At 47.3% G+C, this 140,348-nt stretch overlaps 51 non-coding genes across 51 annotated transcripts; 2 read left to right on the plus strand and 49 right to left on the minus strand.

Moving 5' to 3' along the window:
* The first annotated feature begins 9,906 nt into the window (after positions 1-9,906).
* Positions 9,907-9,978, plus strand: trnag-ucc (transfer RNA glycine (anticodon UCC)). Its single transcript has one exon. It is a non-coding gene; the product is annotated as a tRNA-Gly (tRNA).
* An 11,235-nt stretch (positions 9,979-21,213) lies between these two features.
* trnal-aag (transfer RNA leucine (anticodon AAG)) lies at positions 21,214-21,296 on the minus strand. The gene has a single exon. It is a non-coding gene; the product is annotated as a tRNA-Leu (tRNA).
* An 827-nt stretch (positions 21,297-22,123) lies between these two features.
* On the minus strand, positions 22,124-22,195 carry trnag-ucc (transfer RNA glycine (anticodon UCC)). Its single transcript has one exon. It is a non-coding gene; the product is annotated as a tRNA-Gly (tRNA).
* Positions 22,196-25,668: 3,473 nt separating this feature from the next.
* Positions 25,669-25,751, minus strand: trnal-aag (transfer RNA leucine (anticodon AAG)). Its single transcript has one exon. It is a non-coding gene; the product is annotated as a tRNA-Leu (tRNA).
* A 377-nt stretch (positions 25,752-26,128) lies between these two features.
* On the minus strand, positions 26,129-26,200 carry trnag-ucc (transfer RNA glycine (anticodon UCC)). The gene has a single exon. It is a non-coding gene; the product is annotated as a tRNA-Gly (tRNA).
* Positions 26,201-26,875: 675 nt separating this feature from the next.
* Positions 26,876-26,958, minus strand: trnal-aag (transfer RNA leucine (anticodon AAG)). Its single transcript has one exon. It is a non-coding gene; the product is annotated as a tRNA-Leu (tRNA).
* Positions 26,959-27,660: 702 nt separating this feature from the next.
* Positions 27,661-27,743, minus strand: trnal-aag (transfer RNA leucine (anticodon AAG)). The gene has a single exon. It is a non-coding gene; the product is annotated as a tRNA-Leu (tRNA).
* Positions 27,744-28,120: 377 nt separating this feature from the next.
* On the minus strand, positions 28,121-28,192 carry trnag-ucc (transfer RNA glycine (anticodon UCC)). The gene has a single exon. It is a non-coding gene; the product is annotated as a tRNA-Gly (tRNA).
* A 2,704-nt stretch (positions 28,193-30,896) lies between these two features.
* On the minus strand, positions 30,897-30,968 carry trnag-ucc (transfer RNA glycine (anticodon UCC)). Its single transcript has one exon. It is a non-coding gene; the product is annotated as a tRNA-Gly (tRNA).
* A 675-nt stretch (positions 30,969-31,643) lies between these two features.
* trnal-aag (transfer RNA leucine (anticodon AAG)) lies at positions 31,644-31,726 on the minus strand. Its single transcript has one exon. It is a non-coding gene; the product is annotated as a tRNA-Leu (tRNA).
* Positions 31,727-37,964: 6,238 nt separating this feature from the next.
* Positions 37,965-38,047, minus strand: trnal-aag (transfer RNA leucine (anticodon AAG)). Its single transcript has one exon. It is a non-coding gene; the product is annotated as a tRNA-Leu (tRNA).
* A 377-nt stretch (positions 38,048-38,424) lies between these two features.
* Positions 38,425-38,496, minus strand: trnag-ucc (transfer RNA glycine (anticodon UCC)). Its single transcript has one exon. It is a non-coding gene; the product is annotated as a tRNA-Gly (tRNA).
* Positions 38,497-39,171: 675 nt separating this feature from the next.
* On the minus strand, positions 39,172-39,254 carry trnal-aag (transfer RNA leucine (anticodon AAG)). The gene has a single exon. It is a non-coding gene; the product is annotated as a tRNA-Leu (tRNA).
* A 702-nt stretch (positions 39,255-39,956) lies between these two features.
* On the minus strand, positions 39,957-40,039 carry trnal-aag (transfer RNA leucine (anticodon AAG)). Its single transcript has one exon. It is a non-coding gene; the product is annotated as a tRNA-Leu (tRNA).
* A 377-nt stretch (positions 40,040-40,416) lies between these two features.
* trnag-ucc (transfer RNA glycine (anticodon UCC)) lies at positions 40,417-40,488 on the minus strand. The gene has a single exon. It is a non-coding gene; the product is annotated as a tRNA-Gly (tRNA).
* A 675-nt stretch (positions 40,489-41,163) lies between these two features.
* Positions 41,164-41,246, minus strand: trnal-aag (transfer RNA leucine (anticodon AAG)). The gene has a single exon. It is a non-coding gene; the product is annotated as a tRNA-Leu (tRNA).
* A 1,159-nt stretch (positions 41,247-42,405) lies between these two features.
* trnag-ucc (transfer RNA glycine (anticodon UCC)) lies at positions 42,406-42,477 on the minus strand. The gene has a single exon. It is a non-coding gene; the product is annotated as a tRNA-Gly (tRNA).
* Positions 42,478-43,152: 675 nt separating this feature from the next.
* On the minus strand, positions 43,153-43,235 carry trnal-aag (transfer RNA leucine (anticodon AAG)). Its single transcript has one exon. It is a non-coding gene; the product is annotated as a tRNA-Leu (tRNA).
* A 6,235-nt stretch (positions 43,236-49,470) lies between these two features.
* trnal-aag (transfer RNA leucine (anticodon AAG)) lies at positions 49,471-49,553 on the minus strand. The gene has a single exon. It is a non-coding gene; the product is annotated as a tRNA-Leu (tRNA).
* A 377-nt stretch (positions 49,554-49,930) lies between these two features.
* Positions 49,931-50,002, minus strand: trnag-ucc (transfer RNA glycine (anticodon UCC)). The gene has a single exon. It is a non-coding gene; the product is annotated as a tRNA-Gly (tRNA).
* Positions 50,003-50,677: 675 nt separating this feature from the next.
* trnal-aag (transfer RNA leucine (anticodon AAG)) lies at positions 50,678-50,760 on the minus strand. Its single transcript has one exon. It is a non-coding gene; the product is annotated as a tRNA-Leu (tRNA).
* Positions 50,761-51,460: 700 nt separating this feature from the next.
* trnal-aag (transfer RNA leucine (anticodon AAG)) lies at positions 51,461-51,543 on the minus strand. The gene has a single exon. It is a non-coding gene; the product is annotated as a tRNA-Leu (tRNA).
* Positions 51,544-51,920: 377 nt separating this feature from the next.
* Positions 51,921-51,992, minus strand: trnag-ucc (transfer RNA glycine (anticodon UCC)). The gene has a single exon. It is a non-coding gene; the product is annotated as a tRNA-Gly (tRNA).
* Positions 51,993-52,667: 675 nt separating this feature from the next.
* trnal-aag (transfer RNA leucine (anticodon AAG)) lies at positions 52,668-52,750 on the minus strand. The gene has a single exon. It is a non-coding gene; the product is annotated as a tRNA-Leu (tRNA).
* A 702-nt stretch (positions 52,751-53,452) lies between these two features.
* Positions 53,453-53,535, minus strand: trnal-aag (transfer RNA leucine (anticodon AAG)). The gene has a single exon. It is a non-coding gene; the product is annotated as a tRNA-Leu (tRNA).
* A 377-nt stretch (positions 53,536-53,912) lies between these two features.
* trnag-ucc (transfer RNA glycine (anticodon UCC)) lies at positions 53,913-53,984 on the minus strand. The gene has a single exon. It is a non-coding gene; the product is annotated as a tRNA-Gly (tRNA).
* Positions 53,985-54,659: 675 nt separating this feature from the next.
* Positions 54,660-54,742, minus strand: trnal-aag (transfer RNA leucine (anticodon AAG)). The gene has a single exon. It is a non-coding gene; the product is annotated as a tRNA-Leu (tRNA).
* A 1,906-nt stretch (positions 54,743-56,648) lies between these two features.
* On the minus strand, positions 56,649-56,731 carry trnal-aag (transfer RNA leucine (anticodon AAG)). The gene has a single exon. It is a non-coding gene; the product is annotated as a tRNA-Leu (tRNA).
* A 1,162-nt stretch (positions 56,732-57,893) lies between these two features.
* On the minus strand, positions 57,894-57,965 carry trnag-ucc (transfer RNA glycine (anticodon UCC)). The gene has a single exon. It is a non-coding gene; the product is annotated as a tRNA-Gly (tRNA).
* A 675-nt stretch (positions 57,966-58,640) lies between these two features.
* Positions 58,641-58,723, minus strand: trnal-aag (transfer RNA leucine (anticodon AAG)). Its single transcript has one exon. It is a non-coding gene; the product is annotated as a tRNA-Leu (tRNA).
* A 1,906-nt stretch (positions 58,724-60,629) lies between these two features.
* Positions 60,630-60,712, minus strand: trnal-aag (transfer RNA leucine (anticodon AAG)). Its single transcript has one exon. It is a non-coding gene; the product is annotated as a tRNA-Leu (tRNA).
* Positions 60,713-64,632: 3,920 nt separating this feature from the next.
* trnag-ucc (transfer RNA glycine (anticodon UCC)) lies at positions 64,633-64,704 on the minus strand. Its single transcript has one exon. It is a non-coding gene; the product is annotated as a tRNA-Gly (tRNA).
* Positions 64,705-65,379: 675 nt separating this feature from the next.
* trnal-aag (transfer RNA leucine (anticodon AAG)) lies at positions 65,380-65,462 on the minus strand. Its single transcript has one exon. It is a non-coding gene; the product is annotated as a tRNA-Leu (tRNA).
* Positions 65,463-66,623: 1,161 nt separating this feature from the next.
* Positions 66,624-66,695, minus strand: trnag-ucc (transfer RNA glycine (anticodon UCC)). The gene has a single exon. It is a non-coding gene; the product is annotated as a tRNA-Gly (tRNA).
* Positions 66,696-67,370: 675 nt separating this feature from the next.
* trnal-aag (transfer RNA leucine (anticodon AAG)) lies at positions 67,371-67,453 on the minus strand. The gene has a single exon. It is a non-coding gene; the product is annotated as a tRNA-Leu (tRNA).
* A 1,908-nt stretch (positions 67,454-69,361) lies between these two features.
* On the minus strand, positions 69,362-69,444 carry trnal-aag (transfer RNA leucine (anticodon AAG)). Its single transcript has one exon. It is a non-coding gene; the product is annotated as a tRNA-Leu (tRNA).
* Positions 69,445-70,615: 1,171 nt separating this feature from the next.
* trnag-ucc (transfer RNA glycine (anticodon UCC)) lies at positions 70,616-70,687 on the minus strand. Its single transcript has one exon. It is a non-coding gene; the product is annotated as a tRNA-Gly (tRNA).
* Positions 70,688-71,362: 675 nt separating this feature from the next.
* Positions 71,363-71,445, minus strand: trnal-aag (transfer RNA leucine (anticodon AAG)). The gene has a single exon. It is a non-coding gene; the product is annotated as a tRNA-Leu (tRNA).
* A 1,160-nt stretch (positions 71,446-72,605) lies between these two features.
* On the minus strand, positions 72,606-72,677 carry trnag-ucc (transfer RNA glycine (anticodon UCC)). Its single transcript has one exon. It is a non-coding gene; the product is annotated as a tRNA-Gly (tRNA).
* Positions 72,678-73,353: 676 nt separating this feature from the next.
* On the minus strand, positions 73,354-73,436 carry trnal-aag (transfer RNA leucine (anticodon AAG)). The gene has a single exon. It is a non-coding gene; the product is annotated as a tRNA-Leu (tRNA).
* Positions 73,437-75,343: 1,907 nt separating this feature from the next.
* On the minus strand, positions 75,344-75,426 carry trnal-aag (transfer RNA leucine (anticodon AAG)). The gene has a single exon. It is a non-coding gene; the product is annotated as a tRNA-Leu (tRNA).
* An 11,416-nt stretch (positions 75,427-86,842) lies between these two features.
* On the minus strand, positions 86,843-86,925 carry trnal-aag (transfer RNA leucine (anticodon AAG)). The gene has a single exon. It is a non-coding gene; the product is annotated as a tRNA-Leu (tRNA).
* A 2,206-nt stretch (positions 86,926-89,131) lies between these two features.
* trnal-aag (transfer RNA leucine (anticodon AAG)) lies at positions 89,132-89,214 on the minus strand. The gene has a single exon. It is a non-coding gene; the product is annotated as a tRNA-Leu (tRNA).
* Positions 89,215-90,374: 1,160 nt separating this feature from the next.
* Positions 90,375-90,446, minus strand: trnag-ucc (transfer RNA glycine (anticodon UCC)). Its single transcript has one exon. It is a non-coding gene; the product is annotated as a tRNA-Gly (tRNA).
* Positions 90,447-91,122: 676 nt separating this feature from the next.
* On the minus strand, positions 91,123-91,205 carry trnal-aag (transfer RNA leucine (anticodon AAG)). Its single transcript has one exon. It is a non-coding gene; the product is annotated as a tRNA-Leu (tRNA).
* A 1,907-nt stretch (positions 91,206-93,112) lies between these two features.
* Positions 93,113-93,195, minus strand: trnal-aag (transfer RNA leucine (anticodon AAG)). Its single transcript has one exon. It is a non-coding gene; the product is annotated as a tRNA-Leu (tRNA).
* An 11,417-nt stretch (positions 93,196-104,612) lies between these two features.
* Positions 104,613-104,695, minus strand: trnal-aag (transfer RNA leucine (anticodon AAG)). The gene has a single exon. It is a non-coding gene; the product is annotated as a tRNA-Leu (tRNA).
* Positions 104,696-106,901: 2,206 nt separating this feature from the next.
* On the minus strand, positions 106,902-106,984 carry trnal-aag (transfer RNA leucine (anticodon AAG)). Its single transcript has one exon. It is a non-coding gene; the product is annotated as a tRNA-Leu (tRNA).
* A 20,230-nt stretch (positions 106,985-127,214) lies between these two features.
* On the minus strand, positions 127,215-127,297 carry trnal-cag (transfer RNA leucine (anticodon CAG)). The gene has a single exon. It is a non-coding gene; the product is annotated as a tRNA-Leu (tRNA).
* Positions 127,298-127,861: 564 nt separating this feature from the next.
* On the minus strand, positions 127,862-127,933 carry trnam-cau (transfer RNA methionine (anticodon CAU)). The gene has a single exon. It is a non-coding gene; the product is annotated as a tRNA-Met (tRNA).
* An 11,599-nt stretch (positions 127,934-139,532) lies between these two features.
* On the plus strand, positions 139,533-139,614 carry trnas-uga (transfer RNA serine (anticodon UGA)). The gene has a single exon. It is a non-coding gene; the product is annotated as a tRNA-Ser (tRNA).
* The last annotated feature ends 734 nt before the right edge of the window (positions 139,615-140,348 follow it).

Genomic DNA, 140,348 nt, shown 5'->3' on the forward strand with positions numbered 1-140,348 from the left:
GGAGGAAGTTCTCATTCTTACACATGGTCAAAGGGAATAAGGCTCGGCTGAGATTTGAATTTAGATTTTTCTTTAGGGAACAGACACTTTAACGTACTAAACTACAGTGTGTGAGTATGTTGAGCTAATCACAAGGGAATGCTGGAAATAATTTACGGATCTGTAGTATCTGTGAAAAGAGAAATAGTTACCATTTCAGATCCTGACCTTTCATTGGAACGACCTGTTCCTCTCTCCACAGAAGCTGCCGGATCAGCTGAATATTTGCAGCATTTTCTGTCTTTGTTTCGGGTTTGCAGCATCCGCAGTATTTTGGTTTTGGGCCTAAGGACAATGAGTTGTCCTTCCTGCTCTGAGGGTTATGCAGGTCTCTCTGGATGTGATTATCGCTGATTATCCATCTCTGGGATCTTTATGAATCATTGAACGATTTATCGTGAGCTAGTCCCATTTACTGCATTCAGGAGCAGCATTCCCTATCAGTGAGCAGGTCACACTCGTTGCAGCCGCCTGCTGCCTGTGACCAGCAACAAAAGCAATTGCAGAGACAGACTTAGATTATCATCATGGGACAAATAACAAAAATAATAATCGCTTATTATCACAAGTCGGATTCTTTAAAGTTACTGTGAAGTCGACACATTCCGGCACCTGTTCGGGGAGGCCAGAATGGGAATTGAATCCGCGCTGCTGACTTTGTTTTGCAGAACAAGGCAGCTGTTTCGACTACTGTGCTATCCCGGTCCCTCAATACAAAGCTAGAGAGAAAGGGTCAGAGGGAAGGTTGTTTTTTTGCAGTGTGGACTTCACTCCAGAACAATGAGAAAAGCAGAACATGAGAGTTGAATGTGGTAAAGAGACGTTTCTTCACACAAAAGGTAACGGAAATTGGGAACTCGCGCTGAACAAGCCAGTGAAACTCAGAGTCAATAATATAGTTTTGAATATTTCACATATTTTTAACAAGCTCTGGTTTGATTGTTTCTGAAATCCTGTAAGGGAGCTGGAGTGAAGATGCAGCCGAGCCCTAATTCAATTTAAATAAAGAGTGGAACAGTCTCGAGGGGCTGAATGGCCAGCACAGTTTGTTTGTTCCTAGGAATACAACAGAATATCAAGAGAAACAGTTGAAAACACACATTGCATTTCATTCATAGAGTCATAGAACCATACAGCACATAAAAGGCCCTTCGGCCCGTCACGTCTGTGCTGCTGAAAAACAACCACCTAATCATTCTCATCCCATTTTCCAGAACTTGGCCCAAAGCATTGTGTGCCCTGGGATGGCAAGTGCACATCTAAATACTTCAATATCATGAGGGTCTTTGCTCCACCATCCTTTCAGGCAGCGGAAAAACATGTTTTCACAATAAAATATTTCACAACAAACACTGCAATCAGAATCTGAAAAGGGAGAGAGGTCATCCTGTCCTCTGTGCCCCTATTAATAAAGCCGAGGATACCGTCTGCTTTATTAACGGCTCTTGCAACCTTTTCTACCTGCTTCAATGATTTATGCACTTGTCCATCCATTTCCCGCTGTTCCTGCACACACTTTTGGAATTATATCCTTTATTTTATATTGCCTACTTGTGTTCTTCGTACAGAAATTAATCACTTCATTTCTTGTCTGCCACATGTTCTCCTGTTGCACCAACAAGTCTGTGTCCTTTCAGTGTTCGACGGTGTTCAGAATTCCTGGAACTCTTTTCACAACCACAGGCCGGCCCAAACCATTTCAGACAATAATGTTCTCTTGAAATGTACTCTTTGAACTGTGCAAATTGCTGAACTTTTGAACTGCCTGTTGGACAACATCGGAAATTCCCATGTGGGGGATGGGCGATTACTGCAAGTGTGGCTCTATGGCGCAACGGATAGTGCGTTGGACTTCTGGTTGCTGTCGTGGTGAGACGTTCAATGGTTGTGGGTTTGACTCCCATGAGAGTCACATTTTAAATAATGTTTTACGAAATCAGTCACGGGTTGATCAATGTTCCCAGAGGACTGCCGCCCGGAACTTCCTTCCAGAAAGGTTCCTCCAGTCACTCCCCCACTTTCTCATCAGAACAACGTCACAGAAGAAAACACACCACCTTCACAGAAACGACCATTCAGCAGGAAAGTAAAATATGTGAACTATGCTGACCCGAATCAGTCTGCTCTAACGTGAGTTCTTGTTGAAAGAAAAATTGAGGAAGTGAATAGTTGACTGGCAACCGCAGGGCAGTAATGTCGTAGCTCCTGGTTTAAGGAGCACAGTGCCGCAGCGTAATGATGGGCCATTACCCCGAGTACGAAGAATCGAGGGTATTCCCTGCTATTTACAATCGCCCTCACAAGAAAGCAAACAGAAACAACGTTCCTGTTTGCTCTACAGCAAATACCTATCAGAATCCTGCTTGCAGTCGCATCCCGACAGTTGTCCCAGGAATGAAGCAGACAGTATTACAATATTGTAAAGGTAAAAAATGGGGAACCACAGAGAAAATGCTGTAAAAAAGGATGGGTGAGTAAATTTGCAGATGACACTAAAGTCGGTGGAGTTGTGGATAGTGCGTAAGGATGTTACAAGTTACAGAGGGACCATAAGACCATAAGACATAGGAGCGGAAGTAAGGCCATTCGGCCCATCGAGTCCACTCCACCATTCAATCATGGCTGATTTCAACTCCATTTACCCGCTCTCTCTCCATAGCCCTTAATTCCTCGAGAAATCAAGAATTTATCAACTTCTGTCTTAAAGACACTCAACGTCCCGGCCTCCACCGCCCTCTGTGGCAATGAATTCCACAGACCCACCACTCTCTGGCTGAAGAAATTTCTCCTAATCTCTGTTCTAAAGTGACTCCCTTTTATTCTAAGGCTGTGCCCCCGGGTCCTAGTCTCCCCTGCTAATGGAAACTACTTCCCTACGTCCACCCGATCTAAGCCATTCATTATCTTGTAAGTTTCTATTAGATCTCCCCTCAACCTCCTAAACTCCAATTAATATAATCCCAGGATCCTCAGACGTTCATCGTATGTTAGGCCTACCATTCTTGGGATCATCCGTGTGAATCTCCGCTGGACCCGCTCCAGTGCCAGTATGTCCTTCCTGAGGTGTGGGGCCCAAAATTGCTCACGGTATTCTAAATGGGGCCTAACTAATGCTTTATAAAGCTTCAGAAGTACATCCCTGCTTTTATATTCCAAGCCTCTTGAGATAAATGACAACATTGCATTTGCTTTCTTAATTACGGACTCAACCTGCAAGTTTACCTTTAGAGTATCGTGGACTAGGACTCCCAAGTCCCTTTGCACTTCAGCATTATGAATTTTGTCACCGTTTAGAAAATAGTCCATGCCTCTATTCTGTTTTCCAAAGTGCAAGACCACGCACTTGCCCACGTTGAATTTGATCAGCCATTTCTTGGACCACTCTCCTAAACTGTCTAAATCTTTCTGCAGCCTCCCCACCTCCTCCATACTACCTGCCCCTCCACCTATCTTTGTATCATCGGCAAACTTAGCCAGAATGCCCCCAGTCCCATCCTCTAGATCGTTAATATATAAGGAGAACAGCTGTGGCCCCAACACTGAACCCTGCGGGACACCACTCGTCACCGGTTGCCATTCCGAAAAAGAACCTTTTATCCCAACTCTCTGCCTTGTGCCTGACAGCCAATCGTCAATCCATGTTAGTACCTTGCCTCGAATACCATGGGCCCTTATTTTACTCAGCAGTCTCCCGTGAGGCACCTTATCAAAGGCCTTTTGGAAGTCAAGATAGAGAACATCCATTGGCTCTCCTTTGTCTAACCTATTTGTTATCTCTTCAAAGAACTCTAACACGCTTGTCAGGCACGACCTCCCCTTACTAAATCCATGCTGACTTGTCCTAATCCGACCCTGCACTTCCAAGAATTTAGAAATCTCATCCTTAACAATGGATTCTAGAATCTTGCCAACAACCGAGGTTAGGCTAATTGGCCTATAATTTTCCATCTTTTTCCTTGTTCCCTTCTTGAACAGGGGGGTTACAACAGCGATTTTCCAATCCTCTGGGACTTTCCGTGACTCCAGTGACTTTTGAAAGATCATAACTAATGCCTCCACTATTTCTTCAGCTATCTCCTTTAGAACTCTAGGATGTAGCCCATCTGGGCCCGGAGATTTATCAATTTTTAGACCTCTTAGTTTCTCTCGCAATTTCTCCTTTGTGATGGTTACCATATTCAACTCTGCCCCCTGACTCTCCTGAATTGTTGGGATATTACTCATGTCTTCTACTGTGAAGACTGACGCAAAGTACTTATTTAGTTCCTCAGCTATTTCCTTGTCTCCCATCACCAGATTACCAGCGTCATTTTGGAGCGGCCCAATGTCTACTTTTGCCACCCGTTTGTTTTAATGTATTTAAAGAAACTTTTACTATCATTCCTAGTGTTACTGGCTAGCCTACCTTCATATTTGATCCTCTCTTTCTTTATTTTTCTTTGTTATCCTTTGTTTGTTTTTGTAGCCTTCCCAATCTTCTGACTTCCCACTACTCTTTGCCACATTATAGGCTTTCTCTTTTGCTTTGATGCATTCCCTAACTTCCTTTGTCAGCCATGGCTGCCTAATTCCCCCCCCCCCCCCCCCCCTCTGATAACCTTTCTTTTCTTTAGGATGAACCTCTGTACTGTGTCCTCAATTACTCCCAGAAACTCCTGTCATTGCTGTTCTACTGTCTTTCCCACTAGGCTCTGCTCCCAGTCGATTTTCGTCAGTTCCTCCCTCATGCCCCTGCAGTTAGCTTTTTTTAACTGTAACACCTTTACATGTACATAGATAACTGCAGCTCTGGGCGGAGAGGTTGCAAATGGAGTTTAATGCAGAAAAGTGTGAGGTGATTCATTTTGGAAGGAATAACAGGAAGACAGAGTACTGGGCTAATGGTAAGATTCTTGGCAGTGTGGATGAGCAGAGAGATCTCGGTGTCCATGTACATAGATCACTGAAAGTTGCCACTCAGGTTGAGAGGGTTGTTAAGAAGGCGTACGGTGTGTTAGTTTTTATTGGTAGAGGGATTGAGTTTCGGAGCCATGAGGTCATGTTGCAGCTGAACAAAACTCTGGTGGGGCTGCATTTAGAGTACTGCGTGCAATTCTGGTCACCGCTTTATAGGAAGGATGTGGAAGCATTGGAAAGGGTACAGAGGAGATTTACCAGAATGTTGACTGGTATGGAGGGAAGATCTTATGAGGAAAGGCTGAGGGACTTGAGGCTGTTTTCGTTCGAGAGAAGAAGGTTAAGAGGTGACTTAATTGAGGCATACAAGATGATCAGAGGATTGGATAGGGTGGACAGTGAGAGCCTTTTTCCTCGGATGTTGATGTCTAGCACGAGGGGACATAGCTTTAAATTCAGGGGAGATTGATATAAGACAGACGTCAGAGGTAGGTTCTTTACACAGAGAGTAGTACGGGTGTGGAATGCCCTGCCTGCAACAGCATTGGACTCGCCAACACTAAGGGTATTCAAATGGTCATTGGATAGACATATGGACGATAAGGGAATAGTGTAAATGGGCTTTAGAGTGGTTTCACAGGTCGGCGCAACATCGCGGGCTGAAGGGCTGTACTGCGCTATAATGTTCTATGTTCTATGTTCTAAATCTCAGCTGCTTTGGCAGCATCTATGGGGAGAGAAAAGAGCTAACGTTTGGAGTCCAGGTGACACTTTGTCAAAGCTGGACACGAAACATTATCCAGTAGTACCACACAGAGGGGCAATATAGATATATAACGATAACCAGTAATACGTCACAAGGGAGCAATAAAGAAATAAAACATTATCGAGGAATAAGTCACAATAGAAACTGAGTGCCCAGCTTCCCCTCTCGGACGGATGCGGACAATCCAACCAGCCAGACTATAAACAACAAGGGAAGAAGTATTTTACCCGGAGTCCTGGGATCATTATTAATTCCTCAACCAGAGTCACTGAACAGGTTATCCAGTCATTCACTGGGCTTTTACCTGTGGGATCATTCTGTGCGAATTTAAGTAGGAATGTCTTGTGCTGAGATCGCCGCTTCCCCATTGAATGGGAGGCATTTGATCTTCGTGGGTTGAACATTTTGCTGGAGAAATGTAACCTCGTGGAGGAAAAGTCATTATCAGGAGGCGGATTCGGATCCACGCCACCAGAGAAGACTGTGACCTTCGACCGCTCGGCCATCCTGACGCGTTGTGGCAAAATATATGTTCCGTGCAGAAATCGATTTAAATTCCACCTTCATCGTCATTTCATTTCAAACTAGATGTACTTTTACGATTTTTGAACCCCAGCCAGAGGCCTGTATCTGAGTGCCATCCTATTCCGAGCCGCTGGTGGTTAAGGAGCTTCTCATTGCTGCATTCATCAGTTTGCCCCAATCAACAAGGTCCGAATTCCCGCTCTACCTGTTCCTCACACGAAGGTATTGAGAGTCTAAGATCTAAGCGACGTGAAGGATCCAATAGGAAAGTTGCATCCTGGCGACTGGAATCTCTCTCCACAGCTGATTGCACAGACAAGTAGCCGAAGGCGCCCTCCAGTGTCCAAACAGGAGAAATTCCATCCAGTAGATGCGGCAGCAGACGATTCTGGGAGAAGTCAACTGAGTCACCACGACTGTACTGTGGGTAGCTGAAAAACAGGTGTCAAGGAGCGGATCAGACTGAAAGCAAAACTTTGATACTAATAAAGTTATAGTCAGAAGTACAGCTGGGTGACACCAAACTGTTCGCTTTTCGTATGAGTGAACGTATAAATAGCAGAGAATGGTTTCAATCCATCGACCTCTGGGGTATGGGCCCAGCACGCTTCCGCTGCGCCACTCTGCACCTCGTTGAATGCCTCTGGGCTTGGACTTGAGGCAAAGTTTAAAGAAATTAGTAACAGGTTGATCAATATTCCCAGAGAGGTGAAACTGCCGCCAGGAACTTCCTTCCATGAAGGTGTTTCCAGTCACTCCCCACTTCCGCATCAGAACTACGTCACAGAAGAAATCACATCCCCTTCACAGAACAACCATTCAGCACGAAAGTAAAATATCTGAACGATGCTGACCAGAGTCAGTGTGCTCAAACGCGTGTTCTTGGTGAAAGAAAAAATGAGAAAGTGAATAGTTGTGTGGCTACCGCAGGGCAGTAATGTTGTAGCTCCTGGTTTAAGGAGCAGAGTGCCGCAGCGGAAGCGTGCTGGGCCATTAGACCGAGGTCGAGGAATCGAGGCCATTCTCTGCAGTTACATTCACACTGACAAAAACGTAAACATAGCGCACGTTTCTGTTAACTTTGCAACAAATACCTATCAGAATCTTGCTTGCAGTCTCATCCCGATATTTGTCCCAGGAATTAAGGAGACAGCATTACAACACTGTAAAGTTCACAAACAAAGATCCACAGAGAACATGATGTAAAATCTCCAAGCAGGAGGAAGTTGATCCAGCATTGACCCTTTGTCAGTGCTGGACTCGAAGTGCTTTCCAGTAGTACCCCACAGAGGGGCAATATAGATATACAACGATTTCCAGTAATACCTCACAGGGGGCCAATAAGGAAATACATCTTTATCGAGCAATGAATCACAATAGAAACCGAGTCCCCAACTTCCCCTCTTGGACGGATGTGAACACTCCAACCAGCCAGACATTTTCCCACAAGAGAAGACGATTTTTCCCCGGACTCTAGGAATCAATATTTATTCCTCAATCAGAGTTTATGTGCAGATTATGCAGTCATTAACTGGGCTTTTGCCTGTTGCGTCTTGCTGTGCGAATTTAAGCAGGAATCTCATGTCCTGAGGTCACCGCTTCCCCATTGAATGGGAGGTACTGGATCTTCCTTGAGTTGAACATTTTGCAGGAGAAATGTAATCTCTTGGAGGAAAACTCAATCTCTGGAATGGTATCCGAAGCCACGCCTCCAGAGGTGACGGCGACCTTAACGCAGCGCCTTAGATCGCTCTGCCATCCTGACACTTTGCGGCCGAAGATATTCTCCGTGCACAAATCGATTTAAATTCTATCTTCATCGTCATTTGATTTGAAACTAAATGTTCTTTTACTATTTTTGTACCATAGCCAGAGTCCTGTATCTGAGTGCCATGCATTTCCAAGCCGCAGCGGCTTAAGGAGCATTTTATCGCTGCATTGATCAGTTTGCTCCAATCAACAAGGATCGAATTCCTGCTCTACCTGTTCCTCCCACGAAGGCATTGAGAGTCAAAGATCTGAGCAACGTGCGGTATCCAATTGGACAGTTGAAACCTGGCGACTGGAATCTCTCTCCACAGCTGCTCCTGATGCTGATTTTACAGACGAGTAGACGGAGAACCCCTCCAGTGTCCAACCAGGAGGAATTTCATCCAGCAGATGCCGCAGAAGATCATTCTGGGAGAAGTCAACTGAGTCACCTTGACTGTACTGTGGGTAGCTGAAGAACAGGTGTCAAAGAGCGGATCGGACTGAAAGCAAAACTTTGATACTAATAAACAAAACGGCAGATGTACTGCTGGGTGACAGCGACTTGTTTGCTTTTGGTGTGAGTGAGAATACACTGGGCCCAGCACGCTTCCGCTGCGCCACTCTCCTCGTGGTTGAGTCTGTCTGTGATCGGACTTGAGGCAAAGTTTGATGAAATCAGTAACAGGTTGATCAATGTTCCCAGAGAGGTGAAACTGCCGCCACGAACTTCCTCCTGTGAAGGTGTTTCCAGTCACTCCCACTTTCCCATCAGGACTACGTCACAGAAGAAATCACAGATCCTTCACAGACCAACCATTCAGCACGAAACTAAAATATCTGAACGATGCTGACCAGAGTCAGTGTGCTCAAACGTGTGTTCTTGGTGAAAGAAAAAATGAGGAAGTGCATAGTTGTCTGGCTACCGCAGGGCAGTAATGCCGTAGCTCCTGGTTTAAGGAGCAGAGGACCGCAGCGGAACCGTGCTGGCCCTAGTTCGAGGTTGTTCTCTGCTGTATACATTCTCACTCACACCAAAAGTAAACATAACGCACGTTCCTGTTGGCTTTGCAGCAAATACCTATCATCCCGACATTTGTCCCAGGAATGAATGAGACAGCATTACAACATAGGGAACCACGGAGAAAATGCTGTAAAATCTCAACAGGTTAGGCATGTCCTGAGACCTAGGATTTCCCTTGAATGGGAGGTATGAGATCTTCCCAGGTTTGAAAATCTTGCTCGAGAAATGTAACCTCGTGGAACACAAGTCCATATCAGGAGTGGAATTCGAACCCAGAGCACCAGAGTAGGCTTCGACTTTAACACAGCGCCTTTGGCCGCCCAACCATCAGAACACGTTGCGATAGAAGATACAAATCGATTTAAATTATATCTTCAACGCCATTTCATTTCAAGTTAGATCTGCTTTTCCCATTTATTTATTTTTAAAATAAATTTAGAGCACCTAATTCATTTTTTCCAACTAAGCGGCAATTTAGCGTGTTCAATCCACCTACTTGGCACATCTTTGGGTGATAGGACATAGAAAATAGAACATAGAACAATACAGCGCAGTACAGGCCCTTCGGCCCACGATGTTGCACCGAAACAAAAGCCATCTAACCTACATTATACCATTATCATCCATATGTTTATCCAATAAATTTTTTAATGCCCTCAATGTTGGCGAGTTCACTACCGTAGCTGGTAGGGCATTCCACGGCCTCACTACTCTTTGCGTAAAGAACCTACCTCTGACCTCTGTCCTATATCTATTACCCCTCAGTTTAAAGTTATCGCTTTAATCACTCAGCCACTTCGTCCCACAGGTTCAGACGCCAATACGTCTCAATTTGTTTTGCATCCATGAACTGATGGAAATTATCTGCCTCGTTCGTTTCAAACTGGTGTTCAACGATGGAAATGAAGCGATGGTGGTATAGTGGTGAGCACAGTTGCCTTCCAAGCAGTTGATTCGGGTTCGATTCCCGGCCATCGCAGTAATTGTTAGCTCGGATGTCTTGACATCGTGAGTTTCAAACTGAGAAAAACTGGTCAACAGTTTCTCACTTGAGTGTATGTGTAATTATCTAACTGAGGTGTATCAGATGCCAAAAGGTCCAGAAAGGTAGACATGGAGCTGATGCCTCCTCTTGTGGCGCATTCTAAAACGAGAGGTCATGACCTGAGAATAAAAGATCGCAAATTAAAAAAGAGTGACGAAAAACTACTTCTCGCAAAGGGTGTGAGTCTGTGGAATTCGGTACCCCAGAGTGTGTTGGATGCAGGGAGACTGAGTAAATTTCATGAGGTGTTAGAGAGATTTTTATTGGTGAGGAGTTGAAGGGTTGTGGAGAACGGGCCAGACGGTGGAGTTGAGGCCAGGATGGGATCAGCCAAGATCACATGAAATGTGTTAGGCTCACGAAGCTAAATTGCCTACTCCAGCTCCGAAGTCTTGTTTTCCAGAGAGGATGTGTTCTGGCTAAAGCGCAATCGACCTCTTCATCTGAAACATTGTCGGTAGCAGATGAGGAACATATCAGCACGATAGAATGGCGGGGCAGACTCGATGTGTCTAATGGCTTAATTCTGCTCCTGATATTTTATGAACGTAACTTTTGCGCGGCTTCGTGAGTTTCAAACTGAGGGGAAGAAACAGTTTCCAAATCAGAATTTATGCGCAATTAGAGCAGTGAGTTAAATAAGTAACTTTCTCACCTATTTGTAATGTGATTTCAACATGAATAGTGTTCGACTATTAACCACCCCCAAGCCCTTAAACAAAAGCTAAACATCACAGCATTTTTACTTTATGCTCGTGACATGGACCAAACAGAGACACAGCAGACACGTTTCAGCCGAGGATGGGATTCGAACCCACGTGCGCAGAGCGTAAAGGATTATTGTGCAGCCCCTTAACCACGTGGTACAACTACTTTACTTCATGAAACATTAATGTCCGATCTTCTCACAGACAAGCAGCCGACGCACTCCTCCAGTGGACAAATAGAATGAAATTAATCCAGGAGAGGTGGCAGAAGGTAATTGTGGGAGAAGTCAACCCGGTCACCTCGCCGAGACTGTGGGTCGCCGAAGAAGAACTGGTGTCAATGAGCTGTTCAGCCCCAAACACGTCTGCCTCCGTTCCTCCCTCCTCTAACCCAACTGGATGCATTCTGGCCTGACAACTTGTAATAGACTGTCACGTCAGTGATTGTGGATCCACCTTGGAAAAATGAGTCACATTTCGCGGAAACAGTGGGTACAATTTCGAGGAGTATGGGATTCGAACCCACGTGTGCAGAGCACAATAGATTATCAGTCGATCACCTTTACCGCGGCCCACAAGCGCGCAAGTGAATGTGTCTTCACTCGTTTTGCATCCATGAACAGATGGAAAGTATCGGCCTCCATCTATTCCACCTGGTGTTCAAATTTGGAAATGCAGCGATGGTGGTGCAGTGGTCAGCACAGCTTTCTTCCAAGCAGTTGTACCGGGTTCGGATCCCGGCCATCGCAGTAATAGTTGTATCGGATGATTTTGCGCGACACCATGAGTTTCAAACTGAGGAAGACTGGCCAACAGTTTCTCACTCAGAATCTATGCGCAATTATCTAATTGAGGTGTATAAGATGCCAAAAGGTATGGATAAAGTAGACGTGGGGCTGATGCTTCCTCTTATGGGGCATTCTAAAACGAGAGGTCATAGTTTTAGAATAAGAGATTGCAAATTTAAAAATGATTTGAGGAAAAACTACTTCTCCCAAAGGGTTGTGATTCTGTGGAATTCGCTACCCCAGGGTGCGTTGCATACAGGGAGAGTGAGTAAAGTTAAGGAGGGGTTAGAGAGATGTTTATTGGTAATGAGTTGATGGGTTATGGAGAACGGGCAGGATGGTGGAGTTGAGGCCAGGCTGGCATAAGCCAGGATCACATGGAAGGTGTTAGGCTCAGAAGGCTAAATTGCCTACTCCCGCTCCGAAGACGTGTGTTCTCGGGAGGAGGTGCTCTGGCTGATATTGCAATCGACCACTTCATCTGTAACTTTGTAGGTAGCAGATGAGGAACAACTCAGCCATGATAGAATGGCGTGCAGACTCGATCGGTTTAATGGCTTAATTCTGCTCCTATACCTTGTGAACTTATCTTTTGCGCGACTTTGTGAGTTTCAAATTGAGAGGAAGAAGCAACTTCGAACTCAGGATTTATGCGCAATTAGGGTAGGGAGTGAAATAAGTAACTTTCTCACCTTTTTATAACGTGGTATCAACATGGACAGTGTTGGACGAATTCACCACCCTCCAAGCCCTTGAACAAATGCTAAAAATCACAGCATTTTTACTTTTTGCTCATGAAGTGGACCAAACAGAGACACAGCCGCCACATTACAGACGAGGATGGGATTTCATTCCACGTGTGTAGAGTACAATGGATTATTGTGCATCTCATTAACCACATCATACAACTCCTTTACTTTATTGAATTTTAATACGCGATCTTCTTACAGGCAAGTAGCTAAAGAACCCCTCCCGTCTACAAACAGGAGGAGGTTCATCCTGGAGAGCTGGCTGAAGAGAATTAGTGGAGAAGTCATCCGGGTAACCTCAACTGTACTGTGGGTAGCCGAAGAACTGGTGTCAAGGAGCGGTTCCACTGACAACGTATCCACAGGCACATATAGTGACGAAGACTGTCAGGTTGAGATTGTCTCTTTCACTCTCACTCATTACCTGGGAGTGACAGGAACCCCCCATTTACAAACGGGACCAGAGAAGGGCAGAGCGAATGCACCTCACTCCCACATACAACATGTTGACGGATTCAACACAACCAAAATATAAGAAAAGATCATCACCAAATATTATGTTCTCATAAATCCCGCCGTCCCAAGTTCAATATAATATAAACAATTGTTATCAGTTGTGTGTCACTCTGACCTGCGAACGTCGTTCCACCAGAGTGTGCTGACATCTATTGGCCACGACACAGAACCGCAACAGAGCGTGGGAGATTCACATGAACTGTCGGTGTTGCAGAAACAGGTCAACATGAAGAACCGGTGATAGAATGTGATCGGCAGGACTGAGAGGTGTTAGAAGTAAGTAAAATTTAAACAATCTATATTCATGTATTTCCCAATGGAGTTGGTAGAATTTGGAAGTGTTTATCTTGAGGATCAATTAAGACGAATAGCAGAAATGTTTTTAAGTGAAATCTGGACGAGTACAGGAGTGAGAATGGATTTCAGAGACAAACAAATAATGTTGCATGAAGTAGTCCATAGAATCCACCAATTCTATAGTCTGGGTGTAGGATCTCCTGGAGCACTGTAACAATTAGAGAAGTGTCTGTTTTCAATTATGAGCATTATGGAGAGGACGAATAACAATTTGCAGTATTTTCAGACACTGACAGCAACAGAGACTGACAGAAAGTAACAATCTGTCAGGTAAATCACACTCACAGATAAGAACTGAGACTGACAGATACAATCAGACACTTACAGACAGTAACCCACACTGACAGATACAATTGTACATTCACACACAGTGTCTAACACTGAAAGATACAATCACAACTCACATACACTGAAATACACTGATAGCTACAATCACACACAAACTGGCATTAACAGATACTGACAGTTACAATCACAACTCACAGACATTTACACACGCTGATACATCCAATCAGCGTGTGGCTGTTTAGCACAGGGCTAAATCGCTGGCTTTGAAAGCAGACCAAGGCAGGCCAGCAGCACAGTTCAATTCACGTCACAGCCTCCCCGAACAGGCGCCGGAATGTGGCGACTAGGGGCTTTTCACAGTAACTTCATTTGAAGCTTACTTGTGACAATACGCGATTTTCATTTCATTTCATTTTCATACACTCACAGTCACAGACACTGACTGATACAATCGCACACTTACAGACAGTGACAGGCACTGATACACTCGCCCAGAACCCTCCTCTGCCGCCTCCACTGGGTGAAATTCCTCCTGTTTGTCCACTGGAGGTGTTTCTCGGCTACGTGCCTGTGAAAGCAGCCGCGGAAGCAGCGGGGGAGAGAGATTCCAGTCGCCAGGATGCAATTCTCCAATTGGATACTTCACGTTGCTCAGAACTTACACGCTCGTTTAGAGAATCATAGAATGGTTAAAGATCAGCTTGAGTCCATTCCGCCCACCGTGTCCATGTCAGTCGCCTGGAGCTGGCGTGTAGTCCTGTGATGAAGACAGAAAATGCTGTAAAATCTCAACAGGCCTGGCAGCAGATGTGGGGAGGGAAACAGAGAATGGGAAGGAGGGTCAGACTGGATTCGGAACTGTAACTCTCTTTCTCCCTCCACAGGTGTTGCCCGGCCATCCGAGTTATCCACCATTTTCTATTGCTGTTTCAGGATTTTATGAAGAATCGCCATAGCGGCATTGCCCTTGTGCTCGGCGCTTCTAATTATAAAAACTGGTCCCGTATGTCTATTGTTCTGTTCGCAGTGGAGGACAACGAACCAGAAAGAACCAAATTGACGCAATGATCCCGATAAGAAAAGCAAGGGACAAAGAAGACTTTCTTTTGATTTTACTTTCACAACCAAACCAAATTCAGCGGGAATTAAGAAGTCCATTGAGTTGCTCAAATAAACTTTGCTTGGGACGTAATGGTGGTTTCAGCGGTACGTTGAGCACACCTGGTTCGTTGGTCTAGGGGTATGATTCTCGCTTGGGGTCTTCTGCTGCAATAAAATGCTAGAGGTCACGTGTTCAAATCCTGGACGAGCCTTGCAAAGCACTTTTTAATATCTGTGCGATCGATATGGTGCCATTGACTGAACGAGGGAGCAGTTTGGAGAAAAAGGAGGGTGGGAGCGAGGGTCATGTTTGGGGCTTAACCGCTCTTTGACACCAGTTCTTTGGCTGCCCACAGTGCAGTCGAGGTGACACAGATGACCACTCCCAGAACCCTCCTCTACCGCCTCCACTGGATGAATTTCCTCCTGTTTGTCCACTGGAGGGATTCTTCTGCTAAGTATCTGTGAAGGCTGCACCGTAAACAGCGGGGGAGAGAGATTCCAATCGCCAGGATGCAACTCTCTAATTGGATACTTCACGTTGCTCACACTCGTTTAGAGAATCATTAAATGGTAACAGATCAGGGTGAGTCCATTCCGCCCAACGTGTCCATGACAATCACCTAGAGCTGGCGTATAGTACCGTGATACAAACAGAAAATGCTGGAAAATCCCAACATGCCTGGCAGCAGCTGTGTTGAGCGAAACAGAGAATGGGAAGCAGGGTCATTCTGAATTCAGAATGGTAACTCTCTTCCTCTCTCCACAGATGTTACCATACCAGACGATTTGTCCAGCAATTTCTATTTGTCTTTCAGGATTTTATGGAGAATCTCCATAGCGGCATTGCCCTTGTGCCCGGCGCTTCTATTTACAAAGACTTGTCCCTTCTGTCTATTGTTCTGTTCCCTGTGGAGGCCAACAAACCAGAAAAAAACAAATTTACCCAATAATCCCGATAAGGAAAGCAAGGGGCAAAAGGGAGTTCCTTTTGATTTTACTTTAACAACCAAACCAAATTCAACAGGAATTAAGAAGTCCGTTGAGTTGATAAAATAAGCTTTGCTTGGGAGGTAATGGTAAGATGGTTTCAGCGGAATACTGATCTCCGGCTTGTTCGTTGATCTAGGGGTATGATTCTCGCTTAAGGTCTTCTGATCGGCAAAATGCGATTAGTCCCGGGTTCAAACCCCCGCCGAGCCCTGCAAGGACTTTATAACATCTGTGCGATCGATATGGTCTCATTGACTGAACTCGGGAGCAGTTTGGAGGAAAAGGAGGGAGGGGCGAAGGTCATGTTTGGAGCTTAACCGCTCCTTGACATCAGTTCTTCGGCTGTCCACAGTGCAGTCGAGGTGACTCAGTTGACCTCTTCCATAATCCTTCTCTGTCGCCTCCACTGGATGAATTTCCTTCTGTTTTGTCCACTGGAGGTGTTCTTCGGCTACATGTCTGTGAAAGTAGCACCGGTAGCAGCTGTGGAGGGAGATTACATACGCCAGGGTGCAACTCTCCAATTGGATACTTCCCGTTGCTAACTCTTGTTTAGAGAATCAAAAAATGGTTACAGATCAGGATGAGTCCATTCCGCCCACCGTGCCCATGACAGCCGCCTAGAGCTGGCGTGTAATCCCGTGATAAAAACAGAAAATGCTGGAAATCCTTAACAGGCCTGGCAGCAGCTATGGAGATGGAAACAGAGAATGGGAGGGAGTGTCGTACTGGATTCGGAACTGTAACTGTCTTTCTCTCTCCACAGATGTTGCCATACCAGTCGAGTTATCCAACATTTTCTATTTCTCTTTCAGGATTTTATGAAGAATCTGCATAGCGGCATTGCCCTTGTGCTCGACTCTTCTATTTGTAAAGACTGCTCACTTATGTCTATTGTTCTGTTCGCAGTGGACGCCACCAAACCAGAAAGAACCAAATTGACCCAGTGATCCCGATATAAAACCAAGGGACAAAAAGTCTTTCTTTTGATTTCACATCAGCAAGGAAACAAAATTTAACAGGAATTAAGAAGCACATTGACTTGATAAAATAAGCTTTGCTTCGGAGGAAATGGTAAATTGTTTCAGTGGAATGCACAAAGCGATTTCAATTCTATATTCATCGTCATTTCATTTCAAACTTGATGTGCTGTTACTATTTTTGAACCCTGTATCTGAGTGCCAGAGTCACAGATCTGATTATCCAGTCAGTAACTGATCTTTTCCTGTTGGGTTTTGCTGTGCCAATTTAAGCAGGATTCTCACGTCCTGAGGCCGCCTCTTCCCCGGTGAATGGGAGGCATTGGATCTTCCTGGGGTGAACATTTTGCTGGATAAATGTAACCTCGTGGAGGAAAAGTTAATATCAGCAGTGGGATTCTGACCCATGCCTCCAGAGGAGACTGTGACCTTAATGCAGTGACTTCGAACGCTCGACCATCCTGACGCGCTGTCGCAAAGATATGCTGCGTGCAAAAATCGATTAAAATTCTATCTTCGTCGTCATTTAATTTCAAGCTAGAAACAAGTAGCAGGTGAAAGGTACTGAGGGAGATAGTAAATGGGTGACCAAAAGACAGAGCAAGAGTAGGAAGGCAGTGCAGGTGTCCTCTGCGGTCATCTCCCTGCAAAACAGATATACCGCATTGGATACTGTTGAGGGAGATGGCTCACCAGGGGAAGGCAGCAGCAGCCAGGTTCATGGCACCGTGGCTGGCTCTGCTGCGCAGCTGGGCAGGAAGAAGAATGGCAGGGCTATAGTGATAGGGGACTCAATTGTAAGGGGAATAGACAGGCGGTTCTGCGGACGCAATCGAGACTCCAGGATGGTATGTTGCCTCCCTGGTGCAAGGGTCAAGGATGTCTCGGAGCGGCTGCAGGACATTCTGGGGGGGGGGGGGGGGGGGAGGGTGAACAGCCAGCTGTCGTGGTGCACATATGCACCAACGATATAGGTAAAAAACGGGACAAGGTCCTACAAGCTGAATTTAGGGAGCTAGGAGGAAAACTAAAAAAGTAGGACCTCAAAGGTAGTAATCTCAGGATTGCTACCAGTGCCACGAGCTAGTCAGAGTAGGAGTGTCAGGATAGAGAGGAGGAATACGTGGCTCGAGAGATGGTGCAAGAGGGAGGGATTCAAATTCCTGGGACATTGGAACCGGTTCTGGGGGAGGTGGGACCAGTACAAACCGGACGGTCTGCACCTGGGCAGGACTGGAACTGATGCCCTAGGGGGGGGGGCGGTGTTTGCTAGAGCTGCTGGGGAGAGTTTAAACTAATGTGGCAGGGGGATGGGAACCGATGCAGGAAGTTGGAAGGTTGTAAAACAGGGACAGAAATAAAAGGCAGTAATGGGGAAAGTGTAAGGCAGAGAAGCCATAGTCAAAAATCAAAAAGGGCGACAGTACAAGGTACAGTGACTGAGGGGAGCTCAGTGAATAGGACCACGAATACTAAAAGAAATAAAACGGGAAGTGAAAACATTAATGTTAAGCGACGCGGCAGGTTGTTACAGGAAGATATGGGTTCGATGACAAGGAAAATTAGGAGAAAGGTTAAGAGGAAATATAACTTAGGAGAGGTTACTGATCGAGGTGTTAAGATTCAGAACAGAGGTAAAAAAGCCAACATAAGTGTACTTTACCTGAATGCTCGTATTATTCAGAATAAGGTAAATGAGTTGATGGCGCAAATCGTCGTGAATGACTATGATTTAGTGGCCATTACTGAAACATGGTTAAAGGATGGTCACGACTGGGAGTTAAATATCCGAGGGTATCAAACCTTTCGGTAGGACAGAGTGGATGGTAAGGGAGGTGGTGTAGCTCTGTTATTTAAGGATGACATCCGGGCAAAAGTAAGGGGTGACACCGGTGCTATGGAGGATAAGGTTGAATCCATTTGGGTGGAAATCAGGAATAGTAAGGCGACAAAGTCACTGATAGGAGTAATCTATAGGCCACCAAATAGTAACATTATGGTGGGGCAGGCAATAAACAATGAAATAACAGATGCATGTAGAAATGGTACACCAGTTATCATGGGGGATTTTAATCTACATGTTGATTGGTTTAACCAGGTCAGTCAAGGCAGCCTTGAGGAGGAGTTTATAGAATGTATCCGCGATAGTTTCCTAGGTGGAACCTACGAGGGAACAAGCGGTCCTAGATCTGGTCCTGTGTAATGAGACAGGATTGATTCAGGATCTCATAGTTAGGGAACCTCTCGGAAGGAGCGATCACAATATGATGGAATTTAAAATACAGATGGAGGGTGAGAAGGTAAAATCAAGCACTAGTGTTTTGCGCTTAAACAAAGGAGATTGCAATGGGATGAGAGAAGAACTAGCTAAGATAGACTGGGAGCAAATATTTTATTGTGAAACAGTTGAGAAACAGTGGAGAACCTTCCAAGTGATTTTTCACAGTGCTCAGCAAAGGTAGATACCAACAAAAAGGAAGGGCGGTAAAAAGAGGGAAAATCGACCGTCGATATCTAAGGAAATAAGGGAGAGTATCAAATTGAAGGATAAAACATACAAAGTAGCAAAGATCAGTGGGAGACTAGAGGACTGGGAAATCTTTAGGGGGCAACTGAAAGCTACTAAAAAAGGTATAAAGAAGAGTAAGATAGATTATGAGAGTAAACTTGCTCAGAATATAAAAACAGATAGTAAAGGTTTCTACAAATACATAAAACAAAAAAGAGTGGCTAAGGTAAATATTTGTCCTTTAGTGGATGAGAAGGGAGATTTAGTAATGGGAGATGAGGAAATGGCTGAGGAACTGAACAGGTTTTTTGGGTCGGTCTTCACAGTGGAAGACACAAATAACATGCCAGTGACTGATGGAAATGAGGCTTTGACAGGTGAGGACCTTGAGAGGATTGTTATCACCAAGGAGGTAGTGATGGGCAAGCTCATGGGGCTAAAGGTAGACAAGTCTCCTGGACCTGATGGAATGCATCCCAGAGTGTTAAAAGGGATGGCTAGGGAAATTGCAAATGCACTAGTGATAATTTACCAAAATTATCTGGGGCCGTCCCTGCGGATTGGAAATTAGCAAACGTGACACCACTGTTTAAAAAAGGAGGTAGGCAGAAAGCGGGTAATTATAGGCCAGTGAGCTTAACTTCGGTAGTAGGGAAGATGCTGGTATCTATCATCAAGGAAGAAATAGCGAGGCATCTGGATGGAAGTTGTCCCACTGGACAGACGCAGCATGGGTTCATAAAGGGCAGGTCGCGCCTAACTAATTTAGTGGAATATTTTGAGGACATTAACAGTGCGGTAGATAACGGGGAGCCAATGGATGTGGTATATCTGGTATATCTGGATTTCCAGAAAGCCTTTGACAAGGTGCCACACAAAAGGTTGTTGCATCAGATAAAGATGCATGGCATTAAGGGGAAAGTAGTAGCATGGATAGAGGATTGGTTAATTAATAGAAAGCAAAGAGTGGGGATTAATGGGTGTTTCTCTGGTTGGCAATCAGTAGCTAGTGGTGTCCCTCAGTGATCAGTGTTGGGCCCACAACTGTTCACAATTTACATCGATGATTTGGAGTTGGGGACCAAGGGCAATGTGTCCAAGTTTGCATACGACACTAAGATAAGTGGTAAAGCAAAAAGTGCAGAGGATATTGGAAGTCTGCAGAGGGATTTGGATAGGCTAAGTGAATGGGCTAGGGTCTGGCAGATGGAATACAATGTTGACAAATGTGAGGTTATCCATTTTGGTAGGAATAACAGCAAAAGAGATTATTATTTAAATGATAAAATATTAAAACATGCTGCTGTGCAGAGAGACCTGAGTGTTCTAGTGCATGAGTCTCAAAAAGTTGGTTTTCAGGTGCAACAGGTGATTAAGAAGGCAAATGGAATTTTGTCCTTCATTGCTAGAGGGATGGAGTTTAAGACTGGGGAGGTTCTGCTGCAATTGTATAAGGTGTTAGTGAGGCCACACCTAGAGTATTGTGTTCAGTTTTGGTCTCCTTACTTGAGAAAGGACGTACAGGCACTGGAGGGTGTGCAGAGGAGATTCACTAGGTTAATCCCAAAGCTGAAGGGGTTGGATTACGAGGAGAGGTTGAGTAGACTGGGACTGTACTCATTGGAATTTAGAAGGATGAGGGGGGGATCTTATAGAAACATATGAGATTATGAAGGGAATAGAAAGGATAGATGCGGGCAGGTTGTTTCCACTGGCGGGTGAAAACAGAACTAGGGGGCATAGCCTCAAAATAAGGGGAAGTAGATTTAGGACTGAGTTTAGAAGGAACTTCTTCACCCAAAGCGTTGTGAATCTATGGAATTCCTTGCCCAGTGAAGCAGTAGAGGCTCCTTTATTAAATGTTTTTAAGATAAGGATAGATAGTTTTTTGAAGAATAAAGGGATTAAGGGTTATGGTGTTCGGGCCCGAAAGTGGAGCTGAGTCCACAAAAGATCAGCCATGATCTCATTGAATGGTGGAGCAGGCTCGAGGGGCCAGATGGCCTACTCCTGCTCCTAGTTCTTATATTATTCAGTTATGAACTGGACTTCTCCCTGTGAGGTCTTGCTGTGCGAATGTAAGCAGGAATCTCATTCCCGGAGGCCACCGCTTCCCCAATTGAATCTTCCTGGGGTTGAACATTTTGCTGGAGAAACGTAACCACGTGGAGGAAAAGTTAATGTCAGAAGTAGGATTCGAACCCACCCCTCCAGAGGAGACTGCAACCTTAACGCAGCGCCTTCGACCGCTCGGCCATCCTGACGCGCCGTAACCCAAGATATGCTCCATCGGCGAATCGATTTAAATTCAATTTTCATCTTCATTTCATTTCAAACTAGATGTGGTTTTACTATTTTTGAACGCCAGCCAGACTCTTGTATCTGAGTGCGATCGTTCTCCAAAACGCTGTGTGTTAAGGAGCTCTCATTTCTGCATTGATCAGTTTGCTCTATTCAACAAAGTCCGTACTGCCGCCTACCTGTTCCTCACACGAAGGTATTAAGAGTCTAAGATCTGAGCGGCCTGATGGATCCAATTAGACAGTTGCATCTTGGCGACTGGAATCTCTCTGCACAGCTGCTTCTGGTGCTGCTTTCACAGGCTAGTAGCCTAATAACCCCTCCAGTGTCCAAACACGAGGATGTTCATGCTGTAAAGGCGGCAGAAGAACATTCTGGGAGAAGCCAACTTATTTACATCCGCCAATACAACATGCCAGACTATTTACAACAAACAGACAGAGAACATACAGTGGAGAAGGAGTCCATTCGGCCCATCGAGTCTGCACCGATCCACTTAAGACCTCAATTCCATCCTATCACCCTCACCCCGCAACCCAATAATCATTCCTACCTTTTTGGACACTAAGGGCAATTACGCATGACCAATTCCCGGAGCTAGCTCGTCTTTATGCTGTGGGAGGAAACCAGAGCACCCGGGGTGAAATTCACGCAGACACAGGGAGAACATGCAGACTCCGCACAGACAGTGACCGAAGCCGGGAATCGAAACTGGAACCCTGGTGCTGTGAAGCAACTGTGCTAACCACGATGCTACCTTGCTGTCCAAAATTTCGAAATAAATTTCTTCTGCGATGGCCGAGAATCGAACACGGGTCAACTGCTTGGAAGGCAACTATGCTCACCACTGTACCACCATCGCTCATAGACCCGCTTTAAATTATATCTTCATTCGCATTTTATTTCTAATCAGTTGTGCTTTTCCTATTTTGGAACACCAGCCATAATCCTGAATCTGAGTACCGTCCTTCTCCAAGCCGCTGGGGGCTAAGGAGCTTCGCATTGATGCATTGATCAGTTTGCTGCAATCAACAAAGACCGAACTCCAGCCGACCTGTTCCTCACACGACGGTATTGAGAGTCTAAGATCTGAGCGGCGTGAAGGATCCAATTATACAGTTGCATCCTTGCGACTGGAAACTCTCTCCACAGCTGATTCTGGTGCTGCTTTCACAAACAAGTAGCCAGAGAACCCTTCAGTGTCAAAACAGGAGGTCGCTCATGCTGTAAAGGCGGCAGAAGAACTTTCTGGAAGAAGCCAACTGATTCACGTCCGACAATCCAACCAGCCAGACTATTTACAACAAGGGAAGTGGAAATTTACTCGGAGTCCTGGGATCAATATTAATTCCTCAACCAGAGTCACTGAGCAGATCATCCCGTCATGAACTGGGCTTCTGACTGTGGGGTCTTGCTGTGCGAATTTAAGTGCGAATCTCACGTCCCGAGGCCACCGCCTCCCCATTGAATGGGAGGTATTAAATCTTCCTGGGGTTGAACATTTGTTGGAGAAATGTAACCTCGTGGAAAAGAAGGCAATGTCCGAAGTAGGATTCGAACCCACGCCTCCAGAGGAGACTGCGACATTAACGCAGCGCCTTCGAACGCTCGGCCAGCCTGACGAGCTGGCGACAACGTTATGCTACGTGCACAAATAGACATAGACAGAGAACATACAGAGCAGAAGGAGTCCATTCGGCCCATCGAGTCTGCACCGACCCACTTAAGACGTCAATTCCATCCTATCACACTCACCCCGCAACCCAATAATCCTTCCTACATTTTTGGACACTAAGGGCAATTACGCATGACCAATTCCCCGAGCCAGCTCGTCTTTATGCCGCGGGAGGAAACCGGAGCTCCCGGGGTGAAATTCACGCAGACATGGGGAGAACGTGCAGACTCCGCACAGACAGTGACCCAAGCCGGGAATCGAACCTGGAACCCTGGAGCTGTGAAACAACTGTGCTAACCACGGCGCTACCTTGCTCCCCAAAATTTCGAAATAAGTTTTTTCTGCGATGGCCGGGCATCGAACCTAGATGAAATGCTTGGAAGGCAGCTATGCTCACCACTGTCCCACCATCGCTCACTGAAGAACTTTAAATTCTATCTTCATTGTCATTTCATTTCTAATCAGTTGTGCTTTTCCTATTTTTGAACACCAGCCAGAGTCCTGTATCTAAGTGCCGTCCTTCTCCAAGCCGCTGGGGGTTAAGGAGCTTCGCATTGTTGCATTGATCAGTTTGCTGCAATCAACAAAGACCGAACTCCCGCCGACCTGTTCCTCACACGAAGGTATTGAGAGTCTAAGATCTGAGCGGCGTGAAGGATCCAATTATACAGTTGCATCCTTGCGACTGGAATCTCTCTCCACAGCTGCTTCTGGTGCTGCTTTCACAAACAAGTAGCCAGAGAACCCTTCAGTGTCCAAACAGGAGGACATTCATCCAGTAAAGGCGGCAGAAGAGTTTTCTGGGAGATGTCGACTGAGACACCTCAATAATCCAACCAGCCAGACTATTTACAACAAGAGACGAGACATTTACCCGGAATCCTGGGATCATTATTAATTCCTCAAATAGAGTCACTGAGCAGATTATCCAGTTGCGAACTGGGCTTCTGCCTGTGGGGTCTTGCTGTGCGAATATCAGCAGGAATCTCATTCCCGGAGTCCACCGCTTCCGCATTGAATGGGAAGTATTGGATCTTCCTGGTGTTGCAAATGTTGCTGGAGAAATGTAACCACGTGGAGGAAAAGGGAATGTCAGAAGTGGGATTCGAAACCACGCTTCCAGAGAAGACTGCGACCTTAACGCAGCGCCTTCGACCGCTCGGCGATCCTGAAGCACGGCGGCTAAAGATATGCTCCATGCGCAAATCGATTTAAATTTAATTTTCATCTTCATTTCATTTCAAACTAGATGTGGTTTAACTATTTTTCAACGCCAGCCAGACTCTTGCATCTGAGTGCGATGGTTCTCCAACACGCTGTGAGTTAAGGAGCTCTCATTTCTGCATTGATCAGTTTGCTCCAATCAACAAAGTCCGTACTGCCGTCTAACTGTTCCTGACACGAACGTATTAAGAGTCTAAGATCTGAGTGGCGGGAAGGATCCAATGAGACAGTTGCATCCTGGCGACTGGAATCTCTCTCCACCGCTGGTTCTGGTGCTGCTTTCACAAACAAGTAGCCGAATAACGCCTCCAGTGTCCAAACACGAGAATGTTCATGCTGTAAAGGCGGCAGAAGAACTTTCTGGAAGAAGCCAACTGATACACGTCCGACAATCCAACCAGCCAGACTATTTACAACAAGGGAAGTGGAAACTTACCCGGAGTCCTGGGATCAGTATTAATTCCTTAACCAGAGTCACTGAGCAGATCATCCAGTTATGAACTGGGCTTCTGCCTGTGGGATCTTGCTGTGCGAATATCAGCAGGAATCTCATTCCAGGAGGCCACCGCTTCCTCATTGAATGGGAGGTATTGGACCTTCCTGGTGTTGCAAATTTTGCTGGAGAAACGTAACCACGTGGAGGAAAAGGGAATGTCAGAAGTGGGATTCGAACCCACGCTTCCAGAGAAGACTGCGACCTTAACGCAGCGCCCACGACCGCTCGGCCAGCCTGACGCACGGCGGCCGAAGATTTGCTCCATGCGCAAATCGATTTAAATTTAATTTTCATCTTCATTTAATTTCAAACTAGATGTGGTTTTACTATTTTTGAACGCCAGCCAGACTCTTGCATCTGAGTGCGATCGTTCTCCAACGCGCTGTGTGTTAAGGAGCTCTCATTTCTGCATTGATCAGTTTGCTCCAATCAACAAAGTCCGTACTGCCGTCTAACTGTTCCTTACACGAAGGTATTACGAGTCTAAGATCTGAGTGGCGGGAAGGATCCAATGAGACAGTTGCATCCTGGCGACTGGAATCTCTCTGCACAGCTGCATCTGGTGCTGCTTTCACAGACAAGTAGCCGAATAACGCCTCCAGTGTCCAAACACGAGGATGTTCATGCTGTAAAGGCGGCAGAAGAACTTTCTGGAAGAAGCCAACTGATTCACGTCCGACAATCCAACCAGCCAGACTATTTACAACAAGGGAAGTGGAAATTTACAAGGAGTCCTGGGATCAGTATTAATTCCTCACCCAGAGTCACTGAGCCGATCATACAGTCATGAACTGGGCTTCTGCCTGCGGGGTCTTGCTGTGCGAATTTCAGTACGAATCTCGCGTCCCGAGGCCACCGCTTCCCCATTGAATGGGAGGTATGAGATCTTCCTGGGGTTGAACAATTTTTGGAGAAATGTAACCTCGTGAAAAAAAGGCAATGTCAGAAGTAGGATTCTAACCCACGCCTCCAGAGGAGTCTGCGATCTTAACGCAGCGTCTTCGACCGCTCGGCCACCCTGACGAGCTGCAGGAAATGTTATGAACCGTGCACAAACAGACAGAGAACATACAGTGGAGAAGGAGTCCATTCGGCCCATCGAGTCTGCACCGATCCACTTAAGACCTCAATTCCATCCTATCACCCTCACCCCGCAACCCAATAATCCTTCCTACCTTTTTGGACACTAAGGGCAATTACGCATGACCAATTCCCGGAGCTAGCTCGTCTTTATGCTGTGGGAGGAAACCGGAGCACCTGGGGTGAAATTCACGCAGACATGGGGAGAACGTGCAGACGCCGCACAGAGAGTGACCCAAGCCGGGAATCGAACCTGGAACAGTGGAGCTGTGAAACAACTGTGCTACCTTGCTGCCCAAAATTTCGAAATAAGTTCTTTCTGCGATGGCTGGGAATCGAACCCAGGTCAACTGCTTGGAAGGCAGCTATGCTCACCATTATACCACCATCGCTCACTGAAGAACTTTAAATTCTATCTTCATTGTCATTTCATTTCTAATCAGTTGTGCTTTTCCCATTTTTGAACACCAGCCAGAGTCCTGTATCTGAGTGCCGTCCTTCTCCAAGCCGCTGGGGGTTAAGGAGCTTCGCGTCGTTGCATTGATCAGTTTGCTGCAATCAACAAAGACCGAACTCCCGCCGACCTGTTCCTCACGTGAAGATATTGAGAGTCTAAGATCTGAGCGGCGTGAAGGATCCAATTATACAGTTGCATCCTTGCGACTGGAATCTCTCTCCACAGCTGCTTCTGGTGCTGCTTTCACAAACAAGTAGCCAGAAACCCCTTCAGTGTCCAAACAGGAGGACGTTCATCCAGTAAAGGCGGCAGAAGAGTTTTCTGGGAGATGTCGACTGAGACACCTCGAAAATCCAACCAGCCAGACTATTTACAACAAGAGACGAGACATTTACCCGGAATCCTGGGATCATTATTAATTCCTCAAATAGAGACATGAGCAGATTATCCAGTGATGAACTGGGCTTCTGCCTGTGGGGTCTTGCTGTGCGAATATCAACAGGAATCTCATTCCAGGAGGCCACCGCTTACCCATTGAATGGGAGGTATTGGATCGTCCGGGTGTTGCAAATTTTGCTGGAGAAACAGAACCACGTGGAGGAAAAGGGAATGTCAGAAGTGGGATTCGAACCCACGCCTCCAGAGGAGACTGCGACCTTAACGCAGCGCCTTCGACCGCTCGGCCATCCTGACGCACTGTGGCCAAAGATATGCTCCATGCGCAAATCGATTTAAATTTAATTTTCATCTTCATTTCATTTCAAACTAGATGTGGTTTTACTATTTTTGAACGCCAGTCAGACTCTTCCATCTCAGTGCGATCGTTCTACAACACGCTGTGTGTTAAGGAGCTCTCATTTCTGCATTGATCAGTTTGCTCCAATCAACAAAGTCCGTACTGCCGTCTAACTGTTCCTTACACGAAGGTATTAAGAGTCTAAGATCTGAGTGGCGGGAAGGATCCAATGAGACAGTTGCATCCTGGCGACTGGAATCTTTCTGCACAGCTGCATCTGGTGCTGCTTTCACAGAGAAGTAGCCGAATAACGCCTCCAGTGTCCAAACACGAGGATGTTCATGCTGTAAAGGCGGCAGAAGAACTTTCTGGAAGAAGCCAACTGATTCACGTCCGACAATCCAACCAGCCAGACTATTTACAACAAGGGAAGTGGAAATTTACCCGGAGTCCTGGGATCAGTATTAATTCCTCAAGCAGAGTCACTGAACAGATCATCCAGTCATGAACTGGGCTTCTGACTGTGGGGTCTTGCTGTGCGAATTTAAGTACGAATCTCGCGTCCCGAGGCCACCGCTTCCCCATTGAATGGGAGGTATTAGATCTTCCTGGGGTTGAACAATTTTTCGAGAAATGTAACCTCGAGGAAAAAAAGGCAATGTCAGAAGTAGGATTCTAACCTACGCCTCCAGAGGAGACTGCGGCCTTAACGCAGCGCCATCGACCGCTCGGCCATCCCGACGAGCTGCAGAAAATGTTATGCTCCGTGCACAAATAGACATAGAACATGCAGTGCAGAAGGAGTCCATTCGGCCTATCGAGTCTGCACCGATCCACGTAAGACCTCAATTCCATCCTATCACCCTCACCCCGCAACCCAATAATCCTTCCTACCTTTTTGGACACTAAGGGCAATTACGCATGACCAATTCCCCGAGCCAGCTCGTCTTTATGCCGTGGGAGGAAACCGGAGCACCCGGGGTGAAATTCACGCAGACTTGGGGAGAGCGTGCAGACTCCGCACAGTCAGTGACCCAAGCCGGGAATCGAACCTGGAACCCTGGAGCTGTGAAACAACTGTGCTACCTTGCTGCCCAAAATTTCGAAATAAGTTTCTTCTGCGATGGCTGGGAATCGAACCCAGGTCAACTGCTTGGAAGGGAGCTATGCTCACCATTACACCACCATCGCTCACTAAAGGACTTTAAATTCTATCTTCATTGTCATTTCATTTCTAAACAGTTGTGCTTTTCCTATTTTTGAACACCAGCCAGAGTCCTGTATCTGAGTGCCGTCCTTCTCCAAGCCGCTGGGGGTTAAGGAGCTTCGCGTCGTTGCATTGATCAGTTTGCTGCAATCAACAAAGACCGAACTCCCGCCGACCTGTTCCTCACATGAAGATATTGAGAGTCTAAGATCTGAGCGGCGTGAAGGATCCAATTATACAGTTGCATCCTTGCGACTGGAATCTCTCTCCACAGCTGCTTCTGGTGCTGCTTTCACAAACAAGTAGCCAGAAAACCCTTCAGTGTCCAAACAGGAGGACGTTCATCCAGTAAAGGCGGCAGAAGAGTTTTCTGGGAGATGTCGACTGAGACACCTCGACAATCCAACCAGCCAGACTATTTACAACAAGAGACGAGACATTTACCCGGAATCCTGGGATCATTATTAATTCCTCAAATAGAGTCATGAGCAGATTATCCAGTGATGAACTGGGCTTCTGCCTGTGGGGTCTTGCTGTGCGAATATCAGCAGGAGTCTCATTCCAGGAGGCCACCGCTTCCCCATTGAATGGGAGGTATTGGATCTTCCTGGTGTTGCAAATGTTGCTGGAGAAATGTAACCACGTGGAGGAAAAGGGAATGTCAGAAGTGGGATTCGAAACCACGCCTCCAGAGGAGACTGCGGCCTTTACGCAGCGCCTTCGACCGCTCGGCCATCCTGAAGCACGGCGGCTAAAGATATGCTCCATGCGCAAATCGATTTAAATTTAATTTTCATCTTCATTTCATTTCAAACTAGATGTGGTTTAACTATTTTTCAACGCCAGCCAGACTCTTGCATCTGAGTGCGATGGTTCTCCAACACGCTGTGAGTTAAGGAGCTCTCATTTCTGCATTGACCAGTTTGCTCCAATCAACAAAGTCCGTACTGCCGTCTAACTGTTCCTGACACGAACGCATTAAGAGTCTAAGATCTGAGTGGCGGGAAGGATCCAATGAGACAGTTGCATCCTGGCGACTGGAATCTCTCTCCACCGCTGGTTCTGGTGCTGCTTTCACAAACAAGTAGCCGAATAACGCCTCCAGTGTCCAAACACGAGAATGTTCATGCTGTAAAGGCGGCAGAAGAACTTTCTGGAAGAAGCCAACTGATACACGTCCGACAATCCAACCAGCCAGACTATTTACAACAAGGGAAGTGGAAACTTACCCGGAGTCCTGGGATCAGTATTAATTCCTTAACCAGAGTCACTGAGCAGATCATCCAGTTATGAACTGGGCTTCTGCCTGTGGGATCTTGCTGTGCGAATATCAGCAGGAATCTCATTCCAGGAGGCCACCGCTTCCTCATTGAATGGGAGGTATTGGACCTTCCTGGTGTTGCAAATTTTGCTGGAGAAACGTAACCACGTGGAGGAAAAGGGAATGTCAGAAGTGGGATTCGAACCCACGCTTCCAGAGAAGACTGCTACCTTAACGCAGCGCCCACGACCGCTCGGCCAGCCTGACGCACGGCGGCCGAAGATTTGCTCCATGCGCAAATCGATTTAAATTTAATTTTCATCTTCATTTAATTTCAAACTAGATGTGGTTTTACTATTTTTGAACGCCAGCCAGACTCTTGCATCTGAGTGCGATCGTTCTCCAACGCGCTGTGTGTTAAGGAGCTCTCATTTCTGCATTGATCAGTTTGCTCCAATCAACAAAGTCCGTACTGCCGTCTAACTGTTCCTTACACGAAGGTATTAAGAGTCTAAGATCTGAGTGGCGGGAAGGATCCAATGAGACAGTTGCATCCTGGCGACTGGAATCTCAGCACAGCTGCATCTGGTGCTGCTTTCACAGACAAGTAGCCGAATAACGCCTCCAGTGTCCAAACACGAGGATGTTCATGCTGTAAAGGCGGCAGAATAACTTTCTGGAAGAAGCCAACTGATTCACGTCCGACAATCCAACCAGCCAGACTATTTACAACAAGGGAAGTGGAAATTTACAAGGAGTCCTGGGATCAGTATTAATTCCTCAACCAGAGTCACTGAGCAGATCATCCAGTCATGAACTGGGCTTCTGACTGTGGGGTCTTGCTGTGCGAATTTAAGTGCGAATCTCGCGTCCCGAGGCCACCGCTTCCCCATTGAATGGGAGGTATGAGATATTCCTGGGGTTGAACAATTATTGGAGAAATGTAACCTCGTGGAAAAAAAGGCAATGTCAGAAGTAGAATTCTAACCCACGCCTCCAGAGGAGACTGCGTCCTTAACGCCGCGCCTTCGGCCGCTCGGCCACCCTGACGAGCTGCAGAAACTGTTCTGCTCGGTGCACAAATAGACATAGAACATACAGTGCAGAAGGAGTCCATTCGGCCCATCGAGTCTGCACCGATCCACTTAATACCTCAATTCCATCCTATCACCCTCACCCCGCAGCCCAATAATCCTTCCTAGCTTTTTGGACACGACGGGCAATTACGCATGACCAATTCCCCGAGCCATCTCGTCTTTATGCCGTGGGACGAAACCGGAGCACCCGGGGTGAAATTCACGCAGACTTGGGGAGAACGTGCAGACTCCGCACAGTCAGTGACCCAAGCCGGGAATCGAACCTGGAACCCTGGAGCTGTGAAACAACTGTGCTACCTTGCTGCCCAAAATTTCGAAATAGGTTTTTTCTGCGATGGCTGGGAATCGAACCCAGGTCAACTGCTTGGAAGGCAGCTATGCTCACCATTATACCACCATCGCTCACTGAAGAACTTTAAATTCTATCTTCATTGTCATTTCATTTCTAAACAGTTGTGCTTTTCCTATTTTTGAACACCAGCCAGAGTCCTGTATCTGAGTGCCGTCCTTCTCCAAGCCGCTGGGGGTTAAGGAGCTTCGCGTCGTTGCATTGATCAGTTTGCTGCAATCAACAAAGACCGAACTCCCGCCGACCTGTTCCTCACATGAAGATATTGAGAGTCTAAGATCTGAGCGGCGTGAAGGATCCAATTATACAGTTGCATCCTTGCCACTGGAATCTCTCTCCACAGCTGCTTCTGGTGCTGCTTTCACAAACAAGTAGCCAGAAAACCCTTCAGTGTCCAAACAGGAGGACGTTCATCCAGTAAAGGCGGCAGAAGAGTTTTCTGGGAGATGTCGACTGAGACACCTCGACAATCCAACCAGCCAGACTATTTACAACAAGAGACGAGACATTTACCCGGAATCTTGGGATCATTATTAATTCCTCAAATAGAGTCATGAGCAGATTATCCAGTGATGAACTGGGCTTCTGCCTGTGGGGTCTTGCTGTGCGAATATCAGCAGGAGTCTCATTCCAGGAGGCCACCGCTTCCCCATTGAATGGGAGGTATTGGATCGTCCTGGTGTTGCAAATATTGCTGGAGAAACGTAACCACGTGGAGCAAAAGGGAATGTCAGAAGTGGGATTCGAACCCACGCCTCCAGAGGAGACTGCGACCTTAACGCAGCGCCTTCAACCGCTCGGCCATCCTGACGCACTCTGGCCAAAGATATGCTCCATGCGCAAATCGATTTAAATTTAATTTTCATCTTCATTTCATTTCAAACTAGATGTGGTTTTACTATTTTTGAACGCCAGCCAGACTCTTGCATCTCAGTGCGATCGTTCTCCAACGCGCTGTGTGTTAAGGAGCTCTCATTTCTGCATTTATCAGTTTGCTCCAATCAACAAAGTCCGTACTGCCGTCTAACTGTTCCTTACACGAAGGTATTAAGAGTCTAAGATCTGAGAGGCGGGAAGGATCCAATGAGACAGTTGCATCCTGGCGACTGGAATCTCTGCACAGCTGCATCTGGTGCTGCTTTCACAGACAAGTAGCCGAATAACGCCTCCAGTGCCAAACACGAGGATGTTCATTCTGTAAAGGCGGCAGAAGAACTTTCCGGAAGAAGCCAGCTGATTCACGTCCGACAATCCAACCAGCCAGACTATTTACAACAAGGGAAGTGGAAATTTACCCGGAGTCCTGGGATCAGTATTAATTCCTCAACCAGAGTCACTGAGCAGATCATCCAGTCATGAACTGGGCTTCTGACTGTGGGGTCTTGCTGTGCGAATTTAAGTACGAATCTCGCGTCCCGAGGCCACCGCTTCCCCATTGAATGGGAGGTATGAGATATTCCTGGGGTTGAACAATTATTGGAGAAATGTAACCTCGTGGAAAAAAAGGCAATGTCAGAAGTAGAATTCTAACCCACGCCTCCAGAGGAGACTGCGTCCTTAACGCCGCGCCTTCGGCCGCTCGGCCACCCTGACGAGCTGCAGAAACTGTTATGCTCGGTGCACAAATAGACATAGAACATACAGTGCAGAAGGAGTCCATTCGGCCCATCGAGTCTGCACCGATCCACTTAATACCTCAATTCCATCCTATCACCCTCACCCCGCAACCCAATAATCCTTCCTAGCTTTTTGGACACGAAGGGCAATTACGCTTGACCAATTCCCCTAGCCTGCTCGTCTTTATGCCGTGGGAGGAAACCGGAGAACCCGCGGTGAAATTCACGCAGACATGGGGAGAACGTGCAGACTCCGCACACACAGTGACCCAAGCCGGGAATCGAACCTGGAACCCTGGAGCTGTGAAACAACTGTGCGACCTTGCTGCCCAAAATTTCGAAGTAAGTTTTTTCTGCGATGGCTGGGAATCGAACGCAGGTCAACTGCTTGGAAGGCTGCTATGCTCACCATTACACCACCATCACTCACAGAAGAACTTTAAATTCTACCTTCATTGTCATTTCATTTGTAATCAGTTGTGCTTTTCCTATTTTTGAACACCAGCCAGAGTCCTGTATCTGAGTGCCGTCCTTCTCCAAGCCGCTGGGCGTTCAGGAGCTTCGCATTGTTGCATTGATCAGTTTGCTGCAATCAACAAAGACCGAACTCCCGCCGACCTGTTCCTCACACGAAGGTATTGAGAATCTAAGATCTGAGCGGCGTGGAGGATCCAATTATACAGTTGCATCCTTGCGACTGGAATCTCTCTCCACAGCTGCTTCTGGTGCTGCTTTCACAAACAAGTAGCCAGAAAACCCTTCAGTGTCCAAACAGGAGGACGTTCATCCAGTAAAGGCGGCAGAAGAGTTTTCTGGGAGATGTCGACTGAGACACCTCGACAATCCAACCAGCCAGACTATTTACAACAAGAGACGAAACATTTACCCGGAATCCTGGGATCATTTTTCATTCCTCAAATAGAGTCATGAGCAGATTATCCAGTGATGAACTGAGCTTCTGCCTGTGGGGTCTTGCTGTGCGAATATCAGCAGGAATCTGATTCCAGGAGGCCACCGCTTACCCATTGAATGGGAGGTATTGGATCTTCCTGGCGCTGCAAATTTTGCTGTAGAAACGTAACCACGTGGGTGAAAAGTTAATGTCAGAAGTGGAATTCGAACCCACGCCTCCAGAGGAGAGTGCGACCTTAACGCAGCGCTCTCGACCGCTCGGCCATCCTGACGCACTGTGGCCAAAGATATGCTGCATGCGCAAATCGATTTAAATTTAATTTTCACCTTCATTTCATTTCAAACTAAGAACAAAGAACAAAGAAACGTACAGCACAGGAACAGGCCCTTCGGCCCTCCAAGCCCGTGCCGACCATACTGCCCGACGAAACTACAATCTTCTACACTTCCTGGGTCCGTATCCTTCTATTCCCATCATATTCATATATTTGTCAAGATGCCCCTTAAATGTCCCTATCGTCCCTGCTTCCACTACCTCCTCCGGTAGCGAGTACCAGGTACCCACTCGCCTCTGCGTAAAAAACTTGCCTCGTACATCTACTCTAAACCTTGCCCCTCTCACCTTAAACCTATGCCCCCTAGTAATTGACCCCTCTACCCTGGGGAAAAGCCTCTGACTATCCACTCTGTCTATGCCCCTCATAATTTTGTATACCTCTATCAGGTCGCCCCTCAACCTCCTTCGTTCCAGTGAGAACAAACCGAGTTTATTCAACCGCTCCTCATAGCTTATGCCCTCCATACCAGGCAACATTCTGGTAAATCTCTTCTGCACCCTCTCTAAAGCCTCCACATCCTTCTGGTAGTGTGGCGACCAGAATTGAACACTATACTCCAAGTGTGGCCTAACTAAGGTTCTATACAGCTGCAACATGACTTGCCAATTCTTATACTCAATGCCCCGGCCAATGAAGGCAAGCATGCCGTATGCCTTCTTGACTACCTTCTCCACCTGTGTTGCCCCTTTCAATGACCTGTGGACCTGTACTCCTAGATCTCTTTGACTTTCAATACTCTTGAGGGTTCTACCATTCACTGTATATTCCCTGTATATTCCAGATGTGGTTTTACTATTTTTGAACGCCAGTCAGACTCTTGCATCTGAGTGCGATCGTTCTCCAACACGCTGTGTGTTAAGGAGCTCTCATTTCTGCATTGATCAGTTCGCTCCAATCAACAAAATCCGTACTGCCGTCTAACTGTTCCTTACACGAAGGTATTAAGAGTCTAAGATCTGAGTGGCGGGAAGGATCCAATGAGACAGTTGCATCCTGGCGACTGGAATATCTCTGCACAGCTGCATCTGGTTCTGCTTTCACAGACAAGTAGCCGAATAACGCCTCCAGTGTCCAAACACGAGGATGTTCATGCTGTAAAGGCGGCAGATGAACTTTCTGGAAGAAGCCAACTGATTCACGTCCGACAATCCAACCAGCCAGACTATTTACAACAAGGGAAGTGGAAATTTACCCGGAGTCCTGGGATCAGTATTAATTCCTCAACCAGAGTCACTGAGCAGATCATCCAGTCATGAACTGGGCTGCTGACTGTGGGGTCTTGCTGTGCGAATTTAAGTAAGAATCTCGCGTCCCGAGGCCGCCGCTTCCCCATTGAATGGGAGGTATGAGATCTTCCTGGGGTTGAACAATTTTTGGAGAAATGTAACCTCGTGGAAAAAAAGGCAATGTCAAAAGTTGGATTCTAACCCACGCGTCCAGAGGAGACTGCGTCCTTAACGCCGCGCCTTCGACCGCTCGGCCACCCTGACGAGCTGCAGAAACTGTTATGCTCGGTGCACAAATAGACATAGAACATACAGTGCAGAAGGAGTCCATTCGGCCCATCGAGTCTGCACCGATCCACTTAAGACCTCAATTCCATCCTATCACCCTCACCCCGCAACCCAATAATCCTTCCTACATTTTTGGACACTAAGGGCAATTACGCATGACCAATTCCCCGAGCCAGCTCGTCTTTATGCCGCGGGAGGAAACCGGAGCACCCGTGATGAAATTCACGCAGACATGGGGAGAACGTGCAGACTCCGCACAGACAGTGACCCAAGCCGGGAATCGAACCTGGAACCCTGGAGCTGTGAAACTACTGTGCCACCTTGCTGCCCAAAATTTCGAAATACTTTTTTCTGCGATGGCCGGTAATCGAACCCAGGTCAACTGCTTGGAAGGCAGCTATGCTCACCATTATACCACCATTGCTCACTGAAGAACTTTAAATTCTATCTTCATTGTCATTTCATTTCTAATCAGTTGTGCTTTTCCTATTTTTGAACACCAGCCAGAGTTCTGTATCTGAGTGCCGTCCTTGTCCAAGCCGCTGGGCGTTAAGGAGCTTCGCATTGTTGCATTGAACAGTTTGCTGCAATCAACAAAGACCGAACTCCCGCCGACCTGTTCCTCACACGAAGGTATTGAGAGTCTAAGATCTGAGCGGCGTGAAGGATCCAATTATACAGTTGCATCCTTGCGACTGGAATCTCTCTCCACAGCTGCTTCTGGTGCTGCTTTCACAAACAAGTAGCCAGAAAACCCTTCAGTGTCCAAACAGGAGGACGTTCATCCAGTAAAGGCGGCAGAAGAGTTTTCTGGGAGATGTCGACTGAGACACCTCGACAATCCAACCAGCCAGACTATTTACAACAAGAGACGAGACATTTACCCGGAATCCTGGGATCATTATTAATTCCTCAAATAGAGTCATGAGCAGATTATCCAGTGATGAACTGGGCTTCTGCCTGTGGGGTCTTGCTGTGCGAATATCAGCAGGAGTCTCATTCCAGGAGGCCACCGCTTCCCCATTGAATGGGAGGTATTGGATCTTCCTGGTGTTGCAAATGTTGCTGGAGAAATGTAACCACGTGGAGGAAAAGGGAATGTCAGAAGTGGGATTCGAAACCACGCCTCCAGAGGAGACTGCGGCCTTTACGCAGCGCCTTCGACCGCTCGGCCATCCTGGAGCACGGCGGCTAAAGATATGCTCCATGCGCAAATCGATTTAAATTTAATTTTCATCTTCATTTCATTTCAAACTAGATGTGGTTTAACTATTTTTCAACGCCAGCCAGACTCTTGCATCTGAGTGCGATGGTTCTCCAACACGCTGTGAGTTAAGGAGCTCTCATTTCTGCATTGACCAGTTTGCTCCAATCAACAAAGTCCGTACTGCCGTCTAACTGTTCCTGACACGAACGCATTAAGAGTCTAAGATCTGAGTGGCGGGAAGGATCCAATGAGACAGTTGCATCCTGGCGACTGGAATCTCTCTCCACCGCTGGTTCTGGTGCTGCTTTCACAAACAAGTAGCCGAATAACGCCTCCAGTGTCCAAACACGAGAATGTTCATGCTGTAAAGGCGGCAGAAGAACTTTCTGGAAGAAGCCAACTGATACACGTCCGACAATCCAACCAGCCAGACTATTTACAACAAGGGAAGTGGAAACTTACCCGGAGTCCTGGGATCAGTATTAATTCCTTAACCAGAGTCACTGAGCAGATCATCCAGTTATGAACTGGGCTTCTGCCTGTGGGATCTTGCTGTGCGAATATCAGCAGGAATCTCATTCCAGGAGGCCACCGCTTCCTCATTGAATGGGAGGTATTGGACCTTCCTGGTGTTGCAAATTTTGCTGGAGAAACGTAACCACGTGGAGGAAAAGGGAATGTCAGAAGTGGGATTCGAACTCACGCTTCCAGAGAAGACTGCTACCTTAACGCAGCGCCCACGACCGCTCGGCCAGCCTGACGCACGGCGGCCGAAGATTTGCTCCATGCGCAAATCGATTTAAATTTAATTTTCATCTTCATTTAATTTCAAACTAGATGTGGTTTTACTATTTTTGAACGCCAGCCAGACTCTTGCATCTGAGTGCGATCGTTCTCCAACGCGCTGTGTGTTAAGGAGCTCTCATTTCTGCATTGATCAGTTTGCTCCAATCAACAAAGTCCGTACTGCCGTCTAACTGTTCCTTACACGAAGGTATTACGAGTCTAAGATCTGAGTGGCGGGAAGGATCCAATGAGACAGTTGCATCCTGGCGACTGGAATCTCTCTGCACAGCTGCATCTGGTGCTGCTTTCACAGACAAGTAGCCGAATAACGCCTCCAGTGTCCAAACACGAGGATGTTCATGCTGTAAAGGCGGCAGAAGAACTTTCTGGAAGAAGCCAACTGATTCACGTCCGACAATCCAACCAGCCAGACTATTTACAACAAGGGAAGTGGAAATTTACAAGGAGTCCTGGGATCAGCATTAATTCCTCACCCAGAGTCACTGAGCCGATCATACAGTCATGAACTGGGCTTCTGCCTGCGGGGTCTTGCTGTGCGAATTTCAGTACGAATCTCGCGTCCCGAGGCCACCGCTTCCCCATTGAATGGGAGGTATTAGATCTTCCTGGGGTTGAACAATTTTTGGAGAAATGTAACCTCGTGAAAAAAAGGCAATGTCAGTAGTAGGATTCTAACCCACGCCTCCAGAGGAGTCTGCGATCTTAACGCAGCGTCTTCGACCGCTCGACCACCCTGACGAGCTGCAGGAAATGTTATGAACCGTGCACAAACAGACAGAGAACATACAGTGGAGAAGGAGTCCATTCGGCCCATCGAGTCTGCACCGATCCACTTAAGACCTCAATTCCATCCTATCACCCTCACCCCGCAACCCAATAATCCTTCCTACCTTTTTGGACACTAAGGGCAATTACGCATGACCAATTCCCGGAGCTAGCTCGTCTTTATGCTGTGGGAGGAAACCGGAGCACCTGGGGTGAAATTCACGCAGACATGGGGAGAACGTGCAGACTCCGCACAGACAGTGACCCAAGCCGGGAATCGAACCTGGAACCCTGGAGCTGTGAAACAACTGTGCTACCTTGCTGCCCAAAATTTCGAAATAAGTTCTTTCTGCGATGGCTGGGAATCGAACCCAGGTCAACTGCTTGGAAGGCAGGTATGCTCACCATTATACCACCATCGCTCACTGAAGAACTTTAAATTCTATCTTCATTGTCATTTCATTTCTAAACAGTTGTGCTTTTCCCATTTTTGAACACCAGCCAGAGTCCTGTATCTGAGAGCCGTCCTTCTCCAAGCCGCTGGGGGTTAAGGAGCTTCGCGTCGTTGCATTGATCAGTTTGCTGCAATCAACAAAGACCGAACTCCCGCCGACCTGTTCCTCACATGAAGATATTGAGAGTCTAAGATCTGAGCGGCGTGAAGGATCCAATTATACAGTTGCATCCTTGCGACTGGAATCTCTCTCCACAGCTGCTTCTGGTGCTGCTTTCACAAACAAGTAGCCAGAAACCCCTTCAGTGTCCAAACAGGAGGACGTTCATCCAGTAAAGGCGGCAGAAGAGTTTTCTGGGAGATGTCGACTGAGACACCTCGAAAATCCAACCAGCCAGACTATTTACAACAAGAGACGAGACATTTACCCGGAATCCTGGGATCATTATTAATTCCTCAAATAGAGTCATGAGCAGATTACCCAGTGATGAACTGGGCTTCTGCCTGTGGGGTCTTGCTGTGCGAATATCAGCAGGAATCTCATTCCAGGAGGCCACCGCTTACCCATTGAATGGGAGGTATTGGATCGTCCGGGTGTTGCAAATTTTGCTGGAGAAACAGAACCACGTGGAGGAAAAGGGAATGTCAGAAGTGGGATTCGAACCCACGCCTCCAGAGGCGACTGCGACCTTAACACAGCGCCTTCGACCGCTCGGCCATCCTGACGCACTGTGGCCAAAGATATGCTCCATGCGCAAATCGATTTAAATTTAATTTTCATCTTCATTTCATTTCAAACTAGATGTGGTTTTACTATTTTTGAACGCCAGTCAGACTCTTCCATCTCAGTGCGATCGTTCTCCAACACGCTGTGTGTTAAGGAGCTCTCATTTCTGCATTGATCAGTTTGCTCCAATCAACAAAGTCCGTACTGCCGTCTAACTGTTCCTTACACGAAGGTATTAAGAGTCTAAGATCTGAGTGGCGGGAAGGATCCAATGAGACAGTTGCATCCTGGCGACTGGAATCTCTCTGCACAGCTGCATCTGGTGCTGCATTCACAGAGAAGTAGCCGAATAACGCCTCCAGTGTCCAAACACGAGGATGTTCATGCTGTAAAGGCGGCAGAAGAACTTTCTGGAAGAAGCCAACTGATTCACGTCCGACAATCCAACCAGCCAGACTATTTACAATAATGGAAGTGGAAATTTACCCGGAGTCCTGGGATCAGTATTAATTCCTCAAGCAGAGTCACTGAACAGATCATCCAGTCATGAACTGGGCTTCTGACTGTGGGGTCTTGCTGTGCGAATTTAAGTACGAATCTCGCGTCCCGAGGCCACCGCTTCCCCATTGAATGGGAGGTATTAGATCTTCCTGGGGTTGAACAATTTTTCGAGAAATGTAACCTCGAGGAAAAAAAGGCAATGTCAGAAGTAGGATTCTAACCTACGCCTCCAGAGGAGACTGCGGCCTTAACGCAGCGCCATCGACCGCTCGGCCATCCCGACGAGCTGCAGAAAATGTTATGCTCCGTGCACAAATAGACATAGAACATGCAGTGCAGAAGGAGTCCATTCGGCCTATCGAGTCTGCACCGATCCACGTAAGACCTCAATTCCATCCTATCACCCTCACCCCCCAACCCAATAATCCTTCCTACCTTTTTGGACACTAAGGGCAATTACGCATGACCAATTCCCCGAGCCAGCTCGTCTTTATGCCGTGGGAGGAAACCGGAGCACCCGGGGTGAAATTCACGCAGACTTGGGGAGAACGTGCAGACTCCGCACAGTCAGTGACCCAAGCCGGGAATCGAACCTGGAACCCTGGAGCTGTGAAACAACTGTGCTACCTTGCTGCCCAAAATTTCGAAATAATTTTCTTCTGCGATGGCTGGGAATCGAACCCAGGTCACCTGCTTGGAAGGCAGCTATGCTTACCATTACACCACCATCGCTCACTGAAGAACTTTAAATTCTATCTTCATTGTCATTTCATTTCTAAACAGTTGTGCTTTTCCTATTTTTGAACACCAGCCAGAGTCCTGTATCTGAGTGCCGTCCTTCTCCAAGCCGCTGGGGGTTAAGGAGCTTCGCGTCGTTGCATTGATCAGTTTGCTGCAATCAACAAAGACCGAACTCCCGCCGACCTGTTCCTCACATGAAGGTATTGAGAGTCTAAGATCTGAGCGGCGTGAAGGATCCAATTATACAGTTGCATCCTTGCGACTGGAATCTCTCTCCACAGCTGCTTCTGGTGCTGCTTTCACAAACAAGTAGCCAGAAAACCCTTCAGTGTCCAAACAGGAGGACGTTCATCCAGTAAAGGCGGCAGAAGAGTTTTCTGGGAGATGTCGACTGAGACACCTCGACAATCCAACCAGCCAGACTATTTACAACAAGAGACGAGACATTTACCCGGAATCCTGGGATCATTATTAATTCCTCAAATAGAGTCATGAGCAGATTATCCAGTGATGAACTGGGCTTCTGCCTGTGGGGTCTTGCTGTGCGAATATCAGCAGGAGTCTCATTCCAGGAGGCCACCGCTTCCCCATTGAATGGGAGGTATTGGATCGTCCTGGTGTTGCAAATATTGCTGGAGAAACGTAACCACGTGGAGGAAAAGGGAATGTCAGAAGTGGGATTCGAACCCACGCCTCCAGAGGAGACTGCGACCTTAACGCAGCGCCTTCGACCGCTCGGCCATCCTGACGCACTGTGGCCAAAGATATGCTCCATGCGCAAATAGATTTAAATTTAATTTTCATCTTCATTTCATTACAAACTAGATGTGGTTTTACTATTTTTGAACGCCAGCCAGACTCTTGCATCTGAGTGCGATCGTTCTCCAACGCGCTGTGTGTTAAGGAGCTCTCATTTCTGCATTGATCAGTTTGCTCCAATCAACAAAGTCCGTACTGCCGTCTAACTGTTCCTTACACGAAGGTATTAAGAGTCTACGATCTGAGAGGCGGGAAGGATCCAATGAGACAGTTGCATCCTGGCGACTGGAATCTCAGCACAGCTGCATCTGGTGCTGCTTTCACAGACAAGTAGCCGAATAACGCCTCCAGTGCCAAACACGAGGATGTTCATGCTGTAAAGGCGGCAGAAGAACTTTCCGGAAGAAGCCAGCTGATTCACGTCCGACAATCCAACCAGCCAGACTATTTACAACAATGGAAGTGGAAATTTACCCGGAGTCCTGGGATCAGTATTAATTCCTCAACCAGAGTCACTGAGCAGATCATCCAGTCATGAACTGGGCTTCTGACTGTGGGGTCTTGCTGTGCGAATTTAAGTGCGAATCTCGCGTCCCGAGGCCACCGCTTCCCCATTGAATGGGAGGTATGAGATATTCCTGGGGTTGAACAATTATTGGAGAAATGTAACCTCGTGGAAAAAAAGGCAATGTCAGAAGTAGAATTCTAACCCACGCCTCCAGAGGAGACTGCGTCCTTAACGCCGCGCCTTCGGCCGCTCGGCCACCCTGACGAGCTGCAGAAACTGTTCTGCTCGGTGCACAAATAGACATAGAACATACAGTGCAGAAGGAGTCCATTCGGCCCATCGAGTCTGCACCGATCCACTTAATACCTCAATTCCATCCTATCACCCTCACCCCGCAGCCCAATAATCCTTCCTAGCTTTTTGGACACGACGGGCAATTACGCATGACCAATTCCCCGAGCCATCTCGTCTTTATGCCGTGGGACGAAACCGGAGCACCCGGGGTGAAATTCACGCAGACTTGGGGAGAACGTGCAGACTCCGCACAGTCAGTGACCCAAGCCGGGAATCGAAACTGGAACCCTGGAGCTGTGAAACAACTGTGCTACCTTGCTGCCCAAAATTTCGAAAAAGGTTTTTTCTGCGATGGCTGGGAATCGAACCCAGGTCAACTGCTTGGAAGGCAGCTATGCTCACCATTATACCACCATCGCTCACTGAAGAACTTTAAATTCTATCTTCATTGTCATTTCATTTCTAAACAGTTGTGCTTTTCCTATTTTTGAACACCAGCCAGAGTCCTGTATCTGAGTGCCGTCCTTCTCCAAGCCGCTGGGGGTTAAGGAGCTTCGCGTCGTTGCATTGATCAGTTTGCTGCAATCAACAAAGACCGAACTCCCGCCGACCTGTTCCTCACATGAAGATATTGAGAGTCTAAGATCTGAGCGGCGTGAAGGATCCAATTATACAGTTGCATCCTTGCCACTGGAATCTCTCTCCACAGCTGCTTCTGGTGCTGCTTTCACAAACAAATAGCCAGTAACCCCTTCAGTGTCCAAACAGGAGGACGTTCATCCAGTAAAGGCGGCAGAAGAGTTTTCTGGGAGATGTCGACTGAGACACCTCGACAATCCAACCAGCCAGACTATTTACAACAAGAGACGAGACATTTACCCGGAATCTTGGGATCATTATTAATTCCTCAAATAGAGTCATGAGCAGATTATCCAGTGATGAACTGGGCTTCTGCCTGTGGGGTCTTGCTGTGCGAATATCAGCAGGAGTCTCATTCCAGGAGGCCACCGCTTCCCCATTGAATGGGAGGTATTGGATCGTCCTGGTGTTGCAAATATTGCTGGAGAAACGTAACCACGTGGAGCAAAAGGGAATGTCAGAAGTGGGATTCGAACCCACGCCTCCAGAGGAGACTGCGACCTTAACGCAGCGCCTTCGACCGCTCGGCCATCCTGACGCACTCTGGCCAAAGATATGCTCCATGCGCAAATCGATTTAAATTTAATTTTCATCTTCATTTCATTTCAAACTAGATGTGGTTTTACTATTTTTGAACGCCAGCCAGACTCTTGCATCTCAGTGCGATCGTTCTCCAACGCGCTGTGTGTTAAGGAGCTCTCATTTCTGCATTTATCAGTTTGCTCCAATCAACAAAGTCCGTACTGCCGTCTAACTGTTCCTTACACGAAGGTATTAAGAGTCTAAGATCTGAGAGGCGGGAAGGATCCAATGAGACAGTTGCATCCTGGCGACTGGAATCTCTGCACAGCTGCATCTGGTGCTGCTTTCACAGACAAGTAGCCGAATAACGCCTCCAGTGCCAAACACGAGGATGTTCATGCTGTAAAGGCGGCAGAAGAACTTTCCGGAAGAAGCCAGCTGATTCACGTCCGACAATCCAACCAGCCAGACTATTTACAACAAGGGAAGTGGAAATTTACCCGGAGTCCTGGGATCAGTATTAATTCCTCAACCAGAGTCACTGAGCAGATCATCCAGTCATGAACTGGGCTTCTGACTGTGGGGTCTTGCTGTGCGAATTTAAGTACGAATCTCGCGTCCCGAGGCCACCGCTTCCCCATTGAATGGGAGGTATGAGATATTCCTGGGGTTGAACAATTATTGGAGAAATGTAACCTCGTGGAAAAAAAGGCAATGTCAGAAGTAGAATTCTAACCCACGCCTCCAGAGGAGACTGCGTCCTTAACGCCGCGCCTTCGGCCGCTCGGCCACCCTGACGAGCTGCAGAAACTGTTATGCTCGGTGCACAAATAGACATAGAACATACAGTGCAGAAGGAGTCCATTCGGCCCATCGAGTCTGCACCGATCCACTTAATACCTCAATTCCATCCTATCACCCTCACCCCGCAACCCAATAATCCTTCCTAGCTTTTTGGACACGAAGGGCAATTACGCTTGACCAATTCCCCTAGCCTGCTCGTCTTTATGCCGTGGGAGGAAACCGGAGAACCCGCGGTGAAATTCACGCAGACATGGGGAGAACGTGCAGACTCCGCACACACAGTGACCCAAGCCGGGAATCGAACCTGGAACCCTGGAGCTGTGAAACAACTGTGCGACCTTGCTGCCCAAAATTTCGAAGTAAGTTTTTTCTGCGATGGCTGGGAATCGAACGCAGGTCAACTGCTTGGAAGGCTGCTATGCTCACCATTACACCACCATCACTCACAGAAGAACTTTAAATTCTACCTTCATTGTCATTTCATTTGTAATCAGTTGTGCTTTTCCTATTTTTGAACACCAGCCAGAGTCCTGTATCTGAGTGCCGTCCTTCTCCAAGCCGCTGGGCGTTCAGGAGCTTCGCATTGTTGCATTGATCAGTTTGCTGCAATCAACAAAGACCGAACTCCCGCCGACCTGTTCCTCACACGAAGGTATTGAGAATCTAAGATCTGAGCGGCGTGGAGGATCCAATTATACAGTTGCATCCTTGCGACTGGAATCTCTCTCCACAGCTGCTTCTGGTGCTGCTTTCACAAACAAGTAGCCAGAAAACCCTTCAGTGTCCAAACAGGAGGACGTTCATCCAGTAAAGGCGGCAGAAGAGTTTTCTGGGAGATGTCGACTGAGACACCTCGACAATCCAACCAGCCAGACTATTTACAACAAGAGACGAAACATTTACCCGGAATCCTGGGATCATTTTTCATTCCTCAAATAGAGTCATGAGCAGATTATCCAGTGATGAACTGAGCTTCTGCCTGTGGGGTCTTGCTGTGCGAATATCAGCAGGAATCTGATTCCAGGAGGCCACCGCTTACCCATTGAATGGGAGGTATTGGATCTTCCTGGCGCTGCAAATTTTGCTGTAGAAACGTAACCACGTGGGTGAAAAGTTAATGTCAGAAGTGGAATTCGAACCCACGCCTCCAGAGGAGAGTGCGACCTTAACGCAGCGCTCTCGACCGCTCGGCCATCCTGACGCACTGTGGCCAAAGATATGCTGCATGCGCAAATCGATTTAAATTTAATTTTCACCTTCATTTCATTTCAAACTAAGAACAAAGAACAAAGAAACGTACAGCACAGGAACAGGCCCTTCGGCCCTCCAAGCCCGTGCCGACCATACTGCCCGACGAAACTACAATCTTCTACACTTCCTGGGTCCGTATCCTTCTATTCCCATCATATTCATATATTTGTCAAGATGCCCCTTAAATGTCCCTATCGTCCCTGCTTCCACTACCTCCTCCGGTAGCGAGTACCAGGTACCCACTCGCCTCTGCGTAAAAAACTTGCCTCGTACATCTACTCTAAACCTTGCCCCTCTCACCTTAAACCTATGCCCCCTAGTAATTGACCCCTCTACCCTGGGGAAAAGCCTCTGACTATCCACTCTGTCTATGCCCCTCATAATTTTGTATACCTCTATCAGGTCGCCCCTCAACCTCCTTCGTTCCAGTGAGAACAAACCGAGTTTATTCAACCGCTCCTCATAGCTTATGCCCTCCATACCAGGCAACATTCTGGTAAATCTCTTCTGCACCCTCTCTAAAGCCTCCACATCCTTCTGGTAGTGTGGCGACCAGAATTGAACACTATACTCCAAGTGTGGCCTAACTAAGGTTCTATACAGCTGCAACATGACTTGCCAATTCTTATACTCAATGCCCCGGCCAATGAAGGCAAGCATGCCGTATGCCTTCTTGACTACCTTCTCCACCTGTGTTGCCCCTTTCAATGACCTGTGGACCTGTACTCCTAGATCTCTTTGACTTTCAATACTCTTGAGGGTTCTACCATTCACTGTATATTCCCTGTATATTCCAGATGTGGTTTTACTATTTTTGAACGCCAGTCAGACTCTTGCATCTGAGTGCGATCGTTCTCCAACACGCTGTGTGTTAAGGAGCTCTCATTTCTGCATTGATCAGTTCGCTCCAATCAACAAAATCCGTACTGCCGTCTAACTGTTCCTTACACGAAGGTATTAAGAGTCTAAGATCTGAGTGGCGGGAAGGATCCAATGAGACAGTTGCATCCTGGCGACTGGAATATCTCTGCACAGCTGCATCTGGTTCTGCTTTCACAGACAAGTAGCCGAATAACGCCTCCAGTGTCCAAACACGAGGATGTTCATGCTGTAAAGGCGGCAGATGAACTTTCTGGAAGAAGCCAACTGATTCACGTCCGACAATCCAACCAGCCAGACTATTTACAACAAGGGAAGTGGAAATTTACCCGGAGTCCTGGGATCAGTATTAATTCCTCAACCAGAGTCACTGAGCAGATCATCCAGTCATGAACTGGGCTGCTGACTGTGGGGTCTTGCTGTGCGAATTTAAGTAAGAATCTCGCGTCCCGAGGCCGCCGCTTCCCCATTGAATGGGAGGTATGAGATCTTCCTGGGGTTGAACAATTTTTGGAGAAATGTAACCTCGTGGAAAAAAAGGCAATGTCAAAAGTTGGATTCTAACCCACGCGTCCAGAGGAGACTGCGTCCTTAACGCCGCGCCTTCGACCGCTCGGCCACCCTGACGAGCTGCAGAAACTGTTATGCTCAGTGCACAAATAGACATAGAACATACAGTGCAGAAGGAGTCCATTCGGCCCATCGAGTCTGCACCGATCCACTTAAGACCTCAATTCCATCCTATCACCCTCACCCCGCAACCCAATAATCCTTCCTACATTTTTGGACACTAAGGGCAATTACGCATGACCAATTCCCCGAGCCAGCTCGTCTTTATGCCGCGGGAGGAAACCGGAGCACCCGTGATGAAATTCACGCAGACATGGGGGAACGTGCAGACTCCGCACAGACAGTGACCCAAGCCGGGAATCGAACCTGGAACCCTGGAGCTGTGAAACTACTGTGCCACCTTGCTGCCCAAAATTTCGAAATACTTTTTTCTGCGATGGCCGGTAATCGAACCCAGGTCAACTGCTTGGAAGGCAGCTATGCTCACCATTATACCACCATTGCTCACTGAAGAACTTTAAATTCTATCTTCATTGTCATTTCATTTCTAATCAGTTGTGCTTTTCCTATTTTTGAACACCAGCCAGAGTTCTGTATCTGAGTGCCGTCCTTGTCCAAGCCGCTGGGCGTTAAGGAGCTTCGCATTGTTGCATTGAACAGTTTGCTGCAATCAACAAAGACCGAACTCCCGCCGACCTGTTCCTCACACGAAGGTATTGAGAGTCTAAGATCTGAGCGGCGTGAAGGATCCAATTATACAGTTGCATCCTTGCGACTGGAATCTCTCTCCACAGCTGCTTCTGGTGCTGCTTTCACAAACAAGTAGCCAGAAAACCCTTCAGTGTCCAAACAGGAGGACGTTCATCCAGTAAAGGCGGCAGAAGAGTTTTCTGGGAGATGTCGACTGAGACACCTCGACAATCCAACCAGCCAGACTATTTACAACAAGAGACGAGACATTTACCCGGAATCTTGGGATCATTATTAATTCCTCAAATAGAGTCATTGAGCAGATTATCCAGTTGCGAACTGGGCTTCTGCCTGTGGGGTCTTGCTGTGCGAATATCAGCAGGAATCTCATTCTCGGAGTCCACCGCTTCCCCATTGAATGGGAGGTATAGGATCTTCCTGGTGTTGCAAATGTTGCTGGAGAAATGTAACCACGTGGAGGAAAAGGGAATGTCAGAAGTGGGATTCGAAACCACGCCTCCAAAGGAGACTGCGTCCTTTACGCAGCGCCTTCGACCGCTCGGCCATCCTGAAGCACGGCGGCTAAAGATATGCTCCATGCGCAAATCGATTTAAATTTAATTTTCATCTTCATTTCATTTCAAACTAGATGTGGTTTAACTATTTTTCAACGCCAGCCAGACTCTTGCATCTGAGTGCGATGGTTCTCCAACACGCTGTGAGTTAAGGAGCTCTCATTTCTGCATTGATCAGTTTGCTCCAATCAACAAAGTCCGTACTGCCGTCTAACTGTTCCTGACACGAACGTATTAAGAGTCTAAGATCTGAGTGGCGGGAAGGATCCAATGAGACAGTTGCATCCTGGCGACTGGAATCTCTCTCCACCGCTGGTTCTGGTGCTGCTTTCACAAACAAGTAGCCGAATAACGCCTCCAGTGTCCAAACACGAGAATGTTCATGCTGTAAAGGCGGCAGAAGAACTTTCTGGAAGAAGCCAGATACACGTCAGACAATCCAACCAGCCAGACTATTTACAACAAGGGAAGTGGAAACTTACCCGGAGTCCTGGGATCAGTATTAATTCCTTAACCAGAGTCACTGAGCAGATCATCCAGTTATGAACTGGGCTTCTGCCTGTGGGATCTTGCTGTGCGAATATCAGCAGGAATCTCATTCCAGGAGGCCACCGCTTCCTCATTGAATGGGAGGTATTGGACCTTCCTGGTGTTGCAAATTTTGCTGGAGAAACGTAACCACGTGGAGGAAAAGGGAATGTCAGAAGTGGGATTCGAACCCACGCTTCCAGAGAAGACTGCTACCTTAACGCAGCGCCCACGACCGCTCGGCCAGCCTGACGCACGGCGGCCGAAGATTTGCTCCATGCGCAAATCGATTTAAATTTAATTTTCATCTTCATTTAATTTCAAACTAGATGTGATTTTACTATTTTTGAACGCCAGCCAGACTCTTGCATCTGAGTGCGATCGTTCTCCAACGCGCTGTGTGTTAAGGAGCTCTCATTTCTGCATTGATCAGTTTGCTCCAATCAACAAAGTCCGTACTGCCGTCTAACTGTTCCTTACACGAAGGTATTACGAGTCTAAGATCTGAGTGGCGGGAAGGATCCAATGAGACAGTTGCATCCTGGCGACTGGAATCTCTCTGCACAGCTGCATCTGGTGCTGCTTTCACAGACAAGTAGCCGAATGACGCCTCCAGTGTCCAAACACGAGGATGTTCATGCTGTAAAGGCGGCAGAAGAACTTTCTGGAAGAAGCCAACTGATTCACGTCCGACAATCCAACCAGCCAGACTATTTACAACAAGGGAAGTGGAAATTTACAAGGAGTCCTGGGATCAGCATTAATTCCTCACCCAGAGTCACTGAGCCGATCATACAGTCATGAACTGGGCTTCTGCCTGCGGGGTCTTGCTGTGCGAATTTCAGTACGAATCTCGCGTCCCGAGGCCACCGCTTCCCCATTGAATGGGAGGTATTAGATCTTCCTGGGGTTGAACAATTTTTGGAGAAATGTAACCTCGTGAAAAAAAGGCAATGTCAGAAGTAGGATTCTAACCCACGCCTCCAGAGGAGTCTGCGATCTTAACGCAGCGTCTTCGACCGCTCGGCCACCCTGACGAGCTGCAGGAAATGTTATGAACCGTGCACAAACAGACAAAGAACATACAGTGGAGAAGGAGTCCATTCGGCCCATCGAGTCTGCACCGATCCACTTAAGACCTCAATTCCATCCTATCACCCTCACCCCGCAACCCAATAATCCTTCCTACCTTTTTGGACACTAAGGGCAATTACGCATGACCAATTCTCCGAGCCAGCTCGTCTTTATGCCGTGGGAGGAAACCGGAGCACCCGGGGTGAAATTCACGCAGACTTGGGGAGAACGTGCAGACTCCGCACAGTCAGTGACCCAAGCCGGGAATCGAACCTGGAACCCTGGAGCTGTGAAACAACTGTGCTACCTTGCTGCCCAAAATTTCGAAATAAGTTTCTTCTGCGATGGCTGGGAATCGAACCCAGGTCAACTGCTTGGAAGGCAGCTATGCTCACCATTACACCACCATCGCTCACTGAAGAACTTTCAATTCTATCTTCATTGTCATTTCATTTCTAAACAGTTGTGCTTTTCCTATTTTTGAACACCAGCCAGAGTCCTGTATCTGAGTGCCGTCCTTCTCCAAGCCGCTGGGGGTTAAGGAGCTTCGCGTCGTTGCATTGATCAGTTTGCTGCAATCAACAAAGACCGAACTCCCGCCGACCTGTTCCTCACATGAAGATATTGAGAGTCTAAGATCTGAGCGGCGTGAAGGATCCAATTATACAGTTGCATCCTTGCGACTGGAATCTCTCTCCACAGCTGCTTCTGGCGCTGCTTTCACAAACAAGTAGCCAGAAAACCCTTCAGTGTCCAAACAGGAGGACGTTCATCCAGTAAAGGCGGCAGAAGAGTTTTCTGGGAGATGTCGACTGAGACACCTCGACAATCCAACCAGCCAGAATATTTACAACAAGAGACGAGACATTTACCCGGAATCCTGGGATCATTATTAATTCCTCAAATAGAGTCATGAGCAGATTATCCAGTGATGAACTGGGCTTCTGCCTGTGGGGTCTTGCTGTGCGAATATCAGCAGGAGTCTCATTCCAGGAGGCCACCGCTTCCCCATTGAATGGGAGGTATTGGATCGTCCTGGTGTTGCAAATATTGCTGGAGAAACGTAACCACGTGGAGGAAAAGGGAATGTCAGAAGTGGGATTCGAACCCACGCCTCCAGAGGAGACTGCGACCTTAACGCAGCGCCTTCGACCGCTCGGCCATCCTGACGCACTGTGGCCAAAGATATACTCCATGCGCAAATAGATTTAAATTTAATTTTCATCTTCATTTCATTTCAAACTAGATGTGGTTTTACTATTTTTGAACGCCAGCCAGACTCTTGCATCTGAGTGCGATCGTTCTCCAACGCGCTGTGTGTTAAGGAGCTCTCATTTCTGCATTGATCAGTTTGCTCCAATCAACAAAGTCCGTACTGCCGTCTAACTGTTCCTTACACGAAGGTATTACGAGTCTAATTCTGAGTGGCGGGAAGGATCCAATGAGACAGTTGCATCCTGGCGACTGGAATCTCTCTGCACAGCTGCATCTGGTGCTGCTTTCACAGACAAGTAGCCGAATAACGCCTCCAGTGTCCAAACACGAGGATGTTCATGCTGTAAAGGCGGCAGAAGAACTTTCTGGAAGAAGCCAACTGATTCACGTCCGACAATCCAACCAGCCAGACTATTTACAACAAGGGAAGTGGAAATTTACAAGGAGTCCTGGGATCAGCATTAATTCCTCACCCAGAGTCACTGAGCCGATCATACAGTCATGAACTGGGCTTCTGCCTGCGGGGTCTTGCTGTGCGAATTTCAGTACGAATCTCGCGTCCCGAGGCCACCGCTTCCCCATTGAATGGGAGGTATGAGATCTTCCTGGGGTTGAACAATTTTTGGAGAAATGTAACCTCGTGAAAAAAAGGCAATGTCAGAAGTAGGATTCTAACCCACGCCTCCAGAGGAGTCTGCGATCTTAACGCAGCGTCTTCGACCGCTCGGCCACCCTGACGAGCTGCAGGAAATGTTATGAACCGTGCACAAACAGACAGAGAACATACAGTGGAGAAGGAGTCCATTCGGCCCATCGAGTCTGCACCGATCCACTTAAGACCTCAATTCCATCCTATCACCCTCACCCCGCAACCCAATAATCCTTCCTACCTTTTTGGACACTAAGGGCAATTACGCATGACCAATTCCCGGAGCTAGCTCGTCTTTATGCTGTGGGAGGAAACCGGAGCACCTGGGGTGAAATTCACGCAGACATGGGGAGAACGTGCAGACGCCGCACAGACAGTGACCCAAGCCGGGAATCGAACCTGGAACCCTGGAGCTGTGAAACAACTGTGCTACCTTGCTGCCCAAAATTTCGAAATAAGTTCTTTCTGCGATGGCTGGGAATCGAACCCAGGTCAACTGCTTGGAAGGCAGCTATGCTCACCATTATACCACCATCGCTCACTGAAGAACTTTAAATTCTATCTTCATTGTCATTTCATTTCTAAACAGTTGTGCTTTTCCCATTTTTGAACACCAGCCAGAGTCCTGTATCTGAGAGCCGTCCTTCTCCAAGCCGCTGGGGGTTAAGGAGCTTCGCGTCGTTGCATTGATCAGTTTGCTGCAATCAACAAAGACCGAACTCCCGCCGACCTGTTCCTCACATGAAGATATTGAGAGTCTAAGATCTGAGCGGCGTGAAGGATCCAATTATACAGTTGCATCCTTGCGACTGGAATCTCTCTCCACAGCTGCTTCTGGTGCTGCTTTCACAAACAAGTAGCCAGAAACCCCTTCAGTGTCCAAACAGGAGGACGTTCATCCAGTAAAGGCGGCAGAAGAGTTTTCTGGGAGATGTCGACTGAGACACCTCGAAAATCCAACCAGCCAGACTATTTACAACAAGAGACGAGACATTTACCCGGAATCCTGGGATCATTATTAATTCCTCAAATAGAGTCATGAGCAGATTATCCAGTGATGAACTGGGCTTCTGCCTATGGGGTCTTGCTGTGCGAATATCAGCAGGAATCTCATTCCAGGAGGCCACCGCTTCCCCATTGAATGGGAGGTATTGGATCGTCCGGGTGTTGCAAATTTTGCTGGAGAAACAGAACCACGTGGAGGAAAAGGGAATGTCAGAAGTGGGATTCGAACCCACGCCTCCAGAGGAGACTGCGACCTTAACGCAGCGCCTTCGACCGCTCGGCCATCCTGACGCACTGTGGCCAAAGATATGCTCCATGCGCAAATCGATTTAAATTTAATTTTCATCTTCATTTCATTTCAAACTAGATGTGGTTTTACTATTTTTGAACGCCAGTCAGACTCTTCCATCTCAGTGCGATCGTTCTCCAACACGCTGTGTGTTAAGGAGCTCTCATTTCTGCATTGATCAGTTTGCTCCAATCAACAAAGTCCGTACTGCCGTCTAACTGTTCCTTACACGAAGGTATTAAGAGTCTAAGATCTGGGTGGCGGGAAGGATCCAATGAGACAGTTGCATCCTGGCGACTGGAATCTCTCTGCACAGCTGCATCTGGTGCTGCTTTCACAGAGAAGTAGCCGAATAACGCCTCCAGTGTCCAAACACGAGGATGTTCATGCTGTAAAGGCGGCAGAAGAACTTTCTGGAAGAAGCCAACTGATTCACGTCCGACAATCCAACCAGCCAGACTATTTACAATAATGGAAGTGGAAATTTACCCGGAGTCCTGGGATCAGTATTAATTCCTCAAGCAGAGTCACTGAACAGATCATCCAGTCATGAACTGGGCTTCTGACTGTGGGGTCTTGCTGTGCGAATTTAAGTACGAATCTCGCGTCCCGAGGCCACCGCTTCCCCATTGAATGGGAGGTATTAGATCTTCCTGGGGTTGAACAATTTTTCGAGAAATGTAACCTCGAGGAAAAAAAGGCAATGTCAGAAGTAGGATTCTAACCGACGCCTCCAGAGGAGACTGCGGCCTTAACGCAGCGCCATCGACCGCTCGGCCATCCCGACGAGCTGCAGAAAATGTTATGCTCCGTGCACAAATAGACATAGAACATGCAGTGCAGAAGGAGTCCATTCGGCCTATCGAGTCTGCACCGATCCACGTAAGACCTCAATTCCATCCTATCACCCTCACCCCGCAACCCAATAATCCTTCCTACCTTTTTGGACACTAAGGGCAATTACGCATGACCAATTCTCCGAGCCAGCTCGTCTTTATGCCGTGGGAGGAAACCGGAGCACCCGGGGTGAAATTCACGCAGACTTGGGGAGAACGTGCAGACTCCGCACAGTCAGTGACCCAAGCCGGGAATCGAACCTGGAACCCTGGAGCTGTGAAACAACTGTGCTACCTTGCTGCCCAAAATTTCGGAATAAGTTTCTTCTGCGATGGCTGGGAATCGAACCCAGGTCAACTGCTTGGAAGGCAGCTATGCTCACCATTATACCACCATCGCTCACTGAAGAACTTTAAATTCTATCTTCATTGTCATTTCATTTCTAAACAGTTGTGCTTTTCCTATTTTTGAACACCAGCCAGAGTCCTGTATCTGAGTGCCGTCCTTCTCCAAGCCGCTGGGGGTTAAGGAGCTTCGCGTCGTTGCATTGATCAGTTTGCTGCAATCAACAAAGACCGAACTCCCGCCGACCTGTTCCTCACATGAAGATATTGATAGTCTAAGATCTGAGCGGCGTGAAGGATCCAATTATACAGTTGCATCCTTGCGACTGGAATCTCTCTCCACAGCTGCTTCTGGCGCTGCTTTCACAAACAAGTAGCCAGAAAACCCTTCAGTGTCCAAACAGGAGGACGTTCATCCAGTAAAGGCGGCAGAAGAGTTTTCTGGGAGATGTCGACTGAGACACCTCGACAATCCAACCAGCCAGAATATTTACAACAAGAGACGAGACATTTACCCGGAATCCTGGGATCATTATTAATTCCTCAAATAGAGTCATGAGCAGATTATCCAGTGATGAACTGGGCTTCTGCCTGTGGGGTCTTGCTGTGCGAATATCAGCAGGAGTCTCATTCCAGGAGGCCACCGCTTCCCCATTGAATGGGAGGTATTGGATCGTCCTGGTGTTGCAAATATTGCTGGAGAAACGTAACCACGTGGAGGAAAAGGGAATGTCAGAAGTGGGATTCGAACCCACGCCTCCAGAGGAGACTGCGACCTTAACGCAGCGCCTTCGACCGCTCGGCCATCCTGACGCACTGTGGCCGAAGATATGCTCCATGCGCAAATAGATTTAAATTTAATTTTCATCTTCATTTCATTTCAAACTAGATGTGGTTTTACTATTTTTGAACGCCAGCCAGACTCTTGCATCTGAGTGCGATCGTTCTCCAACGCGCTGTGTGTTAAGGAGCTCTCATTTCTGCATTTATCAGTTTGCTCCAATCAACAAAGTCCGTACTGCCGTCTAACTGTTCCTTACACGAAGGTATTAAGAGTCTACGATCTGAGAGGCGGGAAGGATCCAATGAGACAGTTGCATCCTGGCGACTGGAATCTCAGCACAGCTGCATCTGGTGCTGCTTTCACAGACAAGTAGCCGAATAACGCCTCCAGTGCCAAACACGAGGATGTTCATGCTGTAAAGGCGGCAGAAGAACTTTCCGGAAGAAGCCAGCTGATTCACGTCCGACAATCCAACCAGCCAGACTATTTACAACAATGGAAGTGGAAATTTACCCGGAGTCCTGGGATCAGTATTAATTCCTCAACCAGAGTCACTGAGCAGATCATCCAGTCATGAACTGGGCTTCTGACTGTGGGGTCTTGCTGTGCGAATTTAAGTGCGAATCTCGCGTCCCGAGGCCACCGCTTCCCCATTGAATGGGAGGTATGAGATATTCCTGGGGTTGAACAATTATTGGAGAAATGTAACCTCGTGGAAAAAAAGGCAATGTCAGAAGTAGAATTCTAACCCACGCCTCCAGAGGAGACTGCGTCCTTAACGCCGCGCCTTCGGCCGCTCGGCCACCCTGACGAGATGCAGAAACTGTTATGCTCGGTGCACAAATAGACATAGAACATACAGTGCAGAAGGAGTCCATTCGGCCCATCGAGTCTGCACCGATCCACTTAATACCTCAATTCCATCCTATCACCCTCACCCCGCAGCCCAATAATCCTTCCTAGCTTTTTGGACACGACGGGCAATTACGCATGACCAATTCCCCGAGCCTGCTCGTCTTTATGCCGTGGGAGGAAACCTGAGAACCCGGGGTGAAATTCACGCAGACATGGGGAGAACGTGCAGACTCCGCACACACAGTGACCCAAGCCGGGAATCGAACCTGGAATCCTGGAGCTGTGAAACAACTGTGCGACCTTGCTGCCCAAAATTTCGAAGTAAGTTTTTTCTGCGATGGCTGGGAATCGAACGCAGGTCAACTGCTTGGAAGGCAGCTATGCTCACCATTATACCACCATCACTCACATAAGAACTTTAAATTCTACCTTCATTGTCATTTCATTTGTAATCAGTTGTGCTTTTCCTATTTTTGAACACCAGCCAGAGTCCTGTATCTAAGTGCCGTCCTTCTCCAAGCCGCTGGGTGTTAAGGAGCTTCGCATTGTTGCATTGATCAGTTTGCTGCAATCAACAAAGACCGAACTCCCGCCGACCTGTTCCTCACACGAAGGTATTGAGAATCTAAGATCTGAGCGGCGTGAAGGATCCAATTATACAGTTGCATCCTTGCGACTGGAATCTCTCTCCACAGCTGCTTCTGGTGCTGCTTTCACAAACAATTAGCCAGAAAACCCTTCAGTGTCCAAACAGGAGGACGTTCATCCAGTAAAGGCGGCAGAAGAGTTTTCTGGGAGATGTCGACTGAGACACCTCGAAAATCCAACCAGCCAGACTATTTACAACAAGAGACGAGACATTTACCCGGAATCCTGGGATCATTATTAATTCCTCAAATAGAGTCATGAGCAGATTATCCAGTGATGAACTGGGCTTCTGCCTGTGGGGTCTTGCTGTGCGAATATCAACAGGAATCTCATTCCAGGAGGCCACCGCTTACCCATTGAATGGGAGGTATTGGATCGTCCTGGTGTTGCAAAGTTTGCTGGAGAAAGGTAACGACGTGGAGGAAAAGGGAATGTCAGAAGTGGGATTCGAACCCACGCCTCCAGAGGAGACTGCGACCTTAACGCAGCGCCTTCGACCGCTCGGCCATCCTGACGCACTGTGCCCTAAGATATGCTCCATGCGCAAATCGATTTAAATTTAATTTTCATCTTCATTTCATTTCAAACTAGATGTGGTTTTACTATTTTTGAACGCCAGCCAGACTCTTGCATCTGAGTGCGATCGTTCTCCAACGCGCTGTGTGTTAAGGCGCTCTCATTTCTGCATTGATCAGTTTGCTCCAATCAACAAAGTCCGTACTGCCGTCTAACTGTTCCTAACACGAAGGTATTAAGAGTCTAAGATCTGAGTGGCGGGAAGGATCCAATGAGACAGTTGCATCCTGGCGACTGGAATATCTCTGCACAGCTGCATCTGGTGCTGCTTTCACAGACAAGTAGCCGAATTACGCCTCCAGTGTCCAAACACGAGGATGTTCATGCTGTAAAGGCGGCAGAAGAACTTTCTGGAAGAAGCCAGCTGATTCACGTCCGACAATCCAACCAGCCAGACTATTTCCAACAATGGAAGTGGAAATTTACCCGGAGTCCTGGGATCAGTATTAATTCCTCAACCAGAGTCACTGAGCAGATCATCCAGTCATGAACTGGGCTTCTGACTGTGGGGTCTTGCTGTGCGAATTTAAGTACGAATCTCGCGTCCCGAGGCCACCGCTTCCCCATTGAATGGGAGGTATTAGATCTTCCTGGGGTTGAACAATTTTTGGAGAAATGTAACCTCGAGGAAAAAAAGGCAATGTCAGAAGTACGATTCTAACCCAAGCCTCCAGAGGAGACTGCGGCCTTAACGCAGCGCCTTCGACCGCTCGGCCATCCTGACGAGCTGCAGAAAATGTTATGCTCCGTGCACAAATAGACATAGAACATGCAGTGCAGAAGGAGTCCATTCGGCCTATCGAGTCTGCACCGATCCACGTAAGACCTCAATTCCATCCTATCACCCTCACCCCGCAACCCAATAATCCTTCCTACCTTTTTGGACACTAAGGGCAATTACGCATGACCAATTCCCCGAGCCAGCTCGTCTTTATGCCGTGGGAGGAAACCGGAGCACCCGGGGTGAAATTCACGCAGACTTGGGGAGAACGTGCAGACTCCGCACAGTCAGTGACCCAAGCCGGGAATCGAACCTGGAACCCTGGAGCTGTGAAACAACTGTGCTACCTTGCTGCCCAAAATTTCGAAATAAGTTTTTTCTGCGATGGCTGGGAATCGAACCCAGGTCAACTGCTTGGAAGGCAGCTATGCTCACCATTATACCACCATCGCTCACTGAAGAACTTTAAATTCTATCTTCATTGTCATTTCATTTCTAAACAGTTGTGCTTTTCCTATTTTTGAACACCAGCCAGAGTCCTGTATCTGAGTGCCGTCCTTCTCCAAGCCGCTGGGGGTTAAGGAGCTTCGCGTCGTTGCATTGATCAGTTTGCTGCAATCAACAAAGACCGAACTCCCGCCGACCTGTTCCTCACATGAAGATATTGAGAGTCTAAGATCTGAGCGGCGTGAAGGATCCAATTATACAGTTGCATCCTTGCGACTGGAATCTCTCTCCACAGCTGCTTCTGGTGCTGCTTTCACAAACAAATAGCCAGAAACCCCTTCAGTGTCCAAACAGGAGGACGTTCATCCAGTAAAGGCGGCAGAAGAGTTTTCTGGGAGATGTCGACTGAGACACCTCGACAATCCAACCAGCCAGACTATTTACAACAAGAGACGAGACATTTACCCGGAATCCTGGGATCATTATTAATTCCTCAAATAGAGTCATGAGCAGATTATCCAGTGATGAACTGGGCTTCTGCCTGTGGGGTCTTGCTGTGCGAATATCAGCAGGAGTCTCATTCCAGGAGGCCACCGCTTCCCCATTGAATGGGAGGTATTGGATCGTCCTGGTGTTGCAAATATTGCTGGAGAAACGTAACCACGTGGAGGAAAAGGGAATGTCAGAAGTGGGATTCGAACCCACGCCTCCAGAGGAGACTGCGACCTTAACGCAGCGCCTTCGACCGCTCGGCCATCCTGACGCACTGTGGCAAAAGATATGCTCCATGCGCAAATCGATTTAAATTTAATTTTCATCTTCATTTCATTTCAAACTAGATGTGGTTTTACTATTTTTGAACGCCAGCCAGACTCTTGCATCTGAGTGCGATCGTTCTCCAACGCGCTGTGTGTTAAGGAGCTCTCATTTCTGCATTTATCAGTTTGCTCCAATCAACAAAGTCCGTACTGCCGTCTAACTGTTCCTTACACGAAGGTATTAAGAGTCTAAGATCTGAGAGGCGGGAAGGATCCAATGAGACAGTTGCATCCTGGCGACTGGAATCTCTGCACAGCTGCATCTGGTGCTGCTTTCACAGACAAGTAGCCGAATAACGCCTCCAGTGCCAAACACGAGGATGTTCATGCTGTAAAGGCGGCAGAAGAACTTTCCGGAAGAAGCCAGCTGATTCACGTCCGACAATCCAACCAGCCAGACTATTTACAACAATGGAAGTGGAAATTTACCCGGAGTCCTGGGATCAGTATTAATTCCTCAACCAGAGTCACTGAGCAGATCATCCAGTCATGAACTGGGCTTCTGACTGTGGGGTCTTGCTGTGCGAATTTAAGTACGAATCTCGCGTCCCGAGGCCACCGCTTCCCCATTGAATGGGAGGTATGAGATATTCCTGGGGTTGAACAATTATTGGAGAAATGTAACCTCGTGGAAAAAAAGGCAATGTCAGAAGTAGAATTCTAACCCACGCCTCCAGAGGAGACTGCGTCCTTAACGCCGCGCCTTGGGCCGCTCGGCCACCCTGACGAGCTGCAGAAACTGTTATGCTCGGTGCACAAATAGACATAGAACATACAGTGCAGAAGGAGTCCATTCGGCCCATCGAGTCTGCACCGATCCACTTAATACCTCAATTCCATCCTATCACCCTCACCCCGCAACCCAATAATCCTTCCTAGCTTTTTGGACACGAAGGGCAATTACGCTTGACCAATTCCCCTAGCCTGCTCGTCTTTATGCCGTGGGAGGAAACCGGAGAACCCGGGGTGAAATTCACGCAGACTTGGGGAGAACGTGCAGACTCCGCACAGTCAGTGACCCAAGCCGGGAATCGAACCTGGAACCCTGGAGCTGTGAAACAACTGTGCGACCTTGCTGCCCAAAATTTCGAAGTAAGTTTTTTCTGCGATGGCTGGGAATCGAACGCAGGTCAACTGCTTGGAAGGCTGATATGCTCACCATTACACCACCATCACTCACAGAAGAACTTTAAATTCTACCTTCATTGTCATTTCATTTGTAATCAGTTGTGCTTTTCCTATTTTTGAACACCAGCCAGAGTCCTGTATCTGAGTGCCGTCCTTGTCCAAGCCGCTGGGCGTTCAGGAGCTTCGCATTGTTGCATTGATCAGTTTGCTGCAATCAACAAAGACCGAACTCCCGCCGACCTGTTCCTCACACGAAGGTATTGAGAATCTAAGATCTGAGCGGCGTGAAGGATCCAATTATACAGTTGCATCCTTGCGACTGGAATCTCTCTCCACAGCTGCTTCTGGTGCTGCTTTCACAAACAAGTAGCCAGAAAACCCTTCAGTGTCCAAACAGGAGGACGTTCATCCAGTAAAGGCGGCAGAAGAGTTTTCTGGGAGATGCCGACTGAGACACCTCGACAATCCAACCAGCCAGACTATTTACAACAAGAGACGAGACATTTACCCGGAATCTTGGGATCATTATTAATTCCTCAAATAGAGTCATCAGCAGATTATCCAGTGATGAACTGGGCTTCTGCCTGTGGGGTCTTGCTGTGCGAATATCAGCAGGAGTCTCATTCCAGGAGGCCACCGCTTCCCCATTGAATGGGAGGTATTGGATCGTCCTGGTGTTGCAAATATTGCTGGAGAAACGTAACCACGTGGAGGAAAAGGGAATGTCAGAAGTGGGATTCGAACCCACGCCTCCAGAGGAGACTGCGACCTTAACGCAGCGCCTTCGACCGCTCGGCAATCCTGACGCACTGTGGCCAAAGATATGCTCCATGCACAAATCAATTTAAATTTAATTTTCATCTTCATTTCATTTCAAACTAGATGTGGTTTTACTATTTTTGAACGCCAGCCAGACTCTTGCATCTGAGTGCGATCGTTCTCCAACGCGCTGTGTGTTAAGGAGCTCTCATTTCTGCATTGATCAGTTTGCTCCAATCAACAAAGTCCGTACTGCCGTCTAACTATTCCTTACACGAAGGTATTAAGAGTCTAAGATCTGAGAGGCGGGAAGGATCCAATGAGACAGTTGCATCCTGGCGACTGGAATCTCAGCACAGCTGCATCTGGTGCTGCTTTCACAGACAAGTAGCCGAATAACGCCTCCAGTGCCAAACACGAGGATGTTCATGCTGTAAAGGCGGCAGAAGAACTTTCCGGAAGAAGCCAGCTGATTCACGTCCGACAATCCAACCAGCCAGACAATTTCCAACAATGGAAGTGGAAATTTACCCGGAGTCCTGGGATCAGTATTAATTCCTCAACCAGAGTCACTGAGCAGATCATCCAGTCATGAACTGGGCTTCTGACTGTGGGGTCTTGCTGTGCGAATTTAAGTACGAATCTCGCGTCCCGAGGCCACCGCTTCCCCATTGAATGGGAGGTATGAGATATTCCTGGGGTTGAACAATTATTGGAGAAATGTAACCTCGTGGAAAAAAAGGCAATGTCAGAAGTAGAATTCTAACCCACGCCTCCAGAGGAGACTGCGTCCTTAACGCCGCGCCTTCGGCCGCTCGGCCACCCTGACGAGCTGCAGAAACTGTTATGCTCGGTGCACAAATAGACATAGAACATACAGTGCAGAAGGAGTCCATTCGGCCCATCGAGTCTGCACCGATCCACTTAATACCTCAATTCCATCCTATCACCCTCACCCCGCAACCCAATAATCCTTCCTAGCTTTTTGGACACGAAGGGCAATTACGCTTGACCAATTCCCCTAGCCTGCTCGTCTTTATGCCGTGGGAGGAAACCGGAGAACCCGGGGTGAAATTCACGCAGACATGGGGAGAACGTGCAGACTCCGCACACACAGTGACCCAAGCCGGGAATCGAACCTGGAACCCTGGAGCTGTGAAACAACTGTGCGACCTTGCTGCCCAAAATTTCGAAGTAAGTTTTTTCTGCGATGGTTGGGAATCGAACGCAGGTCAACTGCTTGGAAGGCTGCTATGCTCACCATTACACCACCATCACTCACAGAAGAACTTTAAATTCTACCTTCATTGTCATTTCATTTGTAATCAGTTGTGCTTTTCCTATTTTTGAACACCAGCCAGAGTCCTGTATCTGAGTGCCGTCCTTGTCCAAGCCGCTGGGCGTTCAGGAGCTTCGCATTGTTGCATTGATCAGTTTGCTGCAATCAACAAAGACCGAACTCCCGCCGACCTGTTCCTCACACGAAGGTATTAAGAATCTAAGATCTGAGCGGCGTGGAGGATCCAATTATACAGTTGCATCCTTGCGACTGGAATCTCTCTCCACAGCTGCTTCTGGTGCTGCTTTCACAAACAAGTAGCCAGAAAACCCTCAGTGTCCAAACAGGAGGACGTTCATCCAGTAAAGGCGGCAGAAGGGTTTTCTGGGAGATGTCGACTGAGACACCTCGACAATCCAACCAGCCAGACTATTTACAACAAGAGACGAGACATTTACCCGGAATCCTGGGATCATTATTCATTCCTCAAATAGAGTCATGAGCAGATTATCCAGTGATGAACTGAGCTTCTGCCTGTGGGGTCTTGCTGTGCGAATATCAGCAGGAATCTGATTCCAGGAGGCCACCGCTTACCCATTGAATGGGAGGTATTGGATCTTCCTGGCGCTGCAAATTTTGCTATAGAAACGTAACCACGTGGGTGAAAAGTTAATGTCAGAAGTGGAATTCGAACCCACGCCTCCAGAGGAGAGTGCGACCTTAACGCAGCGCTCTCGACCGCTCGGCCATCCTGACGCACTGTGGCCAAAGATATGCTGCATGCGCAAATCGATTTAAATTTAATTTTCACCTTCATTTCATTTCAAACTAAGAACAAAGAACAAAGAAACGTACAGCACAGGAACAGGCCCTTCGGCCCTCCAAGCCCGTGCCGACCATACTGCCCGACGAAACTACAATCTTCTACACTTCCTGGGTCCGTATCCTTCTATTCCCATCATATTCATATATTTGTCAAGATGCCCCTTAAATGTCCCTATCGTCCCTGCTTCCACTACCTCCTCCGGTAGCGAGTACCAGGTACCCACTCGCCTCTGCGTAAAAAACTTGCCTCGTACATCTACTCTAAACCTTGCCCCTCTCACCTTAAACCTATGCCCCCTAGTAATTGACCCCTCTACCCTGGGGAAAAGCCTCTGACTATCCACTCTGTCTATGCCCCTCATAATTTTGTATACCTCTATCAGGTCGCCCCTCAACCTCCTTCGTTCCAGTGAGAACAAACCGAGTTTATTCAACCGCTCCTCATAGCTTATGCCCTCCATACCAGGCAACATTCTGGTAAATCTCTTCTGCACCCTCTCTAAAGCCTCCACATCCTTCTGGTAGTGTGGCGACCAGAATTGAACACTATACTCCAAGTGTGGCCTAACTAAGGTTCTATACAGCTGCAACATGACTTGCCAATTCTTATACTCAATGCCCCGGCCAATGAAGGCAAGCATGCCGTATGCCTTCTTGACTACCTTCTCCACCTGTGTTGCCCCTTTCAATGACCTGTGGACCTGTACTCCTAGATCTCTTTGACTTTCAATACTCTTGAGGGTTCTACCATTCACTGTATATTCCCTGTATATTCCAGATGTGGTTTTACTATTTTTGAACGCCAGTCAGACTCTTGCATCTGAGTGCGATCGTTCTCCAACACGCTGTGTGTTAAGGAGCTCTCATTTCTGCATTGATCAGTTCGCTCCAATCAACAAAGTCCGTACTGCCGTCTAACTGTTCCTTACACGAAGGTATTAAGGGTCTAAGATCTGAGTGGCGGGAAGGATCCAATGAGACAGTTGCATCCTGGCGACTGGAATATCTCTGCACAGCTGCATCTGGTTCTGCTTTCACAGACAAGTAGCCGAATAACGCCTCCAGTGTCCAAACACGAGGATGTTCATGCTGTAAAGGCGGCAGATGAACTTTCTGGAAGAAGCCAACTGATTCACGTCCGACAATCCAACCAGCCAGACTATTTACAACAAGGGAAGTGGAAATTTACCCGGAGTCCTGGGATCAGTATTAATTCCTCAACCAGAGTCACTGAGCAGATCATCCAGTCATGAACTGGGCTGCTGACTGTGGGGTCTTGCTGTGCGAATTTAAGTAAGAATCTCGCGTCCCGAGGCCGCCGCTTCCCCATTGAATGGGAGGTATGAGATCTTCCTGGGGTTGAACAATTTTTGGAGAAATGTAACCTCGTGGAAAAAAAGGCAATGTCAAAAGTTGGATTCTAACCCACGCCTCCAGAGGAGACTGCGTCCTTAACGCCGCGCCTTCGACCGCTCGGCCACCCTGACGAGCTGCAGAAACTGTTATGCTCGGTGCACAAATAGACATAGAACATACAGTGCAGAAGGAGTCCATTCGGCCCATCGTGTCTGCACCGATCCACTTACGACCTCAATTCCATCCTATCACCCTCACCCCGCAACCCAATAATCCTTCCTACATTTTTGGACACTAAGGGCAATTACGCATGACCAATTCCCCGAGCCAGCTCGTCTTTATGCCGCGGGAGGAAACCGGAGCACCCGTGATGAAATTCACGCAGACATGGGGAGAACGTGCAGACTCCGCACAGACAGTGACCCAAGCCGGGAATCGAACCTGGAACCCTGGAGCTGTGAAACTACTGTGCCACCTTGCTGCCCAAAATTTCGAAAAACTTTTTTCTGCGATGGCCGGTAATCGAACCCAGGTCAACTGCTTGGAAGGCAGCTATGCTCACCATTATACCACCATCGCTCACTGAAGAACTTTAAATTCTATCTTCATTGTCATTTCATTTCTAATCAGTTGTGCTTTTCCTATTTTTGAACACCAGTCAGAGACCTGTATCTGAGTGCCGTCCTTCTCCAAGCCGCTGGGCGTTAAGGAGCTTCGCGTCGTTGCATTGATCAGTTTGCTGCAATCAACAAAGACCGAACTCCCGCCGACCTGTTCCTCACACGAAGGTATTGAGAGTCTAAGATCTGAGCGGCGTGAAGGATCCAATTATACAGTTGCATCCTTGCGACTGGAATCTCTCTCCACAGCTGCTTCTGGTGCTGCTTTCACAAACAAGTAGCCAGAAAACCCTTCAGTGTCCAAACAGGAGGACGTTCATCCAGTAAAGGCGGCAGAAGAGTTTTCTGGGAGATGTCGACTGAGACACCTCGACAATCCAACCAGCCAGACTATTTACAACAAGAGACGAGACATTTACCCGGAATCCTGGGATCATTATTAATTCCTCAAATAGAGTCATGAGCAGATTATCCAGTGATGAACTGGGCTTCTGCCTGTGGGGTCTTGCTGTGCGAATATCAGCAGGAATCTCATTCCAGGAGGCCACCGCTTCCCCATTGAATGGGAGGTATTGGATCGTCCTGGTGTGGCAAATTTTGCTGGAGAAATGTAAACACGTGGAGGAAAAGGGAATGTCAGAAGTGGGATTCGAACCCACGCCTCCAGAGAAGACTGCGACCTTAACGCAGCGCCTTCGACCGCTCGGCCATCCTGACGCACTGTGGCCAAAAATATGCTCCATGCGCAAATCGATTTAAATTTAATTTTCATCTTCATTTCATTTCAAACTAGATGTGGTTTTACTGTCTTTGAACGCAAGCCAGACTCTTGCATCTGAGTGCGATCGTTCTCCAACACGCTGTGTGTTAAGGAGCTCTCATTTCTGCATTGATCAGTTTGCTCCAATCAACAAAGTCCGTACTGCCGTCTAACTGTTCCTTACACGAAGGTATTAAGAGTCTAAGATCTGAGTGGCGGGAAGGATCCAATGACACAGTTGCATCCTGGCGACTGGAATCTCTCTGCACAGCTGCATCTGGTGCTGCTTTCACAGACAAGTAGCCGAATAACGCCTCCAGTGTCCAAACACGAGGATGTTCATGCTGTAAAGGCGGCAGATGAACTTTCTGGAAGAAGCCAACTGATTCACGTCCGACAATCCAACAAGCCAGACTATTTACAACAATGGAAGTGGAAATTTACCCGGAGTCCTGGGATCAGTATTAATTCCTCAACCAGAGTCACGGAGCAGATCATCCAGTCATGAACTGGGCTTCTGACTGTGGGGTCTTGCTGTGCGAATTTAAGTACGAATCTCGCGTCCCGAGGCCACCGCTTCCCCATTGAATGGGAGGTATTAGATCTTCCTGGGGTTGAACAATTTTTGGAGAAATGTAACCTCGAGGAAAAAAAGGCAATGTCAGAAGTAGGATTCTAACCTACGCCTCCAGAGGAGACTGCGGCCTTTACGCAGCGCCTTCGACGGCTCGGCCATCCTGACGAGCTGCAGAAAATGTTATGCTCCGTGCACAAATAGACATAGAACATGCAGTGCAGAAGGAGTCCATTCGGCCTATCGAGCCTGCACCGATCCACTTAAGACCTCAATTCCATCCTATCACCCTCACCCCGCAACCAAATAATCCTTCCTAACTTTTTGGACACTAAGGGCAATTAGGCATGACCAATTCCCCTAGCCAGCTCGTCTTTATGCTGTGGGAGGAAACCGGAGCACCCGGGTTGAAATTCACGCAGACATGGGGAGAACGTGCAGACTCCGCACAGACAGTGACCCAAGCCGGGAATCGAACCTGGAACCCTGGAGCTGTGAAACTACTGTGCCACCTTGCTGCCCAAAATTTCGAAATACTTTTTTCTGCGATGGCCGGTAATCGAACCCAGGTCAACTGCTTGGAAGGCAGCTATGCTCACCATTATACCACCATCGCTCACTGAAGAACTTTAAATTCTATCTTCATTGTCATTTCATTTCTAATCAGTTGTGCTTTTCCTATTTTTGAACACCAGCCAGAGTCCTGTATCTGAGTGCCGTCCTTCTCCAAGCCGCTGGGGGTTAAGGAGCTTCGCGTCGTTGCATTGATCAGTTTGCTGCAATCAACAAAGACCGAACTCCCGCCGACCTGTTCCTCACATGAAGATATTGAGAGTCTAAGATCTGAGCGGCGTGAAGGATCCAATTATACAGTTGCATCCTTGCGACTGAAATCTCTCTCCACAGCTGCTTCTGGTGCTGCTTTCACAAACAAGTAGACAGAAAACCCTCCAGTGTCCAAACAGGAGGACATTCATCCAGTAAATGCGGCAGAAGAGTTTTCTGGGAGATGTCGACTGAGACACCTCGACAATCCAACCAGCCAGACTATTTACAACAAGAGACGAGACATTTACCCGGAATCCTGGGATCATTATTAATTCCTCAAATAGAGTCGTGAGCAGATTATCCAGTGATGAACTGGGCTTCTGCTTGTGGGGTCTTGCTGTGCGAATATCAGCTGGAATCTCATTCCAGGAGGCCACCGCTTACCCATTGAATGGGAGGTATTGAATCGTACTGGTGTTGCAAATTTTGCTGGACAAACGTAACCACGTGGAGGAAAAGGGAATGTCAGAAGTGGGTATCGGACCCAAGCCTCCAGAGGAGACTGCGACCTTAACGCAGTGCCTTCGACCGCTCGGCCATCCTGACGCACTGTGGTAAACGATATGCTCCATGCGCAAATCGATTTAAATTTAATTTTCATCTTCATTTCATTTCAAACTAGATGTGGTTTTACTATTTTTGAACGCCAGCCAGACTCTTGCATCTGAGTGCGATCGTTCTCCAACGCGCTGTGTGTTAAGGAGCTCTCACTTCTGCATTGATCAGTTTGCTCCAATCAACAAAGTCCGTACTGCCGTCTAACTGTTCCTTACACGAAGGTATTAAGAGTCTAAGATCTGGGTGGCGGGAAGGATCCAATGAGACAGTTGCATCCTGGCGACTGGAATCTCTCTGCACAGCTGCATCTGGTGCTGCTTTCACAGAAAATTAGCCGAATAACGCCTCCAGTGCCAAACACGAGGATGTTCATGCTGTAAAGGCGGCAGAAGAACTTTCTGGAAGAAGCCAGCTGATTCACGTCCGACAATCCAACCAGCCAGACTATTTACAACAATGGAAGTGGAAATTTACCCGGAGTCCTGGGATCAGTATTAATTCCTCAACCAGAGTTACGGAGCAGATCATCCAGTCATGAACTGGGCTTCTGACTGTGGGGTCTTGCTGTACGAATTTAAGTACGAATCTCGCGTCCCGAGGCCACCGCTTCCCCATTGAATGGGAGGTATGAGATCTTCCTGGGGTTGAACAATTTTTGGAGAAATGTAACCTCGTGGAAAAAAAGGCAATGTCAGAAGTAGGATTCTAACGCACGCCTCCAGAGGAGACTGCGTCCTTAATGCCGCGCCTTCGACCGCCCGGCCACCCTGACGAGCTGCAGAAACTGTTATGCTCGGTGCACAAATAGACATAGAACATACAGTGCAGAAGGAGTCCATTCGGCCCATCGAGTCTGCACCGATCCACTTAAGACCTCAATTCCATCCTATCACCCTCACCCCGCAACCCAATAATCCTTCCTACCTTTTTGGACACTAATGGCAATTACGCATGACCAATTCCCCTAGCCAGCTCGTCTTTATGCCGTGGGAGGAAACCGGAGCACCCGTGGTGAAATTCACGCAGACATGGGGAGAACGTGCAGACTCCGCACAGACAGTGACCCAAGCCGGGAATCGAACCTGGAACCCTGGAGCTGTGAAACAACTGTGCTACCTTGCTGCCCAAAATTTCGAAATAAGTTTCTTCTGCGATGGCTGGGAATCGAACCCAGGTCAACAGCTTGGAAGGCAGATCTGCTCACCATTATACCACCATCGCTCACTGACGAACTTCAAATTCTATCTTCATTGTCATTTCATTTCTAATCAGTTGTGCTTTTCCTATTTTTGAACACCAGCCAGAGTCCTGTATCTGAGTGCCGTCCTTCTCCAAGCCGCTGGGGGTTAAGGAGCTTCGCGTCGTTGCTTTGATCAGTTTGCTGCAATCAACAAAGACCGAACTCCCGCCGACCTGTTCCTCACATGAAGATATTGAGAGTCTAAGATCTGAGCGGCGTGAAGGATCCAATTATACAGTTGCAGCCTTGCGACTGGAATCTCTCTCCACAGCTGCTTCTGGTGCTTCTTTCACAAACGAGTAGCCAGAAAACCCTTCAGTGTCAAAACAGGAGGACGTTCATCCAGTAAAGGCGGCAGAAGAGTTTTCTGGGAGATGCCGACTGAGACACCTCGACAATCCAACCAGCCAGACTATTTACAACAAGAGACGAGACATTTACCCGGAATCCTGGGATCATTATTAATTCCTCAAATAGAGTCATGAGCAGATTATCCAGTGATGAACTGGGCTTCTGCCTGTGGGGTCTTGCTGTGCGAATATCAGCAGGAATCTCATTCCAGGAGGCCACCGCTTAACCATTGAATGGGAGGTATTGGATCGTCCTGGTGTTGCAAATTTTGCTGGAGAAACGTAACCACGTGGAGGAAAAGGGAATGTCAGAAGTGGGATTCGAACCCACGCCTCCAGAGGAGACTGCGACCTTAACGCAGCGCCTTCGACCGCTCGGCCATCCTGACGCACTGTGGCCAAAGATATGCTCCATGCACAAATCGATTTAAATTTAATTTTCATCTTCATTTCATTTCAAACTAGATGTGGTTTTACTATTTTTGAACGCCAGCCAGACTCTTGCATCTGAGTGCGATCGTTCTCCAACGCGCTGTGTGTTAATGAGCTCTCATTTCTGCATTGATCAGTTTGCTCCAATCAACAAAGTCCGTACTGCCGTCTAACTGTTCCTTACACGAAGGTATTAAGAGTCTAAGATCTGGGTGGCGGGAAGGATCCAATGAGACAGTTGCATCCTGGCGACTGGAATCTCTCTGCACAGCTGCATCTGGTGCTGCTTTCACAGAAAATTAGCCGAATAACGCCTCCAGTGCCAAACACGAGGATGTTCATGCTGTAAAGGCGGCAGAAGAACTTTCTGGAAGAAGCCAGCTGATTCACGTCCGACAATCCAACCAGCCAGACTATTTACAACAATGGAAGTGGAAATTTACCCGGAGACCTGGGATCAGTATTAATTCCTCAACCAGAGTCACGGAGCAGATCATCCAGTCATGAACTGGGCTTCTGACTGTGGGGTCTTGCTGTGCGAATTTAAGTACGAATCTCGCGTCCCGAGGCCACCGCTTCTCCATTGAATGGAAGGTATGAGATCTTCCTGGGGTTGAACAATTTTTGGAGAAATGTAACCTCGTGGAAAAAAAGGCAATGTCAAAAGTAGGATTCTAACCCACGCCTCCAGAGGAGACTGCGCCCTGAACGCCGCGCCTTCGACCGCTCGGCCACCCTGACGAGCTGCAGAAACTGTTCTGCTCGGTGCACAAATAGACATAGAACATACAGTGCAGAAGGAGTCCATTCGGCCCATCGAGTCTGCACCGATCCACTTAAGACCTCAATTCCATCCTATCACCCTCACCCCGCAACCCAATAATCCTTCCTACCTTTTTGGACACTAAGGGCAATTACGCATGACCAATTCCCCTAGCCAGCTCGTCTTTATGCCGTGGGAGGAAACCGGAGCACCCGGGGTAAAATTCACGCAGACATGGGGAGAACGTGCAGACTCCGTGCAGACTCCGCACAGACAGTGACCCAAGCCGTGAATCGAACCTGGAACCTGGAGCTGTGAAACAACTGTGCTACCTTGCTGCCCAAAATTTCGAAATTTGCTTTTTCTGCGATGGCTGGGAATCGAACCCAGGTCAACTGCTTGGAAGGCAGCTATGCTCACCATTATACCACCATCGCTCACTGAAGAACTTTAAATTCTATCTTCATTGTCATTTCATTTCTAATCAGTTGTGCTTTTCCTATTTTTGAACACCAGCCAGAGTCCTGTATTTGAGTGCCGTCCTTCTCCAAGCAGCTGGGGGTTAAGGAGCTTCGCGTCGTTGCATTGATCAGTTTGCTGCAATCAACAAAGACCGAACTCCCGCCGACCTGTTCCTCACATGAAGATATTGAGAGTCTAAGATCTGAGCGGCGTGAAGGATCCAATTATACAGTTGCATCTTTGCGACTGAAATCTCTCTCCACAGCTGCTTCTGGTGCTGCTTTCACAAACAAGTAGCCAGAAAACCCTCCAGTGTCCAAACAGGGGGACATTCATCCAGTAAAGGCGGCAGAAGAGTTTTCTGGGAGATGTCGACTGAGACACCTCGACAATCCAACCAGCCAGACTATTTACAACAAGAGACGAGACATTTACCCGGAATCCTGGGATCATTATTAATTCCTCAAATAGAGTCGTGAGCAGATTATCCAGTGATGAACTGGGCTTCTGCTTGTGGGGTCTTGCTGTGCGAATATCAGCTGGAATCTCATTCCAGGAGGCCACCGCTTACCCATTGAATGGGAGGTATTGAATCGTACTGGCGTTGCAAATTTTGCGGGACAAACGTAACCACGTGGAGGAAAAGGGAATGTCAGAAGTGGGTATCGGACCCACGCCTCCAGAGGAGACTGCGACCTTAACGCAGCGCCTTCGACCGCTCGGCCATCCTGACGCACTGTGGTCAACGATATGCTCCATGCGCAAATCGATTTAAATTTAATTTTCATCTTCATTTCATTTCAAACTAGATGTAGTTTTACTAATTTTGAACGCCAGCCAGACTCTTGCATCTGAGTGCGATCGTTCTCCAACGCGCTGTGTGTTAAGGAGCTCTCATTTCTGCATTGATCAGTTTGCTCCAATCAACAAAGTCCGTACTGCCGTCTAACTGTTCCTTACACGAAGGTATTAAGAGTCTAAGATCTGGGTGGCGGGAAGGATCCAATGAGACAGTTGCATCCTGGCGACTGGAATCTCTCTGCACAGCTGCATCTGGTGCTGCTTTCACAGAAAATTAGCCGAATAACGCCTCCAGTGCCAAACACGAGGATGTTCATGCTGTAAAGGCGGCAGAAGAACTTTCTGGAAGAAGCCAGCTGATTCACGTCCGACAATCCAACCAGCCAGACTATTTACAACAATGGAAGTGGAAATTGACCGGAGTCCTGGGATCAGTATTAATTCCTCAACCAGAGTTACGGAGCAGATCATCCAGTCATGAACTGGGCTTCTGAATGTGGGGTCTTGCTGTACGAATTTAAGTACGAATCTCGCGTCCCGAGGCCACCGCTTCCCCATTGAATGGAAGGTATGAGATCTTCCTGGGGTTGAACAATTTTTGGAGAAATGTAACCTCGTGGAAAAAAAGGCAATGTCAGAAGTAGGATTCTAACGCACGCCTCCAGAGGAGACTGCGTCCTTAATGCCGCGCCTTCGACCGCCCGGCCACCCTGACGAGCTGCAGAAACTGTTATGCTCGGTGCACAAATAGACATAGAACATACAGTGCAGAAGGAGTCCATTCGGCCCATCGAGTCTGCACCGATCCACTTAAGGCCTCAATTCCATCCTATCACCCTCACCCCGCAACCCAATAATCCTTCCTACCTTTTTGGACACTAATGGCAATTACGCATGACCAATTCCCCTCGCCAGCTCGTCTTTATGCCGTGGGAGGAAACCGGAGCACCCGTGGTGAAATTCACGCAGACATGGGGAGAACGTGCAGACTCCGCACAGACAGTGACCCAAGCCGGGAATCGAACCTGGAACCCTGGAGCTGTGAAACATCTGCGCTACCTTGCTGCCCAAAATTTCGAAATAATTTTCTTCTGCGATGGCTGGGAATCGAACCCAGGTCAACTGCTTGGAAGGCAGCTGTGCTCACCATTATACCACCATCGCTCACTGACGATCTTCAAATTCTATCTTCATTGTCATTTCATTTCTAATCAGTTGTGCTTTTCCTATTTTTGAACACCAGCCAGAGTCCTGTATCTGAGTGCCGTCCTTCTCCAAGCCGCTGGGGGTTAAGGAGCTTCGCGTCGTTGCATTGATCAGTTTGCTGCAATCAACAAAGACCGAACTCCCGCCGACCTGTTCCTCACATGAAGATATTGAGAGTCTAAGATCTGAGCGGCGTGAAGGATCCAATTATACAGTTGCAGCCTTGCGACTGGAATCTCTCTCCACAGCTGCTTCTGGTGCTTCTTTCACAAACGAGTAGCCAGAAAACCCTTCAGGGTCAAAACAGGAGGACGTTCATCCAGTAAAGGCGGCAGAAGAGTTTTCTGGGAGATGTCGACTGAGACACCTCGACAATCCAACCAGCCAGACTATTTACAACAAGAGACGAGACATTTACCCGGAATCCTGGGATCATTATTAATTCCTCAAATAGAGTCATGAGCAGATTACCCAGTGATGAACTGGGCTTCTGCCTGTGGGGTCTTGCTGTGCGAATATCAGCAGGAATCTCATTCCAGGAGGCCACCGCTTCCCCATTGAATGGGAGGTATTGGAACGTCCTGGTGTTGCAAATTTTGCTGGAGAAACGTAACCACGTGGAGGAAAAAGGTAATGTCAGAAGTGTGATTCGAACCCACGCCTCCAGAGGAGACTGTGACCTTAACGCAGCGCCTTCGACCGCTCGGCCATCCTGACGCACTGTGGCCAAAGATATGCTCCATGCGCAAATCGATTTAAATTTAATTTTCATCTTCATTTCATTTCAAACTAGATGTGGTTTTACTATTTTTGGACGCCCACAACACTCTTGCATCTGAGTGAGATCGTTCTCCAACGCGCTGTGTGTTAAGGAGCTCTCATTTCTGCATTGATCAGTTTGCTCCAATCAACAAAGTCCGTACTGCCGTCTAACTGTTCCTTACACGAAGGTATTAAGAGTCTAAGATCTGGGTGGCGGGAACGATCCAATGAGACAGTTGCATCCTGGCGACTGGAATCTCTCTGCACAGCTGCATCTGGTTCTGCTTTCACAGACAAGTAGCCGAATAACGCCTCCAGTGCCAAACACGAGGATGTTCATGCTGTAAAGGCGGCAGAAGAACTTTCTGGAAGAAGCCAGCTGATTCACGTCCGACAATCCAACCAGCCAGACTATTTACAACAATGGAAGTGGAAATTTACCCGGAGTCCTGGGATCAGTATTAATTCCTCAACCAGAGTCACGGAGCAGATCATCCAGTCATGAACTGGGCTTCTGACTGTGGGGTCTTGCTGTACGAATTTAAGTACGAATCTCGCGTCCCGAGGACACCGCTTCCCCGTAGAATGGGAGGTATGAGATCTTCCTGGGGTTGAACAATTTTTGGAGAAATGTAACCTCGTGGAAAAAAAGTCAATGTCAAAAGTAGGATTCTAACCCACGCCTCCAGAGGAGACTGCGTCCTTAACCCGCGCCTTCGACCGCTCGGCCACCCTGACGAGCTGCAGAAACTGTTATGCTCGGTGCACAAATAGACATAGAACATACAGTGCAGAAGGAGTCCATTCGGCCCATCGAGTCTGCACCGATCCACTAAAGACCTCAATTCCATCCTATCACCCTCACCCCGCAAACCAATAATCCTTCCTACCTTGTTGGACACTAAGGGCAATTACGCATGACCAATTACCCTAGCCAGCTCGTCTTTGTGCCGTGGCAGGAAACCGGAGCACCCGGGGTGAAATTCACGCAGACATGGGGAGAACGTGCAGACTCCGCACAGACAGTGACCCAAGCCGGGAATCGAACCTGGAACCCTGGAGCTGTGAAACAACTGTGCTACCTTGCTGCCCAAAATTTCGAAATAAGTTTTTTCTACGATGGCTGAGAATCGAACCCAAGTCAACTGCTTGGAAGGCAGACATGCTCACCATTATACCACCATTGCTCACTGAAGAACTTTAAATTCTATCTTCATTGTCATTTCATTTCTAATCAGTTGTGCTTTTCCTATTTTTGAACACCAGCCAGAGTCCTGTATCTGAGTGCCGTCCTTCTCCAAGCCGCTGGGCGTAAAGGAGATTCGCATTGTTGCGTTGATCAGTTTGCTGCAATCAACAAAGACCGAACTCCCGCCGACCTGTTCCTCACATGAAGATATTGAGAGTCTAAGATCTGAGCGGCGTCAAGGATCCAATTATACAGTTGCATCCTTGCGACTGGAATCTCTCTCCACTGCTGCTTCTGGTGCTGCTTTCACAAACAAGTAGCCAGAAAACCCTTCAGTGTCCAAACAGGAGGACGTTCATCCAGTAAAGGCGGCAGAAGAGTTTTCTGGGAGATGTCGACTGAGACACCTCGACAATCCAACCAGCCAGACTATTTACAACAAGAGGTTAGACATTTACCCGGAATCCTGGGATCATTATTAATTCCTCAAATAGAGTCATGAGCAGATTATCCAGTGATGAACTGGGCTTCTGCCTGTGGGGTCTTGCTGTGCGAATATCAGCAGGAATCTCATTCCAGGAGGCCACCGCTTACCCATTGAATGGGAGGTATTGGATCGTCCTGGTGTTGCAAATTTTGCTGGAGAAACGTAACCACGTGGAGGAAAAGGGAATATCAGAAGTGGGATTCGAACCCACGCCTCCAGAGAAAACTGCGACCTTAACGCAGCGCCTTCGACCGCTCGGCCATCCTGACGCACTGTGGCCAAAGATATGCTCCATGCGGAAATCGATTTAAATTTAATTTTCATCTTCATTTCATTTCAAACTAGATGTGGTTTTACTATTTTTGAACGCCAGCCAGACTCTTGCATCTGAGTGCGATCGTTCTCCAACGCGCTGTGTGTTAAGGAGCTCTCATTTCTGCATTGATCAGTTTGCTCCAATCAACAAAGTCCGTACTGCCGTCTAACTGTTCCTTACACGAAGGTATTAAGAGTCTAAGATCTGGGTGGCGGGAAGGATCCAATGAGACAGTTGCATCCTGGCGACTGGAATCTCTCTGCAAAGCTGCATCTGGTGCTGCTTTCACAGACAAGTAGCCGAATAACGTCTCCAGTGCCAAACACGAGGATGTTCATGCTGTAAAGGCGGCAGAAGAACTTTCTGGAAGAAGCCAGCTGATTCACGTCAGACAATCAAACCAGCCAGACTATTTACAACAATGGAAGTGGAAATTTACCCGGAGTCCTGGGATCAGTATTAATTCCTCAAAGAGTCACTGAGCAGATCATCCAGTCATGAACTGGGCTTCTGACTGTGGGGTCTTGCTGTGCGAATTTAAGTACGAATCTCGCGTCCCGAGGCCACCGCTTCCCCATTGAATGGGAGGTATGAGATCTTCCTGGGGTTGAACAATTTTTGGAGAAATGTAACCTCGTGGAAAAAAAGGCAATGTCAGAAGTAGGATTCTAACGCACGCCTCCAGAGGAGACTGCGATATTAACGCAGCGCCTTCGACCGCTCAGCCATCCTGACGCGCTGTAGCCAAAGATATGCTCCATGCACAAATCGAGTTAAATTTAATTTTCATTTCATTTCAAACTAGATGTGGTTTTACTATTTCTGAACGCCAGCCAGACTCTTGTATCTCAGTGCGATCCTTCTCCAACACGCTGTGTGTTAAGGAGCTCTCATTTCTGCATTGATCAGTTTGCTCCAATCAACAAAGTCCGTACTGCCGCCTACCTGTTCCTCACACGAAGGTATTAAGAGTCTAAGATCTGAGCGGCGTAAAGGATCCAATGAGACAGTTGCATTCTGGCGACTGTAATCTCTCTCCACAGCTGCATCTGGTGCTGCTTTCACAGACAAGTAGACGAATAACGCCTCCAGTGTCCAAACACGAGGAAGTTCATGCTGTAAAGGCAGCAGAAGAACATTCTGGGAGAAGCCAACGGATTCACCTGCGTCAATCCAAGCAGCCAGACTATTTACAACAAGGGAAGTGAAAATTTACCAGTAGTCTTGTGATCATTATTAATTCCTCAACCAGAGTCACTGAGCAGATCATCCCGTCATGAACTTGGCTTCTGCCTGCGGGGTCTTGCTGTGCGTATTTAAGCAAGAATCTCACGTCCTGAGGCCACCGCTTCCCCATTGAATCGGAGGTATTGGATTATCCTCGGGTTCAACACTTCGCTGGAGAAATGGATCCGCGCGGATGAAAGTTGAATGTCTGAAGTGAGATTCGAACACACGTCTCCAGAGGAGACTGTGACCGAAACGCAGCACCTTCATCCGCTCGGCCATCGGTACGCGCTGTGACAAACGGTGTGTTCCGTGCACGAATCGATTTAAATTCTATCGTCATTGTCATTTCATTTCAAACAAGAACAAAGAACAAAGAAAAGTACAGCACAGGAACAGGCCCTTCGGCCCTCCAAGCCCGTGCCGACCATGCTGCCCGTCTAAACTAAAATCTTCTACACTTCCTGGTTCCGTATCCCCCTATTCCCATCCTATTCCTGTATTTGTCAAAATGCCCCTTCCATGTTACTATCGTCCATGGTCCCACCGCCTCCTCCGGCAGCGAGTTCCAGGCACCCACTACCCTCTGTGTAAAAAACGTGCCTCGTACATCTCCTCTAAACATTGCCCCGCGCACCTTAAACCGATGCCGCCCAGTAATTAACACCCCGAGCCTGGGCAAATGCCTCTGACTATCCACTGTGTCTATGCCCCTCATAATTTTGTAGACCACTATCAGCTCGCCCGTCAACCTCCGTCGTTCCAGTGAGAACAAACCGAGGTTATTCAACCGCTCCTCATAACTAATGCCCTCCATACCGGGCATCATCCTGGTAAATCTCTTCTGCACCCTTCATAAAGCCTCCACACCCTTCTGGTAGTGTGGCGACCAGAATTGAACACTCTACTCAAAGTGTGGCCAAACTAAGGTTCTATACAGCTGCAACGTGACGTGCCAATTCTTGTACTTAGTGCCCCGGCCAATGAAGGCAAGCATGCCGTATGCCTTTCTGACTACCTTCTCCACCTGTGTTGTCCCTTTCAATGACCTGTGGACCTGTTCACCTTGATCTCTCTGACTTTCAATACTCTCGAGTGTTCTACCATTCACTGTATATTCCCTACCTCCATTAGACCTTCCAAAATGCATTACCTCACATTTGTCCGGATTAAACGCCATCTGCCATCTCTCCACCCACGTCTCCAAACGATCTAAATCCTGCGGTATCCGCTGACTGTCCTCATCTCTATCCGCAATTCCACCAACCTGTGTGTCGTCTGCAAACTTACTTATCAGACCAGTTACATTTTCCTCCAAATCATTTATGTTTTCTACGAACAGCAAAGGTCCCAGCACTGATCCCTGCGGAACACCACTAGTCACAGCCCTCCAATTAGGAAATCACCCTTCCATTGCTGCACTCTGCCTTCTATGACCTAACCAGTTCTCGATCTAACTTGCCAGCTCACCCCTGATCCCGTGTGACTTCAATTTTTGTGCCGGTCTACCATGAGGGACCTTGTCAAAGGCCTTACTGAAGTCCATATAGATAACATCCACTGCCCTACCTGCATCAATCATCTTTGTGACCTCTTCGAAAAACTGAGTTTACCTTGACAATCCAACCAACCAAACTACTCACAACAAGAGAAGAGGAATTTTACCCGGAGTCCTGGGATCAATGTTAATTCCTCAACCAGAGTCACTGAGCAGATCATCCAGCCATGAATTGGGTTTCTATCTGTACGGTCTTCTTGTGCGAATCGAAGCAGGAATCTCATGTCCTGAGGCCACCGCTTCCCCATTGTATCTGAGTTATTGGACCTTCCTGAGGTTGAACATTTTGCTGCAGAAATGTAACCTCGTGGACGAAAAGTTAATGTCAGCAGTGGGATTCGAACACACGCCTCCAGAGGAAACTGCCACCTGAATGCAGTGTCTACGATCGCTCGGCCATCCTGAGGCGCTCTGGCAGAAGCCCTGCTCCGTGCACAAATCGATTTGAGATCTTTCTTAATCATCATTTCATTCTAAACTCGATGTGATTTTCCTATTTTTGAACCACAGCCAGAGTCTTGCATCCGACTGGCATCCTTCTCCAAGCCGCTGGGAGTTATGGAGCTTCTCAACGCTGCATTGACCTGTTTGCTCCAATCAACAAAGACCAAACTGCCGCCGACCTGTTCCTCATTATTGAGAGTCGTAGATCTGAGCGGCGTGAAGGATGCAATTAGACTGTTGCATTCTTGCGACTGGAATCTTTCTCCACAGCTGCTTCTCTTGCTGCTTTCACAGACAAGTAGCCAAAGAACCCCTGCAGTGTCCAAACAGGAGGACGTTCATCCAGTAAAGGCGGCAGAAGAGGACTCTGGGAGAAGTCAACTGAGTAACCGCGACAATCCAACCAGACAGATTATTTACAAGATAAGAGGAATTATACCCGGAGTCCTGGGATTAATATTACTGCTTCAACCAGAGTCACTGAGCAGATTATCCATTCAATAAGTGGGCTTTTTCCTGTGGGAATTTAAGCACGAATCGCACGATACGAGGCCACCACTCCCATTGCATGGGAGATATTGGATCATCCTGGGGTTGAATATTTTTCTTGAGAAATGTAACCTCGTGGAGGTAATGTTAATGTCAGATGTTGAATTCAAACCTACGCCTCCAGAGGAAACTGCGACCTTAACGCAGCGCCATCAACCGCTCTGCTATCCTGACGCTTTGTGGCAAAGGGCATGCTCCGTGCATAAATAGATTTAAGTTCGATCTTCACCGTTATTTCATTTCGAACGAGATGTGCGTTTCCTATTTTTGAACGCCAGCCAGAGTCACGTATCTGGGTGCCATTCTTCTCCAAGCCTCTGGCGGTTAAGAAGCTTCTCATTAATGCATTGATCAGTTTGATCCAATCAAAAAACCCGAACTGCCGCCGACCTGTTCCTCACACGAAGCTATTGAGAGTCTAAGATCTGAGCGGCGTGAAGCATGCAATTAGAGAGTTGCATTCTCGCGACTGGAATCTCTCTCCACAGCTGCTTCTGCTCCTGCATTCACAGACAAGTAGCCAAAAAACACCTTCAGTGTCCAAACAGGAGGAGTTTCATGCAGTAAAAGCGGCAGAAGAGGATTATGTGAGAGGTTAAATGAGTCACCTCGACAATCCAACCAGCCAGACTATTTACAACAAGTGAAGAGGAATTTTGCCCGGAGTCCTGGGATCCATATTAATTCCTCAACCAGAGTCACTGAGCAGATTATCCGGTCACTAGCTGGGATTTTGCCAGTGGGGTATTGCTGTGCCAATTTAAGCAGGAATCTCACGTCCTGAGGCCAACGGTTCCCCATTGAATTGGAGGTATTGGATGTTTGGTAGTTGAACATTTTGCTGGAGAAATGTAACCTCGTGGAAGAAAAGTTAATGTCAGAAGTGGGAGTCGAACACAGGCCTCAGAGAAGACTGCGATCTTAATGCTGCGACTGGGACCTTAAAGCAGCGCCTTCGAACGTTCGGCCACCCTGCCGCGCTGTGGCAACAGATATGCTCCGTGCACAAATCGATTTAAATTCGATTTTCTTCGTAATTTCCTTTCAAACAAGATGTGCTTTTCCTATTTTTGAACCCCAGCCAGAGACCTGCATCTGAGTGCGATCTTTCTCCAAGCCGCTGGGGGGTTAAGGAGCTTTTCATTGCTGCATTGATCAGTTTGCTCCAATCAACAAAGACCGAGCTGCCGCCTACCTGTTCCTCACGCGAAGGTATTGAGAGTCTAAGATCTGAGCGGCGTGAAAGCTCCAATTAGACAGTTGCATCCTGGCGACTGGAATCTCTCTCCACAGCTGCTTCTGGTGCCGCTTTCACAGACAAGTCGCCAAAGAACCCCTTCTGTGTCCACACAGGAGGAAGTTCATCTCATGTCCTGAGGCCACCACTTCCCAATTGAACCGGAGGTATTGGATCTTCCTGGGGTTGAACATTTTGTTTGAGAAACATAACCTCGTGGAAGAAATGTTAATGTCAGAAGGGAATTCGAACGCACGCTTCCAGAGGAGACTGCAAACTTAACGCAGCGCCTTCGACCGCTCGGCCATCCTAACGCTTTGTGACAAAACATATGCTCCGTGCACAAATCGATTTAAATTCTATATTCATCGTAATTTCTTTTCACACTTCATGTGCTTTTCCTATTTTTGAACCCCAGCCAGAGTCCTCTATCTGAGTGCCGTCCTTCTCCAAGCCGCTGGTGTTTAACGAGCTTCTCATTGCTGCATTGATCAGTTTGCTCCAACCAACAAAGACCGAGCTGCCGCCTACCAGTTTCTCACGCGAAGGTGTTGAGAGTCTAAGATCTGAGCGGCGTGAAAGCTCCAATTAGACAGTTGCATCCTGGCGACTGGAATCTCTCTCCACAGCTGCTTCTGGTGCTGCTTTCACAAACAAGTAGACAAAGAACCCCTTCAGCGTCCAAACAGGAGGACATTCATCCAGCAAAGGCGGCACAAGAGGATTCTGGGAGAGGTCAACTGAGTCACCTCGACAATCCAGCCAGACAGGCTATTTACAACAAGAGAAGAGGAATTTGACCCGGCGTCCTGGGATCAATATTAATTCCTCAACCACAGAGCAGATCATCCAGTCATTAACTGTGCTATTGCCTGTGGGGTTTTGCTGTGCCAATTTAAGGAAGAATCACATGTTCTGAGGCCACCAATTCCCCATTGAATCGGAGGTATTGCATCTTCCTGAACTTCAACGTTTTGCTGCAGAAACGTAACCTCGTGGAGGAAAAGTTAATGTCAGAAGTGGGACTCAAAGCCACGCCTCCAGAGGAGACTGTGACCTTAACGTAGCGCCTTCGGCAGCTCGGCCATCCTCACGAGGTGTGGCCAAATATATGCTCCATGCACAAATGGATTTAAATTCTACCTGCATTTGCATTTCTTTTCAAACTTGATATGCTTTTCCTATTTCTGTAACCCAGCCAGAGTCCCGTATCTGGGTGCCATCCTTCTCCAAGCCGCTGGGGTTTAAGGAGCTTCTCATTGCTGCACTGATCTGTTTGCTCCAATCAACAAAGACGGAACTGCCGCCGACCTGTTCCTCACACGAAGGTATTGAGAATCTAAGATCTGAGAGGCGTGAAGGATCCAATATAACAGCTGCATCGTGGCGACTGGAATCTCTCTCCACAGCTGCTTCTGGTGATGATTTCACAGACAAATAGCCTAATAACCACTCCAGTGTTCAAACAGGATGAAGTGCATCCAGTTAAGGCGGCAGAAAAGGATTCTGGGAGAAGTCAACTGAATCACCTCGACAATCCAACCAGACCGGCTATTTACAACAAGGGAAGAGAAATTTTGGCAGGCGCCCTGGGATCAAAATTAATTGCTCAAACAGACTCACTGACCAGATCATCTATCGTGAACTGGGCATCTGCCTGTAGGGTCTTGTTCTGCCAACTAAAGCAGGAATCTCACGTCCTGAGGCCACCACTTCCCCATGGAATCGAAGTAATGGACCTTACTGGGGTTGAACATTACATGGGGGAAAGGTTAATGTTAGAAGTGGGATTCGAACCCACGCCTCCAGAGGAGACTGCGACCTTAACGCAGCGCCTTTGACCGATCGGACATCCTGACGCGTTGCGACAAAATATATGCCCCGTGCACAAATCTATTTAAATTCTATCTTCATTGACATTTCTTTCCAAACTTGATGGGATTTTACTATTTTTGAACCCCAGCCAGTGTCCTGTATCTGAGAGCCTTCCTTCTCCAAGCCGCTGGGGGTTAAGGAGATTCTCATTGCTTCTTTATCAGTTTTCTCTAATCAACAAAGTCCGAACTGCCGCCTTGCTGTTCCTCACACGAAGGTATAGAGAGTCTAAGATCTGACCGGCGTGAAGGATCCAACTGCAGTTGCATACTGGCGACTGGAATCTCTCTCCACAGCTGCTTCTGGTGCTGCTTACACAGGCAAGTAGCCGAATAACCCCTCCAGTGTCCAAACAGGAGGAAGTTGATCCAGTAAAGGCGGTAGAAGAGGATTCTGGGAGAGGTCAACTGAGTCATCTCGACAATCCAACAAGACAAGCTATTTACACCAAGAGAAGAGGAGTTTTACCCGAAGTCCTGGGATCAATATTAATTTGTCAACTAGACTCACTGAGCATATCATCCAGTCATAAGACCATAAGACATAGGAGAGGAAGCAAGGCCATTCGGCCCATCGAGTCCACTCCACCATTCAATCATGGCTGATTTCAACTCCATTTACCCGCTCTCAATACAAGCCCTTAATTCCTCTAGAAATCAAGAATTTATCAACTTCTGTCTTAAAGACACTCAACGTCCCGGCCTCCACCACCCTCTGTGGCAATGAATTCCACAGACCCACTACTCTTTGGCTGAAGAAATTTCTCCTGATCTCTGTTTTAAAGTGATTCCCTTTTATTCTAAGGCTGTGCCCCCGGGTCCTAGTCTCCCCTGCTCATGGAAACAACTTCCCTACGTCCACCCTATCTAAGCCATTCATTATCTTGTAAGTTTCTATTAGATATCCCCTCAACCTCCTAAACTCCAATGAATATAATCCCAGGATCCTCAGACGTTCATCGTATGTTAGGCCTACCATTCCTGTGATCATCCATGTGAATCTCCGCTGGACCCGCTCCAGTGCCAGTATGTCCTTCCTGAGGTGTGGGGCCCAAAATTTCTCACAGTATTCTAAATTGGGCCTAACTAATGTTTTATAAAGCTTCAGAAGTACATCCCTGCTTTTATATTCCAAGCCTCTTGAGATAAATGACAACATTGCATTTGCTTTCTTAATTACGGACTCAACCTGCAAGTTTACCTTGAGAGAATCCTGGACTAGGACTCCCAAGTCCCTTCGCTCTTCAGCATTATGAATTTTGTCACCGTTTAGAAAATAGTCCATGCCTCTATTCTTTTTTCCAAAGTGCAAGACCTCGCACATTCCCACGTTGAATTTCATCAGCCATTTCTTGGACCACTTTCCTAAACTGTCTAAATCTTTCTGCAGCTTCCCCACCTCCTCCATACTACCTGCCCCTCCACCTATCTTTGTATCATCGGCAAACTTAGCCAGAATGTCCCCAGTCCCGTCATCTAGATCGTTAATATATAAAGAGAACAGCTGTGGCCCCAACACTGAACCCTGCGGGACACCACTCGTCACCGGTTGCCATTCCGAAAAATAACCTTTAATCCCAACTCTCTGCCTTCTGCCTGACAGCCAATCGTCAATCCATGTTAGTACCTTGCCTCGAATACCATGGGCCCTTATTTTACTCAGCAGTCTCCCGTGAGGCACCTTATCAAAGGCCTTTTGGAAGTCAAGATAGATAACATCCATTGGCTCTCCTTGGTCTAACCTATGTGTTATCTCTTCAAAGAACTCTAACAGGTTTGTCAGGCACGACCACCCCTTACTAAATCCATGCTGACTTGTCCTGATCCGACCCCGCACTGACAAGAATTTAGAAATCTCATCCTTAACAATGGATTCTAGAATCTTGCCAACAACCGAGGATAGACTAATTGGCCTATAATTTTCCATCTTTTTCCTTGTTCCCTTCTTGAACAGGGGGGTTACAACAGCGATTTTCCAATCCTCTGGGACTTGCCCTGACTCCAGTGACTTTTGAAAGATCATAACTAACGCCTCCACTATTTCTTCAGATATCTCCTTTAGAACTCTAGGATGTATCCCATCTGGGCCCGGAGATTTATCAATTTTTAGACCTCTTTGTTTCTCTAGCACTTTCTCCTTTGTGATGGATACCATATTCAACTCAGCCCCCTGACTCTCCTGAATTGTTGGGATATTACTCATGTCTTCTACTATGAAGACTGACGCAAAGTACCTATTTAGTTCCTCAGCTGTTTCCTTGTCTCCCATCACTAGATTACCAGGGGCATTTTGGAGCGGCCCAATGTCTACTTTTGCCTCCCGTTTGTTTTTAATGTATTTAAGGAAACTTTTATTATCATTCATAATTGATCCTCTCTTTCCTTATTTCTCTCTTTGTTATCCTGTTTGTTTTTGCAGCCTTCCCAATCTTCTGACTTCCCACTACTCTTTGCCACATTATACGCTTTCTCTGTTGCTTTGATGCATTCCCTAACTTCCTTTGTCAGCCATGGCTGCCTAATCCCCCCTCTGATAACCTTTCTTTTCTTTGGGACGAACATCTGTACTGTGCCCTCAATTACTCCCAGAAACTCCTGCCATTGCTGTTCTACTGTCTTTCCCACGAGGCTCTGCTCCCAGTCGATTTTCGTCAGTTCCTCCCTCATGCCCCTGTAGTTACCTTTATTTAACTGTCACACATTTACATCTGATTCTATCTTCTTTCTTTCAATTTGGAGATTGAATTCTACCATATTATGATCACTGCCTCCTAAGTGTTCCCTTACTTTAAGATCTTTAATCAATTCTGGCTCATTACATAAAACTAAGTCCAGAATGGCCTGTCCCCTCGTGGGCTCCATCACAAGCTGTTCCAAAAAGACCCCTCCTGTAAACATTCAATGAATTCCCTTTCCTTGGGTCCACTGGCAGCATTATCTACCCTGTCCACCTGCATATTAAAGTCCCCCATGATCACTGTGGCCTTGCCTTTCTGACACGCACTTTCTATTTCGTGGTGCATTTTGTGACCCTGGTCCTGACCACTGTTAGGAGGCCTGTACATAACACCCATTATGGGTTTTTTTTGCCTTTGTGGTTCCTCAACTCTACCCACGCAGACTCCACATCATCTGACCCTATGTCGTTTAGTGCTATCGATTTAATTTCATTCCTAATTAACAAGGCAGCCCCGCCCCCTCTGCCCACCTCTCTGTCTCTTCGATAGGTTGTGAATCCCTGGAGGTTTAAATGTCAGTCCTGAACCCCCTGCAACCACGTCTCTGTGATGCCTACCACATCATACCTGCCAGTCACAATCAGGGCCACAAGCTCATCTACCTTGTTCCGTACACTGCGCGCATTTAGATATAGCACCTTTAATTCTATATTGACCGTCCCTTTTTGTTTCCTTAGTGTGGTGGACCTTGGTTTACTGAGGCTTTCCATACACTGTGTCATATTTTGTGGGACGGGGACTATCGTAACCTCTCCTGAGTTCTGTCTTTTCGTGCGTTTTTGTATTCCTAAGCAGCTACGCTTCCCACTGATTACTTCACCTCATGGTTCCCTGACTCCCCCCCCCCCCCCCCCCCAGTCTCTAGTTTAAAGTCCGACTGACCACCCTATTTACTCTTTTCGCCAGAACACTGGTCCCAGCTCGGTTCAGGTGGAGACCATCCCAACGGTATAGGTCCCCCCTGTCCTAAAACTGATGCCAGTGTCCCATGAAAAGGAACCCCTCTTTCCCACACCACTCTTTCAGTCACGTATTATCTTCCCTTATTCTTGCCTCCCTATGCCAATTTGCACGTGGCTCGGGCAGTAATCCGGAGATTATGACCCTTGAGAACATGTTCTTTAAATTGAATCCTAGCTCTTTATAATCTCTAAACAGGTCCTCTTTTCTTGACTTTCCTATGTTGTTGGTATCGACATGGACCACAACATCTGGGTCCGCCCCCTCCCTCACCCGTATCCTTTCAAGCCGGTCAGAGATGTCCCGCACCCTAGCACCGGGCAGGCAGCTTATCATGCGGGACCCTTTATCCTGCTCACAAAGGATACTATCTATCCCCCTGATAATAGAATCCCCTACAACTACAACTTGCCTATTTACTCCCTCCCCTTGAATGGCCTGCTGAACCATGGTGCCTTGGTCATCTGACTCATCCTTCCTGCAGCCCTGTTCGCCATCCACACAGGGAGCAAGTGCCTCATACCTGTTGGACAGGGTCAAGTGCTGAGGCTCCTGAGTTCCTGACTGCTGCTTCCCGTTACCTGCCTGACTTGCAGTCGCACCCTGCTGTCCCTGGCCACCGGCAGGATTTAAACTACTACTGTCATGAACTGGGCTTCTGCCTTTCGGGTCATGCTGTACGAATTCAAGCAGGAATCTCATGTCCTGAGGCCACCGCTTGCCCATTGAATGTGAGGTATTGGATCTTCCTCGGGTTGAACATTGCGTGGAGGAAAAGTTAATGTCAGAAATGGGATTCGAACCCACGTCTCCAGAGGAGACTGCGACCTTACCGCAGTGCCTTCGACCGCTCGGCCATCCTGACGAGGTGTGGCCAAAGATATGCTCCATGCACAAATCGATTTAAATTCAACCTTCACCGACATTTCATTTCGAACTTAATGCTCTTTTCCTATTTTTTTTAACCCCAGCCAGAATCCTGTATCGGAGAGCCATGCTTGTCCAAGCCCCTGAGCGGTAATGACCTCCTCATTGCTGCATTGATCAGTTTTCTCCAATCAACAAAGACCGAACTGCCGCCTACCTGTTCCTCACACGAAGGTATTGAGAGTCTAAGATCTGAGTGGAGTGAAGGATCCAATTGGAGAGTTGCATCCTGGCGAATGGAATCACTCACCACAGCTGCGTCCACAAACAAGCAGCCAAAGAACCGTGAAGTGTCCAAACAGGAGGAATTTCAGCCAGTAAAGGCAGCAGAATAGGATTCTGGGAGAGGTCAACTGAGATACCTCCACATTCCAACCAGCCAGACTATTTACTAGAGAAGAGAAACTTTACCCGGCGTCCTGCGCTTAATATTAATTACTCAACCAGACTCACTGAGCAGATGATCCAGTCATGGACTGTGTTTCTGTCTGTGGGGTCTTGCTGTGCGGATGATAAGCAGGAATCTTATGTCCTGACGCCACCTGTTGAATCGGAGATATTAGATTTTCCCAGCGTTGAACGCTTTGCTGGAAACACATAACCTCGTGGAGGAAACGTTTATGTCTGAAGTAGGATTCGAACCCACGCCTCTAGAGAAGACTGCGACCTTAGCGCAGTGCAGCGCCTGCTACTGCTCGGCCACGCTGCCACGTTGCGACAAAATATATGCTCCGTGCACAAATCTATTTAAATTCTATCTTCATTGTCTTTACATTCCAAGCTTGATGTGATTTTACTATTTTTGAACCCCAGCAGAGTCTTGTGTCTGAGTGCCATCCTTCTCCAAGCCGGTGGTGTTTAAGAAGACTCTCATTGCTGCATTGAACAGTTTTCTCTAATCAAGAAAGTCCGAACTGCCGCCTTACTGTTCCTCACACAAAGGTATAGAGAGTCTAAGATCCGAGCGGCGTGAAGGATCCAACTAGACAGTTGTATACTGGCGACTGGAATCTCTCTCCACAGCTGCTTCTGGTGCTGCTTACACAGACAAGTAGCCGAATAACCCCTCCAGTGTCCAAACAGCAGGAAGTTGATCCAGTAAAGGCGGCAGATGAGGATTCTGGGAGAGGTCAACTGAGTCACTTCGACCACCCAACAAGACAAGCTATTTACAACAAGAGAAGAGGAATTTTACCCGGAGTCCTGGGATCAATATTAATTTGTCAACCAGACTCGCTGTGCATATCATCCAGTCATGAACTGGGCTTCTGCCTGTGGGGTCATGCTGTGCCAATTTAAGCAGGAATCCCATGTCCTGAGCCCACCGCTTGCCCATTGAATGTGAGGTATTGGATCTTCCTGGGGTTGAACATTTCGTGGAGGAAAAGTTAATGTCAGAAGGGGGATTCGAGCCCACGCCTCCAGAGAAGCCTGCAACCTTAACGCAGCGCCTTCGACCGCTCGGCCAGGCAAAACATATGCTCCATGCACAAATCGATTTAAATTCTACCCTCACCGACATTTCATTTCAAACTTGATGCTCTTTTCCTATTTTTAAACCCGAGACAGAATCCTGTATCGGAGAGCCATGCTTCTCCAAGCCCCTGGTCGTTAATGACCTCCTCATTGATCAATTTTCTCCAATCAACAAAATCTGAACTGCCGCCGAACTGTTCCTCACGCGAAGTATTGAGAGTGTAAGATATGAGTGGAGTGAAGGATCCAATTGGAGAGTTGCATTCTGGCGACTCGAATCACTCTCCATTGCTGCTGCTTTCACAGACAAGTAGCCGAAGAACCCTTAAGTGTCCAAACAGCAGGACGTTCATCCAGTAAAGGCGGCAGAATAGGATTCTAGAGAGGTCAACTGAGACACCTCGACATTCCAACCAGCCAGACTATTTACAACAAGAGAAGAGAAATGTTACCCGGCGTCCTGCGATCAATATTATTTCCTCAACCAGGCTCACTGAGCAGATCATCCAGCCATGGACTGGGCTTCTGTCTGTTGGGCCTTGCTTTGCGAATGTGAGCAGGAATCTCATGTCCTTACGCCACCGCTTCCCAATTGAATCGGAGGTATTGGATCTTCCTGGTGTTGAACGGTTTGCTGGAAACACGTAACCTCGTGGAGGAAAAGTTAATGTCAGAAGTGGGATTCGAACCCACGTCTCCAGAGGAGACTGCAACCTTAACGCAGCGCCTTCGACCACTCGGCCATCCTGACGCGCTGTGATCACAGATATGCTCCATGGGCAAATCGATTTTAATTCAATTTTCATCTTCATTTCATTTCAAACTAGATGTGGTTTTACTATTTTTGAACGCCAGCCAGACTCTTGTATCTGAGTGCGATCGTTCTCCAACGCGCTGTGTGTTAAGGAGCTCTCATTTCTGCATTGATCAGTTTGCTCCAATCAACAAAGTCCGTACTGCCGTCTAACTGTTCCTTACACGAAGGTATTAAGAGTCTAAGATCTGGGTGGCGGGAAGGATCCAATGAGACAGTTGCATCCTGGCGACTGGAATCTCTCTGCACAGCTGCATCTGGTGCTGCTTTCACAGAAAATTAGCCGAATAACGCCTCCAGTGCCAAACACGAGGATGTTCATGCTGTAAAGGCGGCAGAAGAACTTTCTGGAAGAAGCCAGCTGATTCACGTCCGACAATCCAACCAGCCAGACTATTTACAACAATGGAAGTGGAAATTGACCGGAGTCCTGGGATCAGTATTAATTCCTCAACCAGAGTTACGGAGCAGATCATCCAGTCATGAACTGGGCTTCTGAATGTGGGGTCTTGCTGTACGAATTTAAGTACGAATCTCGCGTCCCGAGGCCACCGCTTCCCCATTGAATGGAAGGTATGAGATCTTCCTGGGGTTGAACAATTTTTGGAGAAATGTAACCTCGTGGAAAAAAAGGCAATGTCAGAAGTAGGATTCTAACGCACGCCTCCAGAGGAGACTGCGTCCTTAATGCCGCGCCTTCGACCGCCCGGCCACCCTGACGAGCTGCAGAAACTGTTATGCTCGGTGCACAAATAGACATAGAACATACAGTGCAGAAGGAGTCCATTCGGCCCATCGAGTCTGCACCGATCCACTTAAGGCCTCAATTCCATCCTATCACCCTCACCCCGCAACCCAATAATCCTTCCTACCTTTTTGGACACTAATGGCAATTACGCATGACCAATTCCCCTCGCCAGCTCGTCTTTATGCCGTGGGAGGAAACCGGAGCACCCGTGGTGAAATTCACGCAGACATGGGGAGAACGTGCAGACTCCGCACAGACAGTGACCCAAGCCGGGAATCGAACCTGGAACCCTGGAGCTGTGAAACATCTGCGCTACCTTGCTGCCCAAAATTTCGAAATAATTTTCTTCTGCGATGGCTGGGAATCGAACCCAGGTCAACTGCTTGGAAGGCAGCTGTGCTCACCATTATACCACCATCGCTCACTGACGATCTTCAAATTCTATCTTCATTGTCATTTCATTTCTAATCAGTTGTGCTTTTCCTATTTTTGAACACCAGCCAGAGTCCTGTATCTGAGTGCCGTCCTTCTCCAAGCCGCTGGGGGTTAAGGAGCTTCGCGTCGTTGCATTGATCAGTTTGCTGCAATCAACAAAGACCGAACTCCCGCCGACCTGTTCCTCACATGAAGATATTGAGAGTCTAAGATCTGAGCGGCGTGAAGGATCCAATTATACAGTTGCAGCCTTGCGACTGGAATCTCTCTCCACAGCTGCTTCTGGTGCTTCTTTCACAAACGAGTAGCCAGAAAACCCTTCAGGGTCAAAACAGGAGGACGTTCATCCAGTAAAGGCGGCAGAAGAGTTTTCTGGGAGATGTCGACTGAGACACCTCGACAATCCAACCAGCCAGACTATTTACAACAAGAGACGAGACATTTACCCGGAATCCTGGGATCATTATTAATTCCTCAAATAGAGTCATGAGCAGATTACCCAGTGATGAACTGGGCTTCTGCCTGTGGGGTCTTGCTGTGCGAATATCAGCAGGAATCTCATTCCAGGAGGCCACCGCTTCCCCATTGAATGGGAGGTATTGGAACGTCCTGGTGTTGCAAATTTTGCTGGAGAAACGTAACCACGTGGAGGAAAAAGGTAATGTCAGAAGTGTGATTCGAACCCACGCCTCCAGAGGAGACTGTGACCTTAACGCAGCGCCTTCGACCGCTCGGCCATCCTGACGCACTGTGGCCAAAGATATGCTCCATGCGCAAATCGATTTAAATTTAATTTTCATCTTCATTTCATTTCAAACTAGATGTGGTTTTACTATTTTTGGACGCCAACAACACTCTTGCATCTGAGTGAGATCGTTCTCCAACGCGCTGTGTGTTAAGGAGCTCTCATTTCTGCATTGATCAGTTTGCTCCAATCAACAAAGTCCGTACTGCCGTCTAACTGTTCCTTACACGAAGGTATTAAGAGTCTAAGATCTGGGTGGCGGGAACGATCCAATGAGACAGTTGCATCCTGGCGACTGGAATCTCTCTGCACAGCTGCATCTGGTTCTGCTTTCACAGACAAGTAGCCGAATAACGCCTCCAGTGCCAAACACGAGGATGTTCATGCTGTAAAGGCGGCAGAAGAACTTTCTGGAAGAAGCCAGCTGATTCACGTCCGACAATCCAACCAGCCAGACTATTTACAACAATGGAAGTGGAAATTTACCCGGAGTCCTGGGATCAGTATTAATTCCTCAACCAGAGTCACGGAGCAGATCATCCAGTCATGAACTGGGCTTCTGACTGTGGGGTCTTGCTGTACGAATTTAAGTACGAATCTCGCGTCCCGAGGACACCGCTTCCCCGTAGAATGGGAGGTATGAGATATTCCTGGGGTTGAACAATTTTTGGAGAAATGTAACCTCGTGGAAAAAAAGTCAATGTCAAAAGTAGGATTCTAACCCACGCCTCCAGAGGAGACTGCGTCCTTAACCCGCGCCTTCGACCGCTCGGCCACCCTGACGAGCTGCAGAAACTGTTATGCTCGGTGCACAAATAGACATAGAACATACAGTGCAGAAGGAGTCCATTCGGCCCATCGAGTCTGCACCGATCCACTAAAGACCTCAATTCCATCCTATCACCCTCACCCCGCAAACCAATAATCCTTCCTACCTTGTTGGACACTAAGGGCAATTACGCATGACCAATTACCCTAGCCAGCTCGTCTTTGTGCCGTGGCAGGAAACCGGAGCACCCGGGGTGAAATTCACGCAGACATGGGGAGAACGTGCAGACTCCGCACAGACAGTGACCCAAGCCGGGAATCGAACCTGGAACCCTGGAGCTGTGAAACAACTGTGCTACCTTGCTGCCCAAAATTTCGAAATAAGTTTTTTCTACGATGGCTGAGAATCGAACCCAAGTCAACTGCTTGGAAGGCAGACATGCTCACCATTATACCACCATTGCTCACTGAAGAACTTTAAATTCTATCTTCATTGTCATTTCATTTCTAATCAGTTGTGCTTTTCCTATTTTTGAACACCAGCCAGAGTCCTGTATCTGAGTGCCGTCCTTCTCCAAGCCGCTGGGCGTAAAGGAGATTCGCATTGTTGCGTTGATCAGTTTGCTGCAATCAACAAAGACCGAACTCCCGCCGACCTGTTCCTCACATGAAGATATTGAGAGTCTAAGATCTGAGCGGCGTCAAGGATCCAATTATACAGTTGCATCCTTGCGACTGGAATCTCTCTCCACTGCTGCTTCTGGTGCTGCTTTCACAAACAAGTAGCCAGAAAACCCTTCAGTGTCCAAACAGGAGGACGTTCATCCAGTAAAGGCGGCAGAAGAGTTTTCTGGGAGATGTCGACTGAGACACCTCGACAATCCAACCAGCCAGACTATTTACAACAAGAGGTTAGACATTTACCCGGAATCCTGGGATCATTATTAATTCCTCAAATAGAGTCATGAGCAGATTATCCAGTGATGAACTGGGCTTCTGCCTGTGGGGTCTTGCTGTGCGAATATCAGCAGGAATCTCATTCCAGGAGGCCACCGCTTACCCATTGAATGGGAGGTATTGGATCGTCCTGGTGTTGCAAATTTTGCTGGAGAAACGTAACCACGTGGAGGAAAAGGGAATATCAGAAGTGGGATTCGAACCCACGCCTCCAGAGAAAACTGCGACCTTAACGCAGCGCCTTCGACCGCTCGGCCATCCTGACGCACTGTGGCCAAAGATATGCTCCATGCGGAAATCGATTTAAATTTAATTTTCATCTTCATTTCATTTCAAACTAGATGTGGTTTTACTATTTTTGAACGCCAGCCAGACTCTTGCATCTGAGTGCGATCGTTCTCCAACGCGCTGTGTGTTAAGGAGCTCTCATTTCTGCATTGATCAGTTTGCTCCAATCAACAAAGTCCGTACTGCCGTCTAACTGTTCCTTACACGAAGGTATTAAGAGTCTAAGATCTGGGTGGCGGGAAGGATCCAATGAGACAGTTGCATCCTGGCGACTGGAATCTCTCTGCAAAGCTGCATCTGGTGCTGCTTTCACAGACAAGTAGCCGAATAACGTCTCCAGTGCCAAACACGAGGATGTTCATGCTGTAAAGGCGGCAGAAGAACTTTCTGGAAGAAGCCAGCTGATTCACGTCAGACAATCAAACCAGCCAGACTATTTACAACAATGGAAGTGGAAATTTACCCGGAGTCCTGGGATCAGTATTAATTCCTCAAAGAGTCACTGAGCAGATCATCCAGTCATGAACTGGGCTTCTGACTGTGGGGTCTTGCTGTGCGAATTTAAGTACGAATCTCGCGTCCCGAGGCCACCGCTTCCCCATTGAATGGGAGGTATGAGATCTTCCTGGGGTTGAACAATTTTTGGAGAAATGTAACCTCGTGGAAAAAAAGGCAATGTCAGAAGTAGGATTCTAACGCACGCCTCCAGAGGAGACTGCGATATTAACGCAGCGCCTTCGACCGCTCAGCCATCCTGACGCGCTGTAGCCAAAGATATGCTCCATGCACAAATCGAGTTAAATTTAATTTTCATTTCATTTCAAACTAGATGTGGTTTTACTATTTCTGAACGCCAGCCAGACTCTTGTATCTCAGTGCGATCCTTCTCCAACACGCTGTGTGTTAAGGAGCTCTCATTTCTGCATTGATCAGTTTGCTCCAATCAACAAAGTCCGTACTGCCGCCTACCTGTTCCTCACACGAAGGTATTAAGAGTCTAAGATCTGAGCGGCGTAAAGGATCCAATGAGACAGTTGCATTCTGGCGACTGTAATCTCTCTCCACAGCTGCATCTGGTGCTGCTTTCACAGACAAGTAGACGAATAACGCCTCCAGTGTCCAAACACGAGGAAGTTCATGCTGTAAAGGCAGCAGAAGAACATTCTGGGAGAAGCCAACGGATTCACCTGCGTCAATCCAAGCAGCCAGACTATTTACAACAAGGGAAGTGAAAATTTACCAGTAGTCTTGTGATCATTATTAATTCCTCAACCAGAGTCACTGAGCAGATCATCCCGTCATGAACTTGGCTTCTGCCTGCGGGGTCTTGCTGTGCGTATTTAAGCAAGAATCTCACGTCCTGAGGCCACCGCTTCCCCATTGAATCGGAGGTATTGGATTATCCTCGGGTTCAACACTTCGCTGGAGAAATGGATCCGCGCGGATGAAAGTTGAATGTCTGAAGTGAGATTCGAACACACGTCTCCAGAGGAGACTGTGACCGAAACGCAGCACCTTCATCCGCTCGGCCATCGGTACGCGCTGTGACAAACGGTGTGTTCCGTGCACGAATCGATTTAAATTCTATCGTCATTGTCATTTCATTTCAAACAAGAACAAAGAACAAAGAAAAGTACAGCACAGGAACAGGCCCTTCGGCCCTCCAAGCCCGTGCCGACCATGCTGCCCGTCTAAACTAAAATCTTCTACACTTCCTGGTTCCGTATCCCCCTATTCCCATCCTATTCCTGTATTTGTCAAAATGCCCCTTCCATGTTACTATCGTCCATGGTCCCACCGCCTCCTCCGGCAGCGAGTTCCAGGCACCCACTACCCTCTGTGTAAAAAACGTGCCTCGTACATCTCCTCTAAACATTGCCCCGCGCACCTTAAACCGATGCCGCCCAGTAATTAACACCCCGAGCCTGGGCAAATGCCTCTGACTATCCACTGTGTCTATGCCCCTCATAATTTTGTAGACCACTATCAGCTCGCCCGTCAACCTCCGTCGTTCCAGTGAGAACAAACCGAGGTTATTCAACCGCTCCTCATAACTAATGCCCTCCATACCGGGCATCATCCTGGTAAATCTCTTCTGCACCCTTCATAAAGCCTCCACACCCTTCTGGTAGTGTGGCGACCAGAATTGAACACTCTACTCAAAGTGTGGCCAAACTAAGGTTCTATACAGCTGCAACGTGACGTGCCAATTCTTGTACTTAGTGCCCCGGCCAATGAAGGCAAGCATGCCGTATGCCTTTCTGACTACCTTCTCCACCTGTGTTGTCCCTTTCAATGACCTGTGGACCTGTTCACCTTGATCTCTCTGACTTTCAATACTCTCGAGTGTTCTACCATTCACTGTATATTCCCTACCTCCATTAGACCTTCCAAAATGCATTACCTCACATTTGTCCGGATTAAACGCCATCTGCCATCTCTCCACCCACGTCTCCAAACGATCTAAATCCTGCGGTATCCGCTGACTGTCCTCATCTCTATCCGCAATTCCACCAACCTGTGTGTCGTCTGCAAACTTACTTATCAGACCAGTTACATTTTCCTCCAAATCATTTATGTTTTCTACGAACAGCAAAGGTCCCAGCACTGATCCCTGCGGAACACCACTAGTCACAGCCCTCCAATTAGGAAATCACCCTTCCATTGCTGCACTCTGCCTTCTATGACCTAACCAGTTCTCGATCTAACTTGCCAGCTCACCCCTGATCCCGTGTGACTTCAATTTTTGTGCCGGTCTACCATGAGGGACCTTGTCAAAGGCCTTACTGAAGTCCATATAGATAACATCCACTGCCCTACCTGCATCAATCATCTTTGTGACCTCTTCGAAAAACTGAGTTTACCTTGACAATCCAACCAACCAAACTACTCACAACAAGAGAAGAGGAATTTTACCCGGAGTCCTGGGATCAATGTTAATTCCTCAACCAGAGTCACTGAGCAGATCATCCAGCCATGAATTGGGTTTCTATCTGTACGGTCTTCTTGTGCGAATCGAAGCAGGAATCTCATGTCCTGAGGCCACCGCTTCCCCATTGTATCTGAGTTATTGGACCTTCCTGAGGTTGAACATTTTGCTGCAGAAATGTAACCTCGTGGACGAAAAGTTAATGTCAGCAGTGGGATTCGAACACACGCCTCCAGAGGAAACTGCCACCTGAATGCAGTGTCTACGATCGCTCGGCCATCCTGAGGCGCTCTGGCAGAAGCCCTGCTCCGTGCACAAATCGATTTGAGATCTTTCTTAATCATCATTTCATTCTAAACTCGATGTGATTTTCCTATTTTTGAACCACAGCCAGAGTCTTGCATCCGACTGGCATCCTTCTCCAAGCCGCTGGGAGTTATGGAGCTTCTCAACGCTGCATTGACCTGTTTGCTCCAATCAACAAAGACCAAACTGCCGCCGACCTGTTCCTCATTATTGAGAGTCGTAGATCTGAGCGGCGTGAAGGATGCAATTAGACTGTTGCATTCTTGCGACTGGAATCTTTCTCCACAGCTGCTTCTCTTGCTGCTTTCACAGACAAGTAGCCAAAGAACCCCTGCAGTGTCCAAACAGGAGGACGTTCATCCAGTAAAGGCGGCAGAAGAGGACTCTGGGAGAAGTCAACTGAGTAACCGCGACAATCCAACCAGACAGATTATTTACAAGATAAGAGGAATTATACCCGGAGTCCTGGGATTAATATTACTGCTTCAACCAGAGTCACTGAGCAGATTATCCATTCAATAAGTGGGCTTTTTCCTGTGGGAATTTAAGCACGAATCGCACGATACGAGGCCACCACTCCCATTGCATGGGAGATATTGGATCATCCTGGGGTTGAATATTTTTCTTGAGAAATGTAACCTCGTGGAGGTAATGTTAATGTCAGATGTTGAATTCAAACCTACGCCTCCAGAGGAAACTGCGACCTTAACGCAGCGCCATCAACCGCTCTGCTATCCTGACGCTTTGTGGCAAAGGGCATGCTCCGTGCATAAATAGATTTAAGTTCGATCTTCACCGTTATTTCATTTCGAACGAGATGTGCGTTTCCTATTTTTGAACGCCAGCCAGAGTCACGTATCTGGGTGCCATTCTTCTCCAAGCCTCTGGCGGTTAAGAAGCTTCTCATTAATGCATTGATCAGTTTGATCCAATCAAAAAACCCGAACTGCCGCCGACCTGTTCCTCACACGAAGCTATTGAGAGTCTAAGATCTGAGCGGCGTGAAGCATGCAATTAGAGAGTTGCATTCTCGCGACTGGAATCTCTCTCCACAGCTGCTTCTGCTGCTGCATTCACAGACAAGTAGCCAAAAAACACCTTCAGTGTCCAAACAGGAGGAGTTTCATGCAGTAAAAGCGGCAGAAGAGGATTATGTGAGAGGTTAAATGAGTCACCTCGACAATCCAACCAGCCAGACTATTTACAACAAGTGAAGAGGAATTTTGCCCGGAGTCCTGGGATCCATATTAATTCCTCAACCAGAGTCACTGAGCAGATTATCCGGTCACTAGCTGGGATTTTGCCAGTGGGGTATTGCTGTGCCAATTTAAGCAGGAATCTCACGTCCTGAGGCCAACGGTTCCCCATTGAATTGGAGGTATTGGATGTTTGGTAGTTGAACATTTTGCTGGAGAAATGTAACCTCGTGGAAGAAAAGTTAATGTCAGAAGTGGGAGTCGAACACAGGCCTCAGAGAAGACTGCGATCTTAATGCTGCGACTGGGACCTTAAAGCAGCGCCTTCGAACGTTCGGCCACCCTGCCGCGCTGTGGCAACAGATATGCTCCGTGCACAAATCGATTTAAATTCGATTTTCTTCGTAATTTCCTTTCAAACAAGATGTGCTTTTCCTATTTTTGAACCCCAGCCAGAGACCTGCATCTGAGTGCGATCTTTCTCCAAGCCGCTGGGGGGTTAAGGAGCTTTTCATTGCTGCATTGATCAGTTTGCTCCAATCAACAAAGACCGAGCTGCCGCCTACCTGTTCCTCACGCGAAGGTATTGAGAGTCTAAGATCTGAGCGGCGTGAAAGCTCCAATTAGACAGTTGCATCCTGGCGACTGGAATCTCTCTCCACAGCTGCTTCTGGTGCCGCTTTCACAGACAAGTCGCCAAAGAACCCCTTCTGTGTCCACACAGGAGGAAGTTCATCTCATGTCCTGAGGCCACCACTTCCCAATTGAACCGGAGGTATTGGATCTTCCTGGGGTTGAACATTTTGTTTGAGAAACATAACCTCGTGGAAGAAATGTTAATGTCAGAAGGGAATTCGAACGCACGCTTCCAGAGGAGACTGCAAACTTAACGCAGCGCCTTCGACCGCTCGGCCATCCTAACGCTTTGTGACAAAACATATGCTCCGTGCACAAATCGATTTAAATTCTATATTCATCGTAATTTCTTTTCACACTTCATGTGCTTTTCCTATTTTTGAACCCCAGCCAGAGTCCTCTATCTGAGTGCCGTCCTTCTCCAAGCCGCTGGTGTTTAACGAGCTTCTCATTGCTGCATTGATCAGTTTGCTCCAACCAACAAAGACCGAGCTGCCGCCTACCAGTTTCTCACGCGAAGGTGTTGAGAGTCTAAGATCTGAGCGGCGTGAAAGCTCCAATTAGACAGTTGCATCCTGGCGACTGGAATCTCTCTCCACAGCTGCTTCTGGTGCTGCTTTCACAAACAAGTAGACAAAGAACCCCTTCAGCGTCCAAACAGGAGGACATTCATCCAGCAAAGGCGGCACAAGAGGATTCTGGGAGAGGTCAACTGAGTCACCTCGACAATCCAGCCAGACAGGCTATTTACAACAAGAGAAGAGGAATTTGACCCGGCGTCCTGGGATCAATATTAATTCCTCAACCACAGAGCAGATCATCCAGTCATTAACTGTGCTATTGCCTGTGGGGTTTTGCTGTGCCAATTTAAGGAAGAATCACATGTTCTGAGGCCACCAATTCCCCATTGAATCGGAGGTATTGCATCTTCCTGAACTTCAACGTTTTGCTGCAGAAACGTAACCTCGTGGAGGAAAAGTTAATGTCAGAAGTGGGACTCAAAGCCACGCCTCCAGAGGAGACTGTGACCTTAACGTAGCGCCTTCGGCAGCTCGGCCATCCTCACGAGGTGTGGCCAAATATATGCTCCATGCACAAATGGATTTAAATTCTACCTGCATTTGCATTTCTTTTCAAACTTGATATGCTTTTCCTATTTCTGTAACCCAGCCAGAGTCCCGTATCTGGGTGCCATCCTTCTCCAAGCCGCTGGGGTTTAAGGAGCTTCTCATTGCTGCACTGATCTGTTTGCTCCAATCAACAAAGACGGAACTGCCGCCGACCTGTTCCTCACACGAAGGTATTGAGAATCTAAGATCTGAGAGGCGTGAAGGATCCAATATAACAGCTGCATCGTGGCGACTGGAATCTCTCTCCACAGCTGCTTCTGGTGATGATTTCACAGACAAATAGCCTAATAACCACTCCAGTGTTCAAACAGGATGAAGTGCATCCAGTTAAGGCGGCAGAAAAGGATTCTGGGAGAAGTCAACTGAATCACCTCGACAATCCAACCAGACCGGCTATTTACAACAAGGGAAGAGAAATTTTGGCAGGCGCCCTGGGATCAAAATTAATTGCTCAAACAGACTCACTGACCAGATCATCTATCGTGAACTGGGCATCTGCCTGTAGGGTCTTGTTCTGCCAACTAAAGCAGGAATCTCACGTCCTGAGGCCACCACTTCCCCATGGAATCGAAGTAATGGACCTTACTGGGGTTGAACATTACATGGGGGAAAGGTTAATGTTAGAAGTGGGATTCGAACCCACGCCTCCAGAGGAGACTGCGACCTTAACGCAGCGCCTTTGACCGATCGGACATCCTGACGCGTTGCGACAAAATATATGCCCCGTGCACAAATCTATTTAAATTCTATCTTCATTGACATTTCTTTCCAAACTTGATGGGATTTTACTATTTTTGAACCCCAGCCAGTGTCCTGTATCTGAGAGCCTTCCTTCTCCAAGCCGCTGGGGGTTAAGGAGATTCTCATTGCTTCTTTATCAGTTTTCTCTAATCAACAAAGTCCGAACTGCCGCCTTGCTGTTCCTCACACGAAGGTATAGAGAGTCTAAGATCTGACCGGCGTGAAGGATCCAACTGCAGTTGCATACTGGCGACTGGAATCTCTCTCCACAGCTGCTTCTGGTGCTGCTTACACAGGCAAGTAGCCGAATAACCCCTCCAGTGTCCAAACAGGAGGAAGTTGATCCAGTAAAGGCGGTAGAAGAGGATTCTGGGAGAGGTCAACTGAGTCATCTCGACAATCCAACAAGACAAGCTATTTACACCAAGAGAAGAGGAGTTTTACCCGAAGTCCTGGGATCAATATTAATTTGTCAACTAGACTCACTGAGCATATCATCCAGTCATAAGACCATAAGACATAGGAGAGGAAGCAAGGCCATTCGGCCCATCGAGTCCACTCCACCATTCAATCATGGCTGATTTCAACTCCATTTACCCGCTCTCAATACAAGCCCTTAATTCCTCTAGAAATCAAGAATTTATCAACTTCTGTCTTAAAGACACTCAACGTCCCGGCCTCCACCACCCTCTGTGGCAATGAATTCCACAGACCCACTACTCTTTGGCTGAAGAAATTTCTCCTGATCTCTGTTTTAAAGTGATTCCCTTTTATTCTAAGGCTGTGCCCCCGGGTCCTAGTCTCCCCTGCTCATGGAAACAACTTCCCTACGTCCACCCTATCTAAGCCATTCATTATCTTGTAAGTTTCTATTAGATATCCCCTCAACCTCCTAAACTCCAATGAATATAATCCCAGGATCCTCAGACGTTCATCGTATGTTAGGCCTACCATTCCTGTGATCATCCATGTGAATCTCCGCTGGACCCGCTCCAGTGCCAGTATGTCCTTCCTGAGGTGTGGGGCCCAAAATTTCTCACAGTATTCTAAATTGGGCCTAACTAATGTTTTATAAAGCTTCAGAAGTACATCCCTGCTTTTATATTCCAAGCCTCTTGAGATAAATGACAACATTGCATTTGCTTTCTTAATTACGGACTCAACCTGCAAGTTTACCTTGAGAGAATCCTGGACTAGGACTCCCAAGTCCCTTCGCTCTTCAGCATTATGAATTTTGTCACCGTTTAGAAAATAGTCCATGCCTCTATTCTTTTTTCCAAAGTGCAAGACCTCGCACATTCCCACGTTGAATTTCATCAGCCATTTCTTGGACCACTTTCCTAAACTGTCTAAATCTTTCTGCAGCTTCCCCACCTCCTCCATACTACCTGCCCCTCCACCTATCTTTGTATCATCGGCAAACTTAGCCAGAATGTCCCCAGTCCCGTCATCTAGATCGTTAATATATAAAGAGAACAGCTGTGGCCCCAACACTGAACCCTGCGGGACACCACTCGTCACCGGTTGCCATTCCGAAAAATAACCTTTAATCCCAACTCTCTGCCTTCTGCCTGACAGCCAATCGTCAATCCATGTTAGTACCTTGCCTCGAATACCATGGGCCCTTATTTTACTCAGCAGTCTCCCGTGAGGCACCTTATCAAAGGCCTTTTGGAAGTCAAGATAGATAACATCCATTGGCTCTCCTTGGTCTAACCTATGTGTTATCTCTTCAAAGAACTCTAACAGGTTTGTCAGGCACGACCACCCCTTACTAAATCCATGCTGACTTGTCCTGATCCGACCCCGCACTGACAAGAATTTAGAAATCTCATCCTTAACAATGGATTCTAGAATCTTGCCAACAACCGAGGATAGACTAATTGGCCTATAATTTTCCATCTTTTTCCTTGTTCCCTTCTTGAACAGGGGGGTTACAACAGCGATTTTCCAATCCTCTGGGACTTGCCCTGACTCCAGTGACTTTTGAAAGATCATAACTAACGCCTCCACTATTTCTTCAGATATCTCCTTTAGAACTCTAGGATGTATCCCATCTGGGCCCGGAGATTTATCAATTTTTAGACCTCTTTGTTTCTCTAGCACTTTCTCCTTTGTGATGGATACCATATTCAACTCAGCCCCCTGACTCTCCTGAATTGTTGGGATATTACTCATGTCTTCTACTATGAAGACTGACGCAAAGTACCTATTTAGTTCCTCAGCTGTTTCCTTGTCTCCCATCACTAGATTACCAGGGGCATTTTGGAGCGGCCCAATGTCTACTTTTGCCTCCCGTTTGTTTTTAATGTATTTAAGGAAACTTTTATTATCATTCATAATTGATCCTCTCTTTCCTTATTTCTCTCTTTGTTATCCTGTTTGTTTTTGCAGCCTTCCCAATCTTCTGACTTCCCACTACTCTTTGCCACATTATACGCTTTCTCTGTTGCTTTGATGCATTCCCTAACTTCCTTTGTCAGCCATGGCTGCCTAATCCCCCCTCTGATAACCTTTCTTTTCTTTGGGACGAACATCTGTACTGTGCCCTCAATTACTCCCAGAAACTCCTGCCATTGCTGTTCTACTGTCTTTCCCACGAGGCTCTGCTCCCAGTCGATTTTCGTCAGTTCCTCCCTCATGCCCCTGTAGTTACCTTTATTTAACTGTCACACATTTACATCTGATTCTATCTTCTTTCTTTCAATTTGGAGATTGAATTCTACCATATTATGATCACTGCCTCCTAAGTGTTCCCTTACTTTAAGATCTTTAATCAATTCTGGCTCATTACATAAAACTAAGTCCAGAATGGCCTGTCCCCTCGTGGGCTCCATCACAAGCTGTTCCAAAAAGACCCCTCCTGTAAACATTCAATGAATTCCCTTTCCTTGGGTCCACTGGCAGCATTATCTACCCTGTCCACCTGCATATTAAAGTCCCCCATGATCACTGTGGCCTTGCCTTTCTGACACGCACTTTCTATTTCGTGGTGCATTTTGTGACCCTGGTCCTGACCACTGTTAGGAGGCCTGTACATAACACCCATTATGGGTTTTTTTTGCCTTTGTGGTTCCTCAACTCTACCCACGCAGACTCCACATCATCTGACCCTATGTCGTTTAGTGCTATCGATTTAATTTCATTCCTAATTAACAAGGCAGCCCCGCCCCCTCTGCCCACCTCTCTGTCTCTTCGATAGGTTGTGAATCCCTGGAGGTTTAAATGTCAGTCCTGAACCCCCTGCAACCACGTCTCTGTGATGCCTACCACATCATACCTGCCAGTCACAATCAGGGCCACAAGCTCATCTACCTTGTTCCGTACACTGCGCGCATTTAGATATAGCACCTTTAATTCTATATTGACCGTCCCTTTTTGTTTCCTTAGTGTGGTGGACCTTGGTTTACTGAGGCTTTCCATACACTGTGTCATATTTTGTGGGACGGGGACTATCGTAACCTCTCCTGAGTTCTGTCTTTTCGTGCGTTTTTGTATTCCTAAGCAGCTACGCTTCCCACTGATTACTTCACCTCATGGTTCCTTGACTCCCCCCCCCCCCCCCCCCCCAGTCTCTAGTTTAAAGTCCGACTGACCACCCTATTTACTCTTTTCGCCAGAACACTGGTCCCAGCTCGGTTCAGGTGGAGACCATCCCAACGGTATAGGTCCCCCCTGTCCTAAAACTGATGCCAGTGTCCCATGAAAAGGAACCCCTCTTTCCCACACCACTCTTTCAGTCACGTATTATCTTCCCTTATTCTTGCCTCCCTATGCCAATTTGCACGTGGCTCGGGCAGTAATCCGGAGATTATGACCCTTGAGAACATGTTCTTTAAATTGAATCCTAGCTCTTTATAATCTCTAAACAGGTCCTCTTTTCTTGACTTTCCTATGTTGTTGGTATCGACATGGACCACAACATCTGGGTCCGCCCCCTCCCTCACCCGTATCCTTTCAAGCCGGTCAGAGATGTCCCGCACCCTAGCACCGGGCAGGCAGCTTATCATGCGGGACCCTTTATCCTGCTCACAAAGGATACTATCTATCCCCCTGATAATAGAATCCCCTACAACTACAACTTGCCTATTTACTCCCTCCCCTTGAATGGCCTGCTGAACCATGGTGCCTTGGTCATCTGACTCATCCTTCCTGCAGCCCTGTTCGCCATCCACACAGGGAGCAAGTGCCTCATACCTGTTGGACAGGGTCAAGTGCTGAGGCTCCTGAGTTCCTGACTGCTGCTTCCCGTTACCTGCCTGACTTGCAGTCGCACCCTGCTGTCCCTGGCCACCGGCAGGATTTAAACTACTACTGTCATGAACTGGGCTTCTGCCTTTCGGGTCATGCTGTACGAATTCAAGCAGGAATCTCATGTCCTGAGGCCACCGCTTGCCCATTGAATGTGAGGTATTGGATCTTCCTCGGGTTGAACATTGCGTGGAGGAAAAGTTAATGTCAGAAATGGGATTCGAACCCACGTCTCCAGAGGAGACTGCGACCTTACCGCAGTGCCTTCGACCGCTCGGCCATCCTGACGAGGTGTGGCCAAAGATATGCTCCATGCACAAATCGATTTAAATTCAACCTTCACCGACATTTCATTTCGAACTTAATGCTCTTTTCCTATTTTTTTTAACCCCAGCCAGAATCCTGTATCGGAGAGCCATGCTTGTCCAAGCCCCTGAGCGGTAATGACCTCCTCATTGCTGCATTGATCAGTTTTCTCCAATCAACAAAGACCGAACTGCCGCCTACCTGTTCCTCACACGAAGGTATTGAGAGTCTAAGATCTGAGTGGAGTGAAGGATCCAATTGGAGAGTTGCATCCTGGCGAATGGAATCACTCACCACAGCTGCGTCCACAAACAAGCAGCCAAAGAACCGTGAAGTGTCCAAACAGGAGGAATTTCAGCCAGTAAAGGCAGCAGAATAGGATTCTGGGAGAGGTCAACTGAGATACCTCCACATTCCAACCAGCCAGACTATTTACTAGAGAAGAGAAACTTTACCCGGCGTCCTGCGCTTAATATTAATTACTCAACCAGACTCACTGAGCAGATGATCCAGTCATGGACTGTGTTTCTGTCTGTGGGGTCTTGCTGTGCGGATGATAAGCAGGAATCTTATGTCCTGACGCCACCTGTTGAATCGGAGATATTAGATTTTCCCAGCGTTGAACGCTTTGCTGGAAACACATAACCTCGTGGAGGAAACGTTTATGTCTGAAGTAGGATTCGAACCCACGCCTCTAGAGAAGACTGCGACCTTAGCGCAGTGCAGCGCCTGCTACTGCTCGGCCACGCTGCCACGTTGCGACAAAATATATGCTCCGTGCACAAATCTATTTAAATTCTATCTTCATTGTCTTTACATTCCAAGCTTGATGTGATTTTACTATTTTTGAACCCCAGCAGAGTCTTGTGTCTGAGTGCCATCCTTCTCCAAGCCGGTGGTGTTTAAGAAGACTCTCATTGCTGCATTGAACAGTTTTCTCTAATCAAGAAAGTCCGAACTGCCGCCTTACTGTTCCTCACACAAAGGTATAGAGAGTCTAAGATCCGAGCGGCGTGAAGGATCCAACTAGACAGTTGTATACTGGCGACTGGAATCTCTCTCCACAGCTGCTTCTGGTGCTGCTTACACAGACAAGTAGCCGAATAACCCCTCCAGTGTCCAAACAGCAGGAAGTTGATCCAGTAAAGGCGGCAGATGAGGATTCTGGGAGAGGTCAACTGAGTCACTTCGACCACCCAACAAGACAAGCTATTTACAACAAGAGAAGAGGAATTTTACCCGGAGTCCTGGGATCAATATTAATTTGTCAACCAGACTCGCTGTGCATATCATCCAGTCATGAACTGGGCTTCTGCCTGTGGGGTCATGCTGTGCCAATTTAAGCAGGAATCCCATGTCCTGAGCCCACCGCTTGCCCATTGAATGTGAGGTATTGGATCTTCCTGGGGTTGAACATTTCGTGGAGGAAAAGTTAATGTCAGAAGGGGGATTCGAGCCCACGCCTCCAGAGAAGCCTGCAACCTTAACGCAGCGCCTTCGACCGCTCGGCCAGGCAAAACATATGCTCCATGCACAAATCGATTTAAATTCTACCCTCACCGACATTTCATTTCAAACTTGATGCTCTTTTCCTATTTTTAAACCCGAGACAGAATCCTGTATCGGAGAGCCATGCTTCTCCAAGCCCCTGGTCGTTAATGACCTCCTCATTGATCAATTTTCTCCAATCAACAAAATCTGAACTGCCGCCGAACTGTTCCTCACGCGAAGTATTGAGAGTGTAAGATATGAGTGGAGTGAAGGATCCAATTGGAGAGTTGCATTCTGGCGACTCGAATCACTCTCCATTGCTGCTGCTTTCACAGACAAGTAGCCGAAGAACCCTTAAGTGTCCAAACAGCAGGACGTTCATCCAGTAAAGGCGGCAGAATAGGATTCTAGAGAGGTCAACTGAGACACCTCGACATTCCAACCAGCCAGACTATTTACAACAAGAGAAGAGAAATGTTACCCGGCGTCCTGCGATCAATATTATTTCCTCAACCAGGCTCACTGAGCAGATCATCCAGCCATGGACTGGGCTTCTGTCTGTTGGGCCTTGCTTTGCGAATGTGAGCAGGAATCTCATGTCCTTACGCCACCGCTTCCCAATTGAATCGGAGGTATTGGATCTTCCTGGTGTTGAACGGTTTGCTGGAAACACGTAACCTCGTGGAGGAAAAGTTAATGTCAGAAGTGGGATTCGAACCCACGTCTCCAGAGGAGACTGCAACCTTAACGCAGCGCCTTCGACCACTCGGCCATCCTGACGCGCTGTGATCACAGATATGCTCCATGGGCAAATCGATTTTAATTCAATTTTCATCTTCATTTCATTTCAAACTAGATGTGGTTTTACTATTTTTGAACGCCAGCCAGACTCTTGTATCTGAGTGCGATCGTTCTCCAAGACGCTGTGTGTTAAGGAGCTCTCATTTCTGCATTGATCAGTTTGCTCCATTTTACAAAGTCCGTACCACCACTTGCCCATTGAATGTGAGGTATTGGATCTTCCTGGGGTTGAACATTTCGTGGAGGAAAAGTTAATGTCAAAAGTGCGATTCGAACCCACGTCTCCAGAGAAGACTGCGACCTTAACGCAGCGCCATAGCCACTCGGCCATCGTGATGCGCTGGCGTCAAAAATAAGTTCCTTGTACAAATCGACTTAAATTCTATCTTCATCGTCATTTCATTTCAAAGAAGATATGCTTTAGCTACTTTTGAACCCCACCCAGTGTCCTGTATCTGAGTGCGATCCTTGTCCAAACTGCTGGGGGTTAAGGAGCTTCTCATTGCTGCATTCATCAGTTTGCTCCAATCAACAAGGACCAAAGTCCCGCTCAACCTGTTCCTCGCACGACGGTATTGAATGTCTAAGATCTGAGAGACGTGAAGTATCCAATTGGAGAGTTGCATTCTGGCGACTGCAATATCTCTCCACAGCTGCTCCCTGTGCTGGTTTCAGAGACATGGAGCCGAACAACCCCTCCAGTGTCCAAACAGGTGAACGGTCATCCAGTAGAGGCGCCAGAAGAGTGTTCTGGGAGAAGTCAACTTAGTCACATCGACTGTTCTGTGGGTAGGTGAAGAACAGGTGTCAAAGACCGGATCAGACTGAAAGCAAAACTTTGATACCAATAAAGAAAATCACAGATGTGCTGCTGACAAATAGCAACTTGTTTCCGTTTGGTGTGAGTGAGAACACGAATAGCAGAGGAATGTTTCGATCCATCGACTTCTGGGTTATGGGTCCACCAAGCTTCCGCTGCGCCACTCTGCTCGTGGTTGACTCTTTCCGGGGTCGGTCTTGAGGCAAAGTTTGATGAAATCAGTAACAGCGTGATCAATGTTCCCAGACGGGTGAAACTGCCGTCCCGAACTTCGTCCTATGAAGATGATTCCAGTCACTCCCCACTTTCCCATCAGAACAACGTCACAGAATAAATCACATCACCTTCACAGAACAACCATTCAGCACGAAACTAAATTATCTGAACTGTGCTGACCAGAATCAGTGTGCTCAAACGTGTATTCTTGTTGAAAGAGAAAATGAGGAAGTGAATAGTTGTGTGGCTGCCGCAGGGCAGTAATGACGTACCTCCTGGTTTCAGGAGGAGAGTTCGGTCGGGAAACCGTGCTGGGCCATTACCCTGAGGACGAGGAATCGAGGCTGTTCTCTGCTATTTACATTCTTCCTCATACCAAAAGTAAACATAACGTACGGTCCTCCTGTTTGCCTTGCAGCAGATACCTGTCAGAAATGTCTTGCAGTCACATCCCGACATTAGTCCCTGGAATGAAGATGGGAGCATGACACATTACAACATTGTAAAGCTCACGCAGAGGGAACCACGGAGAAAATGTTTTCAAGTCTCAGCATGTCTGACAGCATCTGCAAGGAGAGAAAAGAGCTAACTTTTCGAGTGCAGGTTACCCTTAGTCATAGCTGGACCGGAAACGTTCTCCAGTAGTACCCCACGGAGGGGCAATATAGATATATAACGATATCCAGTAATATCTCGCAGGGGGCCAATAAGGAAATAAATCTTTATCGAGCAATGAATCACAATAGAAACCGAGTTCCCATCTTCCCCTCTCGGATGGATGTGAACAGTCGAACGTGCCAGACTATTTACAAGAGAAGACGAATTTTACCCGGAGTCCTGGGATCACTATTAATTCCTCAACCAGAGTAACTGAAGCAGATTATCGAGTCATTAACTGGGCTTTTGCATGGACCTTGGGTAGGGTGCTCTTCCCAAGAGCCGGTGCAGACTCGATGGGCCGAATGGCCTCCTTCTGCACTGTAAATTCTATGATTCTATGATGTTGGGTCTTGCTGTGCGTATTTAAGCAGGAATCTCATGTCCTGAGACCAAAGCTTTCCCATTCAAAGGGAGGAATTGGAACTTCGTGAGGTTGAAAATCTCGCTGGAGAAATTTAACCTCGTGGAGGAAATGTCAATATCAGGAGTGTGACTTGAACCCACGTCTCCAGAAGAGACTGCGACCTGAACGCTGCGCCTTTGACCACTCAGCCATCCTGATGCGCTGGCGGCAAAAGTAAGATCCGTGCACAAATCGACTTAAATTCTATCTTTATCGTCATTTAATTTCAAACAACATATGCTTTTCCTACTTTTGAATCCCAGCCAGTCTCCTCTATCTGAGTGCCCTCCTTGTCCAAGCCGCTGGAGGTTAAGGAGCTTCTCATTGCTTCATTGGTCAGTTTGCTTCAATCAACAAGTACCGAATCTCCGCTCTACCTGTTCCTCACACGAAGATGTTGAGAGACTAAAATCTGAACGATGTGAAGCATCCAATTGGAGAGTTGCGTTCTGGCAACGGCAATCTCCTTCCACAGCTGCTTCCGGTCTTGTTTTCACAGAAAAGTAGCCGAAGAACCCCTCCAGTGTCCAAACAGGTGAACGTTCATCCAGTAGATGCGCCAGAAGAGTGTTCTGGGAGAAGGCAATCTCGTCACCTCGACTGTACTGTGGGTAGCTGAAGAACAGGTGTCAAAGAGCGGATCGGAGTGAAAGCAAAGTTTTGATACTAATAAATAAAAAGGCAGATGTGCTGCTGACAAATCGCCACATGTTTCCGTTTGGTGTGAATGAGAATATAAATAGCAGAGGATGGTTTCGATCCTTCGACCTCTGGGTTATGGGCCCAGCACGCTTTCGCTGCGCCACTCTGCTCGTGGTTGACGTTCTTCGGCGTCGGTCTTGAGGCAAAGTTTGAAGAAATCAGTAACAACGTGAACAACGTTCCCAAAGAGGTGAAACTTTCTTCCCGAACTTCATTCTATGAATGTGATTCCAGTCACTCCCACTTTCCCATCAGAACAACGTCACAGAAGAAATCACATCACCTTCACAGAACAAACACTGAGCACGAAGGTAAATTAACTGAAATATGCTGACCAGAATCAGTGTGCTAAAACGTGTGTTCTTGTTGAAAGAATAAATGAGGAAGTGAATAGTTGTGTGGCTACCGCAGGGCAGTAATGTTGTGTCTCCTGGTTGAAGGAGCAGAGTGCCGCTGCGGAAGCGTGCTGGGTTATTAGCCTGAGGTCGAGGATTCGAGGCTGTTCTCTGCTATTTACATTCTCCCTCACACCAAAAGTAAACATAACACACGTTCCTGTTTGCTTTGAAGCAAATACCTATCAGAATGTTTCTTGCAGTCTCATCCCGACATTAGTGCCATGAATGAAGAAGACATAAGAACATAAGAACTAGGAACAGGAGTAGGCCATCTGGCCCCTCGAGCCGGCTCCGCCATTTAATGAGATCATGGCTGATCTTTGTGGAATCAGCTCCACTCTCCGGCCCGTTCACCATATCCCCGAATCCCTTTATTCTTTAGAAAGGCATCTATCTTTTTCTTAAAAACGTTTAAAGAAGGAGCCTCAACTGCTTCACTGGGCAAGGAATTCCAGAGATTCACAACCCTTTGGGTGAAGAAGTTCCTCCTACACTCCGTCCTAAATCTACCTCCCCTTATTTTGAGGCTATGCCCCCTGATTCTGCTTTCCCCGACCAGTGGAAACAACGTGCCCGCATCTATCCTATCTATTCCCTTCATAATTTTATATGTCTCAATAAGATCCCCCCCCCCCGCATCCTTCTAAACTCCAATGAGTACAGTCCCAGTCTGCTCAACCTCTCGTCATAATCTAATCGCCTCAACTCTGGGATCAACCTAGTGAATCTCCTCTGCAGTCCCTCCAGTGCCAATATGCCCTTTCTAAGGTACGGAGACCAAAACTGAACACAATACTCCAGATGCGGTCTCACCAACACCCCATACAATTGCAGCATAACCTCACTAGTCTTTAACTCCATCCCTCTAGCAATGAAAAACAAAACTCGATTAGCCTTCTTAATCACCTGTTGCACCTGCACACCAACTTTTTGCGACTCGTGCACCAGCACACCCAGGTCCCTCTGCACAGCAGCATGTTTTAACATCTTACCGTTTAAATAATAATCCATTCTGCTGTTATTCCTCCCAACATGGATAGCCTCACACTTGGCAACATTGAACTCCATCTGCCAGACCCTAGCCCATTCACCTAACCTACCAAATCCTTCTACAGACTTCCGGTATCCTCTGCACTTTTTGCTTTACCACTCATCTTAGTGTCGTCTGCAGATTTTGACACATTGCACTTGGTCCCCAACTCCAAATCGTCTCTGTAAATTGTGAACAACTGCGGGCCCAACACTGATCCTTGAGGGACCCCACTAGTTACAGGTTGCCAACCAGAGAAACACGCATTGATCCCCACTCTCTGCTTTCTGTTAGTTAACCAATCCTCTACCCATGCTACCACTTTACCCTCAATGCCATGCATCTTTAGTTTATGCAGCAACCTTTTGTGCGGCACCTTGTCAAAAGCTTTCTGGAAATCCAAATATACCACATCCATTGGCTCCCCGTTATCTACTGCACTGGTAACGTCCTCAAAAAATTCTACCAAAGTAGTCAGACACGAACTACCCTTTGTGAACCCATGCTGCGTCTGCCCAATGGGGCAATGTCCCTCCAGGTGCCCCGCTATTTCCTCCTTAATGATAGATTCCAGCATTTTCCCTACAACCGAAGTTAAGTTTACAGGCCTATAATTACCTGCTTCCTGCCGACCTCCTTTTTTAACCAGTGGTGTCACGTTTGCTACTTTCCAATCCTCTGGGACCACTCCAGAGTCTAGTGAATTTTGATAAATTATCACTAGTGCGTTTACAATTTCCCTAGCCATCTCTTTTAACACCCTGGGATGCAGCCCATCAGGGCCAGGAGACTTGTCTACCTTTAGCCCCATTAGCTTGCCCAATATTGCCTCCTTAGTGATTACAATAATCTCAAAGGTCCTCACCTATCATATATTTATTTCCATCAGTCACTGGTATGTTATTTGTGTCCTCCACTGTGAAGACTGACCCAAAAAACCTGTTCAGCTCCTCAGCCAATTCCCCGTCTCCTATTATTAAATCTCCCTTCTCATCTTCCAAAGGACCAATATTTACCTTAGCCACTCTTTTTTGTCTTATATATTTGTACGAAGTCTTACAACACCAGGTTAAAGTCCAACAGGTTTGTTTCGATGTCACTAGCTTTCGGAGCGCTGCTCCTTCCTCAGGTGAATGAAGAGGTCTGAATGAAGAGGTCTCATTCACCTGAGGAAGGAGCAGCGCTCCGAAAGCTAGTGACATCGAAACAAACCTGTTGGACTTGAACCTGGTGTTGTAAGACTTCGTACTGTGCTCACCCCAGCCGAACGCCGGCATCTCCACATCATTATATATTTGTAGAAGCTTTTACTATCTGCTTTTATGTTCTCAGCCAGTTTAATTTCATAGTCTACCTTACTCTTCTTTATGGCTTTTTAAAGTAGTTTTCTGTTGTCCCCTAAAGACTTCCCAGTCCTCCAGTCTCCCACTAATTTTTGACACTTTATATGTTTTTTCCTTCAATTTGACACTCTCCCTCACCTCCTTAGATAACCACGGTCGATTTTTCCCCTTTCTACCGTCTTTCTTTTTTGTCGGTATGAACCTTTTCTGAACACTGTGAAAGATCGCTCGGAAGGTTCTCCACTGTTCCTCAACTGCTTCACCATGAAGTATTTGCTCCCAGTCTACCTTAGTTAGTTATTCTCTCATCCCATTGTAATCGCCTTTGTTGAAGCACAAAACACTAGTATTTGATTTTACCTTGTCATCCTCCAACTGTATTTTAAATTCCACCATATTGTGGTCGCTCCTTCCAAGAGGATCCCGAACTATGAGATCATTAATCAATCCTGCCTCATTACACAGGAGCAGACCTAGGACCGCTTGTTCCCTTGTAGGTTCCATTACATACTGTTCCAGGAAATTATCCCGGGCACATTCTATAAACTCCTCCTCAAGGCTGCCTTTACCAACCTGGTTAAACCAATCGATATGCAGATTAAAATCTCCCATGATAACCGCTGTGCCATTTCTACATGCATCTGTTATTTCTTTGCTTATTGCCTTCCCTACCATCCTGTTACTATTTGGTGGCCTATAGACTACTCCTATCAGTGACCTTTTCGCCTTACTATTCCTGATTTCCCCCAAATTGATTCAACCTTGTCCTCCATAACACCAATATCATCCCTTACTATTGCCCGGACGCCATCCTTAAACAACAACGCTACACCACCGCCCTTACCGTCCATTCTATCCTTTCGTATCGTGTGAAACCCTTGGATATTTTACTCCCAGTCGTGACCATCTTTTAACCATGTTTCAGGAATGGCCACTAAATCATAGTCATTCACGATGATTGGCGCCATCAACTCATTTACCTTATTTCGTATACTACGAGCATTCAGGTAAAGTACACTTATGCTGTTTTTTATGTCTTTGTTATGAATCCTAACACCTTGATCAGTAACTTTTCGCAATTTATTTTTCCTCTTACCATTTCTCCTAATTTTCCTTGTCTTTGAACCCATATCTCTACATAATAACCTGTCACGTAACCTGCTGCCTTAATCTCCATTAACCATTATACTGTCCATAGCTTTACATTTCCCTTCCCCCCAACTTGCTAGTTTAAAGTCCTTGTGACCAACCTATTTATCCTATTCGCTAGAACACTGGTCCCAGAATGGTTCAGGTGAAGTCCGTCCCAACGGTACAGGTCCCTCCTGCCCTAGTACTGATGCCAATGCCCCATGAAATGGAATCCCACTTTCCCGCACCACTCCTTTAGTGCGGAAAACTTCTCTAATTTTCTCAACCCTATGCCAATTGGCACGTGGCTCGGGTAGTAATCCAGAGATTATAACCCTGGAAGACTTGTTCTTTAATTTAGTCCCTAGTGTTTGATAATCCCCAAACAGGTCCTCTTTCCTAGTCTTACCTATGTTGTTAGTCCCCAGGTGGACCACAACAACTGGATCCTCCCCCTGTCCAAAATCATTTCAAGCCGATCAGAGATGTCCCTCACCCTGGCATCGGGCAGGCAACATACCATGTGGGACTCTCGATCTGGCTTACAAAGGATGACATCAATCCCCCTAATTATAGAATCCCGTACAACGACCACTTGTCTTTTTGCTCGCCCCTCTTGAATGGCTCCCTGTACCACGGTGCAGTGGTCAGTCAACGCATCCTCCCTACAGCCCTCTTCCTCATCCACACAGGGAGTAAGTGCCTCCTGCCTGTTGGACAAGGTCAAGGGCAGAGGCTCCTCAACTCCTAAACTCAGGATCCTCCTACATGCCTCCCTTGCAGTCACACCACTCCGTCCCTGACCACTGTCCGAATTAATAGTACTTATTCTACCGGGTGTGACTGCCTCCTGAAACAAAGCGTCCAGCATGACACATTGCAATATTGTAAAGTTCACACAGAGAGAACCACGGAGAAAATGTTTTAAAGTCTCAGCAGGTCTGAAAGCATCTGCAGGGAGAGAAAAGAGCTAACGTTTCGAGTCCACGTGACAATTTGTCAAAGCTGCACGGGAAACGTTTTCCAGTAGTACCCCATAGAGGGGCAATATTGATATATAACGATATCCAGTAATACCTCACAGTGGGGCAATAAGGAAATAAAGCTTATCGAGCAATAAATCACAATAGAAACCGAGTTCCCAACGTCCCCTCTCGGACGGTTGTGAACAATCCAACCAGCCACACTATTTATAAGAAGAGAAGACGAATTTTACCCGGGGTCCTGAGATCAATATGAATTCCTCAACCAGAGTCACTGAAGCAGATTATCGAGTCATTAACTAGGCTTGTGCCTGTGGGGTCTTGCTGTGCGTATTTAAGCAGGAATCTCATGACCTCAGGCCAACGCTTTTCCAATGAAATTCCAGAGGTTGAAAATCTTGCTGGAGAAATTAAATCTCGTGGAGGAAAAGTCAATATCAGGAGTGGGATTCTAACCCACGTCTCCAAAAGCGACTGCGAGCTGAACGCAGCATCTTAGACCGCCTGGTCATCCTGATGCGTCGTCGTCAAAACTAAGCTCCGTGCACAAGTCGACTTAAATTCAATCTTCATCGTCGTTTCATTTCAAACAAGACATGCGTTTCCTCATTTTGAACCCCAGCCACAGTCCTGTATCTGAGTGCCATCCTTCCCCAAGCCGCTGGGGGTTAAGCAGCTTCTCATTGCTGCATTGATCAGTTGCTCCGATCAACAAGGACCGAATTCCGGCTCTATCCGTTCCTCACATGAAGGCACTGAGAGTCCATGATCGGAGCGACGTGAAGTTTCAAAGAACAAAGAACAAAGAAATGTACAGCACATGAACAGGCCCTTCGGCACTCCAAGCCCGTGCCGACCATGCTGCCCGACTAAACTCCAATCTTCTACACTTCCTGGGTCCGTATCCTTCTATTCCCATCCTATTCATATATTTGTCAAGATGCCCCTTAAATGTCCCTATCGTCCCTGCTTCCACTACCTCCTCCGGTAGCGAGTTACAGGCACCCACTACCCACTGCGTAAAAAACTTGCCTCGTACATCTACTCTAAACCTTGCCCCTCTCACCTTAAACCTATGCCCCCTAGTAATTGACCCCTCTGCCCTGGGGAAAAGCCTCTGACAATCCACTCTGTCTATGCCCCTCATAATTTTGTAAACCTCTATCATGTCTCCCCTCAACCTCCTTCGTTCCAGTGAGAACAAACCGAGTTTATTCAATCGCTCCTCATAGCTAATGCCCTCCATATCAGGCAACATTCTGGTAAATCTCTTCTGCACCCTTTGTAAAGCCTCCACATCCTTCTGGTAGTGTGGCGACCAGAATTGAACACTATACTCCAAGTGTGGCCTAACTAAGGTTCTATACAGCTGCAACATGACTTGCCAATTCTTATACTCAATGCCCCGGCCAATGAAGGCAAGCATGCCGTATGCCTTCTTGACTACCTTCTCCACCTGTGTTGCCCCTTTCAATGACCCGTGGACCTGTACTCCTAGATCTCTTTGACTTTCAATACTCTTGAGGGTTCTACCATTCACTGTATATTCCCTACCTGAATTAGACCGTCCAACATGCATTACCTCACATTTTTCCGGATTAAACTCCATCTGCCATCTCTCCACCCAAGTCTCCAGACAATCTAAATCCTGCTGTATCCTCCGACAGTCCTCATCGCTATCCGCAATTCCACCAACCTTTGTGTCGTCTGCAAACTTACTAATCAGACCAGTTACATTTTCCTCCAAATCATTTATATATACTACAAAGAGCAAAGGTCCCAGCACTGATCCCTGTGGGACACCACTGGTCACAGCCCTCCAATTAGAAAACCATCCCTCCATTGCTACTCTCTGCCTTCTATGGCCTAGCCAGTTCTGTATCCACCGTGCCAGCTCACCCCTGATCCCGTGTGACTTCACCTTTTGTACTAGTCTACCATGAGGGACCTTGTCAAAGGCCTTACTGAAGTCCATATAGACAACATCTACTGCCCTACCTGCATCAATCATTTTAGTGACCTCCTCGAAAAACTCTATCAAGTTAGTGAGACACGACCTCCCCTTCACAAAACCGTCCTGCCTCTCACTAATACGTCCATTTGCTTCCAAATGGGAGTAGATCCTGTCTCGAAGAATTCTCTCCAGTAATTTCCCTACCACTGAAGTAAGGCTCACCGGCCTGTAGTTCCCGGGATTATCCTTGCTACCCTTCTTAAACAGAGGAACACCATTGGCTATTCTCCAGTCCTCCGGGACATCCCCTGAAGACAGCGAGGATCCAAAGATTTCTGTCAAGGCCTCAGCAATTTCCTCTCCAGCCTCCTTCAGTATTCTGGGGTAGATCCCATCAGGCCCTGGGGACTTATCTACCTTAATATTTTTTAAGACACCCAACACCTCGTCTTTTTGGATCACAATGTGACCCAGGCTATCTACACCCCCTTCTCCAGACTCAACATCTACCAATTCCTTCTCTTTGGTGAATACTGATGCAAAGTATTCATTTAGTACCTCGCCCATTTCCTCTGGCTCCACACATAGATTCCCTTGCCTATCCTTCAGTGGGCCAACCCTTTCCCTGGCTATCCTCTTGCTTTTTATGTACGTGTTAAAAAGCCTTGGGATATTCCTTAACCCTATTTGCCAATGACTGTTCGTGACCCGTTCTAGCCCTCCTGACTCCTTGCTTAAGTTCCTTCCTACTTTCCTTATATTCCACGCAGGCTTCGTCTGTTCCCAGCCTTTTAGCCCTGACAAATGCCTCCTTTTTCTTTTTGACGAGGCCTACAATATCACTCATCATCCAAGGTTCCGAAAATTGCCGTATTTATCTTTCTTCCTCACAGAAACATGCCGGTCCTGTATTCCTTTCAACTGCCACTTGAAAGCCTCCCACATGTCAGATGTTGATTTGCCCTCAAACATCCGCCCCCAATCTATGTTCTTCAGTTCCCGCCTAATATTGTTATAATTAGCCTTCCCCCAATTTAGCCCATTCATCCTCGGACCACTCTTACACTTGTCCACCAGTACTTTAAAACTTACTGAATTGTGGTCACTGTGACCGAAATGCTCCCCTACTGAAACATCTACCACCTGGCCGGGCTCATTCCCCAATACCAGGTCCAGTACCGCCCCTTCCCTAGTTGGACTGTCTACATATTGTTTTAAGAAGCCCTCCTGGATGCTCCTTACAAACTCCGCCCCGTCTAAGCCCCTGGCACTAAGTGAGTCCCAGTCAATATTGGGGAAGTTGAAGTCTCCCATCACCACAACCCTGTTGTTTTTACTCTTTTCCAAAATCTGTCTACCTACCTGCTCCTCTATCTCCCGCTGGCTGTTGGGAGGCCTGTAGTATACCCCCAACATTGTGACTGCACCCTTCTTATTCCTGATCTCTACCCATATAGCCTCACTGCCCTCTGAGATGTCCTCTCGCAGTACAGCTGTGATATTCTCCCGAACAAGTAGCGCAACTCCGCCTCCCCTTTTACATCCCCCTCTATCCCGCCTGAAACATCTAAATCCTGGAACGTTTAGCTGCCAATCCTGCCCTTCCCTCAACCAGCTCTCTGTAATGGCAACAACATCATAGTTCCAAGTACTAATCCAAGCTCTAAGTTCATCTGCCTTACCCGTAATGCTCCTTGCATTAAAACATATGCACTTCAGGCCACCAGACCCGCTGTGTTCAGCAGCTTCTCCCCGTCTGCTCTGCCTCAGAGCCACACTGTCCCAATTCCCTAGTTCTCCCTCAATGCTCTCACCTTCTGACGTATTGTTCCCATGCCCACCACCCTGCCATACTAGTTTAAACCCTCCCGTGTGACACTAGCAAACCTCGCGGCCAGGATATTTATGCCTCTCCGGTTTAGATGCAACCCGTCCTTCGTATACAGGTCACACCTGCCCCGGAAGAGCTCCCAGTGGTCCAGATAATGGAAACCCTCCCTCCTACACCAGCTGTTTAGCCACGTGTTTATCTGCTCAATCTTCCTATTTCTAGCCTCACTGGCACGTGGCACAGGGAGTAATCCCGAGATTACAACCCTCGAGGTCCTGTCTTTTAACTTTCTGCCTAGCTCCCTGAACTCCTGCTGCAGGACCTCATGCCCCTTCCTGCCTATGTCGTTAGTACCAATATGTACAACGACCTCTGCCTGTTTGCCCTCCCCCTTCAGGATTCCCTCTACCAGTTCGGAGACATCCTGGGCCCTGGCACCAGGGAGGCAACATACCATCCTGGAGTCTCTTTCACGTCCAAAGAAGCGCCTATCTGTGCCCCTGACTATAGAGTCCTCTATTACTATTACTCTTCTGCGCTTTGACCCTCCCTTCTGAACATCAGAGCCAGCCGTGGTGCCACTGCTCTGGCTGCTGCTGTTTTCCGCTGATAGGCTATCCCCCCCCGACAGTATCCAAAGGGGTATATCTGTTCGAGAGGGGGACAACCACAGGGGATTCCTGCACTGACTGCCTGCCCTTTCTGGTGGTCACCCATTTCTCTGCCTGCACCTTGGGTGTGACCACATTTACATAACTGCGATCTATGACGCTTTCCGCCACCTGCATGCTCCTAAGTGCATCCAATTGCTGCTCCAACCGAACTATGCGGTCTGTGAGGAGCTCCAGTTGGGTGCACTTTCTGCAGATGAAGCCATCCGGGACGCTGGAAGCCTCACGGACCTGCCACATCTCACAGTCAGAGCACAGCACCCCTCTAACTGACATTGCGTCAATTAATTAAACTTAAAATTTGTCTTTTTTAAAAAATATTTTTATAACAATTTCAAAGTTACTGTCAACTATCTGTTTCCTAGCACTAGATTTCTAATAGAAATGCGATAGCTAACTATAATACTCTCCGATCTCTGGCTTAGATATCCCTCTAAATTATAATTAAGTTATTATGTTTAATTAGTTACCAAATACTCAATTTTTTTTTAAATTTAGGGTAGAATCCCAACCAGCCACTCAGGCCACAGCTTTTCTGTGATGTCACTTCAGTTTCCCCCCGACACACACAATTTGAAAAAAGGTATAAAAGTAAAAATAAGTAAAAAATCACTTACTTACCTTCTTACCTTCTGAGTGTCTTAGATGTTCTCAGGTTCTCTCGCTGACAGAGACTGCTCCTCCACCTCCGAACCTTGACCTGCACAATGCTAATAATATAATAATAATATAATATGGCACTTACCTTACACCAATGGGTCTTATTATTAGGTTAGAGGAGGAGGGCGGGTGGGAGACACTACACGTGTAGTGTCTCGGGTTTCCTCTCCGCCAGAATTTATTTGTTGGGGGGGGGGGGGGGGGGGACTTCCCAGAGGTCCGCGGGTCGAACTTCCGGCTCCCGCCTTATATAAAAACAAATAAAACAGAAAAGATGAACAGACACGGGACCAGGTAAGGCTTGTTAAAGTCAGTACTCACCTCCCAGAAGGCCCCTGCGTACCGCTGCCGCCGAAATCCAAAGGGCTGCTCCTGTAAAGGTAAGTGGTTTTAACGTCGCTACTCACCTCGCAGAGGGCCCCTGCGCACCGCTGCCGCCGAAATCCAAAGGGCTGCTCCTGTAAAGGCAAGGCTTTTTAAAATAAGTACTCACCTCCCAGAAGGTCCCTGCGCACCGCTGCCGCCGACTGGAGAGTTGCATTCTGACGACTGGAATTTCTCTCCACAGCTGCTTCCAGTGCTACTTGCACAGACAAGTCGCCGAGAGAAATCCTCCAGTGTCCAAACAGGTGAACGTTCATCCAGTAGAGGGAGAAGAGTGTTCTGGGAGAAGTCAACTTAGTCACCTCGCTGCACTGTGGGTCGCTGAAGAACAGGTGTCAAGGAGCGGATCAGACTGAAAGCAAAACTTTGATACTAATAAAGAAAAAGGCAGATGTGTTGCTGACAAATAGCGACATGTTTGATTTTGGTGTGAATTAGAAAATAAACAGCAGAGAATGGTTTCGATCAATTGATCTCTGGGTTATGGGCCCAGCACGCTGCCGCTGCGCCGCTCTGCTCGTGGTTGATTCTCTGCGGGGTCGGACTTGAGGTAAAGTTTGAAGAAATCAGTAACAGCGTGATCAATGTTCCCAGAGCGGTGAATCTGTCGCCCCGAACGTCATTCTATGAAGGTGATTGCAGTCACTCCCCACTTTCCCATCAGAACAACGTCACAGAAGAAATCACATCACCTTCACAGAACAACCATTCAGCACGAAACTAAATTATCTGAACCATGCTGACCAGAATCAGTGAGCTCAAACGTGTGTTCTTGTTGAAAGAAAAAATGAGGAAGTGAATAGTTGTGTGGCTGCCGCAGGGCAGTAATGACGTACCTCCTGGTTTAAGGAGCAGAGTGCGGTAGGGAAACCGTGCTGGGCCATTACCCTGAGAACGAGGAATCGAGGCTGTTCTCTTCTATTCACATTCTCCCTCGCACCAAAAGTAAACAGAACTCACGTTCCTGTTTGCTTTCCAGCAAATACCTATCAGAAATTTCTTGCAGTCTCATCCCGACATTAGTCCCAAGAATGAAAGAGACAGCATGACACATTACAACATTGTAAAGCTCACACATAGGGAACCACAGAGAAAATGCTTTAAAGTCTCAGCAGGCCTAGCAGCATCTGGAGGGAGAGAAATGAGCTGACGTTTCTAGTCCACGTGACAATTTGTCAAAGCTGCACGGGAAACGTTATCCAGTAGTACCCCACAGAGGGGCAATATTGATATATAACGATATCCAGTAATACCTCACAGTGAGGCAATAAGGAAATAAGGTTTATCGAGCAATAAATCAAAATAGAAACCGAGTTCCCAACTTCCCCTCTCGGACGGATGTGAACAATCCAACCAGCCACACTATTTATAAGAGAAGACGAATTTTACCCTGGGTCCTGGGATCAATCTGAATTCCGCAACCAGAGTCACTGAAGCAGATTATCGAGTCATTAACTGGGCTTTTGCCTGTGGGGTCTTGCTGTGCGTATTTAAGCAGGAATCCCATGACCTCAGGCCAACGCTTTTCCGATGATCTTCCTGAGGTTGAAAATCTTGCTGGAGAAATTAAATCTCGTGGAGGAAAAGTCAATGTCAGGAGTGGGATTCTAACCCACGTCTCCAAAAGAGAATGCGAGCTGAACGCAGCATCTTTGACCGCCTGGCCATCCTGATGCGTCGTCGTCAAAACAAATCTCCGTGCACAAATCGACTTAAATTCAATCTTCATCGTCGTTTCATTTCAAACAAGACATGCGTTTCCTCCTTTTGAACCCCAGCCAGAGTCCTGTATCTGAGTGCCATCCTTCTCCAAGCCGCTGGGGGTTAAGCAGCTTCTCATTGCTGCATTGATCAGTTGCTTCGATCAACAAGGACCGAATTCCGGCTCTATCCGTTCCTCACACGAAGGCACTGAGAGTCTATGATCGGAGCGACGTGAAGTATCCAACTGTAGAGTTGCATCCTGACCACTGGAATCTCTCTCCACGGCTGCTTCCGGTGCTGCTTCCACAGACAAGTCGCCGAGAGAAATCCTCCAGTGTCCAAACAGGTGAACGTTCATCCAGTAGAGGGAGAAGAGTGTTCTGGGAGAAGTCAACTTAGTCACCTCGACTGCACTGTGGGTCGCTGAGGAACAGGTGTCAAGGAGCGGATCAGACTGAAAGCAAAACTTTGATACTAATAAAGAAAAAGGCAGATGTGTTGCAAACAAATAGCGACTTGTTTGCTTTTGGTGTGAATTAGAAAATAAATAGCAGAGAATGGTTTCGATCCATTGAAGTCTGGGTTATGAGCCCAGCACGCTGCGGCTGTGCCACACTGCTCGTGGTTGATTCTCTGCGGGGGCGGACTTGAGGTAAAGTTTGAAGAAATCAGTAACAGCGTGATCAATGTTCCCAGAGAGGTGAATCTGTCGCCCCGAACGTCATTCTATGAAGGTGATTGCAGTCACTCCCCACTTTCCCATCAGAACAACGTCACAGAAGAAATCACATCACCTTCACAGAACAACCATTCAGCACGAAACTAAATTATCTGAACCATGCTGACCAGAATCAGTGAGCTCAAACGTGTATTCTTGTTGAATGAAAAAATGAGGAAGTGAATAGTTGTGTGGCTGCCGCAGGGCAGGAATGACGTACCTCCTGGTTTAAGGAGCAGAGTGCGGTAGGGAAACCGTGCTGGGCCATTACCCTGAGAACGAGGAATCGAGGCTGTTCTCTTCTATTCACATTCTCCCTCGCACCAAAAGTAAACAGAACTCACGTTCCTGTTTGCTTTGCAGCAAATACATATCAGAAATTTCTTGCAGTCTCATCCCGACAATAGTCCCAAGAATGAAGGAGACAGCATGACACATTACAACATTGTAAAGCTCACACATAGGGAACCACGGAGAAAATGCTTTAAAGTCTTAGCAGGCCTGGCAGCATCTGCAGGGAGAGAAAAGAGCTAACGTTTCTAGTCCACGTGACAATTTGTCAAAGCTGCACGGGAAACGTTATCCAGTAGTACTCCACAGAGGGGCAATATAGATATATAACGATATCCAGTAATACCTCACAGTGAGGCAATAAGGAAATAAGGTTTATCGAGCAATAAATCACAATAGAAAGCGAGTTCCCAACTTCCCCTCTCGGACGGATGTGAACAATCCAACCAGCCACACTATTTATAAGAAGAGAAGACGAATTTTACCCTGGGTCCTGGGATCAATCTGAATTCCGCAACCAGAGTCACTGAAGCAGATTATCGAGTCATTAACTGGGCTTTTGCCTGTGGGGCCTTGCTGTGCGTATTTAAGCAGGAATCCCATGACCTCAGGCCAACGTTTTTCCGATGATCTTCCTGAGGTTGAAAATCTTGCTGGATAAATTAAATCTCGTGGAGGAAAAGTCAATGTCAGGAGTGGGATTCTAACCCACGTCTCCAAAAGAGAATGCGAGCTGAACGCAGCATCTTAGACCGCCTGGCCATCCTGATGCGTCGTCGTCAAAACAAATCTCCGTGCACAGATCGACTTAAATTCAATCTTCATCGTCGTTTCATTTCAAACAAGACATGCGTTTCCTCCTTTTGAACCCCAGCCAGAGTCCTGTATCTGAGTGCCATCCTTCTCCAAGCCGCTGGGGGTTAAGCAGCTTCTCATTGCTGCATTGATCAGTTGCTTCGATCAACAAGGACCGAATTCCGGCTCTATCCGTTCCTCACACGAAGGCACTGAGAGTCTATGATCGGAGCGACGTGAAGTATCCAACTGTAGAGTTGCATCCTGACCACTGGAATCTCTCTCCACGGCTGCTTCCGGTGCTGCTTCCACAGACAAGTCGCCGAGAGAAATCCTCCAGTGTCCAAACAGGTGAACGTTCATCCAGTAGAGGTAGAAGAGTGTCCTGGGAGAAGTCAACTTAGTCACCTCGACTGCACTGTGGGTCGCTGAAGAACAGGTGTCAAGGAGCGGATCAGACTGAAAGCAAAACTTTGATACTAATAAAGAAAAAGGCAGATGTGTTGCTGACAAATAGCGACTTGTTTGCTTTTGGTGTGAATTAGAAAATAAATAGCATAGAATGGTTTCGATCCATTGACCTATGGGTTATGGGCCCAGCACGCTGCCGCTGCGCCACTCTGCTCGTGGTTGATTCTCTGCGGGGTCGGACTTGAGGTAAAGTTTGAAGAAATCAGTAACAGCGTGATCAATGTTCCCAGAGCGGTGAATCTGTCGCCCCGAACGTCATTCTATGAAGGTGATTGCAGTCACTCCCCACTTTCCCATCAGAACAACGTCACAGAAGAAATCACGTCACCTTCACAGAACAACCATTCAGCACGAAACTAAATTATCTGAACCATGCTGACAAGAATCAGTGAGCTCCAACGTGTATTCTTGTTGAAAGAAAAAATGAGGAAGTGAATAGTTGTGTGGCTGACGCAGGGCAGTAATGACGTACCTCCTGGTTTAAGGAGCAGAGTGCGGTCGGGAAACCGTGCTGGGCCATTACCCTGAGAACGAGGAATCGAGGCTGTTCTCTTCTATTCACATTCTACCTCGCACCAAATGTAAACAGAACTCACGTTCCTGTTTGCTTTGCAGCAAATACCTATCAGAAATTTCTTGCAGTCTCATCCCGACATTAGTCCCAAGAATGAAGGAGACAGCATGACACAGTGCAACATTGTAAAGCTCACACATAGGGAACCACGGAGAAAATGCTTTAAAGTCTCAGCAGGCCTGGCAGCATCTGCAGGGATAGAAAAGAGCTAACGTTTCTAGTCCACGTGACAATTTGTCAAAGCTGCACGGGAAACGTTATCCAGGAGTACTCCACAGAAGGGCAATATTGATATATAGCGATATCCAGTAATACCTCACAGTGAGGCAATAAGGAAATAAGGTTTATCGAGCAATAAATCACAATAGAAACCGCGTTCCCAACTTCCCCTCTCGGACGGATGTGAACAATCCAACCAGCCACACTATTTATAAGAAGAGAAGACGAATTTTACCCTGGGTCCTGGGATCAATCTGAATTCCTCAACCAGAGTCACTGAAGCAGATTATCGAGTCATTAACTGGGCTTTTGCCTGTGGGGTCTTGCTGTGCGTATTTAAGCAGGAATCCCATGACCTCAGGCCAACGCTTTTCCGATGATCTTCCTGAGGTTGAAAATCTTGCTGGAGAAATTAAATCTCGTGGAGGAAAAGTCAATGTCAGGAGTGGGATTCTAACCCACGTCTCCAAAAGAGAATGCGAGCTGAACGCAGCATCTTAGACCGCCTGGCCATCCTGATGCGTCGTCGTCAAAACAAATCTCCGTGCACAAATCGACTTAAATTCAATCTTCATCGTCGTTTCATTTCAAACAAGACATGCGCTTCCTCCTTTTGAACCCCAGCCAGAGTCCTGTATCTGAATGCCATCCTTCTCCAAGCCGCTGGGGGTTAAGCAGCTTCTCATTGCTGCATTGATCAGTTGCTTCGATCAACAAGGACCGAATTCCGGCTCTATCGGTTCCTCACGCGAAGGCACTGAGAGTCTATGATCGGAGCGACGTGAAGTAGCCAACTGTAGAGTTGCATCCTGACGACTGGAATCTCTCTCCATAGCTGCTTCCGGTGCTGCTTCCACAGACAAGTCGCCGAGAGAAATCCTCCAGTGTCCAAACAGGTGATCGTTCATCCAGTCGAGGGAGAAGAGTGTTCTGGGAGAAGTCAACTTAGTCACCTCGACTGCACTGTGGGTCGCTGAAGAACAGGTGTCAAGGAGCGGATCAGACTGAAAGCAAAACTTTGATACTAATAAAGAAAAAGGCAGATGTGTTGCTGACAAATAGCGACTTGTTTGCTTTTGGTGTGAATTAGAAAATAAAGAGCAGAGAATGATTTCGATCCAGCGACGTTGGGGATATGGACCGAGCACGCTGCTGCTGCGCCACTCTACCCATGATTGATTTTCTGCGGGGTCGGTCTTGAGGCAAAGTTTGAAGAAATCAGTAACAGAGTGATCAATGTTCCCAGAGAGGTGAAACTGACGCCCCGAACGTCAGTTTATGAAGGTGATTGCAGTCACTCCCCACTTTCCCAGAACGTCACAGAAGAAATCACGTCACCTTCACAGAACAACCATTCAGCACGAAACTGAATTATCTGAACTGTGCTGACCAGAATCAGTGTGCTCAAACGAGTATTCTTGTTGAAAGAAAAAATGAGGAAGTGAATAGTTGTGTGGCTGCCGCAGTGCAGTAATGACGTACCTCCTGGTTTAAGGAGCAGAGTGCGGTAGGGAAACGGTGCTGGGCCATTACCCAGAGGAGGAGGAATCGAGGCTGTTCTCTGCTATTTACATTCTCCCTCATACCAAAAGTAAACATAACGCACGTTCCTGTTTGCTTTGCAGCAAATATCTATCTGAAATTTCTTGCAGTCTAATCCCGACATTAGTCCCAAGAATGAGAGACAGCATGACACGGTACAACATTATAAAGCTCACACATAGAGAACCACAGAGAAAATGCTTTAAAGTCTCAGCAGGCCTGGCAGGATCTGTATGGAGGGAAAAGAGCTAACTTTTCGAGTGCAGGTGACCCTTAGTCAAAGCTGGACCGGAAACGTTATCCAGCAGTACCCCACAGAGGGGCAATATAGATATATAACGATATCCAGTAATATCTCGCAGGGATCCAATAAGGAAATACATCTTTATCGAGCAATAAATCGCGATAGAAACCGAGTTCCCATCTTCCCCTCTAGGATGGATGTGAACAGTCGAACGTGCGAGACTATTTACAAGAGAAGACGAATTTTACCCGGAGTCCTGGGATCACTATAAATTCCTCAACCAGAGTAACTGAAGCAGATTATCGAGTCATTCGCTGGGCTTTTGCATGTTGGGTCTTGCTGTGCGTATTTAAGCAGGAATCTCATGTCCTGAGACCAAAACTTTCCCATTCAATTGGAGGAATTGGATCTTCGTGAGGTTGAAAATCTCGCTGGAGAAATTTAACCTCGTGGAGGAAAAGTCAATATCAGGAGTGGGATTTGAACCCACGTCTCTAGAAAAGACTGCAACCTGAACGCAGCGCCTTGGACCACTGGGCCATCCTGATGCGCTGGCATCAAAACTACGATCCGTGCACAAATCGACTTAAATTCTATCTTTATCGTCATTTATTTTCAAACAAGATATGCTTTTCCTACCTTTGAATCCCAGCCGGTCACCTCTATGTGAGTGTTCTCCTTATGCAAGTCGCTGGATGTTAAGGAGCTTCTCATTGCTTCATTGGCCAGTTTGCTTCAATCAACAAGTACCGAATTACCGCTCTACCTGTTCCTCACACGAAGATGTTGAGAGACTCAGATCTGAACGATGTGAAGCATCCAATTGGACAGTTGCATTCTGGCGACGGCAATCTCTTTCCGCAGTTGCTTCCGGTGCTGCTTTCACAGAAAAGTAACCGAAGAACCCCACAACGTTCATCCAGTAGACGCGCCAGAAGAGTGTTCTGGGAGAAGGCAACTTAGTCATCTCGACTATACTGTGGGTAGCTGAAGAACAGGTGTCAAAGAGCGGATCTAACTGAAATCACCATTTTGATACTAATAAAGAAAAAGGCAGATGTGCTGCTGACAATACGCCACATGTTTCCGTTTGGTGTTAGTGAGAATATAAATAGCAGAGGATGGTTTCGATCCATCGACCTCTGGGTTATGGGCCCAGCACGCTTCCGCTGCGCCACTCTGCTCGTGGTTGACGCTCTTCGGCGTCGGTCTTGAGGCAAAGTTTGAAGAAATCAGTAACAACGTGAACAACGTTCCCAAAGAGGTGAAACTTTCTTCCCGAACTTCATTCTATGAAGGTGATTCCAGTCACTCCCACTTTCCCATCAGAACAACGTCACAGAAGAAATCACATCACCTACACAGAACAACCACTGAGCACGAAGGTAAATTAACTGAAATATGCTGACCAGAATCAGTGTGCTAAAAAGTGTGTTCTTGTTGAAAGAATACATGAGGAAGTGAATAGTTGTGTGGCTACCGCAGGGCAGTAATGTTGTGTCTCCTGGTTTAAGGAGCAGAGTGCCGCAGCGGAAGCGTGCGGATTAGCCTGTGGTCGAGGATTCGAGGCTGTTCTCTGCTATTTACATTCTCCGTCACACCAAAAGTAAACGTAACGTACGTTCCTGTTTGCTTTGAAGCAAATACCTATCAGAATGTTTCTTGCAGTCTCATCCCGACATTAGTCCCAGGAATGAAGAAGACAGCATGACACATTACAACATTGTAAAGCTCACACAGAGGGAACCACGGAGAAAATGTTTTAAAGTCTCAGCAGGTCTGACAGCATCTGCAGGGAGAGAAAAGAGCTAACGTTTCTAGTCCACGTGACAATTTTTCAAAGCTGCACGGGAAACGTTATCCAGTAGTACTCCACAGAGGGGCAATGTTGATATATAACGATATCCAGTAATACCGCACCGTGGGGCAATAAGGAAATAAGGTTTATCGAGCAATAAATCACAATAGAAACCGAGTTCCCAACTTCCCCTCTCGGACGCATGTGAACAATCCAACCAGCCACACTTTATAAGTTGAGAAGACGAATTTTACCCGGGGTCCTGGGATCAATATGAATTCCTCAACCAGAGTCACTGAAGCAGATTCTCGAGTCATTAACTGGGCTTTTGCCTGTGGGGTCTTGCTGTGCGTATTGAAGCAGGAATCCCATGACCTCAGGCCAACGCTTGTCCAATGATCTTCCTGAGGTTGAAAATCTGGCTGGAGAAATTAAATCTCGTGGAGGAAAAGTGAATATCAGGAGTGAGATTCTAACCCACGTCTCCAAAAGAGACAGCGAGCTGAACGCAGCATCTTAGACCGCCTGGCCATCCTGATGCGTCGTCGTCAAAACAAATCTCAGTGCACCAATCGACTTAAATTCAATCTTCATCGTCGTTTCATTCCAAACAAGACATGCGTTTCCTCCTTTTGCACCCCAGCCAGAGTCCTGTATCCGAGTGCTCCAAATGTGGCCTTACCAAAGTTTTGTACAGCTGCATCATCACCACACGGCTCTTAAATGCAACCCCTCTGTTAATGAACGCTAGCACACCATTGGCCTTCTCCACAGCTCTATCCACTTGAGTGGCAACTTTCAAACATCTATGAACATAGTCCCCAAGATCTCTCTGCTCCTCCACATTGCCAAGAACACTACCCTTAACCCTTTATTCCGCATTCATATTTGTCCTTCCAAAATGGACAACCTCACACTTTTCAGGATTAAACTCCATCTGCCACTTCTCAGCCCAGCTCTGCATCCTATCTATGTCTCTTTGCAGCCGACAATGGCCCTCCTCACTATCCACCATCTTCGTATCGTCTGCAAATTTACTTACCCACCCTTCAATTCCCTCATCACGTCATTAATGAAAATCACAAACAGCAGAGGACCCAGAACTGATCCCTGCGGTACGCCACTGGTAACTGGGATCCAGGCTGAATATTTGCTATCCATCACCACTCTCTGACTTCTTTCGGTTAGCCAGTTCGTTATCCAACGGGCCAAATTTCCCACTATCCCATGCCTCCTTACTTTCTGCATAAGCCTACCATGGGGATCCTTATCAAATGCCTTAGTAAAATCCATGTACACTACATCCACTTCTTTACCTTCATCCACATGCTTGGTCACCTCCTCAAAGAATTTAATAAGGCTTGTTAGGCAAGACATACCTCTCACAAATCCGTGCTGACTATCCCTAATCAAGCAGTGTCTTTCCAGATACTCAGAAATCCTATCCCTCAGTGCCCTTTCTATTACTTTGCCTACCACCGAAGTAAGACTAACTGGACTGTAATTTCCAGGGTGATCCCTAGTCCCTTTTTTGAACAGGGGAACGACATTCGCCACTCCCCAATCCCCTGGTACCACCCCTGCTGACAGTAAGGACGAAAAGATCATTGCCGACGGCTCTGCAATTTCATCTCTTGCTTCCCATAGAATTCTTGTATATATTCCGTCAGGCCCGGAGGACTTGTCTATCCTCAACTTTTACAAAATGCCCAACACATCTTCCTGCCTGACAAGTATTTCCTCGAGCTTACTGTTTCACACTATCCTCTCCAACAATATGGCCCCTCTCATTTGTAAATACTGAAGAAAAGTACTCGTTCAAGACCTCTCCTATCTCTTCAGACTCAATACACAATCTCCCGCCACTGTCCTTGATCGGACCTACCCTCGCTCTAGTCATTCTCATATTTCTCACATGTGTGTAAAAGGCCTTGGGATTTTCCTGGATCCTACCCGCCAAAGATTTTTCTTGCCCTCTCTTAGCTCTCCGAATCGCTTTCTTTAGTTCCCTCCTGGTTATCTTGTATCCCTCCAGCGCCCTGACTGAAACTTGTGTCCTCAGCCTTACAGATGTCTCCTTCTTCCTCTTAACAAGACATTCAACCTCTCTTGTCAACAATGGTTCCCTCACTCGACCATCTCTTCCCTGCCTGACAGGGACATAGATATCAAGGATACGTAGTACTTGTTCCTTGAACAAGTTTCACATTTCACTTGTGTCCTTCCCTGTCAGCCTATGTTCCCAACTTATGCACTTCAATGCTTGCCTGACAACATCGTATTTACCCTTCCCCCAATTGTAAACCTTGCCCTGTTGCACGCACCCATCCCTCTCCATGACTAAAGTGAAAGTCACAGAATTGTTGTCACTATCTCCAAAATGCTCCCCCACTAACAAATATATCACTTGCCTTGGTTCATTACCAAGTACCAAATCCAATATAGCCTCCCCACTGGTCGGACAATCTACATACTGTGTTGGAAAAGCTTCCTGGACACACTGCACAAACACCACCCCATCCAAACTATTTGATTACTCATGGACAAAGACGAGAGTGGTCCTAAAGAAAGAGTGCTAAATTGGGGAAAGGCCAAGTATAACAAAATTCGGAAGGAACTAGGGAATGTGGATTGGGAGCAGCTCTTTAAGGGTAAATCCACATTTGAAATGTGGGAGTCTTTTAAGGAAAGGTTGATTCGAGTGCAGGACAGACATGTCCCTGTGAAATTGAGGGATAGAAATGGCAAGATTAGGGAACCATGGATGAAGGGTGGAATTGTGAGACTTGCGAAGATGAAAAAGGAAGCATACATAAGATCTAGGCGACTTAAATCTGATGAAGCTTTGGAGGAATATCGGGGAAGTAGGACACATCTCAAACGCGCAATAAAGAGTTCTAAAAGGGGTCATGACTTATCTTTGGCTAACAGGGTTAAGGAAAATCCCAAAGCCTTTTATTCGTAGAAAGGAGCAACAGGGTAACTAGAGAAAGGATTGGCCCACTCAAAGACAAAAGAAGGAATTTATGCGTGGAGTCAGAGGAAATTGGTGAGATTCTTAATGAGTACTTTGCATCGGTATTCACCAAGGAGAGAGACGTGACGGATGTTGAGGCTAAGGATGGATGTTTAAATACTCTAGGTCAAGTCGGCATATGGAAGGGGGAAGTTTGGGTATTCTAAAAGGCATTAAGGTGGAGAAGTCCCCAGGTCCGGATGGGACCTATCCCAGGTTACTGAGGGAAGCGAGGGAAGAAATAGCTGGGGCCTGAACAGATATCTTTGCAGCATCCTTGAGCTCTGGTGAGGTCCCGGAGGACTGGAGAATTGCTAATGTTGTCCTTTTGTTTAAGCAGGGTAGCAGAGATAATCGTGGGAATTATAGAATTGTGAGCTTGACGTCAGTGGTAGGCAAACTGTTGGAGAAGATACTGCGTGATAGGATCTATTCACATTTGGAAGAAAATAGACTTATCAGTGATAGGCAGCATGGTTTTGTGCAGGGAAGGTCATAACTTACAAAGGTAATAGAATTCTTTGAGGAAGTGACAACGTTAATTGATGAGGGAAGGGCTGTAGATGTCATATACATGGACTTCAGTAAGGCGTTTGATAAAGTTTCCCATGGCAGGTTGATGGAAAAAGTGAAGTCGTATGGGGTTCAGGGTGTACTAGCTAGATGGATAAAGAACTGGCTGGGCAACAGGAGACAGAGAGTAGTGGTGGAAGGGAGTGTCTCAAAACGGAGAAAGGTCACTCGTGGTGTTCCACAGGGATCCGTGCTCGGAGCACTGTTGTTTGTGATATACATAAATGATCTGGACGAAGGAATAGGTGGTTTGATTAGCAAGTTTGCAGATGATATTAAGATTGGTGGAGTTGCAGATACCATGGAGGACTGTCAGAGAATACAGGAAAATATAAATAGATTGGAGAGTTGGGCAGAGAAATGGCAGATGGAGTTCAATCCAGGCAAATGCGAGGCGATGCATTTTGGAAGATCTAATTCAAGAGCGGACTTTACGGTCAATGGGAGAGTCCTGGAGAAAATTGATGTAGAGACAAATCTGGGAGTACAGGTCCATTGTACCCTGAAGGTGGCAACGCAGGTCGATAGAGTGGTCAAAAAAGCATACAGCATGCTTGCCTTCATCGGACGGGGTATTGAGTACAAGAGTCGGCAGGTCATGTTACAGTTGTTTAGAACTTTGGTTAGGCCACAGTTGGAATACTGCGTGCAGTTCTGGTCGCCACATTGCCAGAAGGATGTGGATGATTTAGAGAGGGTGCAGAAGAGGTTCACCAGGATGTTGCCTGGCATGGAGGGTGCTAGCTATGAAGAAAGGTTGAGTAGATTAGGATTGTTTTCGTTGGAAAGACGGAGGTTGAAGGGGGACCTGATTGAGGTCTACAAAATTATGAGAGGTATATGCAGGGTGGATAGCAACAAGCTTTTTCCAAGAGTGGGGGTGTCAATTACAAGGGGACACGATTTCAAGGTGAGACGGGGAAAGTTTAAGGGAGGTGTGCGTGGAAAGTATTTTACGCAGAGGGTGGTGGGTGCCTGGAACGCTTTGCCAGCGGAGCTGGTAACGGCGGGCACGATAGCGTCATTTAAGATGCATCTAGACAGATACATGAACGGGCGGGGAACAGAGGGAAGTAGATCCTTGGAAAATAGGCGACAGGTTTTGATGAAGGCTCTGGATCGGCGCAGGCTGGGAGGGCCGCAGGGCCTGTTCCTGTGCTGTAATTTTATTTGTTCTTTGTTCTTTGTAAAGAGTTTCCACTCAATGTTTGGGAAGTTGAAGTCACCCATGACTACTACCCTGTGATTTCTGCACCTTTCCAAAATCTGTTTCCCAATCTGTTCCTCCACATCTCTGCTAATATTTGGGCCCACAGAAAACTCCCAACAAGGTGACCGCTCCTTTCCTATTTCTGACTTCAACCCATACTACCTCAGTAGGCAGATCCTTCTCGAACTGCCTGTCTGCAGCTGTTATACTATCTCTAATTAGCAATGCCACCCCCCACCTCTTTTACCACCCTCCCTAATCGTATTCAAACATCTATAACCAGGGACCGCCAACAACCATTTCTGCCCCTCTTCTATCCAAGTTTCTGTGATGGCCACCACATCATAGTTCCAAGTACCGATCCATGCCTTAAGTTCACCCACCTTATTCCTGATGCTTCTTGCGTTGAGGTATACACACTTCAACCCATCTCCGTGCCTGCAAGTACTCTCCTTTGTCAGTGTTCCCTTCCCCACTGCCTCATTGCACGCTTTGGCGTCCTGAATATCGGCTACCTTAGTTGCTGGACTACAAATCCGGTTCCCATTCCCCTGCCAAATTAGTTTATACCCTCCCGAAGATTACTAGAAAACCTCCCTCCCATGATATTGGTGCCCCTCTGGTTCTGATGCAACCCATCCTGCTTGTACAGGTCCCACCTCCCACAGAATGCACTCCAATTATCCAAATACCTGAAGCCCTCCCTCCTCCACCATTCCTGCAGCCACGTGTTTAACTGCTCTCCCTCCCTATTCCTAGCCTCGCTATCACGTGGCACCGGCAACAAACCAGAGATGACAACTCTGTCTGTTCTGGCTTTTAACTTCCAGCCTAACTCCGTTTATTACCTCCACACCCTTTTTCCTACCTAACTCTTTGATAGCAATGTGCACCACGACTTCTGGCTGCTCACTCTCCCCCTTAAGGATCCTGAAGACACGATACGAGACATCCCTGGCACAGGCACCCGGAAGGCAGCATACCTTCTGGGAGTCTCGCTTTCCCCCCCCCCCCAACCCCCCACCCCCAACAGCATCCAAAACAGTATACTTGTTTTGATGAGGAACGGCCACGAGGGATCCCTGCACTGTCTGCCTGTTTGTTTTCTTTCCCCTGACTGTAATCCAGCTACTCTTGTCCTGTACCTTGGGTGTGCTTACCTCCCTGTAGCTATTCTCTATAACCCCCTCTGCCTCGCGGATGATCCGAAGTTCATCCAGCTCCAGCTCCAGTTCCCTAACACGGTCTCTGAGGAGCTGGAGTTGGGTGCACTTCCCTCAGGTACAGTCAGCGTGGACACCGGTGGTATCCCTCACCACCCACATCCTACAGGATGAGCATGTAACTGCCCTAGCCTCCAACCCTTCTTGCCTTACAGAATATAGCTGCCCTGTGGATCAACTGGACTTCCGGCCTCTGACTCTGCTCCCAATCAGCTGCACACTCTATAATCTCCTGGTTCCGTTCTCGCTCTTTGCTGAAATGAAATTAAAGGAGCACCTTACTAACTCCTCGTCTAACTCCCTCAGTCACCAAACACTCACTGTAGCAGTCAAATGCACCAAATGCATCATTCAGAGCAAACAAAGTGTGCACTGTAGCTGGATCACTTTTATACTGTGAATCTAGCCTCTGGAGACTGGCCTAATCCAATTAGCTAATTAATAAGCTCCAGCTGCAAGTACCTACAAGTAGAACCTTTGTTTAAAGCTCGTTGAAAATTCACCTTCTCAACCAAACAGGAACTTTTAAATTAATTAACTAAATAAAAGAAAGACTAGACTTTAGATCAAAATTAACCCTTATACACCCTCAGTCACGAAACTCTCACTATAGCACGCAAATGCACCAAATTCAGAACTCAGTGAAGAACGCCTCCAGTGGACAAACACGAGGAACTTCATTCAGTGGAGGCGGCAGAGGAGGATTCTGGAAGAGGTCAACTGAGTCACCTCGACTGTACTGTGGGCAGCCGAAGAACAGGTGTCAAGGAGCGGTTAAGCGCCAAACACGTCCCTCCCTACTTTTCCTCAAAACTGCTCCCGTGTTCAGTCAATGGCACCATATCGATCGCACAGATGTTAAAAAGTGCTTTGCAGGGTTCGTCCGGGATTGGAACCCGGGACCTCTGGCATTTTATCGCAGCAGAATTGCCTACGAGAGAATCGCCAAAGCGAGAATCACCAAAGGTGATCAACGTCCCGCTGAAACAATCTTACCATTACTTCCCAACCGAAGCTTATTTTATTAACTCAATGGGCTTCTTAATTCCTGTTGAATTTGGTTTGGTTGTTAAATTAAAATCCAAATAAACTATTTTTTGTCCCTTGCTTATCTTATCGGGATCATTGGGTCAATTTGGTTCTCTCTGGTTTGTTGGCCTCCACTGCGAACAGAACAATAGACATCCGGGACCAATCTTTATAAATAGAAGCGTCGAGCACATTCTTCATAATGCAGATTCTTCATAAAATCCTGAAAGAGAATTGGAAAATGTTGGATTACTCGGCTGGTCTGGCAACATCTGTGGAGAGAGAAAGAGAGTTACAGTTCCGAGTCAAGTATGACCCTGCTCCTCATACTCTGTTTCCCTCTCTACAGATGCTGCCAGGCCTACTGGGATTTTGCAGCATTTTCTGTTTTTATCACGGGACTACCGCCAGCTCTCGGCGACCAACGTGGACACGGTGGGCAAAATGGATTTCGCCTGATCTGTAACTATTCAATGATTCTCTAAACGAGAGTGTAAGATCTGATCAAAGTGAAGTACCAATTGGAGAGTTGCATCCTGGAGATTGGAATCTGTCTCCACAGCTGCTTCCGGTGCTGCTTTCACAGCCAAGTAGCCGAAGAACCCCTCCAGTGGACAAACATGAGGAAATTCATCCAGTGGAAGCGGCAGAGGAGGATTCTGGAAGAGGTCAACTGGGTCACCTCGACTGTACTGTTGGCAGCCGAAGAACTGGCGTGAAGAAGTGGTTAAGCTCTAAACATGACCCTCGCTCCCTCCCTCCCTTTCCTCCAAACTGCTCCCGATTTCAGTCAATGGCACCATATCGATCGTACAGATTTTAAAAAGTTATTTGCACAGTCCGCAATCTGAACCCGGGATCTCTCTCATTTTATGGCAACAGAAGATCCTAAGCGAGAATCATCCCACTAGACCAACGAGCCAGCCGGTGGTCAGCGTGCCGCTGACACCATTTTACCATTACCTCCCAAGCAAAATTTATTTTATCAACTCAATGGGCTTCTTAATTCCTGTTCAATTTGGTTTGGTTGTTAAAGTAAAATCGAAAGAAACTCTTTTTTGTCCCTTGCTTTTCTCATCGGGATCATTGGGTCAATTTGGTTCTTTCTGGTTTGTTGGCCTCCACTGCGAACAGAACAATAGACACACGGGACCAATCTTTATAAATAGAAGCGTCGAGCACATTCTTCATAATGCAGATTCTTCATAAAATCCTGAAAGAGAATTGGAAAATGTTGGATAACTCGGCTGGTCTGGCAACATCTGTGGAGAGAGAAAGTTACAGTTCCGAGTCCAGTATGCCACTGCCTCCCATTCTCGGTTTCCCTCTCAGTCAATGTCTGGTACTGTATGTGAGGGTGGGATTCAGTCTCTATCAGACATTGGTACTGAATGTCAGTGTGGAAATCATTCTGTATTTATCAATCACAATTCTTGTTTGGGAAACGTGAGATGAATACGTAACATCAGTATGGCTGTAACAGATAGAGAAAGTCACACAGAAAGAGACTATCAGGATACACACAGTGACACACAGAAAAGGTGCAGTGCAAACCAGCAAGATACTGAGATGGAGAAATTGGGTATTTAGGAAAATGTGTTTTCTGCTGCACACAGAGAGGCCCTGTTTGTAAATGTATATCCTGCTGTGTAACCGTGCTCTCTGATGTGTAACTGAGCTCTCAGCTGTGTAACTGAGCTCTCTGCTGTGTGACTGTTCTCTCTGTCGTGGAACAATGACTCTGCCGGTGACAGATCTGCACTGCACTAATTGGAGGGCTGTGACCAGTGGTGTTCCACAGGGATCAGTGCTGGGACCTTTGCTCTTTGTAGTATATATAAATGATTTGGAGGAAAATGTAACTGGTCTGTTTAGTAAGTTTGCAGACGACACAAAGGTTGGTGGAATTGCGGATAGCGATGAGGACTGTCAGAGGATACAGCAGGATTTAGATTGTTTGGAGTCTTGGGCGGAGAGATGGCAGATGGAGTTTAATCCGGACAAATGTGAGGTAATGCATTTTGGAAGGTCTAATGCAGGTAGGGAATATACAGTGAATGGTAGAACCCTCAAGAGTGTTGAAAGTCAAAGAGATCTAGGAGTACAGGTCTACAGGTCATTGAAAGGGGCAACACAGGTGGAGAAGGTAGTCAAGAAGGCATAGGGCATGCTTGCCTTCATTCGCTGGGGCATTGAGTATAAGAATTGGCAAGTCATGTTGCAGCTGTATAGAACCTTAGTTAGGCCACACTTGGAGTATAGCGTTCAATTCTGGTCGCCACACTACCAGAAGGATGTGGAGGCTTTAGAGAGGGTGCAGAAGAGATTTACCAGAATGTTGCCTGGTATGGAGGGCATTAGCTATGAGGAGCGGTTGAATAAACTCTGTTTGTTCTCACTGGAATGAAGGAGGTTGAGGGGAGACCTGATAGAGGTCTATAAAATTATGAGGGGCACAGACAGAGTGGATAGTCAGAGGCTTTTCCCCAGGGTAGAGGGGTCAATTACTAGGTTTAAGGTGAGAGGGGCAAGGTTTGGAGTAGATGTACGAGGCAAGTTTTTTACGCAGAGGGTAGTGGATGCCTGGAACTCGCTACCGGAGGAGGTGGTGGAAGCAGGGACGATAGTGACATTTAAGGGGCATCTTGACAAATACATGATTAGGATGGGAATAGAGGGATACGACCCAGGAAGTGTAGAAGATTGTAGTTCAGTCGGGCAGCATGGTCGGCACGGGCTTGGAGGGCCGAAGGGCATGTTCCTGTGCTGTACATTTCTTTGTTCTTTGGTTGTGTCAAATCATTCCCTGTTGTGTAAATGTGTTCCCGGTTGTGGAAATCGATCCGTCTGAAGCAGAACCTTTCTGCGCCATTACGGAGACGAAATTTCAATTCCTGATTCATTCAATCTTGTCACCAAGGGTTTAGACCCCTGGATTCCCAGTCAAGCGACATCACCTTGTGTTTTTGTTATGAAGACAGTTAATTCAGCATGAATATTTTAAGACACTAATATGGAAGCGCCCAACGTGGGGCTCGAACCCACGATACTGAAATTAAAAGTACCATGCCGCTACCGACTGAGCTAGCCGGGATGGTGCTGCACTCTCTATTGCAGAGTAGCGGCGGTGCTCATTCGGAGGGTCAGTGTTGACGCGTTGGGTCGAATGGCCTCCTTCTGGGCTGGAGATTTTACGATTCGATGATACAAGGAGGTTGATGCGGTGGAGTCCTTCTGCCATACTGCCCACTCCTGACACCATGTAGAAATGCTGCTCTCTCAATGACTGGCGACCAAGGTTTTGTAATAAAAAATAATTAAATTAATAATTGAGCAGGTGCTCCTGGTTTGTGCTCTGACCGCGATCCGGGGAGAACTGCTCGAATCCAGACACGTGATCATGTTGTTGCGTCATCGGGTCATCACGTGACCATTCGGCCTGCACAGGTCTCTTTCTGTGCCGTAATTTCTAGATTCCATCATTTTAATTTTCTTCCAGACAGGGAAGTGTGGTCCTGTTCCATTTGAATTGCTAATATATTTCCAATGTAACTGATGTTGTTACACAAACTATTAAATCAGTGGAATTGTGCGTTTAGGGAGTTGAGATTTTCGAGTCTCTCAAGGCTTCTCTCCAAATCCAATGGCCATTTTCCACGAAGTATCAACCCCTCCTCACATAAACACTATCAGAACATAGAAAAATACAGCACAGAACAGGCCCTTCGGCCCACGATGTTGTGCCGAACCTTTTTCCTAGATTAATCATAGATTATCATTGAATTTACAGTGCAGAAGGAGGCCATTCGGCCCACCGTGTCTGCACCGGCGGACTATTGGTCGCTTGAATGGAATAACTTCCTGGAGTGATTCCAGGCTGCTTTTAGAATGTATTCCATCGACCAAATAACTAAGGAATGACGCATTGAAGGCAGCTGCGATGGCCGAGTGGTTAAGGCGTTGGACTTGAAATCCAATGGGGTTTCCCCGCGCAGGTTCGAATCCCGCTCGCAGCGACTGTGATTCGAAATATTTGTTCTACTCCACGCACAAGCCGCTGACCCGAAAATTAATACGTTTTCCGATTGACTGTAAATAAGCGGTTTGAACGTCAATCCAGTTCAGTCAGATATTTAACATTTTTTTGGGGGGGACTGAACGAAATATTCAGATGAATAAGGAACTCACACCCAAAACAGCAATCAGTAAATAATAATATTTCCTGCAACGTTCGGAAGGAGAAGCAGCAACGGCAGCGAATGGAAACGTGGTTTGGTTTCATTCAGCTGAATGTATTTCTGGGTAAAAAGATCGTGGCAGAAATGGAACATATTTTAAAAATATTTTCTTGTTCTCTTTCCTTTGTCTCTCTATCTGTTTCTTTGTTTCTTTCTCTCTCCCTCACTCGTTGTTTTTGTTCTTCTCCGGGGACTCATTGGATACACAGTGAAACTCAGCCCCATCTCATTCCAACTCTTTTGGACCAACACGTCCTGGTGATGGACGGTCCTGAATCAGTGGAAGAATCGACAAACTATTCCATTCTTGGCTCTGTCAGAAGTTCCATTCCTGGTTGTGAGGTGGCTCTGAGATAAAGGGATCGAGAGAGAACGAGGTGACTGCAGTCTGACTCTTACTCTGAAAACCAGTTAGTGCGCCCTTGTAGAAAGTGGATGTGTCTGAGAACAGGAGGAAAGCAGATCATGGGCCTGTGATTGATTTTATTGAGCAGGACCTTGAAAAGTGATGC

This window comes from Scyliorhinus torazame, chromosome 24, assembly GCF_047496885.1.
Source record: "Scyliorhinus torazame isolate Kashiwa2021f chromosome 24, sScyTor2.1, whole genome shotgun sequence".
Lineage (NCBI taxonomy): Eukaryota > Metazoa > Chordata > Chondrichthyes > Carcharhiniformes > Scyliorhinidae > Scyliorhinus > Scyliorhinus torazame.